Source organism: Pongo abelii, chromosome 15 (assembly GCF_028885655.2).
Source record: "Pongo abelii isolate AG06213 chromosome 15, NHGRI_mPonAbe1-v2.0_pri, whole genome shotgun sequence".
Taxonomy (NCBI): Eukaryota; Metazoa; Chordata; class Mammalia; order Primates; family Hominidae; genus Pongo; species Pongo abelii.
Window position 1 is genome coordinate 103,576,494 of NC_072000.2, and position 144,179 is coordinate 103,720,672.

Sequence of the window (144,179 nt, forward strand, 5' to 3'; positions counted from 1 at the left end):
TTATTTAACACATTCATCATTTTTGGATACATGTCTAGAAACATAAGCTCTTCAGAGCCCATCCTTGCTCGTTACCTAGTCGATCCTCCCAAAGATGCTGTGGAGATGTCTTGTCCACCACAATTTGCAGAGAAAGAGACAGGAAGTTATGGGACCTGTCACCTGGGGGACAGCGGGCAGAGCTGGGATTCGACACAGGGCCGAAGACTCCCAGCCCGAGGCTCATGCACTGCACCACCACCACCTCTGGCCTGAGCCCTGAGTCTGCGGGGTTTTCCTGCCTCTCAGTCTGTCTCCTGTCAGCCTCGCTGGGAGTGAAGCCTCAAGAAGAGTGGTAGACAGGGAGCCAGGAGGCCCCAGCTGCCTGGGCGCAGGCCAAGGAGAAGCAGCCCTGGGACCCCCACAGAGCTCCCTGCATGTGGTCAGAACCCCCTGAATCAGACCTCTCAGGAGTTGTGTTGAAAATCCACATTCCAAGGCCCAGCCCTCGACCTATGGACCCAGAGTCTCCAAGCAGTGCAAACTGGGAATCTGCATTTTAACTAGCACTGCTAATAAGGATTCTTCTAGTGAAAGTGTGAGCAGGACCAGACTAATAAGGTTTTCTGGCTCCACATCTTCCGGGAACCTGTGGGGCTTTCTCCAAGAGGCAGCCAGGCCTCTGGACAGGGTCTCCTCCTTTCCTAGAGCTTTGGGAATGAGCCAGGGTGAGGTGCTGGGCAGGGAGGAGCAGGGTCTCATAGGGTGAGCACCCTGAGTGCACCGCACAGGAGAGAGCAGACAGAGGCAGGAAAGGTGATGACAGGCAAGAGTGTAAGGAGAGACCGGGAAAGTGACCAGAGACCAAGCTGGAGACAGAGGCAGAGAGACTCCAGGAGAGGCAGCCAGGCAGGCTGACAAAACAGGGCAGAGAGGGGCGAGCGAGCATGAGAGGGAGGCAGGAAAACAGACAGGGACGAGGCCCCACCAGGTGCTCCCATCTGCCAGGTCTTCCAGCACCCCCAGAGAGTGAGGGGCAGGCCGGGCCGTGTAGCAGCCCACCTCCTCACATGCCAGCCACCCCCTGCCCAGCTGCCAGGCTCTCAGGGCTGTGCCAAGTGGATGTCTCCATGACAATGCCAGGCAAGGCTCCCCTGAGGCACACACATGGTGGCATAGAGGGCATGGAGTGAGCCTTTACCAACAGCAGGCAAGGCCAAAGGTTCTCAGTTCACTACAAAGTGTGGGGGCTGGGGAGGGGGTGGGAAGCAGGGGCAAAGAGGCTGGAGGGGCCTGGGGTTGGGTCAGGGACTTTCTAGGAACATGGTAATCACAAGTAGAAAGGGAAAGGGAAGGCAAACGGAATTTTGTAGGTACAGCTTTCATGTACCAGGTACCTCGTTTGCATTTTCTTGCTTGATCCTCTCAAGAGCTCTGTGGCATAAAGATCCTTGTCCCCTTTTTACAGATAAGGAAACTGAGGCTGAGAGATTACAGACTCCACACATTTAGCTGGTAAGAGGCAGAGCTGAGGTTTCTACTCAGCCTCAGATGTGTCCAAATAGAAATTCCAGGTTCCTTTCACTGCACTAAACTTTCTAAGCTCATGAGAAAACAATGCACAAGATGTTTTGAAGCAGTGCAACCTCGCAGACCAGAGCTGTCATGAGGCAGTTGTGACTGATCACAGTCAGGGAAGTTCAGACATAGCATGAGTAGTATACTGGAATGGCTTTGTAGTGTACAGGGAGTTATCTCTTTATTTATTAATAATTCTTTACTTTAGCATCTTCTAAGACATACTATGGAAGCTACAATAAGATTACATATACAATAAAGCTATCACAATGGTAAATCAAGAATGATATAGATGGGAGAAAGGATTTCTTAAAAAAAAATCTCAAACTAATACTGTGGCTATGATTGACCGTTAAATTGAACACTGAGCTCCCTAGCAGTCTCAGCAATAAAGGGAAATGCAACAGTTATGTGGCTCAAATCCAAAATGAAATGTACTGACTTACCAAGGCAGATATTTCTTTTCCATTGCTAAGTCCTAGAAATCAGTGACAAGACTTCTGGAAGGATAAAATATCACAAACACTTATCTCATTTTATTTGTAGCTACATACATGCACACACACATAAAACAATATGTATAAGTGTGTGTACATTAATAAATATGTGTATAGATATCCAAGCACAAAAGAAAGAGAATCCCTGAAAGCTGGAGAAATCAAACCCAGAGTGAGGAGAACTGGCTTCATAGTTCATGGGTTTCAGACCCAGAAATGGAACTAGAGATGAGAGCTCCAATGTCCATATGGGCACAAGTCCATGTATGGCTGGACACCTGGAATGGAACCCCCTGCATAAAGCCTGGATTTTGAAGAGCTTCTCCATCAGTAAAAAGAGGATGAGAAAAGCTACACGCACTAGGAAGTGGTAAAGCAAGAGGGCTGCCCACCTGAGCCGTGGGATGGGGAAAAGACGCTGGGGCCAGAATGTGTGGATCCAGATTTACACTCCCTTTCCAGAACAACCAGAGGCCTTCAGCAACTATAGAAGCAGCCACGAAACTGCACCGAAAGCTATTTTTTAAACCAGGACACATCAGACATACCCCAGAGAAACCCACAAAGATGAGCTCACAATCTGAAATCACAAACCACTAAAAAATCAGATCCATGAGAGTCCTCAGAAGAGAAAACACAAGAGAACTTGGACAAATGGAATGGGCTAAGCAAGACAACAAAACGACCATGTTGAATGTACATCACCAACACAATGGAGGCCGGCATGGTGGCTCACACCTGTAATCTTGGCACTTTGGGAGGTCAAGGTGGGCAGATCACTTGAGGTCAGGAGTTTGAGACCAGCCTGGCCAACATGGTGAAACCCCATCTCTACCAAAAATACAAAAATTAGCTGGGCATGGTGGCATGCACCTTTACAGGTGCTCCCAGCTACCGAGGGGCTGAGGCAGGAGAATTGCTTGAACCAGAAAGGTGGAGGTTGCAGTGTGCTGAGATGCCACCACTGCTCTCCAGCCTGGGTGACAGGGTGAAATCCTGCCCCCCTCCCCGCCCCCCACCACACACACACACACCACAATGGAAAGCATCTTTAACAACTTTTCTGTTTATTTTCATCAGCCACAGTAGAGAGAAATTGTTAGGTAATAATAATTCTTCTTGTAGCTAGTTTCAGAAACAACCACCAATGGCAGATTAAAATAGACACTACAGTCAACCTTGCTCTGGACGTTGATGTGCGAGTAGCAAAGCTAACGCACCGCTCCAGTGCAGCCTTGTGATGTCCTACTTGGAAATAAGGGTTAGAACTTGAAATTCAGACAGAACAGCAGAGTCCTATGGGCTGTCTTTACTGATAAACATGGTCAAACTCTGGTGAGAACCTGAGTCCTACTTCTCCTTAAGAAAGGGGACAGGTATAGGTGCTCAGAATTTTCCAGGTGTTTGGTCCACTGCATACTCAGCCACATTTACAAATAGTAATTAACTGAATCCTCATCATATCCCTATGAGGAAGGTGCTATTACTTCCCCATTTTTACTGATGAGGAAACTGAGGCACGACCAGGTTACATGACTGAGCCAAGATCTCACAGCTTGTAAGTGACAGAGCCAAGCAAAAACCCCAGGCAGTCTACACCCAGCGTGCCTATTAGTGACTACACTGTACTGTTGCTTTGCAGGTCTTAATTTTTTTTTTTTTTTTCTTTTGAGACAAAGCCTTGCTCTGTATCCCAGGCTGGAGGGCAATGGTGTGATCTTGGCTCACTGTAACCTCTGCCTCCCAGGTTCAAGTGATTCTCCTGCCTCAGCCTCACAAGTAGCTGGGATTACAGACAGGCACCAACACACCCAGCTAATTTTTTTTTTTTTTTTTAGTATTTTTAGTAGAGATGGGGTTTCACCATGTTGGCCAGGCTGGTCTCAAACTCCTGACCTCAAGAAATCCACTCGCTTTGGCCTCCCAAACTGCTGGGATTACAGATGTAAGCCACCATGCCTGGCCTGGTCTTAATTTTTGAATTCTCTCAATGACCTGGTGAGTTAGGCATTGTACCCACTTAACTAGTTGTCTCTAGCTTCCTGTGCCAGAGAGAACTTTTGCTTCCATTTCCCCTTATCCCACCTCCTCACACAGCTCTAGTCTTCCACCAGGTCGGTAAATGGCCATTCATCCTGTTGCTCAGCCGAAAAACTCATGGTCACCCCTGATGCCTCTCTGTCCTTCACACCCCTACTTAATCCATCAGCAAATCTTATCAGCTCTTATTTGCACCCCAAACACATACTGGATCAGAGATCTTCTTACCACCTCCTTCTTACCTTTTTCAATTTAAGTCCAAGCCACCAACTTCTTACCGTGGACAACCCCTACTTTACATCCCACCATGTCAGTCCCTCCTCATGCAGCCTGAAGCGGCCTGCTACAATGCAATCCACAAACAGCCACCATTATCCCTCCCCTGCATTTCCTTCCCACACTTTTGTGTGATTCATTGCATCTTCGTGAGACCACAAGTAGGTAACTAACCCCCTAATGTGTCCATCATGAATACCTCTCCAATACCATGTATGTTATTCTGACAACAGTATTTTTGATAAATGCCTGATGTTCCATTGCATTGACATCCTATCCCTTGCTTATCTAATCCCCTGTTACTGGACATTTTCTTTATTTCCAGTTTTTGCTATTGTAAATATAGATACAGTGAACATCTTTGGAGCTAAATCTTTGGCTCTATTATAGCTTCCTTAATTATTTTAGAGATTAATCAAAAAAAAAAAAGATGGCTTGTGATGTGCTTAGTGTTCGTTACGCAGAGAGCAAAGCTTTTCCACATCATCCAGGGGTGATTGCATACAGATCTTTATGGGCGTCAAAAAGTCACCATTAGCCAAGCAAATGGCTCCAAGGGGTGGAAGATCCTGGCGAGACATCCGTGAGAGTCCATCCAGCACACATTCATTTGAATATTTTCAGTTGCGAAGACAACAAGACTAACTTCCTGAATTTTTGGAAAAGATAGGAGAAATACCTTCCTGCAGAGCCTTTCCTCCCAAGCATCTGCATCTGATACACATCCATGTCCACACATACCTTCAGCTAGATCATCTAGACTCACAGCCTATGAACATTTTCTGCTCTTTTAAAAGTTAACATTGTCTCATACACAGTTTTCCTGTTGCTACCAAAGTCTTCATCCCCCTCATTATCGATGTATGTAAATAGTCCATAATGAACAAGCTCTTCTTCACTCATTCACTCTTTTACTGTTGAACATGGAGGCAGCTTCCAAAATTTCGCCATCATGCATGTCATTCCCTGGCATATTTTGTCTGCATGAATAATAAGCAGTGTATCTACATTTCTTTTTTCCCTTTGGCTAAAAAGAATCTTAGACTCAAATTTATGATTTAAGTATAGCAACGTATGGCCGTCTTCTCTAGGTGATATTTTTGCATAGGTGTAGACATCTTACTAGAGCTTTTAATCTCTCTGATCCTGATATTTCACTGCTTGTTTATGCTTTATTACATTTCCTATTGGTCTGCTCACAATCTTGAGGAATGAAGAAGGATGCAAATTATTAACAGAGTATTTAAGGAAATGCTGAGATGGCCATCTATAGGCACATGGCTTTTCCTCTCTCTAGGAATCGCGAATTAGTATTCTTAGTATGGTTTCCAAAAATGACGTCACCAGATCAAATAGTTAGAAGATCGTTTGGGCCCTTGATACACACCACCCCAGAGCTTTGCAAAGGGAAGAGGGAAAAGTGGTTGAAACATGATACAGGTAACAAAGCTGAACCCTCAATTAAGCCTCCAAACGCAGGCAAGAGGGCTGGGTTGTGCCAAGTGCCAAAGGTAGTCAGGGGTCTGAGGTGGTACCTGCGGTCTGCCCCCTCATTTTTTTCTTTCACTTACCAACCCCTCAGCTCTACACAGTTGCTTCCCCGCTGCACCATAGGACAAGGAGCAGATGCTTAGTAAGATCTTGCTGATGGAAAGAAGTCGGACTAGGAAAAGAGAAGGCAGGGAGGAGGCACTCTCCCTATCCTCAGTAACTCCTAGTTTTGCTGGGAGGCCAGCCCAGCCTTTGCAAACGGCAGCCTGCAGTGCATTCTCAGTCAAAAAAAAAAAAAAAGCCCTTATGGGGCCTGGCCAATGAGCAAATGCATCAGCATCACTTTCTTGTTTTGAGATTTGGATAGGTAGGGAACCACCCACATCCTTTAGACAGCACCTCTGGGCTTACATCTTGGGATGCATCCTAAACTGGGCATTACTTATTTTAAATATTTTTAATTATAAAATATCACAGAAACACAATTTCATTTTCATTATGGTCTATGAGAAATAAGCCACAGTAAAGGGTGACAGTTGGGGCTGTGGCCTGGCACAGTGGGGCAAGCGCTGGTTTTCCTTGTCTGTAATGAAGGGCATGAACATTTCCTCCAGCCTCCTGGTAGATCCTATGCTCCTGTCCAGCAGACTGAGCCCTGATTGTCTGTTCACTGCCTCCCCAGCTAATCAGGAGTTCTTCCAGGGCAGGTACTGCACCCCCTGGCCTAGGAGGGTGAGGCATGCAGTAGTAACTCCAGAAGAATTAAGGGAATAAACGACTGAGCAGATAGATAGATGAATGTCCCATCCTGCCCACTGAAGGGCAAACTCTGGGAAGGCAGGGGGGAGTCATACTGACCCCATCTTCCCAGCAGGGTCTGTGATGCTGCAGAAATGTTTATTACACGAACAAGCTTGTGGCTGGCTGGATGAATAAGTGGCTGTATAGACAAATGGATGGATGTACTACATGCTAGTGTTTGGGACACTGTTTCTGATATGGTTTGGCTGTGTCCCTACCCAAATCTCATCTTGAATTGTAGCTCTCATAATTCCCATGTGTCATGGGACGGACCCAGTAGGAGGTAATTGAACCATGGGGGCGGGTCTTCCCCATGCTGTTCTTATGATAGTGAATAAGTCTCACGAGATCTGGTGGTTTTATAAAGGGGAGTTCCCGTACACAAGTTCTCTCTTGCCTGCCACCATATAAGACGTGCCTTTTGCCTTCCACCGTGATTGTGAGGCCTCCCAAGCCACATGGAACTGTGAGTTCATTAAACCTCTTTTTCTTTATAAATTACCCAGTCTCAGGTATGTTTTTACTGGCAGTGTGAAAACAAACTAATACAGTTTCTATGTTAGATAGGATTATAGTAAATGACTTTTAAGGGTCCCAGCCAGCTCTAGGATCCTGCATCTCTATGGGCTTAACTGGGCTGTTCCAACCTCCATGTGCATTCTCTGCAAGAGAGACCACTGCTCTCTCCCTGGTCCTCATTTTCCTGGTGAATCTTTACTCATCTTTCACGCAGAAGCACAATTTCCCTAATCCTCTCTCTCCCAGGCTGGCTGGTCATGCCGTCTTCCCGGCCCCTCTCACTGCCCACACTCCCCTGTCCTGTTTCATAACATGTCTCTCTCCTTGAGGACAAAGACCAGGCCAGAGACCTCCCTGTGCCCAGCCCTGACATCGGCTCAGTCTTTGCTTTGGGAATTAAAGCGACTTCCAAGCTCAACCTGTTTTGACTTCTTTGGGGCATCCTATATGGTCTGTAACCAGGATCCCATAAAACCGTTGTGAAGATTATGCAGGGCAGGCAATTAGTGACCAAGGCTTCATTTGCACACAAGAAAGTGAGAATTTTTATCCTCCCTAGCTCAAAAGTTACGTGAGACTCATTCTATATTTCCATCACATTAACATTAAAAAAGAAACCCAACAAGTCCTATTCATCTAGTTTTATCAACGAAGCAGACAGGAAGGTTTTTTAGTTTTAATTGCCCCAAACCACAATTGGGAGTGCTTGGAAAACGTGGGGACCTTGTGGCTTGCACGGTGGCTGCAGACTCCAAGTCACAGCCAACAGTAACATGGGATTTTCTGTTCTTGAGAATCCATCCTCCTCACCCTGATTTTTGTAACCTGAACAGCAAACATTTCTGACATGACCTTTCCCATCAAATCTTGTGACTCTGTGCACATGTGGCACTCTCATCAGGGTCCAAAGGCAGAATGGTTCCTTCCCAACTACCTTAACTCTCCATTTTACGGATGGGGAAACTGAGGTCCAGAAAAGGGAAGGGACTGACCTAAGGTCACAGAGCTGGTTACCGACGGGACAATGGTGAGAACTGAAGTGAGCTTTTCCTTTGCTCCATGGGTGATCACCAAGTTTGGCCAGAAGTGTGAATGACAGGTATTCATGAGTGTTAACTCCCTCCTCCCAAGCAATTCTTGGTACTCAACCTAGGGGTTTGTTCCCCAACTCCCCGAGATGAGCATATCCTGCTGTATTCCAGCCAGAAAGTAACTGAGCATTCAGTTCTGCTATTTGCCTAGTTTTCTGGTTGGGAAAGACAGACACATTAAGGTTTGGCCAGGCATGGTGGGAGGATTGCTTGAGGCCAGGAGGTTGAGTTTGAGATTAGCCTGGGCAACACATAGAGACCTCATCTCTACAAAAAACAAAAAAATAGAAAAAAATTAGTGGGCATACTGGCACACACCTGTAGTCCCAGCTACTTCGAGAAGTTGAAGCAGGAAGATTACTTGAGCCCAGGAGGTTGAGGCTGCAGTGAGCTGTAATTGCACCATTGTACTCCAGCCTGGGCAACACAGCAAGACCCTGTCTCAAAAAAAAAAAAAAAAAAAAGACTCAAATATCTGTGTTTTAAAGCCCACTGGGGAAAAGACTTGGAGCCCAGGACCTATGGAAATGGGAATTTTCTCTCTAGGAATTCTTATTCCTTAAGGCCCTAGAAAGCAAGGCAAGTGTCCCAAATAACCATCAGCTCCATTTCTGGTGCTGGAGTTCAAACCCCACTTCTTGTCGAGTGGCCTTGGAAGAACAATGGCTTGTGTGGGGTGAAGACAGGACATAGAAGAACATGCTGCCCTTCTTTTTCTTCTCATCTCTGTGAGCAGAGAGCCCACAAATCACCTTAGCAAGCACGGCTTGGTATTTTCATTCTTGTAAAGTCTCTTTATGAAGATTCTTGGGCTGCCTGAATTCTTGGTACCTGGTTCACATCAGTGCCCAATGATAGTTTGCAGAAGTGGTGTAAGCAGGTTGTTCTTTGTCCCTTTAAGAACAGAAAACATAGAAAAAGAATGGTCAAACACCCAGTGGGCCCTTTGTTCCCTCATGCTCAGGGGTGGACTCTGCCTCTCTCTTGCTCACATGGAGAAGACCAAAGGTGGCTTCATGCCTCAGTGTGACTGGAACCCAACAGCCCTGCCTCCTTCCACCCCATCTTGTTGGCTGCTCCAGGCCCAGCACTGGGAAACACCGAGTTAAAGCTACTTCATTCTGCAAGGCCTGATTTTGATCACTCCCAGTGAATGAGTTTTAACAAAATTCATCAACCTTATTTTATAAAAGAAAAAACCAAGGGGACCTGCCCAAGGGCACGGAGTCATTTAGACTCTTGGGGCAGGGTCTACTTCTCCCTGGATTTTGATCCCCCCCATGGCTCACAACAGCTCTCCCTGGCTATTGAGAAAATGGGAGCTGAATTAGGCTCAACTTGAGTCTAATCATTCCTAGCCAAGTGTATTTTCTTTTCAACTACTTGTTCACAAGCTCAGTTGGATAGGAGAATCACCTGGATCATTTTCAAAAATGCTGATACTGGGACCTGCCTCCAGAGATTCTGACAGAATTGGTCTGGGATGTCTCCTGGGCCCTGAGATTTTTAAAAGCTCCCAGAAGATTCCCATGTGCAACTGGGCTGAGAACCACTGTTCTAGATCACACTGCTGCACAGGAGCTAAGAGAACTATACGGCTCTCATGCCGTGATTTCCTGTCATCCTCTCGATGGGCTTAAAGATTTGGGTCAGGAAGAAAATGGAGAAAGACCTTCAATTCGCCCTTGGAAATAAGCCGTCCATCCCCCACCTTTAAAAGACACAGAAAAGGACAAGGTTTGGAGATCAAGTTAAATGTCCAATTTATTTTTATAACTTGAAACCAGAACAAACTTGGTTTTGAACAAGCGTACAAATGAAATGGCAGACACATGCTGAACTCAACATTGTGACATTAAGGAAAAAAAGAGGCCCAAAATCTTGTACAGAGAATAAAGGAACAATAAATATTTTACTAAGCCATATTGAAATGACCTCCTGTCATCTCAACATTTTATCCATAATAAAAAAAAGTGCCTGTTTCTTAAACAGAGCACAAATACCAAGCAATAATAAATAGTTCCAAACTTGTAGTAAAAGACAAAACCTCCAAGTAAACAACAAAAGCTCATACAATAAGTAATAGAAAAGGTAATAAAAATATTTTGCCTTGCCAGTACAAATGCAAACAACTCAAATCAATGGGACTTTGCTTTGCAGGGCTGAGTTACAAGGAGCACCAAAATCACGGGTTTGCCTGTGTTCCACGAGACCTTCGGCTGACGGTTACTTAGGACCGGGATGAAAGGCTGATTTCCTTACTTTTCACATTTTGCTTAGAGTAATTCAGTCTCCTTCTCTCCCCATGAAAGACCCTCTAATGGCAAGTGGCGGGTTCCAATTGGGGGCAACTTTGAACAAAGTTGTGGCAGTGCGGAAACCGGCCTGAGGTCGACTGGGTCACCCATGCTAGAGGCCTCTCTCTCGGGATCATCTGCTTCCGTGTTGGTTTTTTAAACACAAAACAGAAGCAAAATTCTCTCTTCTCTGCAGTCACAGAGACACACAATGCTTGTGCTTTGGGATGGCTTAGTCCTGGCAATCTGGTAAGCTGGTGAGCACTGGCTAGCTGTTATGACTACAGGAGGACCACCCTGGAGGCACTCTAGGACCTCAGCGGGGCATCCAAAGGCAACAGCAGCCCCTGGATCTGCAGGTAGGAAACTGCAGTAGGAAACTGAAATCTCAGCTTTCTCTCCCATTCCCTCCCCCCTTTTTTTTTAACTTTGCAAAGGTAAGTGGCAAGGAGGAGAGTGCATCGAACAGAAAAGCTTCTGCATTTGGTAAGGAATTGCCCAAAAGGATGCTTGGTTGTACTTCCATAACCTGAAATAATGGTTTCTTACATTTCCTGAAATAAAAAATGGCTTCCTGATATTGGTATTTTATTTAAAAATGCATTATTCCCTCATCCAAAAGACCATCACTTTATCTTAAAGCTACTTGGCTTTACAAAAAATAAAAATAAAATAGAGGATTAGGGGAGGAACAGATAGGAAGAAAAGAAATTAAATAAAAAATGAAAAAAAAAAAAGGACCAATGGAGGATGAAGGATGGAGAGGAAACGCAGGGGAAGGAGAGAGAACGAGATATGGAAAGGCACCAAATTCATCCCAGGCCCTCGCAATCGGAAACTGACGGAATGTAGGTTTCAGAGAGCAAAGCAGCAAAGCAGGGAAGAAAGACAAGAGGCCAACACTCTCCATGGCACGAAAGGTCCTGGCTGTGATGGAGTCTCCTTCCTGAAATCCTATTTGTACCGGTCTCAACAGCAGGTCACTTCACCTGGACCCAGCTGAATCACCAGCTCCTTTTATGATATTTGTGTTTGTTTCACAATTTCTCAAGGACTAAAGCAGCTCAGTTTGCATTGCTTTCTGCTGGTAAGGGCGGGAGAGGTGGTGGTGGTGACCGCCACAGAAGTGATGGCAGAGAAGGAAGATGTTCTCTCGCTCTCTCTCCTCTACATCTGACATCTTAGAGGTGGCCTCTTAGAGAAAGGGAGGACGATGTGGAATGTTACTGACATCTTTACAAAAACTGATTTTTTTCCACTCAACACAAATAATTTCCCATCCGGTCTGCTGTGGCCACACCAAGGAGCCTTGATGCAAGGTTCAGGGCATTCAGAGAGAAGCCCAACACGAACAGTTCTCTGTGTAGGCCAATTCCGACAAAAAATATATATACAACTAAATGATTTGTGAACCAAAGCATTTAACTACTTCCTTTTGTTTCTTTTTCTTAAAGGTTGTCAAACAACCCTTTTTCTCCTGTACAATAGGACTTAACATACAAATGTTGTTTTTTTTTGCAATATTTTATCCTGCCAAATTAAAAAAATATATTATGGCAGCCTGTTTGTTTTTGTTTTTTTTTTCTTTTTATTTCCAAATTCACTAACAAAAAGGTACATTAAATCCCTTTAAAAGGACAAGCTTACAGTTAAAAAATTACGAGCTCCAGTAAAAATACAGCAAGTGCCTACATCATATGAACCAACCAATATATCCATTCCAGAGGGAGGCGGGAAGAGAAAAATAAGTACAGGTCAGAAATGTGATTTTTTTTTCTGCAAAGCAATAACAATATTAAGCACTTTTTTTCTACATACTTTTTCTACATGGTGTAGCAATCCCCTTTGAATCCCCAAATACAAGTTTCTATACATTTTTTTTGAAATAAAAATTCAACACCCAAGGCAGAAAAAAATTTACTAAAACTCCGACTTTACAGTTACTGTGACAAGAACAAATTTATAGACCCACCATTTAAATTTTACTGCAACATTTTCAAGGAAAAGAAAAGGGTATTTTTTTTTTCTTGTTTTGTAAAATGCCCAGGCATTCTCGATTATTACAAATACTGGTCCACTTTTACAGTAATCAAGAAATTTTAATATATATAATATATACTAAAACCCCGTCACCAAAAGAAAACAATATACACGCGGCCACTGTGGCATTTTTGTATAACCTATTAAGCAAACTTTGAAAAAAAAAGATCGCTCCAACACACATACACACAATTTTTTTTTACCCTTGTATGTACCCAATACTGTAAACGTATTTTTAAGACAGAGTGCACTAAATTTAACTTTAGAAAAAATTAGCCGTTGTTCCTGAATTGTTTTTGTTTTGCTTTTCATTCAACGATATCGACTTGTAACTTGTGTCACTTGAGTTTTAATTCAGCAGTAAATCACCTCCACTCCATATCTAAGCAGCGTTGTCCCAAAAACAAAAGGGGCTGAGGATAATTCAGCTAATGGATGTCCAAGGTTGTGCTGGGTTTATTTCTTCATTTGATTGGGTCTTATGGCATTTCATATCCTCTATCTTCAACCAGAATTTTTTTTTTTTTTACTTAAAGTAAATGTGGCTTTGTTAGTTTCTAAAGAATGTACTTTTCTTGTTTTACTTTTTTAAAAAGTCTTTTCATTTCAAAAAAAAAGTTTTGCATTTGTCTCAAGAGACTCAAATAGGAAGATCAGTTTTCAAGGCACTCACATCAAATTGAATGGCAGTAGAAAAACTGTCCTATAAATTATTATTTTATTTTGTTCTTTATAGTGCCAGTATTGTGAATGCCACGCTTAGCAACACTGACACTCAATCTCAGCTGTCCCTTACAGTTTAACCCACCTCTGGGCCAAAGAGAAGAATATGCTGCAATTTCTTGTTTAGAAGCCATTTAATTTAAATGCAAACAAAAGCTTTAAAGTGCGGGTCAACAGAATTCAAATGTCTAATCTTAACAGTTCAATGTCTAGTACCTTCCAACCTAATGAGATAGAAAAAAAAAAAACCTGGGAAGTAGCGCTGGGCACCTTCTGATGGAACTCATCCCCTGCTTTTTCAGTAAAAGAGAATAGAAACTTGCAAGATCCCCACCCCACCCATCCCTACAATATCATCAGTGTGCATTAAATGAGAGAACACTAACTTCAATTAATTAGGGCATTCGTCTGCTTGGAAAATGATCGATGATCCCTTGTAGCAACATAGGATTTGAGATTTATGTGATGGGGGTGATTAAAAAAAAAGAGAGAAGCCGTCAAGCCAGAAAATGCCTAAAAGAACACCACTAGTTTCTTCCTTTCTGTGTCACTGCGGGCCACCCCATCTCCCCAAAAAGGTACCCTCAGCCCATTTTATGTAGCCTAATCTACAGCGAATAGCAGCCATGGCACCCCAGGGCACACCAACAGGATAGTATCTGCTGGTCGTGCACAACCTCAGAATGCTGTCGGGCCATTTCCCAGAGGAGCCCTCCAAAACCCTATCTCTGGCGGTGCCGAGTCTGTGGGGTGCCTCCCCCAGCACCACCACTCAAGGTTTCCCTTATGTAATATGAAAGCCGAAATCAACACAGAAAAGGCCGCTTGACTCGGGACGACATGAGTGCTACATCTCCATTCCAATTCTGAAACAAAGTGCTACGACTTTAAAGATTGTTATCCGCTGTACATCCACACCCCCCACCCCAAAAACAAAAACCAAAAAAAAATAAAAAAATAATTAAAAAAAAACTGCATGCCACTTTTTATTTCAGGACAAAAAAAGGAAGGAATGAAAAAGTAAACAACTTTAAAAGTCATTTGAGTGTTGGCTTCTTCACAAGAAATTACACATGCTTAGCTTAAATTTCAAAAAAGCAGCACCACCCCTCCCCCCAAATTATAATTTAAAAGATATGCTTCCCCTCTAACATTGCTTGCGAGTCATTGCTCAGGCTACTACCGGGTTTAAAAAAAAAAAATAAAGAAGGGATGGATACCCAACAAAATCTCTTAAAGGAATTCAAACAGAAAAAATAATAATAAAAAGTACCTGCACATGCCAAAAAAATTACAAAACCCAATAAATACAGAAATTATTGCACAGTTAAAAGGCTCCACAATTTGTACTGCCTTAATCAACCCTCGGGTTTCCATAGGACTTCGCAGACACAGGTTAGGTTGGAGTGCCGCCTCCCCTGGGCCCCGGGGACACGCGGGGTGCGGGGTGGCGGTGACACGGAGGCAAGTCAGGTCAGCATTCTCTCTGTTGGCAACGGTTCCACTGTACAGGTGCGGGGCGCCGGGGCCCGCGCGCGCTTAGCTCCTCTCGGCCTGCTCGATTTTGACGTCGTTAGTCAGCAAGTGCTCGCCGTGCCACTTTTTCATGTGTTTCTCCAGGGTGCTGTAGACGCTGAAGGGCATCTGGCAGATGTCGCAGCGGTACACCTCCTTGCCGATCTGCCCGTGCGTCTTCATGTGGCGCGTGAGCTTGCTGCTCTGCGCGCACGCGTAGTTGCACAGCTCGCACTTGTAAGGCCGCTCGCCGGTGTGGCTCCGCCGGTGCACCGTCAGGTTGCTGCAGTTCTTGAACACCTTGCCGCAGTACTCGCACGTGTCGCTGCGGCGGCCCTCCTTGGAGCTGGGCCGCCCCGGGCCCGGGCCGCCCAGGTGCGGGGTGCTGCCTCCGCTGGCCGTGCCGCTGCGGCCCGAGAGGCCGCCGTCCAGCAGGTCCCCGGGCGGCGTGGAGAAGCGCAGGCTGCCGTTCTCGGACGAGTGCTCGGACGACGTGGCGAAGGGCGACTGTCGTGCGTCCGTGAAGCCCAGGAAGGGGTCCTTCATGAAGTGCCGCGACGCCGCGTAGCCCACCAGCCACTGCGAGTACACGTTCTCGGACGGGATGAGCGCGGCGGGCGGCAGCTCCAGGTCCTTCTCCACCTTGATGCGCTTGGCGGCGCTGTTGAGCCCGGGGCTGGGCAGCGGCGCGGGCTTGCGCGGGAAGAGCCCGGGGAAGGGCTCGGTGCCTGGCGCGAAGCCGCCCCCGCGCCCGTTGACCGCGCCGCCCGCGCCCGCGTCCCCGCAGCCGCCCGCATCGTCGTCGTCGCCCGCGTCCCCGCCGCCCGCCGCACGCTTCAGGAAGGCGCCGCGCTTCTGCTTGTCGGCCAGGAGCTCGCCGTACTGCGGCAGCGCGCCTAGGCCCACGTTCTCCATGACCTTGCCCAGCACCAGCGCCTTCTCGTCAGCCAGCGCCTTGGCCGCGCCGCCCCCCGCGCCCGGGACCCCGGCCACCCCACCACCGCCGTTCTCGCGGTTGCGGCTCAGCTCCGAGTCCATGCTGAAGCTCGACTCGGGCCGGCTCTCGTTCTCCAGCAGCAGCTCCTCCTCCTCTTCCTCCTCCTCCTCGTCCTCCTCCTCCGGCTCGTGGCCCAGCGACGGGTCGCTCTCGTGGTGGCGGAAGTCGCCGTCGGCCGCCTTGAGGCCCTCGCCCGCCAGCTCGCTGGTGCCGGGCTCGGGGGAGCTGGCGGCCGAGAGCCCGTCGTCGGAGCGGCCTGCCAGCGAGCCGGCCTTGTGCATGTGCGTCTTCATGTGGCGCTTGAGCTTGCTGGCCTGCGAGCACGCGTGGTCGCACAGCTGGCACTTGTAGGGCTTCTCGCCCGTGTGACTGCGCCGGTGCACGATGAGATTGCTCTGGAACTTGAAGGTCTTGCCGCAGAACTCGCACGACTTGCTCTTGGCCGGCGGCTGCGGGGGCGGCGTGCCGCCAGGGGGCATGGGCGGCAGCGGCGGCGTGCTCAGGAACGGGGACTTGGGGCTGGGCTGGAAGGGGTTCAGGAGCCGGTGCATAGGGTTGCCGCGGCCGGGGGATACGGGCGGCGGCGTGGAGCTGTTGCCCGCCAGCTCGCGGAGCCGCCGCGAGAAGTCCATGGCGGGCGAGTCGATGGCCATGGGGTTCAGGCGCATGACTCGGTCGAAGGCACTGGGGTGCTGGGCGACGAGCCCCATCTCCTCGGCACTGAGGCGGTGCGGGTCCAGGTGGTGGCGCGGCGGCGGGCTGAAGAGAGGCGGCGTACCCGGCAGGCGGCCCTCGCCGAAGCCCGGGTGGTCCCGCAGGATGGGACCCGTCATGCGCAGCAAATTGAAGGGGTTGCTGTCGCCCAGGAAATTCATGAGCGGGGACTGCGCCACGGCCTCCGGCCCGAGCGGCGGCGGGATGGTGAGCCGCGGCGTGAGCGAGCTGCTGGCCGGCCCGGGCTCCAGGTAGATGCGGAAGCCGTGCGTGTTCTGCGCGTGCTGCAGCAGGAACCACGCGCTGTTGAAGGGCTGCTTGCATGTTGTGCAAATGTAGCTGGAAGGCTCATCTTTACCTGGGGAAACACACGGACAGAAAGGCAGAGACAGCGTGAGAAGCGGCAGCGGGGCACGGGCACCGCAGGGCCACTGGCCTGGGGGACGCGGCCCGGGCTGATCCGGGATCCCAGTGCCCTGCCTGACAGGGGCTGCAGGGCCGCTTGCAAGCAGGCCCGGCCTTGTCTCCTCCTGGCTGGGGGGCCGAAGAGGCAGGGTCTGTGGGCAGGCGGCCCTGGCCACCCGAGCGCCAGCGACTTACTTCAATTGTGTAAGGCCCGCCTTGCTCCCCCAAAGGAAAGGGATTCTGATCCCCGTTACCTCCGAGGCCACAGGAGATCGTGTTTGTGAGAATACGATCCAGTAGTAGGAATTCTGTCGAGGCTGGACTGTGTGACAGCCCTGGCAAATCCCAACCCTCCAGGATGCTCCACACCCGAAACCATCTAGGCCAGGGCTTCTCAGTCAAGGCACTACTGACATTTACATCCTAATTCTTTGGGCGGTGGGGGCTATCCTGCGCATTGCAGGATGTTTAGCAGCATCCTCTGCCTGCACCCACTAGATAGATGCCAGGAGCATCCACCTCCCCCAGTTGCGAGGACCAAAAATGTCTCCAGGCCTTGCCAAATCTTCCCAGGGAGGGGGGCAAGATCACCCACCCCTTTGAGAACAACCAATTCTGATAATATTTGATTCCAGGGAGTTGTACAGAAACACAAATCAAACTGTACTATCTTGCAAACCTTTTTTTTTTTTTTAAGAGAAATAGCTGCAATACCTCTGCAATATTTGGGATTTTTAGCTATAGGAGATTCTCATGTTTCCTACACCACCGTCTGTGCAGAAAGCACTGTACACCTGAATATGGATTCGTAGGAACAGAAGAAATTTAACATGCTGTGAAGACCCGCTACTACTGTGACAGCTGCCCCCACCCCGTGTCCTCACACACATGCCCAAACACTGGAATTCCACCTCCAGACCCCAGGGAAGGCGGGGGCACACTGGTCTAAATGAGTCTTTCAAAGTCCTCTGCCAGAATACTAAGCAATGAAAGAACATCCTCACATCTGACAGGGCAGTCGGGATGAACAGTGGCAAATGCTGATGTGTTAGCAACTGGCTGTGGTTACACGGGCAGCAACTTGTAGCGGACACTCGTGGTATGGAGCCAAAACGTCATGGTCTTTGTCCGTCACTGAGACAGTCACAAAATGGAGGCTGAACATTTCCTCCGGAACCCATCCTGCAGGTGCCCTCCTGCACCTGTGGGTAAAGCTCGCCGCTTTTCCAGCATGTACCTCTCCTAATGCTCTGCATAAGAGACGGTGCAGACAGGACCCGTCTTCCAGCATCACACTCACTAGCTGGGGAAGCAAGTGGAACAAGAATCCCAGCTCAGATCCAGCAGAAGACGTGGCATGCGAGATCTTGAAAGATCCCTTTTGTTTTTTCAAACTTTCATCTACCTGGAAGATTTTAACGCAGATGCTGAAGTACAGGAGCCACAAGCTCTGGTGAAGTCAAACGCGCAAATGAATGACCCTTCCCAACATCGGTAAGGTGCCATGGGAAGTGGAGAAAACAGTCCCCAGTCTCACCCTCTCCACCAATCGATTACAGGCCTTCTGAAACCCTAGGCAGACAGCATTTTTGTTTTCCACCCACTAATTATGTTTCTGGAAGGCTGCACTCTTAGCAGTGTTTATAGGCACATAAACCTTCGTTTGGAAACCATCTTTTAAAAATCAAGTGACTCGGGGACCAAATACCCTAAATTCCATCCAAGGGCTTCAGTCTTGAGTGTGGCCTGTGCTTCTGTCTGAAACTGGGCTTGCCAGTTTCTGAGGGGCCGGGACCTCCCCAAGACATCCCATGCCTGCAGCGTCACAGAAGGCTTCGTGCTGTCCAAGGGGCAGGGTGGAGACTCCCCCGGCGACCTCAGAACCAGTTGGCTCAGGACACCAACACTAGAAACCGAACCATGCAGTTACGAGTTTGGCATTACATAGGGATTCTTTCCCTCTCCTCTCCTATTCTGTGTGTTTGGTGATGAGAAGACGGTGGTAGGGAGGACAGAAATGAAAAAGGAATTCTGAAGTTAGGCCTCATCCCTCTTTTAAAAACAGCTCAAGGAGCACCTCTGAGGCTGTCTTCTTTCTCCAGGGTGTCTGGGTCATTTCCCTCTCTTCATTCAGGTAACTGAATGAAGATCTGAGTCATTCAGGTAACTCAGTTCTCCCATGAAGGAGCCTCTGAGGGGAAGCCTCCCCACCTCAGATAGGGCAGGGATGCCTTCCCAAGGCCCTGGGTGGCCGTGATTCTCCCCGTAAGGCCACCCCAACACCACAGCCCTCCTGTTCTGTGCACTCTCAGCGAACAGAGGAAATGCCCAGCTTCCCTGGGGGCAGCATTTCTGTCCTGCACTTATTAGTGATTGTACTTGGGGAACAGCACGCCTTAGCTCAGACAGCCTCAAAGGAGAGCTGGCCAGAAGCCATATTTAGACGACTCCTCACACCCTTTTTGGGAACAAGGCAGAATAAATAAGTAATAAAAAAAAGAAGCTAGATAAACGTCCTTTTCTGACACAGGAGCTAATAACACAAATGAAGTGCCCCTTCCTGCAGGGTTATAGATCTTCAAATTAAAGATCGTTCCTGTACCCTGCACCACCCTTCAGCCACTCTAATTAATCAATTCACAGCTCTCCATCGCTTTAGTTCCTCATGTTTCCTCATGTTTTCAAGTCAGGCCACCTCCCTTCCCCCAATCTCTTTTTCATCATCTTTGTTTCCCTGGGAAGTGCTCCAAAGCACTTCCTGTTTCTTGATCTGGGTGGCCACAGATTTTCTAGAAAGTTCTGTGGCTGGTGAGGAAAGAACACGGCTATCAGAGGAAAATGCAGAGCTCCTACGCAGGCCAGCAGTGAAGGCGGCTCTACAGCCGAAATGGCCAAGTCACAGGTTTTTCAACTCAAAAGGGCAGTTACTGGAAGTCAGGTAGCTACAAGGGCTAAAGAGCTCAAGTGTTTCCACTTCTTATTTGTTTGTTTTAAATGCTTCTGGCTGGGCACGGTGGCTCACGCCTGTAATCCCAGCACTTTGGGAGGCCGAAGCGGGAGGATCACTTGAGGTCAGGAGTTCAAGACCAGCCTGGCCAACATGATGAAACCCCGTCTCTGCTAAAAATACAAAAATTAGCCGGGTGTGGTGGCATATGCCTATAATCCCAGCTACTCAGGAGGCTGAGGCAGGAGAATCGCTTGAACCCGGGAGACGGAAGTGGTAGTGAGCTGAGATCGAACCACTGCACTCCAGCCTGGGCGACAGAACGAGAATCTATCTAAAAAAAAAAAAAAGCTTCTAAAACTAACTTGGAGCAACATAGGGAGGGCGTTACCTGTCCATAATTCACCATCAGGTGAGAAGAGCGATGTTTATTCATCAGGCTGGATTTCAGGGCCACCTGTCCTGCCTGGGAAGCTCTTACTGGACCTGTGTCCATTAACTGCTTTGGTTCCAATACTTCCCGCTGCACAATGGCAAGATTTCACTTCAGGCGACGCCTCCAGTGCAGGACCTGAAGCCTTCCGATCTCCTAAAAATCACCCAGCCCTCAGAGGCCCACCCTAGGCAGCTTTCTTTCCAGTCCCCCCTCCCTTCTTTTTTTAATAAAATGTTCATTTCCTTATTATTACTCCATGGTTATCTCTTGCCCAGAAGTAGCCCTGAGCGTGAGGCTTGCTCACTTTTAGAAATGGAACAATGTCAGAAAGTCTTTGAAGAGCCACTCAGAACATTTTTCTATTTGAAAACTCGCTAAATATTTTAAACACATGGCACGCAGTCTCGGACGGCTCATTTTTAAGTGCAGCAAAAGACCCCTGGTGAGCAGGCTGCTTCTGACTGGGGGCTGGCCCACTCCCCTTCCCGGGACCAGATGTTTCCTGGCTGTCACCCCCCTCCAGGAACTGAGGGCCACCTGCCCACAGGTGAGCTGGAGGCTGCACTGTGGAGAGGGGTGACAACTTTATGCTAGCAGCCCAGACAGGCTGCTGAGATTCCCACTGATAGGTCAAGGCCTAGATTATTTAGAAGCGATTTACCCAGCAACATCAAACCTGGCCTACAGACCTAGAAACGTCAGCTACACTTTGCTCACTAAGTCTCGCTTGGCGACTCAGACCCAGGGCCTCGTCTTCCCTTGCTTCTTTCCATCCTTCTTCCTTTCTCAGACATTTTCTGTATCCATTGACAGAAACCCACACTGGATCTTCTTTGCTCCACTGGCTCTAGACAGAGCCCCGAGACGTCTTTCTCAAATGCAATACCCTGGGTCATGAGAACCCTGGACAACAGCAGTGCGTCCATACCCCTCTGCCTTGGTGTTCCCAGAAGGAGGAATTCAGTCAATTCATTTAACCTCTCTGAGGCTTGACTTCCTCATCAGTAGAATGGGAATAATATACCTGGCTCCGGAGAGGGCTGGGGAGACCGAATGAGCTCCTGTATGTGGGCACAGCCTATAAATCGCACATGGCTATGCAGGCATTACGATGGGTTTTGCACGTTTTGTTTTTTTATTATCCATCCTTGTACCTGGCCATGGGTGTTTCAGGGATGACTTTCAGTATAACTCCAGCAATAATGAAACCCTGGAGGACATTTAATGCAGCCTGCCTCATGCATTAGAGGTTCTAGGGAAGCAGAAACTTGCAAACATTGAGGAAACATCGTTTTTTATTATAATGCTTGGGAACCGACATGCAGCTGGACTCCTGCAATGAAATGTGACTCTCCCTCTGCCATTAGGCTTTTTTATGAGCATTTAAATAATTGTTCCTCCTTATTAAGCTGGCTACTCTAATAATACCAATAAAGGTATCAGAGATGTTCAATAAAAAACACACCTTTAATTGAAATTATTATCCAATGAAAAGGCCGTAAATGATAGGGGTCCTCCTAAGGCCAAGTGACACCAAAGAGAAGGGCATTCCTGCCTGGGGGAGATTTAATGGCCCACTGCTATTGAGAAGGAGCAGCAAGGAGACACCCTCTCGACTCAAGCAGGGCCCGGGGTGATATCCTGAGGTTGGGGGGCTAAAGTAAGAACTGGGTCCTGGCTTCACGGGCCCCTTTACAGGTTGCAAAACATTTTACACTAGGCGTGGCATTTCCCATGCATTCACTCACACCATCTTTGCTCACTGTGGCCTCAAGGGGGGCCAGGCGAAAACTGCATCCCAGCTGGCACGTGAGCAAACTGACGCTCAGAGAAGCAAAGTGGCACGGCCAGAAAGGGGCAGGCCACCCCCCTCCTCAGGCTTCCTGACCCCTGAGCAGGGCTCCAGCCCCGCCTCAGCACACAGCACCACCTGAGGGATTTATCGTCAGGGCCTGTTTCACAATGAAAATGGCCACGAAGGAGGTTCTCCCACCACACTGTGAGTGTCTTCCCAGTGGAAGGCACTGATGATGCTTGGATGGAACCCGGTCAGGTCCACCACAGGCCTTGACCCTGGAGAGGAGAAGGGGAGACATTTCACAGAGCGAGCAAGGGAGCCTGCTGGGTGTGACACGTCTCTGGGGACCTGGTGAGGCAGACACCGAAGTGGCCAAATCCAGGGATGGGAAGCCGGATCCCAGAGCCCCCTGTGGCAGCTCCCTTCCCGGCTCCGGACTTCAGGGTACCCGGTACCCAAGGAGATGGCTGGTTTCAGTCTGCCTACAGAATCCATCTGCTAAAGATGTCGTCTCCACAGTTCCAAAATGATCGTAATTATCAGTGTTATCCCTCAGATGTGTAGATTCCTCATTCATTTAAAAACTATCCTCTTTCATGTCAGAAAGGAGATGTCAATTGGGCACCTTAGGGGTCTATATAAGTTTTGTGTCTATATCATTCCTGGGCACAGCCATCTGCAGAATTGATAACCATCCCTGCCTGTTCCAAATGCATTCCGTGAAACCTCAGCTCTCTCCAAGACAAAGGCAGAACTGGGGAAATAATACTCACAGTGGTAACAAGAAAGCTTTATGAAATCCTTACCACCTGCTAGGCCTGAGCTAAGCACACCAAGGACCTCACATGCTGCTCCAATAACCCCTGCAGTACCCACCGTCATGATGACCATTTTACAGATAAAGAAACTGAGGACGGGAAGAGATAGGGGATCCGCCTGGGGCTGCACAGCTGCAGACGGTAAAGCCTGTGCTCTTGTTACGCTGTTCTGATAAACGCTGGGTCAGAAGAGCAGCAGACACACTGTGGGCAGGGATGGGGCTAGCTACCTGGGCCTCAGTATTTTACCTTTCATTTCAGCCCACGTACTAACAAAAATGTCAAGATGTGTTGCTTTTGGCTAGAATTGCAGTAACTCCATGAAATCATGCTGATTATCTCATGGCAAAAATAATAGATGCCATTTAGAAGAAAAAAACCTTTCAAAGCAAGTGGCCCACTGAGGGGTGTAAGTGCTGATGGTAATAGCAATGGTGCTATGACCAATAAGACATGGTCTCCTCTGATGGTAATGTGCTGAGCCAGCCTCCAGCTAAGAAAGCCACTGCCCCCACACCAAGGCCTGTGGCAGACATTGCCAGTTCATCCCTGCACTCTACCTCCAGGCCTTGGACTCCTCTTTAACCCCAGGCTCCAGGCAGTCATTGCCAAATAAAGCATGCCTGCACCTCTTTGCCGTCCCTGGATCTCAGTAGGTGTAAATCCAGTAAATGTGGGATCAAAATAGATTGGGCTGAATAAGCTTGGTAGCACTGTGTGTTCTGCTGAGAACTTTGTCTACATCTGACTTTCATTAATTCACTGAACAAACAGGATCTGGGCCCCCTTCATCTGCTAGGTACTATGCTGGTAGCTAAGGGTGCAGCTCACACTCCAGGGGGAGACAGGGAGCCCCCAGTAACCCACTCCATTATTTAATGCAAATTATGAGTGGTGCTAGGAGAAGTTCAGGGTGCTGGGAGAGAGAAGAATTCAAGGGTTTGACTCAACTTGGGGGTTCAGAACCCACATGATGCCAGACCTCCCACCCACATCACCTCATTTAGACCCCACCTAACTCCACACACAGTGACCACTGACCGAAGAAATAAGGGAAGCCCAGAGAACTTGGATAAGTTGCTCAAGAAGAAATTATTGGCCTTAGATTATTTATTTAAAATTCATCTTCTGGACTCCCTTGAGGACAGGGACTGCACTGGTCTTGTGGACTGCTTGGACACCAGCCTGCAACATGGTGACTAACGCAAAGTTGCACTTCAGGACTGCCAGCGGCCGAGATGTCCCACAGACCGGGAGTCTTCTCAGCCTCCTGCCAGCATGAGCCATGTTCCTTCCAGACCCACTTCAAAGCCCAGACACTTCGGCCAAGTTGCTGGACATCACAGGGCTTCAGGGTCCTCATCCACACAGTGAAAACAATACCTGCCTTCCAGGGTCGTTCACTGTAGGATGAGGGCTCGTCGTGGTAAAATACCCTAAATAGGGACCCCACATACGGTAGGCACTGGGTACATGGGAGGTGACAGAGACCGGAACTTGGAACTTTCTCTGCGTTTTCTCATGGTCAGCGTTCCTGAAGTCCCACCAAGACAAGGACTAGACCTGGGAGGACACTCCAACTCCACAGTCCACACGCCGCCCTCCACACCGGGCCCCCTCCAGAGAGCAGGGCTCCACTCAGCACTCTCAACAAAGGGCCTCTCTTCCCCAGCAGAGAACACACCCAGCACTGCCCCCACCCCGAAGCTGGCTGCATCCCAACCACCAAAGCATGCCAGAATCCCAGGGGACTACACACAGAACCAAGACAGTATGCCACCACCTCTGCTACCACCCACCCCAGAACCAGGGACAGATCTTCCCAAATCACAGAGCTGGTGGGGCCTCCCTGATACCCAGGACGATGTATCAGGCACCCCAGCCTTTGGGATCCGGTCTGACTTGCTGCTTGCCTTTTGCACACACCCATGTGCTGCCCACTCGCCCTCTTGGTGCCTCCCTTTGGGCAGAGCATTTTCACAGCTCCATGCCCTTGCCGGTACCATTCCTGCTTCCTGGAATACCTGCTGTTTATTCTCTCCCCATAAAATATCTTTTCAGATCCAGCCCAAGTCTAATCCCCTCAGCATTCCACAGCATTGTATTTAGATCTGCTTCATACTGATCACCATACTGAACTGTCATCTTTTGTCTTTGACCTTGGTGTGTTCAACATGGCTACAGCCTGCACGTGCCAATGTTGGCCTTTTGCTCTCAGGTGGATGCTCACAGCCACTTTGGAAAGTAGGTTTTAACCCAGGTTCTCTAGAGAAAAGAAACTAAATCTCATCATAGTTGAGTGAGGGGCCCCAGGTCACAGGGCTGGTAAATGGCAGAGTCAAGATGCACACCCAGGTCCATCTGACCCCAGAGCCTGTGCTGGGTCCAGACTCACAACTGGCTGCCCCTCACACAGGGATGGCAAACCCTGCAGTGACCAGCCCTGGGAAGGAGCCTGAACCAGCCCTGTCCGGTCATTCTGCCTGCACCCGGGATTGCCAGCAAGCCAGCCCGGGAGGCCAAGCTGAAGGCCTTGGAGGGCAGGAAACAGCCCAGAAGAAAGGCTGCACACAGTGAGAAAACCTCGCTCACCCCATAGTGTTGGGTGACCGTCCACTTACCCTCATGGGACCCCTGCAGCAGAGGTGAGCTGTGCAGCTTCATCTGCCTGGACTTAATTCAGGCTTTGAGAAAAATTCTAGGAAGCTGGGCCTACACCCCTCAAACAAAGAGCCCCAGCATTCCCCTTGACAGCCAGATTTGCACAAAAACGCCAGTGAGTCTTGCTTTCCTCCCTCAGGGTCATAGGTGGGGGTCAGGGAGTGGGAGTGGGTTAAACTGTAGACACAGAGAATTGTCAGACAAAGCAGAAACCTCAAGTGACTTTTGAGCACCTGGGGAGGAGGCAGGCAGCAAAACTACATGATGAGGACGGGCGTGGTGGCTCACACCTGTAATCCCAGCACTTTAGGAGGCCAAGGTGGGCAGATCACCTGAGGCCAGGAGTTGGAGACCAGCCTGGCCAACATGGTGAAACCCCATCTCTACTAAAAATACAAAAATTAGCCAGGCATGGTGGCAGGTGCCTGTAGTCCCAGCTACTCGGGAGGCTGAGGCAGGAGAATTGCTTGAACCTGGGAGGCGGAGGTTGCAGTGAGCCGAGGTCACACCACTGCACTCCAGCCTGGGTGACAGAACAAGACTTCGTCTCAAAAAAAAGTGCATCATGCAGAGAAGGGAGGGAGAGCGCATGCCTGGCAGAGGTACTGCATGCCCAAAGGCGGAGGTGGGACTCCAGACTCAAAGAAAGGAAGAACTAAAGGTGAAATTGAAAAGGGGGAGGTTCTGAAAACACGCAAGAAACTTAGCTGGATATAGAGCAAATTCCATTGCTGTAAATCCCATCATAGTGAAAACTTTCCTATTTTGTCCATGAAAAATTTCAAGCCCACACTCAAGGCCTACTCAAGTCAAGAACTGTTCAGTATAAGGGAAAATCTCAATATAACAAAAGGATGCAGGTGAACCCTTCAGAGGACCACCCTTCCCAAGCTGCGAAACCATAAGATATAAAGGAATGAAACTTAAAATCCAGTCTATGAAGATCACTAGCAAGGAAGGTGGCTTCTATGTTACCCTCTCCGGCAGGAGTTCAATGATTCCAGCAAGCCTCACATCTGAATACCCTAGGCCTGTGAATCCACCTTCAGAAACAAGACAGTCCAGGCTGTTGGTGGAACAGGGAAGTATTAAAACTGAACTATGGCTGCAGGCACCACACACCCGAGATTTCCCAAAACAGTTTCAACCGTTCAATTCTTTGGTTAGCCCAGGTGTGCAGTTTCAGGCTCAGGAAACAGCCACCCAACCCCAAAATAAAGCAACATTGCCAGCCGCAGGGGTATCACGGCACAGGGTGAAAACAGTGGTGTTTGTCAGTAAGATGGAAGAGCCGGGGCAGGACGCACAGAGCAATTTTCCACGTGGCAAGTCACCTGCAGCATTCGTGAAAAACTACAGCACATTCCTAGAGGTTGTCTTTAGAGGTCCCCCCTTTGGATAAGGCACTGAAATCCACTGGAAATAATAAAGAATGCGTTGTCAGAGTCCCTTGAAATCTGCTTTCTGTGAACTTCCCTGAAAAGGGCCTACACTGTTCTGGTGGGTTTTGGTGGGCCGATAGCTGAGCTCACTTTGATGGTGACGTTCCCCCACGCCGCCCAACATGAGAGTTTTCTGAAAGGATTCTAGAACTCTGGGGACAGGAATTTTGCAGAGAATGTGAAAGAGAAGCACAGAGCAAACCATCCTTATCATTTAATGGACAAATAAAGAGGGAATTAGGAGATAAACAGGCAAAAAAAAAAAAGCCAGGAGTTGGCTGCAGGTGCGTGAGCGGGGACCAGTGTGTAGCTGTTTCTCACTCACATGTGGGATCTCAGTCTCCCCAGAAGCACCCCATGCAGGCCTTCCTCCTCCTCCTCCTGGAGACAGGAAGTCTCCCCTCTCCATAATTCATGACTTCCTTCACCAGGCAAGCCTCCATCTTTCCTTTCCTTAAATCCACAAAAAATCTCGACATTCCACCCCAAGAAGTATGGCAGAGCAGTAAATCTCATTTTAATGGAGTGTACGTTTAGCTCCAAGGAGATAATTGACGTTATGGAGAGCCTCGACACCGAGTTATATAGGTTAGCTAATGCAGAGGGGACTCATTACCGACACACTACAAACAAGTAGTAATATATGTATATTGTTCTGAGTGGCGTTAGAGCAAAAGTATTCCGGTCCGCGGGGATTGATAAAGCACAAGAAAACAGCAGATATGCACTTGTAAATTTGTCTCATTTGTCTCTGAAGTTAAAGGTTATTCCCTTGTTCTGAATTTGTAATAAAAACATGGTAGCCCAGGGTTTGTGGAGAATGTTTGAATATTTAAATTGTGTATAATGATAGGCAATTATAGGGTAAAAAACTGGACCTTATGAATGGGGGGAACACTGTTTGGATCACCAAGTGTTTTCTTTTATCTTTAATGCATTTTGCAAGTAATTTCCCCCCAGTGGGGTTCAGAGACTATTACCCAGTCCCACAACCACTAACCAGTAACTAACCAAGCTTGGGTTTGCCCGGGTGGATAGGCTCTTTTCCTTCTTTTTTCTTTTCCTTTCTTTTGTTAGTTTTGTTTGCTTCGATATGCAGAATACATCTCTCCAACCAAGGGCTGGCCTGGGGCTGGGGCTGGGGCTGGGGCTGGGGCTGGGCCTGGGCCTGGGGCTGAGGCTGAAATCGTGGCCTCTCTGTCCCCAGCAGGTCAGTTCGTCTTTCTGGGGAGGGACGAGGCTGGCCATAGGGAGAGGTCTGAGGGGCAGGGTGTGAATTTCCTCTGCCCCCCCAGTGGGCTCCCTTCTCCCCAACCCTCTCCCGGGAGGAGGGCCAGGGGCTGGTGGGGAGCCCCAGCTGTGCCATCGGCTTGGGGCGGGGAGTGGCGCTGCGGCTCCCGCGGCTGGAGCCCAGGTGCCCGCCTGGCCGAGTCCTCTGCCGGCCCAGGTTAACCAACTGCAGTGCTAGAGTAACTCCAGCCAGCTTGTCACCGAGCACAAAAGTCATCAGCCAGTGAATGTTCTTTTCTGCACCACAATTAAGACGAATCAATACGACGTGCCACAAATGGTATTTTACTCTCAATAAGAACTCGAGCTGAGTTTATTCAGAATATTTTAGCGCTTCCCCGGGGGATTTTGGGCCGACGCAGATGGCAAATAAAGTACTCAGCCTAAGGCTACAGCACATTATGGTAATTCTAATGTCAGATGTACTTTAATATACAGCTCTATTTAATCACCCCATTATTTCACATTTCCATATGAAAAACCTGCGGCACTTCTGCGGCGCTTTGCCTCTGCCACAGTGCCAAGCTTCCTCCAGCCGCTGCTGGCTGCCGGGACGTGGTCATCTCGCCAGGCACAGCCTGACAGTGCCGAAGTTTCCGGGTGCCCGGATGCGCAGCCGAGCTGCCTGGTTGGTGCCGCTAGAACATCAGAGGACTCTAAGATGCACCGAATGCCACCATGGGAGGTTATGGAAGAGAACAGCTGCACGCACACTACATGCACACACACATGCAAGTTCACAATAAAATGCAGGGGGATGTGTGTGTCCACATGGGCACACACGCACAACCACACACACACACAGTGTGCAGGAGAGAAACTAATGTCAACAAGGAGTTACACCCACGCTCCTAACATGGCCCTCTCCAGACACCAACATCCCAGCACGGGGGCTACTGGGTCAGCAGCTAGATCCAATCACAACGCTGGCTCCAGCCTGTGGCCCCCAGCAGCTGTGCCCATTGGTTCTCCCAGGACTGCCCCCCACCCCACGAGGGCAGGATAAAGGCGTCATCCACACCAAGGGGCAGAAGGAGGCTGATGACAAAGCCAGAGGGGAGTGCACGAGGTAGAGCGGCGGATGAGAAGGGCTGGGAAACTGCTGCCCACACTGTGTGGGAGCATCTGGAGCAAGGAGGCCCCCAAGATGACCCTTATCGGGGACTATGGGCACTAGGGAATGTGAAGCCTAGAGGTCCAGGCCCAGGGGAGGTGGAGTTCTGTGAATTCCAAGTGGCAGGAGCACCTCAAGGCTGGCTGGGCTGGCCCACAGAAGCAGGGGTGTAGGCCGAGCCTGGGAAATCACTCTCAAGGCACTCCAAGGAAGCCCAGCACAGCTCCTGCTGACAATCCAATTCTAGATTTCCCAAAGACAGGGTTTGCTGATGGATGCAATGACACCTGGCACCTGACCCTACTGGGTGTCCCAATAATGAGCCAACATTTAAAGCCACATGACATGATTCACAGAAACAGTTACAGCATATGTCTTTAAAACAAGGCACTTGAGCCAGGCGCGGTGGCTCACGCCTGTAAGCCCAGCACTTTGGGAGGCCAAAGCAGGCAAATCACGAGGTCAGGAGATCAAGACCATCCTGGCTAATACAGTGAAACCCCGTCTCTACTAAAAATACAAAAAAACTAGCCAGGCGTGGTGGCATGCGCCTGTAGTCCCATGCCTGGGAGTCCCACTACCTGGGAGGCTGAGGCAGGAGAATCTCTTGAACCCGGGAAGTGGAGGTTGCAGTGAGCCGAGATGGCACCATTGCACTCCAGCCTGGGCAATGGAGCAAGACTTCATCTCAAATAAAAATAAATAAATAAATAAATAAATAAATAATTTTTTTTAAAAGGCACTTGCCTGTGCCTTTGTTTTGTTTTGTTTTGTTTAGTGAAGTCCCATTCCTAACAATGGGGAAAAAATCTCTAAGGGAAGGAGGGAAGAGGAAGGAAGGAAAGGAGGGAGGAAGGGCAGTAAAACTGAGAAAGTTCCAACACACACTGCCAAAACCACTGGCAAATTTCTCAAAAGCATCCATTCACCAATAAGGCTATCAGTAAGCTAATTCTAGAAAGAAGAGTTGTTCTAAAGCTTGACATGGGAAATATTTCAGAGAAAAACTGCTCGACTGTTTGAAGGTACAGATGTCTGACCTACCTGGCCATTCCAACTCCTACAGGTGCGACTGTGACAGACAGCTCACCACCTCCACTCCCACTGCTCGCTTCGGCCACACAGGGGGTCACCCTCAAATTAGGGTCATCCTGTTACTTCTTTTTAAAATATGCTTTGGGGGTAAAATCTAACAATGGGAATTCAGTCCCAATTTTCAAGGCCTGTGATTCCACTCTTTTATTATTGAACCTCAAAATAGATACTTGAACCTCAAAATAGATACTAATATTCCCCCAGGCCTTTTCCAGGTTGTTGTCAGTTAGAAAAAAAACAGCCTAGAACAGTGGTTCTCAACTGAGGGTTGTTTTGCCCCCCTAGGAAACCTGCGGCAATATTTGGAGATATTTGTGATTGTCAAGACTGAAGGGGCTTGGGCTTGGGGTGCTACTGGCATCTAGTGGGGAGAGGCCAGGGATGCCACTGCACATCTACGATGCACAGGACATCTCCCCAACAAAGGATGAGCCAGTCCACATAGCAACTGTCCCAAAAGTGGGCAGCCCTGGGCCACACCCATCAACTTAAACACTGGCTTCCTTGTGGGGACTGCCCCTAAATCTGAAAAAAAATAGACCGAAAGAGAAAGTGGGGAGTCAGGAAGAGAGTGGGAAAGGGAGAAAGAGGTGGAGAGAACTGAAAAGACAGAGAGAAGAGGAGGGGCCCACACTGTCTACTTCTGGCAATAAAGAAACTGTGGAATCCCAGTCAATTTCATCATTGTAGAAATCATTTGAATTCCAGAGTTGCCTAGAGCTGAGAATCCGGGGCTCCTAGGGAGCTCCGCGCCTTGTGAAGGGGGAAGGCAGCCTGAAATGGCAGAGGGGGCAGGGGGACTGCATTTGTCAGCACCCCCCTGCCCGCAGCCCTCCACCAAAAAAAAAAAAAAAAAAAAAAAAAAAATGCTCCGAGTGACTTCCCTCCAGAGCTGGGCTTGGCCACTAAGGCAGGGATGTCAGGGGCTGCCCTAGATTTGGTGGCTCAGCTGTGAGCCCTGCAACAGCGGCTGCAGGAGATGAAAAACAAATATCTCTTTGACTTCCTGAAGTCAAAGAGATAAAAATACAATTTCTGCTGCGTATGCCACTCTTTCACGCAGCATCAACACTTATGTGGGGTGACGGGGGGAGGAGGATGACCATGCAAGCTTAAGTGATTTTTTTAAAAAACACGATCCAGAGAGATTACATAAAAAGTACAATTAAGGGACGCTCAGAATCCCGAGGCCTTCAAGAACGTGCTGCCTCCGGAATATTTTTAGAACAATCACTGGAGTGATTCTTCTTAGTTGTAGAAACACTCCAAATCAGAAAGTCAATTTTTCCTCTATTTGCAGAAGTGAGCTGGCTCCAGTGGACGGAATGCGTGTGTTTTGCTTGGCGGCTGTTCATAATACTGTCTTGGCAGCGTTTCCTTGGAGCGCACACGGTGAACCTGGCTCTCGCATACAGTAGCACTTTCATTTTAAGCGCCCCAGCCACGCTTCCCTAATAACAGCCTGGGAACTGCAAAACCCCTGTAAGCCCAGCCCTTTAAATGGGGAACAGAGCAGGGCTTTCGGGGCCCCGCTCGCCACAATAGGGACTGTAAACTGGGGCTGGTGCTTTCAATCAAGAAACGTGGCTCTCGTTAGAAGGCGGAAAATAAAACAATGCCGGCACGTTCTGGGGACCACAGCGCGCTACCTTTCACCTCGTCCTCGCCACACACACACAGGCCCAGCCCCGCTGCCTCCTCTACCCTCCTGCTGTCCTGCCGGGTACCAGGTGTACCAGACTGGCTGAAGTTTGGATGGGAAGGGACATGGCAACTTGGGAACCACACTGGGGCTGGGGCTGTGGGCCAGAAAGATCTGATTCTCCTGCTTCCTAGCCTTGGCTGAACATGAATGAGTGGGCTCAACTCTGAGCTCCAAGTTCCTTATCCATAAATGCGAGTGACACCTGTATTGAGGATGGTGGGAAGATTCCAGAGCGTGCATGGAAGAGTCCTGCTTCTGGTCGGTGCTCAACAGAGAATGCTATTTAATGATCAAAATGTAAATGAGTGAATGAATGAATGAATGAGTGAATGAGTGAGTGGATAAAAGAGTGAATGAATGAATGAGTAAATTAATGAATAAGTGAATGAATGAATGAGTGAATAAATGAGCACAAGACAGCAGGATGGGGCTAAGAGGGGCTAAGATGAGATGGGACTGCTCATGAACAAACCCCCAAACCCCTCTCTGTCACTCATCAACAACCGTGGTCAGCCATTGCCACCAAGTAGTTGTCATTCAAAAGGGGCCTTCCAGGTACAATTTCAGCCCCTCCCTGGCATCCAGAAAGGTAGTGATTTCGGCCTCTTAGAACTGGCTCATCACCACTGTCTCTGTTCACACACTCCTCTTTCTTTCTCTCTATGTTGTTTACAGAGGTTTCATTATGTTTTCAACTAATCAGAAAGGCCCTGCTAATACACAATTAACATGTGATTATAAAAAAAATTAAAATAGCTTCCAGAAGAAGGAAATGTAATTAAGTAGAGAATGCTTTTCAATAAGTGCTTGCTTTAACCCATTGTCAGAACACAGTCTACATTCGTCCACAATGCCTAGAACAGATGCCAAGGGCAGAATGTTAAAAGGAAGTTTAAAAAAAAAAAAGGACATTATTTTCTGGGGGAATAATAGCCATCAACTTGGCACAACATGCTGGAGAACTCAGATTCCGGCTGCAGAGAAGAGACCCTCCTCCCAATCCTCTTACCTCTTTTTTCTGGAGAAAAAAAAAAAAAGTTTCCCTTCTAAAAAAATGAAATAAAATAAATGATTAAACCCAAATATAAGATAATAAGAATACACGTAACTAAATAGAGAAACCAACAGCCAAACGCACACACTAACAAACTCCACTGCCAACAGAAGTTCTGGTCCAGACCATGAAGAGGGTTTGATGGCACCCCTTTTTAATAAAGTCTGTGATCATTTTGTTTCAAATCATTTCTGGCCAAATTTCAGAATTGATCTGTCTTTTTAAATCCCCAAATCTAAAATGCGTTTGTAGACGCCTGTTTGAGAAGCAGACTGACCACTCTGAAGGATTTTGTTCTTTTTCCCCCTTCTCTGCAGCCATCTCAAAGCAGTGATCCAGCCAATGAGATCCAGCCATTTTATTGGCCCCAATGCTTGTCAATGTGAACGGGGGCACTGGGGGGTTTCAATGGTTTCTGCCAGCCAATATGGCCCCAAAGCAAATGGCAAATTCAGTGATTTTCCAAGGAATGGGAATGTTGTGAGAAACGTGAATTCTCCCAAACATGAAGGAGAAGACGAAATATCAGGAAGCTCAGGGCAGGTGACAGGGCGACCACCTGGGCACCTGTCCTCCCTCCTCACAGCCCCAGCACAGAGCAAGTGCTGCTGGCCCCGGACTGTCCCCCAACAGCAGAAGTCACAGTCAGCAAACTGCCAAGGCCTTCCCCGGACTGCACTGGCTTACAGAACATACCCAGGTCTGGTAAGATGGGCCCGCCAAGGAGCCAGTGCTCCTGGACAACATCCCTAGGGGGTGGCAGGGCCAGGAAGAGGCCTGTAGGCACGGCCAGAGCTCTGTCCTTCTCGGCTTCTGCCCTGTGGACCACTCAGAACCCCATCCAGTGTTGCCCATGCACCTTGAGCAAAGGACTGAACACTATGGGGTTCTATTCCCAACCAGCCGTGACTCGGCTGTTATTAGCTGGGCAACCCTGGGGAAAGTGCTTAACTTCTCTGAATCTGTCCTTCGGTGTGAAATGCCTTGTCTGCAAAATGGCCCCCAGAGGAAGCTAATATTTTCCCGGTCACTCAGGGGAGAAAGGTGAAATTCAACCAGGTTGCATGGCTGGTCCTACAGGAAGTGAAGGAGCTGGGACCCAGGCTTGGATGACTTGGCTCAAAAGCAGTCTCAACCGTGGAGCAGACGGCCTTCGATAATAACAACCCCCGAGGATGCAGACAGGCCTGAACCACGGGCACCCGACCAGTAGGACCTTGGTCAGTCCTTACCGTGATCCCATCTTACCTCAGCTCCTAAGTGCAGAAGCCAAGGATCAGGAACAAAGCGCGTCTACCCAACACCATCCAGGCAACAAGGCAGGTCCAGCCAGCCTGCCCTTGCTCCTTCCACCAATAAGTCACCTTAGCACAGAGCCATCTCCCCCAGGTGCACAGATGGGAAAATGAAGGCTGCCCAGCATGCAGAAAGGGCTTCCTGAGGTCGCACAGCCCAAGGATGAGGCTGGTGCAGGAACTCGAGCCTTCAGACTCCTCTTCTGCCCAGATGATCAGGGGACTGAAAAGTACCGAAAGCAAGCCGAGATGGGTTCTCAGGAAATATGCGGAGCGAGCCACCTGGCTTCCTGACCTGTACTTTCAAGCCCCACTGTCAAATCCACCACAAACACCGACACAGTGGTCCACTCTGACCCAGGGCTCCTCTGGATGAAAAAGAAGAGAAGCTTCCCAGGGCTCTCCAGTATTCCCCACACCTCCTCTGTGGGGCTCCCCCAGCACCTCCATTTCATAGATGAGACCAGAATGCTGAAGGTGAATGGTGCACCCAGCATTCTATCCTTGCCCACTCCACCACAGACCACAGTCCCCCGAGCCAGGATACTGCGCTGGGCTTTGCACCCCCAAAACAATGGCTGGCCCTTGTTGAGCACTTGTTGAGTGCCTCAGTGTATCTTCATGAACCCCCACAAGGCTCGTATGCCTTGGATTCCATATGGAGGATCCAAGCTCAGAGAGGTAAAGCAACCCACCCGAGGACACACAGCTTACATCCATCCCAGGGCCTGCAGCATGGGAAGTGCTCAAAATAAAGCATAAGTAAGTTTCCTTGAGCTAGCACCCCACCCCCTAGGATGACAGGCCCCTACAGAGTGGGAGCCTCGTCCCAGTCATTCCTGTCACCCTTCACCACCCAACACCATCTGACACATAGTAGGTGCTCAGCCAACACCTGCTGGACTGAGCTGACACAGCCCTCCTGCCTGCTGCCCAGAAGAGCCCTTAAAATTCTGCAGTCTGCACCCGCCCCTTGTGTCTGCGCGGCACAGTGAGAACTGACATTTCTTCCTAGATAAATATCTGGAAAGAAGTCGGGAAACAATTAAAACTAGAAGCTAATAAATGATGAAGAAGCCCATGAGCCAAGTCCTGGCCCACTTCCCAGTCTTCATTCATGCATCAAAAAAACCCCGGCGGTCCGAGGCTTCAAGAGGGCAGCTGGGTGGTGGGGCTGTCCGGCATAATATAAATGGGAATTAGATAGGATCGAAGGTGCTTGTTGCATTCCCAACAGCAAACACCATCTCCCAATGCTGCCCCCCAGCCCACGTCTCCCCAGCCAAGCCCTCTTCTCGGGGAACACATGACAGATGATCTTGTAACCAGGCAACCAGGGGAGGAAAGGTTCCAAAGTTCCTCCACACGAGCGAGGACAGCAGCATTCTGATCACAGTGGCTACTGGGGCGCAGCACTGTGATACCTTCTGTGGACCTGAAAAAAACAGGGGCTGGGGGTGCACTAGCCACTCCTGCAACGTGAGGACCTCAATGTCCTGGCATCCTCCCCTTCCCCTCCCGAGCCAGGCCAGCCAGCCCATCTTTCAGGGAGATAGCTCCGTGTCCCCAGCTGTCCTGGTCAAAGCTGTTCCCAGTGGGTTGAAAACCTAAGGTCCTAGGCCACAGCAGCTTTCGCTTTGCAGCGGCTCACGTGCCCTGACCATTCCCTGTCTGCAGCTGTCTTGACAGATGCCCCCCAAGATTCCCAGGAGCTGAAGCCTCAGCAGTTCCACCAGTCAGTTGCACACTGGATGGATGTTGCCTACCATCAGAGAGGATAGCTGTGTCCATAAGAGAGGTGACCTTGCAAACGGAACAGGAGCTTTGTGTGCAGTGAGTGTGCAAACCCACCCGCTCAAAAAATCCAAATGCTTGCCAAGGCCGTGTGATACAACTCGAACACCGAGCTCTTTCACGTGAGCACCTCATAAGCCAGGCGTTTTCTCAACCAAGGCTGCACAGGATCCTCACCAGTTGAGATTATCACATGGTGATGCTGAGGCTCAGGGCTGGAAGGAGGAAAGGGAACATTTACCAAGAACCTTCCATGTTCTGGTTCCTTCCATGTTCAGAACCTGGCCCGAAGGTTTCACATGCATAATTCCAGGGAGTTTATTCTCAGACCTGGAAGCATACTCATTTTGTTACAGGTGAAGGAACTGAGGCCCAACACCAGACCAGAAGCTAAATGCATGCCTTTCCACCTCCCCAGCCTGCACCCTTATCAGGCTACATGACATCTCTTTGCTAACATCGTCTGATTTTAGGGCACTGTCTAGGGATACAGTTGGTGGCAGTGGGTCAGAAGCAATGAGCAGATGAGTGAGAAGAGGACCCCAGGGCAGAAGGGGACACCTACAGGGACCCAGTGTGTGCCAGGCACCGCTCTAGGACCTAAAGACACCCCTGGCCCCTCTCTTGCCAGTCAGCTGAAGTCAGTATGCAAAGCAGGGTCTCCCACTCTGGATTCAGGGCAGAGCTGTCATTTTATTTCTTTCTTTCCAATATCCATAGTACCCTTAATAAAGAAAATGAGTGAAGTTGGAAAATTGAAGATTGGAAAGAGAATTTTTTTTTCACGAGGCAAGCCTCTCATTCATTCCTTTGGGTGTCAGAGGGTGGTGAGGGGTGCTCCAGGGAGGAAATGAAGCCCTTGCTGTGGGGAGGAGGATTCGCCTCATATCTAATAAGGTTCTTCTGACAACGCCAAGATACACACCCTGCACGCACTCTTCCTCTCTGCGTGAATAGAATATGATTATTTCTAACGTCTCTATCTGAAAGGAAATGACCACAGCCAGAAACGAAGCAGACAGACGGCTGGAGCGGAGACTCAGAGACGGAGGCCATCAACTGGACAGCTGGGCGCGAGGCAGACATCCTCACCAAGTGTCCCCCTTTCTGGGTCATGCACCCCCCAGCCCCAGAAGAGGACAGCAGACTCTGCTGTGCAGGCCCCTGACTTCCAATTTGAAGCTGCAAGCCAGGTATGGAAATCAGAGCAATAAAGAGACGATGCCTCCCAAATGCACAGGACACAGGCTGTGTCGGGAAGCTATCCATCACAGCTGGCTGACACACGTGGGCTTAGTGTGTATCCCCCTGATCCATCGAAGGGCTGGATGGTTTTCCGGGAAGTGGGAGGAGGAGCTAATGAAACCACAAGGTTGGCAGAGGCTGCCGATGCAGGGTGCCCAGCTAGAAACTTTTCTTTCCACTGAGAAAAAGTGGCTACAACTTTTGAGATCAATGTCGCTGCACTGTCTGATTTTCAAGGAAACTTTTCTTCTTGTAGAAACCTTTACAGGTACAGACAAGGATATGGAAGGAAATATAATCCACCAAAATAACTTCTCTTAAAATGTCAATGTTTCCTTTCGGTCCCTTCCTGTGGATGCAGATAGACAAGAACACACAGACATCGAACGGCTGAGCTCTTGCTGTATACAGTTCAAACAGCTGAGCTCCTGGTGTATACAGTTGTGATTTGTGCCTGATATTTTCCCACATCACTAGAAGTGCCCTGACATCATTATTTTCAGTTGCTGGGTAATGTTCCACCCTATGGCTGGGGCATGTTTATTTCACCACTCTCTTTTCCACAATTATAGGGACGCTGCAGGTGTGTACGTATGAGCCTATGCGTGTCCCTGGTTAGTCTTCAGGCTGTGGTCCTGGAAGTAGAATTCCTGGATCCAAAGGTATGAAAGGTCTCGCAACACGTTCTCAGCCATACCCCCAGCCTTCCAAACAGAGTGCACCTTCCGAAATGCAGTGCTTTGCACTCATCAGAACAGCCTCATCTGGGCTAATCCTAAGACACGAGAATACCTGTTCCACCCCACCCCCGGTCAGCACAGCAAAAAACTTTCCACTTAATCAATAGTTTTAGAAAACCCTTCGGTGACTGGGGCTGGCAGGCTTCCGACTCTCTGCGTTCCTCCCAGGCTGACTAGGTCAGCCGTCCCCAAGTGCACCCCAGCCCCATGACACACCGGAGCACCTCGCTCAGACTCCCCGGACACCACTTGCTCACCGCGAGGGACGCTTTGCGCGGGGCCATTGTCCACAAACAATCATTTTTTTAAAAAACAAACAGAAAGGAAGCATCACTGATACTTTTGCGATACTTGTCCGCTTCCTGAAAATGTGAGATAATGAATAAAAATGTTCATTACTGAATTATTCGCTTTTCCTCCCTGATCCACGTCCTGGTAATTACCGTGACCAGCCTAATAAAAACTGCTACAAACCGAAGGTCAACTGGCAGTTAGAAGTGTTCATTTTCATTTCAATGTATTCATCTCTGGCTCCTAATGGCCTCATTTTCTCCCATGCTCCTTAATAAATACCACTGAATTACAGGTTAAATAGCTAAATTAAATTATTGCAATTACAGCGTGCAGAGCCCTGAATCTGGGTTTACCTTTCCCAGTTCAATTAGAGGCGAAGTTTCAACAGCCGAGGAATTCTGATTGCTGTCAATATTCTCAATGGCTGAGAATCTGCACAGACGCCCAGATATTTGGTGAGAGGGTTCTTTCCCCCTTCTTGTTTCTGAGGGACTGATTGGAGCGCTCTCGACTGAAACAAAATCACACAATCAAAAGTGGTTTTTGGAAAGCGACCACAAGGCATAATTGATTCTTTTTGACTGAAAAGGGAGAAGACTTAGCAGGGTTCTGGCTAAATGCTCTGTGTGTGTGTGTGTGTGTGTGCACGCGCACGTGTGTGCATGTGTGCGTGCATATGTGTGTGTGTACACAAAAGAAAAATCCCCGTCTTCTAAAGGGGAAAAGTACATTTCAATAAATACAGATCCTCTTGTTTTTCATGCCACTGGCCCACAATTATTTTACGGGTCCACATTAAAGAACTTCCTCATTATTTAAATATATTCGAAAGCTTGTTGCTATTGCCTCACCACAGGATTAATTATCCAACATGCCTTATAAGACAGAGTGTCTTAATAATACAGCGTGCCTGGGAAGGAAAAAAAAAAAAAACCTCGCCAGTTCTGTTTCCCCAAATCCCAAGATACGAGAGTCTATTTCTTGTGAAAGAGCTCCCCCTGACTTCTCCATCCCTCGGCTTCGAAAGGCACCAAATTCCACCACAGACAGGGACTCTCGTCTTTTTTTTTTTTAAACAGTCTTATTAACACACATCACGGGTGCGCAGTGAAACCCCGTGAGGCCCACTGTGAGTATTTGGGAATCCAGGATGCTGCAGGGGTCCGCAGCCAAGAGAAGAGCCTGCTGTCCTGGCGCAGGAGCACAGGCGCTGGTCAGCCTTGGGGAGCTCAGATTCCACCCAGAATGGGCAGGGGAAGGGGACTGGGCTGAAGCCCCATTCGGAGCTCTGTCATTCATTCCCACTCAGAAAGCCCAGGGCCGTGCCAGGCCAAGTGCTAAGAAGCCAATATCCATGGCTGGAGCCAGGGGACATGGGCAGTGCCCGAGATCACGGGCACAGGCACAGTCGGCCCTGCAGGGCAAGGCGTCTGCTGACATCTGGAAGCCCTCCAACCACGGCAGGCCTCCTCTGGGGGCCTGGGCATCTGTCCCTCAGAGAGGTGAGAAAATCTCTGCCTGGGCCCAGGGATGCCACTTTGCCCATGAGGCAGCGAGGCGGGGCATCTATCTTCATACCACATGGCCCACCCATCTGGACGCCCTGCAAATGCCAGCTCCAGGGCTGGGTCACAGACCCCTATGGCCACATGTCCCTGGCATGGCGCAGGAGGCTGGCACGGCCACTACTGGAGCTCACCCAGGATGGAATGAGAGCCGGCAAGTCCTGGACAAGAAGCTTCCAGAAGGCAGAGACTGCCTGCACGTGGCTCACCTCAGGGCCTGGAGCCCTCCCCCGAGGCCTGGCACAGAGCAGTCCCTGGTCAATATTTGCTGACTCAAACTGCATGGGAAGCAGCCCCCCAGCGGTCCACAGGCTGGCCAGGGGAAGTCCAGCCTCCATATCCTTTATGCTCCCAGACCAGACTTTGCTGGCTTGGGGAAGTGGCACAGCCAGACCCAGCATGGGAGGAGAAGCCAGGGCACCAAGGCAGGTCAGACAGTGGACACACAGCACCCCCCACCAGGCCTCCAGCATTTTCCTAAGAGCAGGATCAAAGCTGCAGAGGATCCCAGTTCTCCGAGGGAAGTGGCCAGTAGCCCGTGCAAATCATTTCTACAGAGGAAAACACAACCCTCGCCAGGGATTTCTTGCCCTGGAAGCAAAACCAAGGCTCATTGTAAAGAATGCCTGAAAAGCAAATTGACCCTCACCGGCTGAAGAGCGGTCGGTAGTTAAAAAGTTGTCACACACAATTAACAGTCCAAATACTGTTTTACGGGAGGGCAGGACACAAATAGTGACAGGACAATGCTCCCCTCTCATCTAGAGCCTGATGAAGGCCTGCGGCAACCTGAATTGCTGTCATCATCATCACCATCCCACAGGGGGCTTCCTCCCTGCTTAGAGATGAGAAACTCAAGGCTCAGAGAGGTGGAGTAACTTGTCCAAGGTCACACAGCCAGAAGCCCCGACCTCCCATGACAAGGCTGCTCCCTAGGGAAACAGACCTGCCCCCCCAGTCCCTGTCCTGGCCCTGTGTTCACCCTGCTCTGCCCCCAGCAGCCACCCAGGCTGTCTCTCTGCACCCTGTCCCAGGTCCCTGGTGCTGCACCGCCCCTGGCACATCCCAGAAGTGTCTCCTCGCTCACACCCAGCACTGGCATCCCCTCTGCCTTGTGTGGCTGCCCCTCCACTGTGCCCACCTGTGAATGTCTTTGCCTCCTTCACATCTGGGCTCAGACTCCCTTGCAGACCTCCTGGCCTCCCTTTGACCATCCCTCGGTGCCTCACACTGCTCCCAGGCTCTATGCCAGGGTGCCCCCAAAGAGCTGCACCCTTCCTCTCTATTTCTGGTGACCAGAACAATGCCAGGCTCCAAGGGGGGTCCTTGAGCACACAACAGGCAGGAAGGAGTCGGGGCATCAGCCAGAAACACTCGCCTCTTTTTTTTCGGTAGAGACAGTTCACTCTGTTGCCCAGGCTGGAGTACAGTGGCTCGATTACCACTCACTGCAGCCTCAACCTCTTGGGCTCAAGCAATTCTCCCCACCTCAGCCTCCCGATTAGCTGGGATTATAGGCACACACCACCACACTCGGCTGATTTTTTTATTTTTTAGTTTTGTGTAGAAACGGATCTCACTATATTGCCCAGGCTGGTCTCAAACTCCTGGACTCAAGCCATCCTACCACTCAGCCTCCCAAAGTGCTGAGATGACAGGTGTGAGCACGGCCAGCCACTGGCCTCTTTATAAGCACCAGAGGCACTTGTTTCTGGTGAAAGCTTTGCATGTGGTAGGAGCCTCTAAGAGTTCTTTTTCCTGCTTTTTCTTTTAATAGGCCCATCCCAGGAGGAGGACACTTGCGCCTCCTAGCTTGCCAGCTCACCACCCTTCCAGCAGAGAAGGTGCTGGGTAGCAATTTCATGATCAGCCGAAAATGTGCCTTGAAGTGGAAGAGGACAGCCCAGCCCTGGGCCAGAAATGACAAACAAGACAGCTTCCTCCTGAAGCCATGCGCAATGCAAGGAGTGCCCTGAGGACTCATGGGGATAGGAGGGAGAGAGAGGGAGGCAGGGCCCACAGAGTCCTGGGGACGGAGCAGACTGCCACTAGAGCCCAAGTCTAACAGTCCCCATGGCTACAGGGCAGTCCAACCTCCCCGGCCCCAGCCTCATTCAGCCTAGCTCTGGCAGGGAATAGCGAGGCCAAGGACACCTGGAGCCAGTAGAACAAGCCTGGGGTCTCATGCAGCGCTGCCCCTGCTGAGTGACCCGGAAGTGTCCCTTCTCCTCTCTGGGTTCTGGTCTCTGGTCAGGAAGGGAGTCAAGCCAGGCAAATCTAATTCAAAACCCCGCCAAGAATCCAGGGCCTCACAGCCCAAGTGCTCTGGGGTCGGACAGCCGGTGAAAAGCTGTTTCCACTAAGAAATACACAGGGTCCCCTCATCCCGGCTCTCAGCTGTTCAACGTCTACACCCCACTGTGGCACGAAGCTAGGCCCTTCCACACCGTATCTCAACTCCCACCTCCTGGAAGACAAACTGAGGCTGTGGCTTTCCCCAACCACAGATCTGGAAGGCAAGGGCTGCTCCACTGCCCCACGTGGCCCCGTTCTCGTCCCCCGTGGCCCCAGTGAGCAGAACAGGCCTAGTCAGCCACATGACCTGGCACCAAACAGAAGGTCTCCACAGGACTCAGCTCTGCTCCTGTAAATCCCATCATCAAAGAGGGAAATAACCCATGAAGCCCCAGGACAGAGAGAGACTTCTGAGATGAAAAGATCTCACTTGACCCCCGAGACCTTCTCAGTGGCAGGATGCTGACATGCATGTCTGGGGCCAACAGAACACTGACACTGAATCCAGAACTTTAATTTCTTAAAGGCGGGTTCAAAGAGGTTAATGAAAGAAAATGTGCACCACATTCCGTCAGTGTCAGTGAGGATGAGGAAAGAAGTGGGTTCAGAATGGGTCTACTGGCTAAGCAGCATTTCCTAAGCATCTATTATGTGCTAGGCACCATGGGGGTCCTGGGAAGGTCCCTACTCACAAGGAGTTCATTCATTCACTCATTCATTCAGTGAGTCATTCTGAATTTCATTCATTCATTCATTCATTCATTCACTTATTCATTCAGTGAGTCATTCAGTGAGTCACTCTGTCATTGCACAATGGGTCTGAAAACTGTGTCTCCTGGGCCAAGCTCTGTGCTGGACAAGAGAGGACGTGGTTATGAAGGGGGCCCCCCTACCCCCGACACTGAAGGCATCATTACAGGCCAGCACAGTGGGACCTTTAGCTCAGATAGGGATAGAGGCCTGGGGGTGGGGGGGCGCACAGAAGGAAGCAGCCACCTGCCTCTCGCGGCCTAGTCAATCTCACTGCAATGCCCCAAGCTCCCCTGAACCCCCCACTCTGAGCCAAGGAGTGCCACAAGAAGGTCAGCAGTGCCCAGGATGCCATCGGCCCCCAGGTCCCCCAGGCCCTTGAAGATGGTAAGACTTCCTCCTCATGGTCTTCCAGCCACTGTCCCCACCCTAGCCTTCCAGGCTCTACCCAGTGCCTAAAGCATGGGCATTCTCCCTGCTCAGTCAGAGCTCGGCCTCAGAGAGGAAAAGGCTGCCTTGCGGGTGATGACTGGAGGTGCGCCCACCAAAGGGGTTCACTAATGAGCCACCTGTGAACCCATCACTGGGCAGGTTGCTGCAGACAGGATCCGTGCACGAGCTGCCTGGTGGGCCTCTGGGGAAGTCTGTGGACTCGTCTTTCCAGGGGGTCTGGAATGAAGGCCTCTCTCTCCCTGGGGTTAGAGCAGAGAGGCTAAGGCACCTGTAACAACCTAGCAACCGCCCCCGACCCCGCACCCACTGGCCTGTCCTGAGCACCCGAGCTCTTCCATCTGCAGTGGCCAAAGGCATTTTCACCACCCAACAGCCTTCAGGTAGGGGGGTAGGGAGGCAGGCAGGGAAACTCAGAACTTTGCTCCCCCAGCCCTATCATTCACTCCACAGTGCTCAGGGAGGCAGGTGGGGGGACTCACCAACACCCACTCCACCCCACGTTGCTCCACCAGCTTCCTGCCAATGCCCAGCAGCTGCTCATCCCAGGGGCAGTCCCTGGACACCTCCCGGGGGCCGGGCCAGTGCTGGGCATCTGGGAGCCTAACAAGACTCTAGAACCTTCTCCCTCACCAATAATGTCCCTTTTCCCCCACACCCAGGCAGAGCGAGAGCTCGAGCCCAAGTGGTAAAAAGAATGTTCTAGACAACATCGAGCAGCAGCGTCTTCCTTCCATCCTTGAGTCTCTGAAGGCTGTCACGAAGGGCTGCCTGCATTTCTCATTCAAAAATGTTCAAAACCTAAAGAAACTCAAAAACATACCCACAATAAGGCCACACGGGCAAAGCAAAACACAGACATGTAACTTGGGACCTAAATTCAGTCCACTTCATGTGACAACACCATTACAGTCTGTGCCCCCTGTCCTTGGATGGAGGGGTATCTGGGACAGGACAGGCGGACCAGGTCCCAGATCACCTGTGGGCAGGTGTTCAGGGGATGCCCCTCCAGTTACATCACTTTGAAAGGGAGCATAGTATGATCCTTCCTTAATGGAAACAGCTCTTTCACAACAGTAGGAAGAGGGAATTAAAATAAAACAGGCCCTTGAAGGAACCGAGGGCCCTCCTGGGCTGTCAAGAGAGAATTCTACAGCTGGTAGTGATGATGGCTCCATCCTACCAGGCCATTTCTTCATGGAGGTGTGGCCACAGGGTCTCAGACCCTGAAAATGAGCATCCGGGGACAGTCCCTAACTGAGACGGCCGAGGCCAGCGGGGCCAGTGGAGGATTCGCATTCACTCTGGTGCTCCACAAGTTTGATAGTTTGGGAAAATTCACAGACTCTCCCAAAGCCTGCATCTCCCACTTCTACAGTGACTGGTCAAATGCGCCCAAGGACCAGGCGCTGGCTACACCAGCATGCCAGGAAAGCGGAGGAGCGATGTGAGGACCTCCTGCATCACCCTGTCCTGGGCGCTCTGTGAACTTTGTGATGCCTGAGATGAGCTCCCTTTTCCAGAGGAGGAAAAAGGAGCCCAAAATTTGACAGGACATTTGAAGCATCCGCCCCCACTACCCCACAGCTCTGTGGAATGAGGTCAGGAATATGTAAATAAACAGAGTACGTGGTAAGGAGCAGAATTCCCAGAAAGTTCTATTCCCACATTTTACCTCCAAAATTAAAAGAAAATACCAGCACACATACCAGTTTCCGGGAGCGGTATGGTTCTTCACCACGGTGGACCAAGTCCAGACAGCCATAAAGCCACTCCCACCAAGGTCTTCCGGCAAAGATCTCTCATTGCAGAATCAAGTTGTTGAAGGAAGGTTAGCTCCAAAGAGACAGCCCTTTGTAGCTGGGGGTTGGGAGGGGAGTCTTGTGGGAAGGGAGCCTGAAGGACCCCCAATACCCTCAACAGAGGACCGAGGCTTTGGGGAAGGAACACCTGAGCCAGCAAGGTTCATCCAATGGAGGCCAGGGCCAGAGGCCTCCTGGACCAGATTCTGTCTCCAGGAGCAGAGGCAGAGGGTGGTCCAGGGACACAGAACAAGAAGATCTCATCCTCCAACAGGGTCAAGATGGGAAGATGTCACAGTCATCCATCAGGGTAATACTATCTCTTATCTCTAGGGGCCACAAACTACGAGCCATGGATGTCTGCCTGTTTCTGTAAATAAAGTTTTATTGAAACAACAGCCACAGCCTGTTCATTAATTGTCCACAGGTACTCTTGCACTACAGTGGCAAAGTTAAATACAGTAGTTCCCTGTTACCCGTGGTTTCACTTTCTGGGGTTTCAGCTACCCGAGGTCAACCAAGGTCCAAAAATATTAAATGGAAAATTCCAGAAATAAACAATTCATCAGTTTTAAATTTTGAGCCACTCCGAGTAGCGTGATGAGATCTTGCACCGCCCCGCTCTGTCCTGCCCAAGACCTGAATCTTCCCTTTGTCCAGCATATCCATGCTGTAAGACATCACCTGCCCCTTAGTCACTAGTAGCCTTCTCGGGCATCAGAGCAACTATGGTAGTATCGCAGTGCTTGTATTCAAGTCACTCTTATTTTACCTAATAATGGCCCCAAAGCGCAAGGGCAATGATGCTGGCATATTGTTACAACTGTTCTATTTCATTATTAATTATTGTTGTTAATCTCTTACTGTGCTGAATTTATAAATTAAACTTTGTCATAGGTATGTGTGTATAGGAAAAAGAACACAGTACAATAGGGTTCACTACTACCCGAGGTTTCTGGCATCCACTGGGTGTCTTAGAACATATCCCCCCAAGGATTAGGAGGAGACTACTATAGTTGCAAGAGAGACCACTTGGCCCACGGACCCTAAAGTACTTCACTATCTGGTACTTTATCATAGATAAAGGCCCGGTCTTGTCTAAAAAACCATGGGATAAAGCCCTCCAGGCTTGCAGTTGATCCAAAACTCTCTGTGCTGAACTATTACTTTTTCATAAATGAATCAGAAATCACAATGTTTCCATTTTTGCCAAGGCTGCCAGGAAACTCAAGAGGTAAATTCTAGGTTTTTATGCAATGCAGGTTACTAGGACTACCTTTTCTGTCCCTTGATTGTGTGATTCTCATTCTTTCACCATCATTTTAATGCTTCTATTACTGGTTTACTTAAAGCAAGAGACTTCAAATTCCTTTTATTATGACATAAATGATAAAGGAAGCGAAAAAATACACGAGGACCCAATAGCTGCTCCAGCTCAGGTGGCCCCCTGCACCTTAATGAGCCTTTGCAGACCTAACCCTCAGAATTCACCTGGCCAAGGGTACCTCATCCCTTCCTTTCCAATCTAAAGTCCCTCTAGCTGAGCCCTTGGGACCAGAAAATCCCCCATGAAGCTGGGGGAGCTTTGGGCACTCACCTCAGTCACTTCCACCACCCTTCCTGTTTCTGGTGGGCAAGAGGGCTCCAAAAACACCCCCTATTCACTCAGACCCTCACTGACCTCCTGTGCACCCTGGGTGCTGGAAGCCAGAGCTAGAGGCATCAGGCACCATCCGTGCCCTGGAGGCCTTCACATTCCACACAAAGAGGATGTGACATGACATATCAGCCGGCCCAGAGGCAGGTGCAAGTGCTGCCTGGGGGAGCTTTCCCCGGAGAGTAAACAGGAGCTCCCTCGGCTGCCTGGGGATGCCGAGGGCAGGGCTTGCTGGGCAGAGTCTGGCCAGGCCAAAGGGCAGAGGCACCCAGGAGCCCAGTGGAGCAAGGAGGCCAGTGGAGCAGAGCTCAGCTGCCAACAGCAGCAGCCCTGAGGGACAGGGCACTGGCAGATCCTGTCCCCAGATCTACCTGGAACTGAGCTCCTACCAGCTGGGTGGACCCGGGCAAGTAAGAAGCCCCTGAGTCTCCATCTCCCCACACCGGCACAGCAGCATTATTGGGAGGAATGGAGAGAGCAGGTGCACCACGCCCAGCACAGAGCGGGTGATTTGTAAATGAAGGCTACCCCAGGAGGCCTGGCTGGGTGGCAGCGGACACAGGGCAGCATAGGGAGACGAGTCCAGTAAGTCCCAGGAGCCATGCATGTTGCAATGAGGAGTCTACTTTCCCACTGGGGTGTCTGAAAGCCCGGATGTCTTAAAGCAAGAGGTGAAGGATCCTGTCCCTAGTCCTTTTGAGTGGCACAGTTTGAACAAAGATGGGCCTGCTCAGGCCTGGCATCCCTTCCCCCACTGGAAAAGCCTGGTGTGGTCACCTGGGCCACAGCCACAGGGCCACGGACTTCCCTGAGTCCCAGATCCCAGGCATGGACAAGGACCCTTCCTCCACAGACGCCAGCATCTTGGGGCTGCAATCCCTGCTAATCACCACGTTATTTATTTGGAGTTTATTAAGCAGTTGCTGCCACTGGCTGTTGGCAGGCTCTAATATTTACACCTAGCTTTCCCAAGGTCTCCTGAAGCGCTGAAGTAATAAAAGGGCCATTCCTTCTAGCTGCAGACAGGGAAGCTAACCCAAGCACGACCCGGCACGGGGCTGCACTTAACAAGAGGAAAGGGGGCTTTCAGGTTCCCTTTGGCTCCAGACTCGATTCTAGCTCATAACGCTGCCTCCCTCCTGTCCGGGTAGGCTCGGGGCAGGGCCCCTTCCCAGAATCCGCTGGGCCCCTTGTTTGAAGCATTTCTGACCCAAGACAGCAGCCGAGTCTGCACAAAGGAGTGCTCGCTGGAAGAATCGCTCTGGTTCCATTCACCCACCCAGCAGACGTCAGGCCCCTCAGAGTTGGACACGACGCTGATACCTGGACACAGAGGTCATGAAGCTCGTCCCTGCCCTCAGCTCCAACAGCCACATACACTGCAGCCAGGCCAAGGCCAATGTGGACATGGAAACCTCGAGCCCCCAAGAAGTGGGAGAGAGAGGCTCCATGCGAGAGCCAGGACACCTCCCGGGAAGCAGAGCACAGTGACAGCAGAGGAGGCTGAGATGGGCTCGCAGTGGGGAAGACCTTTACTAAAATGTGTCTAGGAGAGAGGAGGGCTACAATCTGAGACCTGGTTACAACCCCCTCTCTGCCACTCTAGAGCCGTGAGGTCTTACAAGAGGCCCTGGACTCCTATGAGCCCCAGTTTCCTCATTTGCAAGACAGGAGGTGCCATCCTGCCACAGAGTCACGATGAGGACTCTGAAGGGAAAGGGCCTAGGCCGTGGGCTGGGGAGGGGGTTCCACCTCTCACTCGGCTCATAATCCTACTGGACCCCAAAACTCTGCTTCTTGCTTATGAAAACACTTGGCCTCCACTGACATCCGCAGGGGACTCCTGTGCGACCAGAGAGCAGGGCACAGCCCTGGGATGGAATCCGCGGAGACCACAGAGGCCATGTGACGGAACAAGCCTGGTCACGGGCTGGAATGAGGTCAGTGCCAGGGCCAGCCCAGCCCAGAGCTGTGAGTAACAACAGCTGCCAGGGACACTGGGACAACCAGGGGAGAGAAGCATGCGCCCAGCACGACCTCAGCAAGGTGCCACACGGATGCAGGATCCAGCCCCTGGGGAGCCTGGCCCCGGGCAGGGGAGAACCTCAGCCTCAGGTTGGGCCAGTGCCATGGCTGCAGGAAGCCAAGAGAGCTAGGAGGCTGAGGGTCGGGGAAGAAGCCCGAGGGTGGATGAGAGGTGAGTGTCCTGGAGTGGACCGGACAGGCCAGCTGTCCTCTCTGCCTCTAAATCTATGATCTCAGATCAAAGCCTTGCCTTCTGTGCACCTTGACTGCAAAACCACTGCAAAAATGCAGTGCTCAGGATGGCCTGGCAGCCACTAGCCCTCAACAGGGCAGCCACTATCTCCACAGCTGCAACACTTAGGCCAATGCCTCCAGCTAAGTCCCCTCAATGGTCCCACAACCAGGAAGACCTCTGAGCCCCCCGAGACTCTCATCACGGGCTGAGGAAATCGTGTGACGTGGTGCACCCTCTTACCATTTCCTCTGAGGAAAGTCATGTCATGACAGAAATTAAGTTTCAATTCCTGGGCAGCACGATTGATTAGCAGGGGCTGCCCTACCTCTCAGCTTGAAGCATCCAGGCCAGAGCCCAGGGGAAGGAGGTGCTGTGATCGACAAGTGATGTCTGCTATGGTATAAGAGGGAGCAATAGAGGCACACATGCCACGGACATGCCCAACTCTAATGCATCTCTGGACAACCGCATCCTATTCCTTGCAGAAGAAACAAACAAAAGAGACAGAACAAGCACTGCAGAAAACAGAAAGGTTGGGAGAGCAGGTCCAAAAGAATGGCCAAAACCAGAGAAGGGGAGGAAGAAGAGCTGCCTGCAACTGCCCTACATCCCTGGGCTTTCTCAGCCCACAGTAAACAGGAGGCACAGGTTTTCCAGCCCATCTTGACTGCAGAAGTGTGTTTACTGAGAAGGTTTTCTCCAGGGAGAAATCACCGAGAAGAGCTCTCTCTCCTCAGCCAGCCACCTCCCTGCTCCAGCCCTTTTGTTCTGGGTCTGCAACAGGCTCCCACAGGAGCCCAAGCAGCTCATGCCCGAGGACCAAGAAACCGACTTCCCCAGCTTTGGGTCCACGCCAAGGCTTTTCCTGCTCAGGTGTGGACGGTCACTCTAGGGAAGAGAGAGACTGAAGGTAGGGCTTCCCACTGGGGAATAAGGATGTCCCCAAAGCCAGATCCAGGAAAGCACTGCAGCCCCAGAGTTGGTCTAGCAGGGGTGACTTTGACACTGACGTGTGGAGGAGCCTGAGGTGGGATCCCAGTCTTCACCATCACCTCCTCCTGACTTAGCTGCACTTGGGGCCGCAGAGCCCTGCATCACCATGGAGAAGACACCTTCCCCTCTACCAATGACAACAATGATTCTAATAAGATCAATGGACACCTTCCCCTCTACCAACAATGACAATGATCATAATAAGATCAATAGACACCTTCCCCTCTACCAACAATGACAATGATCATAACATCAATAGACACCTTCCCCTCTACCAGTGACGACAATGATCATAATAATAAGATCAATAACAGCTCCCCTCGCTGAGGCCTGCAGATGCGGGCCCCATCCTGAGCCATCCACACATGCATACCCAGGTAATACCGTGATCTCCTTTTAGCAAGTGAGGAAACTGAGGCTGGAAGATGGAAGTGGGGGCCAAAGTCATCCAGTTAAGAAGGCAAAGCCAGGTCTGCCCCAGGCCTGTCTGGCGCCCCGTAGGACTCTCTGCCTCAGAAAGCACCATGGGAGCAGCAGAGGCTCCAGTCCCCAGCCCAAGCCCATGGGCAACCAGTGGAGTAAAGGGGTCCCCATGAGAGCCTGCAGCTGGACAGCCTCTGGGCCCAGGGCAGAGTCATGTACTTGGGTGTTGTTTGGGCCCCTCACTCCGTCCTGGCCTGTGCCTTTTGCTGCTCTGTCCTCCTCCTCATGGCAGCCGGCCACAGAGCCTGGTCTCAGGGTATAGCGTAGAATTGCCAATGCCACTCATGCATCCATGGGCACACACATGCACACTCACACATGCACTCATGTGTGCACACAGACATACGTGCACACATGCATGTACACATGCACATGCATTCACATGTACACAATGCACTCATGCACAAACACACGTGCACACACACCTCCCTCCACCTGGTCCCTCGAGTCCATCGTCCTTACTTCTCAGGGCTGCACCTGACCTCTTTGACATGAATGTGTGACTCCGACCTGCTGGTGCATTTCCCACCCAGAGGTTCACACCAAACTCTGCCCTGCCCTCTGGAGTACCCCCCACCACTGGTTCCTTGGTTCTAAACTTGTGTTTATTTTACAGAAAATTTAACGAGTAAACAAAGCCTGCTTTTCCAGCCTGTCTTTCTCATCATCTATGTGGGCTTTTGCTTCTTACTTATAAGAAGAAGAAACTTCAACTTAATACAAGTAAATTAACTTGAACCCCTGCCCATCCCCACTCCCCCGCCACACACCCCAGCAGAAGAGTTGGTTCCAAACTCAGAAACCACACTTTGGATCAGATTCCAAGCCCAAAGCTTCTCCCATCTTGCCCATCGACTTCCACTCATTCTCATCCTCCCTACACTTCGTCTTCTTTTCCAAGAGGTGCCATCAACCAAGGAACTGCTCCTCCTACCCAGGGATTCACCTGAGCACTGGGGGGCTGGAGCAACTTGCTGAATAAAGAAGCAAAAGCAAAATGGACCTCCCCAAAATTTCCAAAAATCAAATGGTGCACCCAAAGCCAGAGAGGCGGCCTTCCAGGTTGGTCCGACTTGAGCTGCAGCGTGTGCAGCTCAAGCCCCATGTTGTCCAAATGTGCAAACCTGCAGCCTCCCCTGGGCCTGAGCGGGCAGCCAACACTGCAGGAAACTGAGGCTCCGAATGCACCTGCCCTGGGTCTCTGGCCACACTGGGCCTCTGCTCAGTCAGCTTCATTTCACTTGATTTCACTTCATTCACAAGCACTCACGGACAGCCTCACGGGGGCCAGACCCCCGCCTGGGCCTGTGGGGACAAACAGGGTCCAGGCTAGCTCACAGCCTGGTCTCCCAGGACAGCCAGGGAGCCAGGAAAGGAGACCCACCCCGTGATAGGTGTCTCCATGGGGAAGTACAGGGGCCCATTGGGGAGGGCACAGGTGACAGGGACCTCAGCGCCGACCTCAGCAGAGACTTCCCAGAGAACACCCCCTCCACGCCCCACCCCCAGGAGCTGAAGCTGGAGGCAAGTGTCCACTTGCCTGTGACGCAGGCCCTGACAGGGCCCACGTGAGGGGCAGAAAGACTGCACTGCAGAGGGCTGATCCCAGGGCCATGATGCTCTCCAACCTCCTCCACCTGCTTGGCTCCCTTGCCCAAAGCAGGATGTGCTGTCTTTAGACAAGAAGTCTCTGGGTCTGTCCCCAAACCCAGTGACACTTTGCTTTGGTTTCCTGCTTTGGTTCTAGTCTTGGTAATTGGTGGCTTCTGGGAAGATAAAATAACATCACTGAGGGAACGAAACCAAGCCTATCTCCACCTTCACCTGAGCAGGACGCCCATCAGGGGAGAGGGGACCCTACACCCTATGCCAGTACAGAGTGGAGGACCTACTGCCATCTGCTTAAAACTCACATGAGCAGACAGACAGGGAGGCTTTTCAGCTGGGCAGGAATCATTTGCAAGAATCAGATGCTGAGACCATGCCGAGGCTCCCGATGAGCCCCCGGAATGAAGAAGGGAGCCCGGAGGCTCGGCCGACCTGGGTGTACCAGCACAAAAGAGGATGAAGGCCCCGAGCTGCTCCCTCTCAAGTGCAGCAGACACAGCCCCAACTAATCAGACAGCAGAGGCTGCCACCCAGAATGCCCGGCACGTTATTCAGCAATGAGGTATAATTGAATGGATTAACATGAATGCGACGTTTCCCCTCCAAAAATTCGAGGAACACCAAAATGACTCTCATCTGGGCTGGTATGACTCATGTTTTTAATAGAAGAACTTAATTTTCACTTCTGAGGAATCTGGGCTCAGGGAAATATTGCCTAAGAAACACTCATTTTACTCCTCGGGCAATGGTAAGTCCTACTACCCTGAAAGTACAAATGCAGAACCCCAGCCCGTGCCTGTCTCCCACACTCCCAGACGCCACAGGCTGCAGAGTCCATGAGCTTGGGCAGAGCACAAAGGTCTAAGGGGAAGGCATAGAGTCCAGCGTCAGCCACACGTGTCCTAGCTCAGCGCAGGGACTTGGGGCACATCCTGTCCCCTCTCTGGGGCACTGCTTGGAGAGCATCTGGCAACAAGGCACAGGGGCCCCTGGCAAGGGCCCCCGAGGGGCTGCCCGGTGCGCCCAGGCACAAGGGTACTGCTGGGGCCAGCATCTTGCTTCTGATGCTGGAACGCTCAAGGTGACACATCCCAGCCCCCCGGTGCTCCTCTGAGAGGCTTGGCCCCAGGACACTGACTCCTCCCTCTCCCTAGACCCGGTCCTCAGACCCCACAGAAGGCAGGCAGAACCTGGGCTCAAGTGTCAGAACAACAGGTCACCATTTGTCAGCTGCCTAATTAGTGGAGAGGACATTACTGACCCCCTTGGTGAAACAGCACAGAAGTTCCCCTTCCCTTCTGGCACAGTGAGTGTCCTCCCATCCACAGCCCTGCCTGTTCCTAGCTTCAATTCCCACAAAGACCCTGCCTCCCAGGGACACTCCAGCCTACTGCCCTCCACTCCAGATTCCAATGAGTGGCAACTTCTACATAAAATCTGAATCCAGGTGTGGCCAGGTGTGGTGGCTCATGTCTGTAATCCCAATGTTTTGGGAGGCCAAAGAGAGAGGATCACTTCAGGCCTGGAGTTTGAGACCAGCCTGGGAAACATAGCAAGACCCTGTCTCTACAAAAAATTTTAAAAAATTAGCTGGGCATGGTGGTGCACGCCCATAATCCCAGCTACTTAGGAGGCTGAGACAGGAGGATCACTTGAGCCCAGAAGGTTGAGGCTGCTGTGAGCTATGATCACGCCACTGCACTCCAGCCTGGGTGACAGAGCGAGACCCTATCTCAAAGAAAAAAAAAAAACAAACATGCAGCAAACCACCATGGCACACGTTTACCTATGTAACAAACCTGCACATCCTGCACATGTATCCCGGAACTTAAAATACATTTAAATATTTAAAAAAAAAAAAAAACAGGATGAGTATCTGGATGCAGCCTTCTTGGGAGCATGGGGACCTGACAGGACGGTGCTGTTCTGCCTCTTTACCTTCCCAGCAGCATCTTATTCCCATGGCCCCAGCACGTGGATGTGCTTCTAGCTGATGGGTGGCTCCTGAAGCAGGGGAGGGGTCACGGGGGCCAGGAAGTCAGCACTGGCTTGAGGCTACAGCACCCAGGTACAGCCATCTCCCGGCTGAAGAACTCCACAGGTGAGTTCATCAAGCATGCAGGGGTGGGGGATGCTCCCACACCACCGTTCCTCCTGACGGCACTGTCACCTGGACAGCTACAGCGGAATGTCCCTTCTGAGCACTGCTGACCTCTCACCAAGGGCTCCACTGGCTGCCTCCATGCCCAGAAGGACCCCCATCTCCCCCAGCCCCCACCCTGCAATTAAGAACAGTTACCCACCTTCTCCCTCCCCAGCTCTTCCCCACCCCTGCTCCGGCCAAGGGAGACGCACTAATTTATAAGTTGCAGATAATGTCACCCACCATTCATCCAAATGTGTCACTAACATCCCATTAGACTGTAATTATTTTTTAATTAAAACTAAGAAAACTGGCATGCCTGAGCCGACTTTATGCATCTGTTATGGGTTAAAATAGCTTTTAAAAAATGTTTCGGAGACCGCAGTCTATTGTGGCCGCAGCCCCTGCCAAAGAAAACGCAAGCTTGCTTATTTTCTCCATGGGGCGCAACAGTGCCTATGTGTGCCGGCACAGAATCGGCTGGCCGTGAAAAGAATTCTAAATAAAACACAAACATGGAATTTGGCAACGCCACAGAAGCAAGCTTAAGACTAATTCCAGCATGCGGACGGCTCTCACATAGTAAGTCTGGCTCCAGCATAAATGAAACCAGGCACTGTAAAATACCAAGGCACGTTGGAGTTTCAACTTAAAGGGACAGAACACTGATTCCAGGTATAAAAGCTTATTAAGCTGGCTCGCACTGCCTCCATAAATCCATAGGTTATTAGCTGTTTGCTTTCAGCCAATCCCTTCTTAAAGAGATGTATATTAAGAGAGAGAGAAAGAGGGAGAAAAACAAATGAAAACCATCACTTTGCACTTGACTTTTAGTGCAGTGATTCTGGAAACACTGTGTTCATTACCTCAATTAGAGGAGAAAGAGACCTCAAATACACACAAACCCAAAACGAAGGAGAAAAGCAGGGAAGTAGGGGCGAGACGAGAGGATGAATGCGGCCCCCAGGAACAGAGGGCAGTGCCGGGAATGGAGGAAAAAGCCCCGTGGATCCTGGAAAGCCTCCACCCAGGGAAGCGGCAATGACAGTGATTGCAATAATAATAATCATAGTTATAACAACAACAGAAATATAGCAGTAATACCTGCTGCTACTCAGCACCTTTCACAGGCCAGCTGCTGCTTAAGGCCGCACAACGTAACAGGGAAAGACTCTAAGGTAGAATAAAGCAGTAAAGCGTCTGAAATCGGACTGCCTCCATTTCCTCACCTGTAAAATGGGGATGTGAAAAGTGCCTTCCTCGCAGAATTGGGGTAAGGGATGTTGAAGATGAAGCCCACAATGAACACTTAGCACAGCACCCCATTATCACTGCTAGCCGCGCACTCTCAGTCGTAAGATGGTGCTATTCTAATGCCACAGGCGGGGAACCAGATGCACACACAGGCTGGGCTACCTGCCCAAGGCCAAAGCTCAGAGACATCCGAGTCGGGATTTGAACCCAGCCATCCACTTCCACAGCCCTTATTCTCTCTGCAGCCACTCCTGGTGGGTCACACACCAGACTGGCCACATTTCCCAGCACTGTGGACTGTGGGCTCCCTCTGAGATCGGGGGTGGGGGCTCAGTCTCCCCCGGGAGATACTGAGAAGGTGAATTCAGCTCTAGAGAGAGACTTGCCCTCAAAGGCCTCAGCAGGCCTCAGGATGGACACACACCACAAATCCAGGAAGAATCAGAAAGTTCAGGGAAGAAAAATAATCACAAGTGCCCTCACCATAAACCCGGAGCATGGGGGGCTGGGAGGGGCCTGTTCTGTGCTGATAGTTCTCCCTGGACTGCACCCACACACATACACATATACACTCAACTTGCACATATGCACATACATGCTCACACACAAAACACTCATATACACACACGCATACATACACATATATGCACATATACCACATACACTCAGACATACACATATGTACTCACATATGCACATCCAAATATCCACATGCATACACACATATGCACACACGTGTGCACATACACACAAATATGTGTGTATGTACACACAAATACACACATATGCACATATGCTCTCACATCTACACATGCATGCACATATATACACTTAGACATGTACACACATGCACACCCCCACATTCACATATACACTGACATGCACAAATACCCACATACACTTATATGCACACACAAATACATGTGTGTATATGCACACATATATACAAATATGCATTTATACCCTCACATGTACACACATGCATGCTCACATATACACTCAGACATGTATGCACATGCACACCCACACATACACGTATGCTGACATATGCAAATACCCACGTACACACACAGACACTCATAAATACACACACTCACATATACACATGTACACACATGCACATATATGCACATATACACTCTCACAAGTACATACACACACATACAGACAAACACACACATACAGACACACACATACACACAGGGCCTCTTATTACGGGTCTGTGCCAGGCCCAAGGACCCTGGCAGAGGCAATGGGAAAAACCAGGGAGAAAATTACATGAGGCAATGTTTGGCTCCAAATGAAAAAGCCATGGAATGTTTTCCCTCAAGTCTTGGTTACTTCTTGCAGGTCCGTTCAGACCCTGTCAGGTCCGCCTCATCCAGGGGGAACCCCCACCCCCTGGCCTCTGAGCTGAACCAGCTGCTGTTCTCTCAATGCTACTGGCTTCCAGACCGGGGGTAGCCAGGACACCTCAGGCTCCAGCACCTACAGAAGCCACGGTAGGCTGGTGGAACACCTCTCCTCAAATGCATGCTCGACAAATGGAACTCAGAACTGGGGTCGTTAACCTCTGACCCCGTCGCCTGCCACCACCCCGTCCCCACAGGCTTCAGGTGTGCTCTGACTTGGTGACATCATCACATGCCGGTGGGCTCCAAGCTCCTCTCCCTGAAAACACGGACCATGTCTTAGTAGATGCAAACTAAAAATACTCCTGGCTTCTCAGAGCGAGTTTGCAAAAATAATTATATTTTCTTTTAAAATCTGGATTACAGGCAAGTGTGTGTCCAGTTATTTTTAGCTCCTATTCAACTCTGTTAATTCTCATAATAATCATTGCAGGGGTTTTTTTGTTGTTGTTTTTTTTTTTTTTTGAGACAGAGTCTCGCTCTGTTGCCCAGGCTGGAGTGCAGTGGCGCGATCTCAGCTCACTTCAAGCTCCGCCTCCCAGGTTCACGCCATTCTCCTGCCTCAGCCTCCCAAGTAGTTGGGACTACAGGCGCCCACCACCATGCCCGGCTAATTTTTTTTTTTTTTTTGTATTTTTACTAGAGACAGGGTTTCACCATGTTAGCCAGGATGGTCTCGATCTCCTGACCTCGTGATCTGCCCACCTCGGCCTCCCAAAGTGCTGGGATTACAGGCATGAGCCACTGCGCCCGGCCACAGATTTTTTTAAACCATCCCCCCCGCCCTATCGTTAATAGTTGTGTTCTGACTTAGCGTGGGGCAGGGCTGGGGGCCACATGTGACCACATTGCCTTCCATAAACACAGAAGTCTGAGTGCTAGCCCAAGGGCCAGGCATTTCAGAATCACCACATTCCTGAGAAAAAAAGGAATATGTGTCCATCTTGTCAAAAGCCAGCTCCAGGTTCAATGCAGGAGACATTTGGGGAATCCCCTGTAAGTGCCTGAACCTGTCCCAGACCTCAGTTCACCGAGGAAACCAGCTGGGTTTCCTGCCCTGGAAGGGCCTAGAATCCAGCAAGAGGCATGCAGAGAAGATTGAATGGAGCCACCTGAAATAAGCTGTCCACAGCCAGATCCCAGGACCTGTAAATGTGAACTTATTTAGGGGCAAGGTCACTGCAGGTGTGATTAAGTGAAGGCTGTTGATGAGATCATTCTGGATGGTCTAGGTGGGTCCTGAATCCAAAGACAATTGTCTTTTTTATTTTAATTGTTCAGAAGAGAAGACAAACCCAGAGGAGAAAGCTGTGTGCCCACAGAGGCAGGGAATCAGGGAGCACGGCCCTGCCGACCCCTCCATCTTGGACCTGTGGCCTCCCAAACTGTGAGAGAATACATTTCTTTTCTCTTTTTTCTTTCTTTCTTTTTTTTTTTTTTTTTTTTTTTTGAGACAGGGTATCACTGTGTTGCCCAAGGCTGGAGTGCAATGGCACGATCTTGGCTCATGGCAGCCTCAACCTCCCTGGGCTCAAGGGATCCTCCTGCCTCCACCTCCCCAGTAGCTGGGATTACAGGTGTATGCCACCATTCTTGGCTAATTTTTTTAGAGAATGGGTTTTGCCATGTTGCCCAGGCTGGTCTTGAACTGCTGGGCTCAAGAGATCCACCCACCTCAGCCTCCCAAAGTGCTGGGATTACAGGCGTGAGCCACCGCGCCCAACCGCAGAATCAATTTCTTATTGTCTTAGGCTACCCAGTCTGTGCCCATTTGCTACGGCAGCCCTGGGACACCAATACAGGACAATAGAGAGAAAGCACAACCACTAATAAGAATCATTGCAATTACCATCCCAATATACAAAGGACCCAAGGCCACTCTCTTGAGATTCCCTGTCCCCAGTCTGTCCTAGCCCAGCCAAGGAAGCAAAACCAGTGTGATGATTCCCATCAGGCAGGGAGACCCCACAAGGCTCAGAGAGGGCCAAAGCGTGCACAGGACACCGAGTGAGCTCTACCTCGCTCCTAGGGATTCTGATTCCAAAGACACAATAGAAAAAACAATGAAAACTGTCCATTTGTAGAATTTTCTTCCCCAAGCTATCAAGGTAGCTAAATGTTTAGCTTTGTTATAAAAAATAAAAATTAAAATTTTAAAAAAGCTGTCCTGGGAGACAGAACTGAGAACTGTCATGGGCAACCATTTCCAAGAGAAAGGGGATTCAAGACCCTCAACTAAAACATACTGAAGGTGGTAGCCCCCAGCAGTCCGGCGGTGACTATAGGGCCACACCTAGGCCGGCTGAGGCTGGATTCAAATCGCCCTCAGGTTTATTACCCACCTAACTTGGACCAGTTGTTGCCACATCTCTGAGAAGCAGGTTCCTTGGCTATCAACTCCAACAGTCCAAAAAACACTAAAATTACCCAACAGTCAGATAAGGATGTGGAGAAATGAGAACCTCTGTGCACTGTTGGTGAGAATGTAAAACAGTGTAGCCACTATAGAAAACGGTTTGGCAATTCCTCAAAAAATTAAATATAGGATTATCTTTTAACGCAGAAACTCCACTTCCGGGTATAAACCCAAAAGAACTGAAAGCAAGGATTCAAATAGATTATTGTCCACCCACGTTCTTAGCTGTGCCATTCACAATAGCCAAAAGCAGCCCAACTGTCCATCAACGGATGGGTGGATAAGCAAAATGTGGTCTATCCATACGATAGAATATTATTCAGCCTCAAGAAGGAAGGAGATTGTAACACGTGCTACAACATGGATGGACCTCGAAGACGCTATACTAAGTGAAATGAGCCAGGCACAAAAGGACAAGCACTGTATGATTCCACTTACCTGAGGAACCTAGAATAGTCACATTCAGAGAGACAGAACGGAGAATGGGGGGCTAGGGAGAGGGGAAATGGGAAGTTAGTGTTTAATGGGGCCAGAGCTCTGTTTGGGATGATGGAAAAGCTCTGCAGATGGACGGTGGTGATGGCTGCATAACAATTGCAATGTACTTATTACCACCGAACTGTGCACTTAAAAATGGTTAAAATGGTAAATCTAATGTTTATCTTACCACAATTTAAAAAACTCACAATCGAAGCATTGTGAGAATCACTGGAGATACACAGAAAGCCCACAGCACACAGTGGACACTTGATCAATGGTATTTTTTATTTTTTTTATTTTTAGACGGCATCTCGCTCTGTTGCCCAGGCTGGAGTGCAATGGTGTGATCTCGGCTCACTGCAACCTCCGCCTCCCGGGTTCAAGCGATTCTCCTGGGCTTGAACTCAAGAGTCCCTCCTGAGTAGCTGGGACTACAGGCGCCCACCACCACGCCCAGCTACTTTTTTTTATGTTTTTAATAGAGACGGGGTTTCACCATGTTGGCCAGGATGGTCTCGATCTCTTGACCTTGTGATCCACCTGCCTGCCTCAGCCTCCCAAAGTGCTGGGATTACAGGCGTGACCCACCGCGCCTGGCCTGATCAAAGGTATTTTTTAAGATTAAAATGCTAATAACGGAGCTGGCTAATAAAACCCAAGAAAATTCATACAAAAGAACTTGAGTCAGAAAGGACTGGTTAAATACAACACCAAGAGCAGACTCACGCACCCAGTGGGCCTCGCCCCACTGGCTATTCCTCACTTCTTAACAAAGGCAATAATTTAAAATGTCCAGTTTTATGAAAAGATTCCAGCGGCCCTGGTTTCTGCAGGTAGTGACTCCATTTTTGCATTCACCTCCCTGGAGAAGTCCTGAGCGCCGTGATCCCTTCCTTGAGAATCATACAATACTGGCGTTCTAATTACCCAGGGCTCAGGCCAGCCCAGTGGCAGCTCCGTGATGCACGAGCTCACTCCTCTCCCTTGGCTCTTCCTACTCACACCTACCAGGTACAAGGCCGGGCGGGAGGGGCAGGCCAGGACCAGGCGCAAGGACAGGAGCAGGATGCCCACGTGGGCCCCAGGCTCCAGGAGGCTTGGATTCAAATCCCACCTGTGCCGTCCACCAGATGCGCAAGGAACACAATTTCACATCTGCGAAAACCAGTAGCAGGTCCTGTCACCTCTCACCTGTGAACTACGAGAGACGCTGCCTGGAAAGCCCAAATTCAGAGCTGGGAGAGAAGGCCCCGCCTGGGGCACCCCACCGCAGTGAGTTCCTCTAGGGCAAGGACCCTGTCATGCCCATTTCTGGATCCCTAGGGTCTAGCCCAGGGTCTGGCACACGTATGACCAGCGTATGAAGGAAGACCTGGGGGACCCTCCCGGGGACCATATCTGAGTTTGATCTGGTTTCCCCGGCATAATGCTGGGCCCCACAGAGGGACCCCTGCCCACCGAGGGTTCCGTCCCACTGCTTTTTGGGTAAAAGTGGCCAGCCTTGATTATGTTTGAATAAACTATATCTCATGGTTTAGACTATTTGGGTTTAATTGTGAAATACACACAGAACACAGCCCCTCCACCCCGACCCTGCCCTCGGGTTCAAAAAGTCAAGTACATTTTGTTCCCCTCTCCCCGCACCATAAAAACAGCAAAGAACACCTCAAGCTTTTTTAAGGGCTATTATTTCTTTCGCTCCCCCGTGGGGGAAAAAAAATGGATTCCACGGCCCTGTGTACAAAAACAAGGAGGATGCTCATAAAAGAATGTGGCTAGCAGCGTTTTCTGAGTTTCCTCTTTCTCTCATGGGTGTAGACACCACCTTTTCTGAGTCTTCATCATCCCCCAGCATCTCCTGGGCACCTGCTGGGACTCAGCCCCACCGCAGCCACTGGAGAGACACAGATGAGCCTGGTCGAGGAAATCGACTTGGTTAAGGCTGGCGTGGGACCACATGCCAAGTCCCTGACTCCCAGTCAGACCCCTAAAACCCAATTTGAGGTGATCCGATGAGAAAATCTTGCCCATGCTCTAGCCCTCTTCTTCAAGGTCAAAACTGCCTTCTGGTGGACTGAGGATCAGTGACTTTGTTTCCCTCTATGTCCAGCCAGGGCTGGAGGAAGCTTGTTGTCAGCAGGCCTCTTCCCAGAAGACACCACATCCACACCTGTCACTGCCCACAGTGGACTGGACCCTCAGCCTCACGTTCCCCAGAGGTAAACCCCTGTAGATCTCCCAACCCTCCAGGCTCCTGTAAGCCCAGCCCTTTAATTTCTTTATTTCGTTTTCTTTCTTTCCCTCCTTCTTTCCTTCCTTTCTTTCTTTCTCTCTTTCTTTCTGCTACAAGTAAACTTTATTTGATGTAATGTAATACAACATTTTCAAGTTTCACAATGAGCATTTGACATAAATAATCATTTAAATTAGGAATATAAGTATGCGCGGTCACTTGAGCAAATTTGCGGTTCAGGGGTTGGTACACGCTTTGTCTGAAAGCTTTTTTCCCCTTTAGGAAAAAGTGGCCCTTCCCTTCGCCTGGTAAGAAGCACTGTCAATTGGAGTTGTAAGAAGTCCATAATCCACCTTGGAATTCCAGCAGATCTGTGAGAGGACAGCTTTCTGTATTCTAGAAAAATAATATTCTCTTTCAGTTCATTCATTTTTCCCCGTGGAAGATACTGGCACTCTCTTCATCTACTGTCTTTCTGTCTCCTTAGCTGCTGCTTATTACATAGAACCATTTTTTAAAAATATAATATCTGCGAAGAGACCTCTTCTGTTCCCTTACGTCCCCTAATGTCTACCATTTTGTGGAGAGGGTAGGGTGGTGGGAGACAGGGGCCAGAATTGCTTAGGCACACATTTGATTTCAGGTACAGAGAACACAAATTCTCCGGAAGGAACCCCATGGGGGTCGGGAGCATTTTCCAAGAGTGGTCCAGGTGACCTTCAATTCACACAATTCGGTTTAACACGGCGCTGCTCCATGCGGATGAACATGTGTATGCCCCATTTCCAGAAGCAGCACCACCTTTCATGGAAAACCCATTACTCTCTCACTTCTTCCACATAACACGCGGTTATGGACCAGCCGTGGGCCCACTGCACCATGGGATAAAATGAGAGTCAAAAACACGCCAATAATCACGTGGATTCCAATGCAGTCAGGCACCACTTGTGCTTCATTCAGGTAAAAATCCTCACAGAAGGTACCCCCCACCTCTCAGCAATGTGACCACAAGGACAAGCTGTCCTCAGGTGGGACGCCTCTCCATCCTGAGATCTGCTCCTGAGCTGTACCATGGCAATAAGTGAGAGAGCACCCGGGCGGCAGCCAATTGATTCATTTTTTTCAAACAGAGAAAGGTGCCATGGGGACATGCAGTTCACATCCACTGAGTGAGAAGACCCTCCATGGGGCACCCCCACCACGGTGAGTTCCTCTAGGGCAAGGACGCTGTCATGCCCATTTCCAGATCCCTCAGTCCAGCCCAGGGTCTGGCACAAGAATGACCAGTGCATGAAGGAAGACCTTCAGGACCCTCCCAGGTACCATATCAGAGTTTGATTTGGTTTTCTACCAGCAGCTCCTTCTCTGTTGTCCACTACAGCCCAATGGGAAGCCGGAGGGGAGAGCTCCAAGTACAGCTGGAGGCTGGCCAGGCCTGAGTCTGAATCTCTGTTTTGAGACTCTCTGTCCAAGTTCTGCTATTTGTGTGCTGTGTGACCCCTGGTGGGTTGTGTGGCCTCTCTGAGCCCCAATATCTTCATAAGCAAAAGGGTTGGGGAGTGCCTCTTCTTGGGAGCGTTACAACAATGAGATGTCATGCCTAGGACTGAGCCAGCCCTTTAGCAAATAGTGGCAAGCCCCAGGAACACTGATGATGTTGGCCCTTCCTCTGCCTTCACTCACACTAAGAAACTGTCCCGGGCAAGTGGCTTTCCAAGAGCTAAGTCATCACTGGGGTGCTGGGTACCCAAGGCCACAGTCTCAAAAGGCTTTCCAGCAGCTCGGCTTTCTCCCTCCTTCCCCTCCCACTGGCCTTTTCCCTCTGATTCCCCCAGGTGCTGGTCATGGGCTGTGGCCACGCCCAGATGGTAGCTGTTCATGGGACCTGCCAGTGGAGGGATGGTAAGCAAGTACTTCAGTGTCCCCATTTTACAGGTGGGGAAACTGAAGATTGGAAACTGAAGTAAGTGGCCAGCCTGGCATCACATACTCACTCCCATTCACTGCAAGGGAAGGACCGAGGATGGCCCCATCTCTAGAGCTTCCCACAATGCCTGCAGTCTAATATGGGTCCACAATGACATTTAACTTCAAACACACATCCATGCCACAGAGCCCCATGGGGACGGGGCAGCCAGCTGTCAAAGCACAACCCCAGAGTCTCAAACCCAGGATGTGTCTGGTGTGCTCCCACTGCAGATAGCAGAGCTGAAGTCCAAGGCACCCAACGTGGGGCTCCTCAACATCAGAGCTCTACCTGCTGCCCAGTCTCATTGCAGGTTTCACACTCAGCCTCATGGTCAGGCAGAAATCAATCTTTAAGTGGCTTCCACTGGGCGACGAATTTCCTTTTCTGATTTTCAATAAAAACTCAAGAGAGGTAGTATGGCCTAGTGGGCAGACCCAGGTATGAGTCAGCTCTGCCACCCACGTGTCATGGCTTCATCCCCACCCTCTGCCTTGATTTCCCCATTTATATAATGAAGGGTTGGAGGAGATGATCTCTTGGGATCCCTGGTCTTGGATTGTTAAAGATTGACTTGACCTCAGGTCACCCGAGAAGAACCCATTTCTGGGCCAGTCCGCTCCACATAGAGGGCAATGCAAGCCTCCTCTGCCACTTTCCGAGTCCCTTTAAAGGAGAACGGGGCTGCCTTGCTCTGAGGTCTCTGATGTCCGTGGCCAGTGCTGCTTCTTCACATCCACTAACTGCTTGAAAGCGCTGCATCCAGCACTGCATTAAAAATTAATTACACATGCTATCTTATTGCCAGTGCATAATGTAATGAGCACCAGCTGTGCTAAACAGCCAAACTCCTTTTTAAGACAGCTATAAAAAAAAAAAGGAAAAAAAGAAAGAAAGAGAGAAACTGCACTTCCAAATGCCTCTCCTGTCAGAGCAGAAAAACAGCAACATCTTGTATGGATTTGAACAGAATTCTTTGATTTAGCTCTGCCTTCAGAACGTCTGAAGGGCCAACTCAGAGAGTGAAATGGAATCTGGCGAGGCTGCAGCGATCTCCACTCAGGGATTTGCTGGGGCCTCTTTTATCTAAGGACAGTCATGCTGGTAGGTGCCCCACCCCCAACAGAGCCACAGTGCAGCCCTTCTGTTGCCCCCAACTCCCCAGCTCCTCTGGCCCTTGCTGATGCTGTAGGAAATATCACTTTCCAGCTACGTGGGACAGGGGACTTTCTGGCATCCACCAAGCCCTGCCACCCTTGGCTACCTCCAGCACTCTCAGAATCAGCTTCCCCCAACTGGGGGACTTGCAGCTCTCCATGGCTTCTCCTGGCACTTCCTCCAGTCACAGAAAGAGGTGTCTGGGTTCTCAAGGCTGGTGGGCATGGACAGCCTCTGCGGCAGTGTGACCTCAAGAAGCAGGCAGGTGCTAGGGTGGAATCAACGGCGCCTGCACGCAGGAAGAGCAACAGCGCTGTGAATGCTGGGTTGCAGATGCTGGAATCACCGGCCCTTGGGCGATGTAGACATTGCAAGGCATACAGATGACTCTCTAAATTTTTAATAACTCCCCTGAAAGCCCTTTTCCTACATCGAGCCAGCCCCCATCAACACTGGGACCTGTCTGGTTAGCCCAGAAGGATCCTAACAACAAACGTTACCTTGCAAAGGGAATCCCATGAGCATGTTTTCCAACCTTCCCACGACGGAGCTCTGCTGTCCACACACGCTCACTCACACGGTTCTTTTTGTATTCACCCCCATACTTACCCCTCCCTCCAGTCTCAGTGGCCGATCTAACGCCCTCCTGGAGTGTCTCTGGCACCCCCTACACCAGAATCAAGGCGGCGCCTCAGCAGGGGCCTGGTGAGGCTACCATCTCTGTCCACATCACCATTTGACTTCCCATGGATCCTCCGGTGTTAATCAAACCCAGTCCAGAATGAAACTACAGCTTGCTTCTTGTTCTGGTATGAAATGTGCAAAGCACAGACCATATCATTAACATAAAACTTCCAGAAATAAGGCCACTTTCCAGGCAGACTGTATTAATTGCATCAGGCTTCCACAGCTAGGGTGGTCTAATCCACGGCGCCCCATTGGACGGCTCTGGTTATAAAACCAACACAAAATGAACACTGGGATATAATTGAAGGAGGAGAAAAGGATAGATTCTATGGTTAAACCCTACTATTTACTTACAGGTATTCTTTTATCTTTATTGTCCCTTTAACCCATGCCAAGAAACCCCAGACTAGTTAAATAACACAGCAAGCACAATTTCAGTAGAAAAGTAAATTGAATTTAACTTTACAAGATTGCCCTGTGATTTCAGCATATACTAATGACTGCAACTGACTCCCTCTATTAAAGCCAAACACTTCCACTTCCCTGAGCTGGGATCCTGTGTGTTCTTGCGTGAGACCTTGAACTTCACCAAGTACACGTCTTAATCACTGTGGCTGATGACCATTTGCAGCTTTTAAATATGCAATGAAGTGTCTCAGTTCCTATTCCACCTCCCAAAGCTGGTACATGATCTGAGCCAGCCAAGAGGCTAAATACTTTTAAGAATGGAAAGCGAGGATCCAGCTTGAAGTGAGACCTGACAGAGTCTCAATGTCGTGAAACCCATTCGGCTCATGCATGGGCTCTAACTTGGACAGGGCTCACTCGGCACATGGCGTTGTTCTCAGCACCTGGCCCGTATGATCTCACACGATCCCCAGAACGACCCTTCAGAGCCTGTCCTATCCTTAGCTCCATTTTATAGATGGGGAAACTGAGGAATGGAGAGGGGAAATGACTACACGGGGCAGAACAGCCTTCACCCCTAAGCAGTCTCATACACTTGACGACCGCTTTCCAATCATGGAAGCCTCAGAACAGGGAAGGGTTCCGGCATGCAGGGCACAAAGCCCAAGATTGTCCAAACCATTCTCAGAATGCCCCACACCCTGCCCTGGGAACCTATCTAGCCTGCCCTGGGAAAATGGGGATGGTAACAGCTCCTGCTCAGCACCATACAAAGATGCTAAGCGGGCCTGGCCACATGAGGGAGCGGCTCAGTCCTCTAGCTGAGTCTCATCTACTTCGGCAACTTCTAAGTAGGGCCAACAGAGGGTTAAGCAAAGCCCTGGGTGAGCCTCTGGCGAGATCAGATTTCTGTGCCACAGAAATTGACCACGTCCAGTAATAAACACTCAGGCTGATCTTTGATAGCATGGCCCCCCCAGTGGCTGCAGGGGCTGCAGCGCTAATGACAGGAAGCCAAGACAGCAGGGCAACCTCCCAGACAGAGCAGGTACCCCCTGCTAGCCCCATGCTGAGTCCACCCACAGCAGCTCCACACTGACCTGTCTCAGAAAATAACACGAGCCTCGTTTTCAAATGTTGCATGCATATACATATACATACATACATGCATTTTTACAGAAGGGGAAACTGAGGCAATGACTTCTTTAGGGCCCCTGGCCAGCTGAAGCAAAGACCAGGATGACAGTCTGAGGCTCTTGACCCCACAGCCACTGTGCCAAATCCTCTATGTGAAATTTCTCAGGGAAGAAATTTCAGTCCCCAGGAATGCCTCGACTCAAAGCCCCACATTCCTTCAGGAGAGTCGAAAAGAGTCAGGTCCCCCGAGTCCCTTCTCCCCACTGCGACCATTGGAAAGAGGCTAGGGTTGGGGTCCCGGGAGGCAGGGCCACCTGGGATGCTGCCAGCCCAGGGTGTGCACAAACACACATACCTGTGTGGTTTTCTCCCCACGTAAAATCACATCCTTCTATAAATAACTGCGGATGCGGTAACAGGCACGCAATTAACCTGTGTGAAACACGTTTACACTGGGGTTCTCTGTATTAATTTGAAGAGATGGGTTCGATGCATCCTGATCCAAAAAGGGACAAAACCAAATAAGGACGGCAGGCCCATTCCATCTTTACAAAGGCCTGCTTCTTCCTAACGGGTTACTGGGAACTTAATGACTCCATTCCAACTACTAATTAAACAGGCACTAAAAACACTTAAGCAAACAGCCCAGTGCCAGGGACACAAACCACAAAGGGACAAAAAACACCAGAATAGGATAGTTTCAGGTATTGAAATTGATCGAGAAACATGGTGCAAGCTGGTGCAAGCCAATGAACTGGGACCGAATGAAAAAAGAGAACTGTACTGGACATGGTGGCAGAGGGCAGGAGTTAAGAGCAGGCCCCTTAGAAGGGTCTCCTGGAGCGGTCCTAGGGACTCAGCCTCCTGCAGTCCCAACCCCAGGAACAGGACACTGCCCTTCCTCACGCCCCTCCCAGAGCACTGCAATCAAGCATTGGTTGCTCACAGGCTCTGAGTCCTGGCAGATCTCAAGGCCTAAAATCTAAAAAGGCCTTTAATGCCAGAAGAAGAGCCAAAACCATAGATGTGGCAGGTGCTGGATGGAGAGCCTGGGATCAAATCCCACCTCCGCCACTCCCTCCCTCCCTCCCTGCTCCTCCTTCCCCTTCTGCAGGTCCCCACTCCCTGTCCTCCCCACTACCAGACTGCAAGCTTCATGAGGGCAGGGACCTGCCTGCCAACTCTTCCTGTGTGTGCACAGTGCTACAAGCTAGGTGCCTTCCAAATGGCTTCAAGCTAAAGAATGAATAAATGGATGGATGGATGAACGGATGGATGGATGGATGGATGCATGGATGGATGGATGGATGGATGCATGGATGGATGGATGGATGGATGGATGGATGGATGGATGGATGGATGGATGGATGGATGGATGGATGGATGCATGGATGGATGGATGGATGGATGGATACATGGATGGATGGATGGATGGATGGATGGATGGATGGATGGATGGATAGACGTGAGCTGTGAGAACTCAACATCTCTGAACATCATTTCCTCATCTGCAAAGTGAGGAGAATAAAGTATTAGGGTTGCTGTGAGGGTTAAATTCAAAAAAGCACACATGCCCAGCACAATGCAGCACATAGCAGGCCCTCCATACACAGTCCTCATAAGGATCCTAGTGGCATGTATGAGGACTTGCCGATGGCAGAGTCCCCCAGAGCCAAGGCAGTGGAAAGCTCATTCGGCCTCCTGTGGATGTCGGCAGAGGCAGCGTGGCTCCACTGGAAGAGGGGTGGCCTTTCAGAAGGCAACCAAAGACAAATCCCAGTTCTGCCACCCTGGCTAGCCACTCTCCCTCCCCAAGCCCTTGCTTCTCCATCTGCAAAATGGGGATGGTAACAGCTCCTGCTCAGCACCATACAAAGATGCTAAGCGGGCCTGGCCACATGAGGGAGCGGCTCAGTCCTCTAGCTGAGTCTCATCTACTTCGGCAACTTCTAAGTAGGGCCAACAGAGGGTTAAGCAAAGCCCTGGGTGAGCCTCTGGCAAGATCAGATTTCTGTGCCACGGAACTTGACCGCGTCCAGTAATAAACACTCAGGCTGATCTTTGATAGCATGGCCCCCCCAGTGGCTGCAGGGGCTGCAGCGCTAATGACAGGAAGCCAAGAGAGCAGGGCAACCTCCCAGACAGAGCAGGCACCCCCTGCTCAGCAAGCAAGCAGGGCCTTCCACGGACTCACAGAACAGATCTACTGAGCCAGGACAGGAGCCCCGAGCACCTGGGGACCAGCACAGCCCAGAAAAGGGAGCCGGCGTCTTTGCAAATGGTTCCGACTCCTTCCCAGGAGATTTTGGGTTTTGCTTTGTGCATTTAAGGCACAAGTCCAGTAAGAAACCAGAACTCCCTCTTGGAAGCCAGATCCTATGATGTCACCACCTGTCACAGCAGGGAGGGTATACTAAAGGCTCCAGGCCACCCTACTAGGGAGCTCTGGAGCCCAGGGAGCTCTGGACCCTGGAGCAGGGGCTGCCTGTGGCCTTTTACAGAGCTGTGGCCATGGTTTTTGCAGAGCTGTGGCTCCATCAGGGACCGCCCATGGGGACAGCTTCAATTAAAAACAAAACCTGCCCAATAAAAATAGTTTTCCTTTCACAACTCAAGTCAAGAGAAAGCCTGCAACACGCCTGGTGACAAGGCAGGGACCAATCAAATCTGACCCAGCTCTGCACCCCCCTTCTCCTTTCCTGCCCGTGCCACAGAAACCAGGCCACGGCTGCTCACCACACGTGTCTGTGTCCGCATCCTGGTTTGCGTGGCCACGGTGCTTTCACACCAGGCCCTGCCGAGATGTTGTGGGGACAGACTTGTGAGAGGGCCCTTTGCCCTTGAATTCCCAGGGACCCCAAGGATTCCCAGAGACCCTAGGCAGAACAAGATCTTGGGTTCCACTTGGGGAGAAGCAGGGCAGGTAGAGGCCAGTTTGTGTCACCACACTGCCCCATCTGCCCATCTGTAGAATGGGCAGCCACACCGCCCGCCCAGGAGAGCAGGATGAGTCGGCACGAACAGCTGTGTCTGGGTCTGGCCCAGAGCTGGACGCACAGCAGGTACTCAGCCCCCGCCCCCCACCCCTCACACGCCCCGCAGTGTTTCACTCCCTGTCGTGGCCACAGCTTTTTAAGAGGCTCCTTTCGAGCCACTCTTTTTCTTTTTCAAAGCTAATGGGCAACATATTCTCCCAAAGAGAAACTCAGCATTTTGGACGGCTCCAGCAATGTACACAGTCAACCAAGGAATCTTCCCCTAGCCTGGTCTTGGCGGGGCAGGGGGTTGTCTGGGGTGGGGGAGGGGGTGGCAGTGGCAAGGGCAGAAGAAAACCTCAGATGTTAAGTGTTATCCAATTAAGCTGTCGCTAAACAACCCAAAGAAGCGGGACTGGGAGGCTGGGGAATGCATTCTGGGAGCAAGACTCTCAGAACGGGTGGGGGCACCGTGGGGGACTCCTGACCAAGGGGCACCGGGCCCTGGCTCATAGTTCAGCGAACATTCTTTACCACTTCCCCTGGCACCCCAAAAAGTCTTCTGGGTGGGAGCTGCCCTTCCTCCCTGGGTCCCCACCTTGCTCCAGCGCTGCCCATGGCACACCCCGCCATCCCGGGGGCCCGCCCCCCACCGCGGCGTCGTCTGTTACCTGACAACTGACACTGGCATCCAAAGGGAGCCTCCGTTTGACCCTCACCCTGAGTCCCGTCACCCGAGACCGGGCGCGCGCTGCAGCACGGCAGGGGGAGGCAGGGCGGGAGAGCGCCCAGGGCACGCAGAGGTGAAGTGATCACGGATGAGTGAGAGTGGGAGGAGACAGCTATGGGGGCCACCGCTGGCAGCTGGGCAGGCCTGCACGGCCCTGGAGAAAAAACAATAGAAAAGACTGGTCAGTCGGGCCCTGGACTGTGTGAGGGGCACGGGGTGGGACGGGGCTCGGGGCGTGGGGCTCGGCTCAGGCCACCCTTCGGGGGTGGGAGGCCCCCAGGGTGCCAGGCCCTGCAGGGAAGGCAATCGGGACACAGGCGAGGGAATGGGCTCGGGGAGGTGGGCAGGAGGCACTGGGGAGGGCCTGGTTTCCACAGCTGCCAGGCTGGGCTGTTGGGGAGGCAGGACCCCGCCTCTGGGGGCCTGGTGCACGGGGCTGGGTGAATGGGGGCTGTCAGGGCCCCACTCTCAGGAAGGACCCCCCACGTGGGGGCCTCTAGAGCAATCAAACAGGTTCCATTTGGGGATTTGTTTCCAAAACTTCAGGCTACCCCTCCCTGGAAGAGCTGGGAAGCTCACAGCCTCCCCTGCTTGCTATATCAGGATGGGCTGTTCCTACAGGCCCGGGACACCTCGGGTCCGCCTCCAGGTGTCTGGGCTCTGTTAGCCTCCTGCCTGGCAGACCACCAGCCGGGGGCTCTCTCCAGCCCCAAGCACTGAGCATGCTGCACCCAAGCCGCAATGCCCTTCAGAAGGCTTTCACACCCCCCCACCATACCCCAAGAAAACCCTGGCGCTGCTCACCCCCTCCTAATGTCTCGGCCTGGCTTGGGAGGCCTCCCGCCATGTGACAGCAAGGACACAGGGCCAGGGCCGGCCCCGCCTCTGCCCAGCCCCACAGCTCGCTCAGCTCCGCAGCAAGGCCTGCATTTGATTTAGCCGTTTATCTTAAATGGCTAAGAGACCACCAGGGCAAAACATTTGTGTGAAGCCCTTGCCAAAACCACAAGTGAAGAAGCCCAAATTCCCTGGGTAAATAATTGAGCAGGGAAGCATCAGAGAGACGAAAAGGAAACGTCAACAAGAGGACGGGCAGCTGGGCCCAGCCGGTTTGCCAGGGAGGCCCAGCACAGGTCTGCACGGGTGGGAGTCTGCCCACTCCAGGGCCCCCACGTGGATTCCGCCATCGCAAGGAGAGCCACAGGACCCTGCAAGCCACCAGGAGCCAGAAGCCTGTCATTCTTCATTGGACTGAACTTCCTAACACACTGACGGGGACTGGGGCTTAGAATACCCATTGCACAGACCAGGAAACTGATGGCGTGACTGCAGAAAACTGCAGACATCAGCAGCCCCATCCAAACCAGAATCAGGGCTCTTTCTCTGTAGCCCTGGTTTCTCTAAAACATGGGTTATCCAGGATCAAGGCATCAGGGCATTTAAGAAGACCCCCTGCTTAGGGAGTGCAAGCTGTCAGTGTCCTGTCAAGAGGTCAAAGCTAACACCAACACTGCTCGGACCCCTCTGAGCCAACAAAGACCTCATACTAGGTGAGGCCTAGGGCCCAGGGTATTTCTGAGCTGGGGATAGCCCTGGAAGGATGTGGCTGAGGAACCAGTAAACAGTTTCAGCCTCAGATGCTGATGGGAAGGCCATGCTAGATTTAGTGCCGTCCCTCAAGGAAGGTCAGGACCTGCCTCCTCCTGGAAGCCTGCCCTAGCCTGAACCTCCCAGCACTGGACACTGCATTTGATCCTGTCCACTGGTGGTCTCAAATCCCTATGTAGGCCTTCCCTGCAGACCACCGAGGGCTCTGGGTCATCCATCGTCATGACAGCCACCTCGCTCAGCAGAGATCCACATTCCACTGGGGGAAAACTGAGGCTCAGGGAGATCTGAGACTGGAACCCAGTTGTGTCCCCGAAGCCCGCAATGCTCTGCTTCCCTCTAGGGCTACAGCTGGGTAAGTGACCAGGGGTCCTGGGATCTCTAGAGCAAGGACCACATAGTGGGCAGAAGTCTGAGATCCCTGGGCTCAATCCAGCCATTGGAAGCTGCAAAGGCCAAACCCAGGCTCTGGTTGCTGGGTTCTAGGTGAGGCCACGACACAGCCAGCACCATTTATCACCACTGCGAAACCAGCAGAAGCACCTCGAGGCCTGGTAAGGGTTGTCCCAGGTGCTAAGGAGCTGACTCTGTCTCCGTGGTGGAAGGAACAGTTGCAGAGCAGGTAGAAAACAGGCATCTGGCCACATCCTTCTCCTGGAAACATCCAACGTGGGGCTCAAGCCAGGGTCTGTAAAGGCGATGTCACACACCACACATTGTTCCCTACATAGGGGTCAGGGGCTAGGCCGCGCTGGACAGGTTTCCCCAGAGTCTCATTAGCAATTCTGACCTTGCTGAAGTCCACCTGCTCCAGGGGCCAGCTCAACTGAGGCAGGGGAGAGGGGCAGCCGGGAGAGGGGCTTCAAATCCCAAGCTCTGCAGGGCCTCTCTGGGGCTCCCAGAGCACCTTCTACCCTGGGAGAGGTTTCCACATGGGGCAGCTTAAACCCAGAGCCCTTCCCAAAGGTGGAACTCAAGAAATCTGAAGCTACTGCAAAAGCCCAAAATGATGAAAGGAGCCACATACTGCATGATTCCATGGATATGAAATGTTCATAAGAGGCAAATCCATGGACACAGAAAGTAGCAGTTGCCAGGGGCTGGGGGGAGCCAGTAGGGGTGTGAGGGGTGGCTAATGGGTACGGAGTTTCTTCGGAGGGTGATGAAAATGCTCGGGACTTAGACAGGAGTGACCGCTGTACGACATTGTGAATAGATTCAAAACCACTGACTGTACACTTTAAAATGGTCAATTGTACATCATGTGACTCTTATCTCAACTTGAAAAATAGCCTCAGTACCTGTCCTAGGCTACCTCCCAGCCCCCATCCTTCCTCAGAGGAGGGGTATTAGCCTTTAAAAGTGCAGCTGGGAAATCCAGAAAGCACTTAAGAAGCTCTTGAGACCTGGGACAGGGTATGCACCCACACACGCACAGAGGAAGCCACCAGAGCTCCCAGGCCACACAGCCTTGAGGACCGAGAGGCATGGATTCAAATTCCTCCTTGGCTGTCTCCTGGCCTCGTGACTGAAGGTGAGTCACTTTCTCAGAGCCTCAGCTCCCTCAACTTTAAAGGAAGGGTCGGGTCAGCCCTGAGCCAGAGCCAGAGATCCAGGAAACACTCACCAAACGGTCACTATCATTCTCTTGCTTTCCATTCTGAAACTTTCCCCACTCCCTACGGTCCTTTCCAAGGCATCATCACTGCCCAGCGAAGAAAGCAAGAGGATGTGCTCTGAACATAGCAAAGCGCCCTACAAAGACCTGCAAGACACTCCCAAAAAAACACTTGCTTTGGAGGTCTATGCACAAAAAAAAAAAAAAAAAAGTCTAAAAATAAGGCCCCTAAAATCCCGCTTCTTAGGCTCCAAAACAGGGCAATGCTAGATAAGCTCATTCTTGATGCCTTCATGGGTTTAAGCATTCCACAGGGGTCCATCACCCGTCTCTCTTCTAGAGGGACTTTGCAGATGCTCCTGCTCCGTTCCTCACACATGCGCACTCACCCAGCGAACACGCCCACCGCCGAGGAGCGTGGAGACACAAAAACGCCTGGAAAAGCCTCATCCCGGTTTTGGGGGGAATTCGAGCCTTTCCCACCCCTGAAGCCTCTAGGGCGTCCCCTCCCAAATAGGAGGATTACAGATTCCATGTTCAGAGCTAGAGAGAGGTGGTCTGGAATACACTATGCAGGAGAAGTGTGTTTTTCTCCCTACTGGTGCCTTTCAACTGATACATTTTTTTAAGCTGAGAACTCCTACTGATAGTGCAGAAATGAGTCATAGATCAAGGAAGGAGACAGCCAGGGAGGCAGCGCGTGTGAGTGAGGGACACTGGCAAGGGAACCTGACAGTCCCCGCGCCCCCTCCCCCCATGCCAAGACATTAATTCTCACAAGTCGGAGAAAATTACTATGCATGAATGCAAAAAGCATGATCAGGAGTAATTAACATGGCTTCATATGCAAATTTTATTAATGCAGAAGTACAAAGTCATTATGCAAATGAAACTTACGTCAACTCTCTTGACAAATATTCATCTCTGAGGCTCAAGTTTCTCCCTTTTTATTTATTTATTTATTTTTCTCTCCCCCCCTCTCTTTTATCTTGGGCTTTTTTTTTCTTTTTTTTTTTTTGGTGGGGGGAAGGACAGCAGGGGGAAGGAGGTGGCGCTGGTGGACGCTACAGCGGTGGCAGCAGCAAGCCACAAGGACTGTTTGACAAGTTTGCAAAGTTGTTTTCCAACCAGAGAAATGTATTCTTGCATTGTTGATTTTGTTTTTCTTTTTTTGGTTGTTGGCAGGTACAAGACAGCTCATAGGAGAAGGGGGAAAAAATTAAAAAAATAAAAAAAAGCTCTGGGCAGCAGGCAGCCAATCAAAACGCCAGAGCCTGTAATGAGGGCGATTGATGGCTGTTTGGCTCTTACTGCAGGGTAATGAACTAGAATCCAGTCTGAGGAGGGGGAAAAATATGAATATTCATGAGACTGTGCTCCTGCCTTTGATGATTAAAGAAATTTTTAATATTCAAATAAGCGCTTGCCAAGTGATTAACAAAGAACAAGCACGCAGAAATATGGAAATGGGAGCCGGGAAAGATTTGAGAGGCGAACGTACTGTGCAGGAAAGGCAGCGCCAAATTTCATAAACAAGATAGGCAGATAACCCAATTCGCACACGGGCAAATAAAAATATTTCTTTCTGATCACTTAAATATTTTGCCAGCTACTTTGTCTTAAGGATGATAGAAAAAAAATGCTATGTATTAAGAGGGTGAGGGGGAAAAGAAATAACGTGAAGTCAAATGCCTGGCTCACATTTAAAAATCATTGTCCTGATCCTAGCTCATCTCCTCCCACCCCAACGGGAAATTAGGATTCTTTTTCCGGTTTGCTACAGAGGGAAGATGGAGGAGAAGCCAGCACAGACTTGAAACTCCAGTGCGTGAGATTCAGGCCTGCCTGTTCTGGGTAGGCACAGGCATGAACTGTGGTCATCTGGCACTTCTAGGCTGGTCCAGAGGGAACTCTGATGTCTAGAGGGGAGGGGATGTGACGCTGGAGAGCTCAGGCCTCCTGGAGGCTCAGGCCCTGGTCTAAACGCAAGGAGAAGATGGTCTTCGGGAGAGCAGGGGGGCACCTCTTGAGAAGCTGAAAGGGCGCAGATCTTCAGCACAGGGCCTGGCCCGGGGATCTTCAGGGCCGTGAGGAAAAGCGCCCTCCACCCATCCCAACGGCTCCAAGAGCTGTCTGCTAAGACTGCATGCTCATATTTTAACAGCTCCACCATGGGTTCACATTGAAGCACATAATAACAGTATTAGCTGGTAAAATGATCCTGCAGTTAAAATACATCTAATTAGCAGCCCATGACATCCATTTTGGCAATTTCCTATTTGAAAGAAGTGGAGTGCAACCTTAAATGAGACAGGCACTGGGTGTTCACCTGACAAGACTGGCCTTCTCATCATTTGTCTTTCTCTCAATCCCTTTTTTTGGGGGGCTGTGGGGGGGGGTGTAGAGGGGGAGTGGCTGAGACAGCAGGAATAGAGAAGAACAATTCTAGGGAGGCTTCTTCGTTTACTCAATTTCAGAGCTACATAGGTCTTTGGGGGTGGGGGTGACTCAAAAAATAAATTCCTTCACTCCACAGGTATTATTTCATTTCTTTTTTTTTTTTTTTTTTTTTTTTTAGCTTTTAATTACCAAGGTCTAGGAACCAGCAATGACTGGAACTTGTTTTCCATTTCATTGTAAAATATATACCAACAATCATCATCATAAAGCAGAAAGGGAAAGCAAAGCATTTAAGTGAACACGCAGGTTACCATGAAAAGCTGCAAGTCTAGGGTGGGTCCCCAAGGCAGGACCAGAGAGGGAGTGGGTGTGCCACGTGGCTCAGCTCACTGCCCCAGAGCATCTGGGGGACCTAGAAATGCCAGGCAGGATGACGGGGCTCCCCAGGCCCCACCTCCCACTCCTGGACTCTCATTCTCCACCAGACAGCACTGTTTTGTCTGGGCACCCGATGGCCATTACAGGTCTCTAGTCCCTTGCTGCCATGGGTTTTGGTTTGGGGGCGAACATGTAGGTGTCCTTGGAAAGAAGAGCAATGAAAAGGGAAAATCAGGTCTCACAAGGGTTTGCACAGCTGTGTTTAAAGAGTTCCTTCGGGGTCATTACACAGGAGACATAAAAACAGTTCAAATCTACGTTTGGCCTTTATGCGGGCGGCCGGCTGAAAGACAGCAGTCCTTGCAGGTGGCTGAGGAGGGTAAGAATTCAAATGCAGGTGAAAGAGCCTGTCCAGCATCCCTCATCAACCATCTAGGCCCTAACGGATCCAGAGAGGGTCACTGAGGGGTGCCAGGCTGCAGGAAGTGAGGTGGGTTCACCAGGGGCCTCCAGGAACATGGGCAACTGCTCATCTTTGGGCTTGAGACCACTTCTACCATCACTTCCACAAATGACCATCGAGAGATTCCCCACAGGCCACCCACAACCCTGTGTGGCCACCAGGGTATCCACCTGCACCCACCCTGAGAAGGCTTGGCCGTGAGGCAGACTAGAAGCACACCTCAGGGAGCACCCTGAACCAGGCTGCCATACTCTAAGCTCCTCCTCTTGGAGCACTTCTGAAATCTCATCCCAGAAAATAGAGAGGCAGAGCAAAGGAATGATCGTGTCCCCCACCGACACCACCAAAACCATTCTCCTCCTTCCACCAGAGACTGGAAAGGGAACATCCTCCCCAGCAGCTGCCTCTTGCAATTTAGAAGCAGGCACGCTTGGGCACACACCCCTTCCCCAGGTCCAGAAGCACCTGTTTCATTGACTGCCAACTCCAATTTCCTCAACACGCAGGCAGCTGAAATACCCCAGGGCTGCCGATCCCCTTTCTGCACCCTGACCCAAGGACCAGTGAAGTTACATCACAAATTCCAACACCAAGGCCCCTGTGAGGGAGCAGAGGACACTTCAATGTTGCTGGGGAGGAAGGGCATCCCTCAGCCATCTTCTGTGAACCACGGAGGTGGAGGGGGCTGGCCGTTCCAGCCCCTAAGTGGGCATCTGCAGGGGGTAGGGGGGCACAGTGAGGGACACGCAGCTTGGACTCTTCTTTTGCTTGTCTCTCGGGGAAAATCCTGCAGTGCTCCGAACTACTGAAATGCAAATAAACCACAACCACTTGTCCTCCAGCCAGGACGCTGATCATTCCTTTGCTCCTATGCATCACGGCTTCAGGACACAGATACAAAAATGAATATAACTCCTCCGGGTGACCTCAGGCAGGCAGGGTCCACCAAATTGGGGCCCACCATCCTGGAATAGGCAGACCTGAGGACAACAGAAGGTGAAGCCACGTGTCGCACTGGTTAGAAAAATGTGTGCATGCACATCTACTATCTATAAGAGCGGTTCTATATACATATACGTATGCACATACACACACAAACACTCATCTATCAGCAATGTGGACATGTTAAGATGTCTTGCGTGCATCCAACCAGAGTCCACAGAGGCCAAGGACAAATTGCAACTGAGAGATTCTCCAAATCTCACCAGCAAAATCAGCCAGTCAATACCCAACGGAGGAATTGCCCCTTTTCCTCCCACTTTTGGTTTTCTGATCAGAGGTGTGGTAGCTGCTTCAACCTTCAGCAGTCTCTGCTTTCTAAGACAATTTAATTCAAGATCCTTCAGTAATTTTCTCTCCGGTTGCGTCCAGAGCCACAAACAGTATACTACATGTCATCTGCATGAAGCATAACTCGACGAAGAGTGAAGGCAGGCTGCAAACCGAAGTAAAGTGTTAGATAAATCATTTGGATTCCAAGCATAAAGAATGTGGGACTTCGGGTTGGGACCCTGTAGCCCTTTCGCAGATAGAACTTAGGGGCCAGACTCCAATGACAAGCTTGGCCAGGCATCCCTCAGATATGTTCCTATTTCTTCATTAATTTAGAGCTGGGTGTGGGAGTGGAAATACACAGTTAAGATAGAACTCACATGTCACACAAGGCAAAAACCAGGAAACTCATCTTCAGATTGGGTGCCTGCAGTGAGTTTTATACTAAGGACACCTTTTTCTATCCCCTCAGCATCCACTGTGCCTGACCTTTGAGGAATGACCCGGAAAACACTGAATCCTGACATGTGTTAAGAATCTGGCCCTCCCTAAAACATGTTTACAAACTGGGGAGTTCAGGAAGTTGTGGTTCCAAGGTCCCACAAACTCCAATGCTGGCTTTTGCTCAACGGCCATGCACAGACAGTGCAATGGAATAAACAGAAGGAGGAAGGCTGAGCTGCGAGAATCCCGGAGAATTAAGAATGAAAATAAACAGCACAGCCAATAAAAAGAACATAAAGAAAACGGAGTGCCCAGCAAGGAGGTTATTGGGATGACTCAAGCCCGAAGCAGCCAGAAAAGAGAACAGAAATTTCAGGTGCAGATGGAGTCATGGATATGAGGAATGTAAGCATCTTCAACCTTTTTAAGATCAGACCATAAAACTCTACCTGAGCAATAAGGGAACAGACAACCACAGGGCCAGCAGGGTTTCTTGTTTCAGATGGAACAGAAATAAATTTGGTTAGTAGAAGGTTAAAAAGAAAGAAAAAATGAAAGAAAGAAAGAAAGAGAAAAGAAATCAAATTGTAAAAAGGAGGACCCTGCTATAGTTTAAATGCACATTTTGTTTTGGGTTGCATTTAATAGAATTATAGGCAATTGATTCCTACTATTGTAATAAAAAAAATACAGCTCTCCCCTGGATTTTGTTTATGATTAAATCTCCTTTTTCCCTTTCATTTCTTTTTTCCTTTTCCTAATGGACTTATAGAATACCGAGGTTCAGTGCTTTGCATTACATAACAACAAAATCTTTCTATGGCCTCTTTATGTTCCTAAGCCAAGTCTGAAATGTCACTGACTAAAAAATTGAACAGGCCTGTAATTACTTTCAACAAAGTAGTTCCTTTAACTGAGTTTTCTGTATGTAGATGGCATTTAATATACATATTGTAAGCCTTCTTTTCAGCACAGGTAACATTTGATGGCAAAAATCACAAATTTTCTTCTAAGGGAGCTGTCTGACAGCCACCTTCTTACTTATTTTTTGACGTGAAATACGTTTTCATCTCCTAACACACTAGCGGTGACGTGCAGTGTGTGCACAACAAAATTTGTAAAAATTAACACTTCGCAGGATTAATTTAATAAAGATTGTTAGCACGTTAACACTAGTAACATTGCTCCTTACGATTCATCTAGCCACGCTCGAGACGCCGCTGTAACAGAGGTTTACATTCAGCTGAGGTTTATACCGCTATTTAATGTAATTAAAGAAACCGGCAGCGCAGTCCTCAATGGAAATATCATTTCTATGGCAGAGTATTCCCATTAGAAATTGGGGGAAATCATAGCACGCTGACTTTGATTTTGTTGTAATTTTTTTTTTCCTCAACTGTCTTTGAAACAGAGCTGATGTGCTGGACCTCAGATAGAATTTACTGCAGAAACCCTGCAAAGATCCCGCGATAAGACAAGCCTCTTCTCCCTACAGGAGTGCCCAGTATTTATATGCCACTTACTTGGTTTTGAAACTGTTTTTTTTATTATTTTTTTTAAATCTACAGCCTCTGCTTGGCTGTAATTACCCAGGAAGTTCTCTGCCCAGCACCCCATCATGAAATATACCCCAAAACAACATCGGAGATAAGAGCCCAGAGGCGGGGAGGCCTCTGGGGCCACTCTTACACATAAACAATCATAGTGTAGCCAGGATCCCAACGAGCTCCAATTCCAGATCGGGGCGAGAATCTAGCTGTAATCTCAGAGGAAGAAAGCAGCAAGCATATCGCTCAGGAGGCCTCAGAGACTAAACAGACACAAAACCCAAAAGAAAAAGAAAAAAAAAAATCTTCGCACCACATCACCAAAATGGCAGAGAAAATTAAGTCTTGGGGCTGAGACGAAGGGAACCTGACTCAGCTCCTCCGCCTCTGACAGCTGCCTCCTGCCCTTGGAGCGGCCAAGTGCAAACAAAAATGAGACCTTTCTTCTCTAAACCTGCTTGCTACATGTCCCTGTGCTGTAGGGGGGATCATGTCGCTTTTTTTCCCCTTCCCTAAGTGCATTTTAATATCCTTATTCTACATCCTAATTTCTTTGAAAAAAACATCAGTGTCACTAAAAAAAACGTCACTCTGTTTTGCAAAATCCAGCAGCTTCCTTGGCAGCGTGAAAGGCTGGCTGGCATTATCCCCTCATTTGACAAAACTACTATTTCTGGGCATGTGGTCAAAAGCAGGTAGGAAGCAAATGCTGAGAAATAAGGAAGTAAAAACAGCCAACAGATTTTTCACTACCGAGGACGCCAAGCGTAAACATGATTTATTTAGCTGTGTTTAACGTGTCTGTCCTCCACTCGACTACAAGCCCACTTGGGTTTAAGAAAAGGGTGGGTAGAAGGGGACAGGAAAAGGGGAGTGGGGAGGACATCAGGGAGAGGGAGCAGGGGCAGGTGGCGCTGAAGGAAGACTTCCTGAACGGTTCAGTTCAGTTTTAGGAGAACAAGAATCCTCTACCCCAAAATACATGCATGTGTCAAAAGAAGGCAGCACTAATCTGCTGGTTAATTAACGAGCTGCCACTAACAAAAGATGGAAGACCCAGTTCATACAGACAATATTTACATGGGCGTTGCATGATCTTGTCCCCCTGCTTCCCTACCTTTTCTCGCAAACCATGTGGGCTGGGTACAGCGACAGGCGGAGAGGCCCGTCAGGTTGGGAGGGTTACGAGTCCAGCCGTGGAGAGGGGAATATCGCAGCCTTCCTTGCCCAGCCTTGCATGCCCACGTGGAATTTCCTTAGATCTGTATTCAATTAAGAAGCACCAGGCAGCTCCTGGCTCCAAGCCTGCACCATCGCAGACTCCAGGTATCTGCCGTTCCCCACTCCAGCCCCAATGCCAGTGAACAGCGGCTGGGTCAAGGCCCCCATGGGGAAAGGAGAGGACCACACTCTCCCACTCCTACCCCACGACTCCAGCCCAAAGTCTTGGCCCAGCCAGGGTGAACAAACCAAATACATAAAGAAAGCTTCTGTATTTCCTAACTAACAAGACTAATCCAGAGGTTTTGGACCCTGCCGGAGGTTATTTTATTAAAAATCTAATTCAAGTAATCCAGCCTTTGCTGGAAAAAAGAAACCAAGCCACTTCCAAAGAAAAGCAACAACCAAAAAGTAAACTGGAGCCCCAATAGGACACTTAGGCCTTCTGGCTTCCCTAGCGAAGGTACCATTTCATAGCAGCCAGCTGTGTGCTCCATGGGGATAAGTGCCAATTTTTGTTAGCTCTGAGAGGCGGTGAGAATTTCCTCACCAGTCCGCTTGAGTTCCTTCCTCGCCGGCACCTAGCAAGACTGTGCATTTAAAGACTGCTTGCTGTATGCATTCCTCCCTAATCCAAGTCTATATGTCCCCTGTCCAGCTCCTCTCCTTCTGGGGCCTGAGACCAAATATCAGGAAGAATACCTTTTCTAGGGTATTCAGGTCAAGAGCAGCAGTGACACTATTCAGTGTCAAGATTCTGAATCATGTGACAGGCCCAACAATAACAAGGAGCTGAGGTGGGGGAACAGTCCTCTAAAATGAATGGGGGGGGGGGAGTTTTCTATTGGTATCAGGTTACTAAATTGAAAAACCAAGTGCCCCCCTCCCCACATAAACCTCCTCCCAAAGCCCCTAATTCTTCTTTCTTGCAGTAAAAAATTACACCCTCTACAAGCAGCTCTTTGATTCCTTTCCCTTTTGCAAATTAGTCACCCTGCCCCCACGGACTGAACAATAACAGTTCTCCATTTTTATGATGTCTTTGAAATCAGCAATTGCTTCACTCCTACCTACGGGTTTGTTTTCATATCTGGACAGGGACAGGGAAGTAAATAATTGGCTAGCCCCATTTTATAGATGAAGCAACTAACAGATGAACTGGTTTGCCCTGGGCTATTTAGGAAGTCAATGCATTTGAGACTATCCGACATCACATGCCAACCTCTAGATTCTGCTGCTTTAGCAACGACATGGCCCCTGATGCTCCAGCAACAACAAATATTGTTGAACCTCTAAGCAGGACTCAGGTGCCACTCTGGAAGCCGCCCTTGTAGGAAATCCTATACAAAAATCTAGGCTTCTCAAAGCAATAAAATTGAAGATGCTTAACACCGCACCTCCAAAGGAGGCTTCTCCAGGATCCCTTCGGCTACCAATTGCACTGGTATTTCAACATGATCCAGCTGACAGAACCCCCCATTTCCAGGCAAATCTCCCACACATTGCTCCTAAAAAAAAAAAGCAAGGAAAGTGCCCTACAGACACATGGCAGGGCTCGGAACCACACACTGCAGGACAGCCCACCCTGCCACTCAGGCGCAGAAAGTGTGCCCTGCCAAGACGCCAGAGCACCCTGGGGGCTACCAGTTCTCCTCGAGGAAGATCCTGAACAACAGCCTTCCACCACACTGTCCAAGCCTTAGCCCAAACATACAAGGAGAAATCACGCATAATTCTGATCACTGTTGAGCCATCAAAATAAAGAAAAGGAAAAGGAAAAGTCAGCCTCTCCCTCAGTGTACCAGCCAATACTTCAGCCAACCACAGGTTACCTGTCTTTCAAGCAAAACATGAACAATTACCCCCATCACACACACACACCCCTAGTCTCCAAAAATCCTAAAATGTACAACCCTTTAAATGAACTGCAGAGACCTAGGATGGGGCCCCTCAAACACACACACACATAATTAGCGTTTCATCTTTCTTTCTGTAAAGGAATCCGGTAACATAAATATTAATCAAACACGAGAATCTGCCAGTTCGTTTTGGACCATTATGAGTGCTGGATTGTGATCTTTACCCGTATTTACAGATATTCAAAGGCAGATTCTATCTTGTTAGACCCACTGTTATAAATGACCGTCTGAGAAATCAGCGAGCAAGTTCAGACAGATATGAAAACCTTCCTGTCCAGGACTGGCAGTAGCTTTGAGCTCCCAAGTGTTGAATTTGTTACCTTTTCCGGAGGGCTTTCAAAAAATAAATTGACAAATGCCTTCAGATTCCTCCACCAGAAAAGGTGGCTGCTCAAAGTTCAGGTTAGCTAAATCTGAGATTTTAAAATCAACTCTTACTCAAAACGCCATGACGGTGCCATTTACACAATACTTGCCTTGAGAGCACAGCAAGTGTAACATACTGTTTCATATTATAAGTATATATGTATACGCATATTTTTAATACTACTTTGAGTCTTGTTATAGCAAATCTATTCTGCCTGGTTGAGATTTATTTCTGAAAAACGGAAAATAGAGATGTGGCTCCAATCCTAGCCTGGAAAAGCTGTCACAGTGAAGGTAAACTTAATCGGCTACAGGCGAACAGCATACAGTTTTATTTCCAGAGTAACAGCTTTGGGAAAATGTTTGAACATTTTCTTAAGAGCTTTGTGGTGGACAGGCTGGGCGTCCAACCACTGCTTTTCTGGGCTTTTAAGGGCCTGTTGAAGTGCTTTAAACAATTGGAGGCCAATTTTTAACACACAAAACTAGAGACTCCTAGCAAGGTGACGATTTGCATACAAATTCTTGTTGGAAGAGGTTATCCTAAGAGAAATCAGGCTGGAAGGAGGGCTGACATTTAGTCCCTGTAATTCCAGGAGCTTCGGTGTCCCACTCTAGTGGAGGGTTCCATCCCCACACAATTGGGAAAACACTTTTGTCCTTGAGAAAAGCGGGCTTACTCTCCTCCCACTCGGGAAGAAACTAAGGTCCCCACGAAATCCCCACTTTGAGATGGGGCTGTTGCCCCTGGATGATCACATTTTTGTACAAGGGAACTCCCGGGGGCTCCTTCCGTCCCGGCCTCACCTGGATCCCGGGAACCGCCCGCTCTGTCCGGCCAAGGTGGGCTGAGGAACACCGCGCCACTCATCAGGGCAATGGCGGCGGGCGGAAGAGGGATCCCCGTGCGCCCCCAGCACCCGGACGAATGCCACCCCGGAGAAGCGACCTGACCGGCGCGCAGCGGTTTCGGAGAGGGGACCACTTCCACATTCCCCATGCCCGAGAAGGTCACCCACCCGGGAGAGCGCCCAAGGGCCAGAGAGGAGGCGACTGGTGGAAGAGTGGCGGCCCCGTGCGCACAAAGGGGCCCGGGGCCCGCAGGCTCCCCGCCCTTGACCTTGGGTCTCCGCCTCCATCCATCTCCGCCGGCTGCCAGGGAAGGGGGCTGGCCCGGGGCCAGTGGCGTGCTCGCTGGGCTGCTGCTGGGCTGGGGACCGACGGGGGCGGGGGGAAAGGGGCCCGGAAAAAAGACTCCAGGGCTGCAGAGTGCTCTGAGGAAGCCTGCATTCCACCTCCTTCAGGAGCCGGTCCCGAGGCGGCCCCGATTCACTGCGTGCCCCCCGCCCCACAAATCAAAAGTTGCACGGATGCACGAGGGAAACCCCTTCCCAAAGCTAGCCCTTCGACTCGCCCACCCCCCGCCTTCCTCGGACCCAGGCCGAGTGGGGGAGGGGAGTGTCAGGGGAGGAAGAAAGGAGCGCGCCTTCCCAGCGAGGCCAGACGCGGGCTGGGTCAGCTGCTCCTCCGCCCGCCCCTCGCCGCCCGGCTCAGGCAGCTGCTCCATTAAGCCCCCGAATTATGCATGGACCTTGAGCCCTCTCGGCCCTCCCGCCCCACCAAGGCACAATCAACGTGCGCAGCGGGCCGGGGTCAAAGAAAGGGGGAAGGAGGTGGACGATGGGCGCAAGGCCGTGGGCGAATCAGAGGCCGGCGGCCAGGCGGGGGCCAGGCGCACCCGAAGGCCTCGTAGCAGTGCCGAGGAGCCTCCCGACCCGGCCAGGGCCAGCCGGGAAAGGGGCACCGCTCGCAGTGGGGGGCACCGCTCGCAGGGGAGGCCCCCGCGCAGTTTTGAAGTTGCCAAAGTGTCCGCGGCGTGCCGGGTGCTGGGTCCGGGAGATGCAGCCGCCCCCGCGAAGCTCCGCTCCCCTGGCCTCAGGGAAGGCCATTGTGTTCTCCTGTGTGGCAATGAAGGGGGCTATGGACCCCAACCATTGAGCCCTCGGAGGGAGGGGCCTGAAGTCCCCCTCGGGCAGGGCGGGGGAGGCCGTCTCGCGGGCAGGGGAGAGGATGGGTATGATTTGCTCGAGATAGGCACCGTCGCGGGGAGGGGAGGAGGCCAAGCTTGAGGAGGGGCTGCTGGAGATGGAAGGAAGCGAGAGGAGACTTGCAAGTTGCAAACGTCGGGGAAACCGGAAAATTGCAGTAGTGGGGAGGCAGGTGGCGCCCAGAGGTTTGGAAGCAGAATTAGGAGGACTTCGATGTCCACCTCGCAGACAGTGACCCAGGCCCCAGAGGGCTCCGCAGCCTGGAGCCTCGCGTCCCGCCTCCCCGCAACACGCTGTTTTCAGCGTTCCAGACCACCGCGCTGCAGTCTACGCTGCCCTGACGCTGGAGTGTGGACCTTGTTTTGCTCCTCGGGGCCCGTCTGTTTCTGGAAATGACTTCTTTCTCTCTTTCCCCTTCTCCCCAAAGCAAAGGCCAGGTCAGGAAAATTATATACTTCGTTTTCTCAACAAATAAAGTCGCCTAGTTTGCAGGGAAAGTTTTACAAGCCAGTGATGCAGAGAGAAGACCACACTGTTTAGCTTTCTTAATTGGCTGGCTTTGAACTTGAGGTGGGAGGGGAAAAGAACCCGCTCCAGCCCCAGGAAAACTTAGTTTTGCTGGGTTTACCAACTCCAACAGTTTTTAGCCAGCTGCTGAAGATGGCAGGGAGTCACTGAAGGTTTGTCCCATTTTCTCCCGAACAGAGAAGAATTCAGACAGTTGTTGTCTCTCTGAGCCCAGGACAGCCAGTCTCTGCCCTCAAACCCCAAGGGAGGAGCCTGGAATCCCTGGTTGGCTGGCTACACTCTCCAGAAGGTGTGCTCTACCCTGAAAAAGGCTTTGAAATAAAGCCACCTTCTCCACTCCTTTCCAGGATGCCTTTGGCACCTGCAGTCATCAGGAGGTAGACGCGTGTTTTCTGGACACTCTTGTGGATTGGACGGATGGCTTCATCTGTGCCATATCACTAGAGGTACAGCCTAGGCACTGGGGCTACCAGCCCCTAGGGCTCTGTGCCTCTGGATTCATCTTCAGTAGACGCTGACCCACGCACCTGTTTGCCTGCACCTTTGAGGTTGTGTCCACACCCGCAACCTGAAGGCCATGGAAGCTGCCCAGGCACTCAGCCCCCAGGACAGGAGATGGGGGAAAACAGCCCTGATCAAACATTGCCTTGGCTTAGAGACAGAGCAGGCTGTCCTGGGCTGGGGGGCTCACCCTGCCCTTGGCTGCTGCCTTCTCTCCACACCAGGAGTCGGGGAGTCTGACTTTTCACCTCCAACAAAAAGGCTATTTTGTTACTATTTTTCCGCCCAGAGGAGGCTGTGGTCCCAGTTTCCCAGCTGTCTGAGCAGCGAGGGGCAGATGCTTTCCCAGACCTGTGGCTCATCAAGGGCTCCCTCCTCCCTCCCTCCCTGCTCTCCTCTCCCAACCCTCAGCACAGACTCCTCCTTTCTGAGACACCCCAGGGCCCTCCAGACCAAAACCAGCGGACCAGCAAGAAGGCATCAAGAAAACTCAAAAACAAAATAAAATGAAGCCTAGGGTGCCTTGCCTTCTCCAGCAAGGCCTCTTCTTCCCTGGGTCCAACTCAAGGATTGCAAGTCCTGATCACACCCTCCCTTGAGGAGGCTCCCACTCCCTGTGTGCCCAGAGGTAACTGGCCACCCCCAGCAGGCTCTGGGCCAGGCTGGGTCCAGATCTTGCAGGGCCCGAGGTTTATACAATTCAGGGTACACTCATCACAAAGAAAAGAATGCCAAACCACACAGGGACATTAGGGACAGGGCCTGGTCACACCAGGGGCTCTGAGCTTCAACTGTTAACCTCACAGTGAGTGGACCAAATTCTCCCAGAAGGATCTTCACAGCGTGGGGCAGAAAGACCTAAGCTTTCAGTCTAACAGTTTTCATTTTCACCACCAGTTTCTTCAGAGAAAACTGACTTCTGAGCCTCATTAATGTGAAAAATGAGGAAAGTTGGGGGAACTACTAGGTGGGAAAGGAATTGAGGTGGGAAATGCACGACCTTCTGCCTGGCTCTTGCAGCTGTTAGAAACCACTGGTGGCTCCATCTCACATTTCAGCCCAGCAGGCTCAGCCCCAGAGACGGGGAAGATCTGTCTGCTCAAGGTCACACAGCATGCCAGCCACAGTAGGATGCCATCCTAGGTCTCGAGCCAGAGTCCACTGTGCCTGCCTCTCCCCACTCTGGACTCAACAGGGCCACTTGCCTGTAACTCATGACGAGGTGGGGGCCAGCTCCTCCCAAAATGCAGTCAACGTGAAACCACAGGTGTGTGCAGAACAGGTGGGTGCCTACTGTCTTGGTTCTTTCACCCCACTCTGGAACCCAAGTCCCATCACCAAGATTCAACCTCAGAGTGGAAATCACTCATTGCCCAGCCAGGAGCAGAAAGGGCCTGCACCAGCCACAGTTCAAGAACACAGGATCCCACGAGGCCTGGGCTCCTGGGACATGACACAGTGAAGACCCAGGGCCTCCCTGGGAAGTCAGGAGCCTGTCCTCTTTTTTTATTTTAATTTTAATTTTAAGTTCTGGTGTACATGTGCAGGATGTGCAGGTTTGTTACGTAGGTAAACATGTGCCGTGGTGGTTTGCTGCACCTACCAACCCATCGCCTAGGTATTAAGCCCAGTATGCATTAGCTATTTTTCCTAATGCTCTCCCTCCCAGGAGCCTCGTCTCTAGGCGCAACTGAGCTGGTGACTCACAGGACAACTGTGCAAGGTACCTCTCTATGACTCAGTTGCCTCATCTGCAAAATGAAAGTAATACCTGATTTACCACCCTTGTGGGGCAGAGAGGTGGATGGAATGTAGGCACAGTTATGACCACAGTGAAGAACATAACTGCCGGAGTTGACACCCTGGGACCCTACTCACTGCTGCGTGACCTTGGGTAAATAACTTAACATCTCTGGGCTTCAGTTTCCTCTTCTATAAAGTGGGGCTGATATTAGCATATCATAAGGTCATAGGGAGGATTACACCAGTTAGTATCTGCAGAGTCTTTAGAATAGTGTCTGGCACACAGTAAGATCTAGTAAGTATGAGTTAAATTTAACATCAGGCTGGGTGCGGTGGCTCGTGCCTGTAATCCCAACAGTTTGGAGGCCAAGGCGGGTGGATCTCCTGAGGACAGGAGTTTGAGACCAGCCTGGCCAACATGGCAAAACCCCATCTCACTAAAACTACAAAAATTAGCCAGGCAGGCACTTGTAATCCCAACTACTCAGGAGGCTGAGGCAGGAGAATCTTTTTTTTTTTGAGATGGAATCTCCTTCTGTCGCCCAAGCTGGAGTGCAGTGGCATGATCTTGGCTCACTGCAAGCTCCACCTCCCAGGTTCACACCATTCTCCTGCCTCAGCCTCCTGAGTAGCTGGGACTACAGGCACCCACCACCATGCCCGGCTAATTTTTTGTATTTTTAGTCGCGACGGGGTTTCACCATGTTAGCCAGGATGGTCTCGATCACCTGACCTCGTGATCCCCCCGCCTCGGCCTCCCAAAGTCCTGAGATTACAGGCATGAGCCACTGCGCCCAGCAGAATCTCTTGAACCTAGGAAGCAGAGGTTTTGGTGAACTAAGATCACGCCATTGCACTCCAGCCTGGGCGACAGTGAGACTCTGTCTCAAAAATAAATAAATAAATTTTACATGAAATTAGGAAAAACTCAATCTCTTTGTTTCCTCAGTGAAAAGATGACCCCAAAGGCACGGGGTGACAGCCAGTCAGCCTTATGTCTATAGATTATCAGCAGAGCCCACTCCTAACAGATTCTAGACCTGGTGGTTAATGCATTAGCCAAGCATGCAAATGAGCAACAACCACCCAAAAAAGCTGTCAAATGCCTGATTAAAAAAACTTCAGTCAATTACTAACTATTTACTGTCAAATAGACAAACTAAGAATAATAATATTAACTCAGGCTGAATGTTGGTTAAGTTCACCCCTTGGGAGCCCAGCTGCCTTTCTCTCTTTTTCTTACCTTATCTCTCTCTCCTGTTTCCTGAATTACTGCTGGAAGTATGGAACTACGTACATAAACCAATAAATAAGGCCTCAAACCTTAAGAGAAAAAAAAGAAAAACACCCATTTATGTGACCAGTATTGTCCCTCTTTTTTTTAATCCAATAAAACTTTCCACTACAATCGGTGCTGATGTCACCCATTTTAGCTGCACACACTCTTGACTCTGGTTTGCACACTTCACATGGCAGGTGAGTCCGCCGCCTCCCTGGAAGGCCAGCGGGACAGGAAGGGCTCACCCCCTTTCTCAGCTGAGGAAACTGGGACTCCACCAGGGGAGATGGCCTCAAGCTACAGGGCTGGGCACCCTGGGATGGCAAAAAGTCACCTGTCCTGACTCGAGATAATTGGGGTCTGGACTCAGCTCTGCCAGTAACTAGTTACGTAAGTTCAGGCAAGTCACTGAGCAGGTGAGAAGGGAAGAGTTGGCAGCAAGGTCCTTCCAGGAGGCTAGGAAGCCAGACCCTTCCTCTGGATCCCACCAGCAGGATCTCCATTATTAACAACAGCTAAAACCCACAAGAACCTGTTCTATGTATACCTTGTCTGAATCAAACCTTATAACAAGCCCAAAACACAAGGAACATTATCTCCAGTTATAGAGACCGAGACCTGGGGAGGCAAACAGTTGGCTGACAGTCATATAGCAAGACCCTGGCAAAACCACAATTCCACAAAATAAAACAAATAATTTGTATTTATGGGGGAAAAGTCTATGCAACAGTGAGTATAAAATAAAAGAAATAATCGTATATATGGGAAAAATCTAAAATTCCGGCCCGGGTGCACCTGAATTTACACTGTACTGCATTCTTTGTCACCACCCATCTCTGCAATGCCCTCATTAAGAAGTACAGGACAGTATATACAAAAGCCACAGACTGCAGGCCACGGTCCCTGGGGGTCTGAGGACTTCTGGCTGTATTCACAGGGTCATATCTGGGATGGGCTTCAAAGACCATTTTGGATGGGGTCAGAGGTGGTGGCCGCCATCAAGGCCCCACCAGCCAGACAGACAGAGTTAGAATACCCATCCCCAAAATCCTTCACACCCCTTGCTATCCAAGGAAACTAGGCCTGACTGGGTCTGACTCTGCTTTGCTGTGTGACCTTCAGCAACTCCCTTAACCTCTCTGAGCCCCAATTCAAAGTAGGGTTAGAAATATATATTTCAAGGTTGAAGAATTAAGTGAGATAACCCAAGAAAAGCGTCTAGCACAGTGAAGAATACCAGGTAGCGCCCCTCTTCCCCACCACCCACCAGCCCAGCCCAAACTCTGCCCTGTTCAGCCATCCCAACACCCAAACCCCAGCCTGAGCCCAGGGCCATGTCCCTCAGACAGAACACTGCGCTCTTCCTCGGTGCAGACAGAACTAATAATTAGCTGTCACGATTTAATAATAAAAAAAGATAATCCATGCCACAACACACATGGATTTAACTCATCTTAATTTGAAGGGAAAATAACAACTCTAAATAGATCAAGTGCAAGTTTTTTAAGGCAACCTGCGAGTGGGGTTTATCTCCAGTTTCCAGCACAAGCAAGTTATTTAGTTTCTCTCACTGGCCAAGCTAATATTTTTTTTTCACGTTTATTTTATTTATTTTTAAAAGTCTGGAGAGAACATTCCCAAAGCAGCATGTAAATCCCTGGGCTCGTCAGAAGTCCTTTTCTCTCACACATTTTGCTTAGCAATGGGTCACTGGGGCCCCAAACCAAACCCTTATCTGTACCCCACCTGCTAAGAGAATCTCCCAGGTAGATCCCGCGTCCTCCCTGGGTTGCAGATGAAGACATATCAAGTGGGCAGGGACATCGCAGCCAGGGCTGCCTGCCACCTCCAAGCCCAGAGGGATCTGCCACCTCCTGTCACCTGCTGCCTGTCTCCGCACTTCTCCAGAAAACTGACATTCAGGACTTGGAGGGTTAGGGAGGCAAGCCTATGAGTGACAGCTGATAGTTAATTCCTCCCTCTGTAGCTTCATTTGGTTATGGAAGGGCTGATAACAGGCAAAACCAAATTCCTGGTGATCAAGCGCCTCCCCTTCAGTGACTATCAAGTGGGAATTATATGGAGGAACCTGTAGGAAATCACCGTGAGAGAGATCCCAGGTAAGTGATCACGGTTTTGACCAAGAAAAGCACGTACTCGGCATGCTGCCAAGCAGGGTCCACACTTTCCTGTGTTTGGCTTTCTAGAAGCATCCACTTCTCGATCATCTGCCTCAGGCCCAACCTGTGCCAGGTGGGTGCTTCCTCATTTCATCCTCAGCATAACCCAAAAAGGAGGTGCAGACGAGGAAACGGAGGCCCAGAAAAGTGAAGTGACTCACACAGGTGGCCAGCAGTGAGTGATGGGGCTGGGATTCCACCCGGGAGATGCCAAAGCCTGTGCTCCCTCACCCTGAAACCCCCCCGCCGGCTCCTCAGAGTGCACCGCCAGCAAAGAGATCCTCAAGGGACAGTCACCTAACAAAAGGCAGAAGGGACGGGAGAGAGTCTACCCCATGCTGACACTGCCTGTGATGGTGGATTTAGTCCCACAACCCAGTGGCGGTTTGTCCCAACCCTGACAGGAGCCCATTGCCAAGAAGACCGGTGCAAGCTGCTCTAACGCCCGAAAATGCGGCGGAGGGAAAGCCGAGCGCCAGGAAAAGCTCCTATTTGCAGCACACCTACCCCCACCGTGTGCCAGGCACTCATCATAAATGTCACAATGACAGATGAGGAAACCGCGGCTCAGAAGGTCAAGTCGCTGCCGGAGGCTGGCAGGGAGCAGGGTGGGGCTCTGACTCGGGCTGTGTTCTTTCCCACACAGCAACAGACAGCCTTCAAACCCCAAACACCCTGAAAGCCCCTTTCTCCTCACCCCTCCTCAAAACACCCCTCCCAGATAACGGCTTGGCAGCGCCACGTGCTCTTTGCAAACCCTGGAACACCTCTCAGCTCCCCCAAAGGATGGGTCCTGTGCTCCTCTGAACTCCCGCAGAGGCAGAGAAAATGCCACAGGCAGGAACCTCAAGAAACATAAAGAATGTAAACCTATAGGCAGCAATGTATCAGAGGCACCATAGCTGCCCTGAGTCAGACCACCAGCGAAAGACCCTGCCTCTGACCAGCTTCGCCCCATCCACAGACAGGCCTGAAACAAGCTTCCAAGGACCTCCTCTGTCCACAGCGAATGCTCAGCAGGGAGCTGAGCCCTGGACCCAGAATGCACACGTCAAGAGCAGGGCTGCTGCCAGCTCACACTCTGCCCATTATCCCCATGATGGACGCCCGCTCCCTCCTCTGGGGGCTGTTTACCTGGGGATCCAGGTGGGGACATCCAGGGCAGAGGAAGGGCCCCAGGTGCTCAGTTGCTGAATGAATGAATGAATGCCCTCCAGAAAACAAAGCTTCAGAAACTTCCTCCCTCTACCTTCCTACTTCTCTATCATTTACCAAAAATAAAAAATAACAGTAATTACTCTCCAGAATGACTATCCCGAGGAAACAGCTGATATGGGGTCCACGACCTAGTGTGATGACTGACAGAATCCCCCCGCAGTACTCACCCTGGGATCTCCCTTAAGGGTGGGAGGAACCCCCCTTTGGGTCTGCCTCTGGAGTCCCCACTTCTAGAAGCACCTGGTAGCAAGGAAGAGCGGGGACCTGCCTGGGTATCGGGAAGGTTGCTGGCCCTGGAAAAGGCAGGACCCTCACAGCCACCAGGACCCTCGAGGTCACCTCACCCTGGACTCCTCTGAGCCTGGACAGCCAGAGCCAGAGGCAGAGTCCAAGAATTAACAGCCACCCGCTCACCAGCTACTGGCCGGGGCCAGCGAGGCCCTGGGGACAATAGCAAGTCATGGAGGGATTGGAGGACTCCTTGGAGCCCTGGCCAGGAGACAGAAGCCTGGAGGGACAGCCGGCCCGGGGGCCAGGAGCGTGGGCAGCAGCTGGACGGGTTTCCGGAAGCCTGGGCGGAGAAGTGCCCGTGATTCCTAGTCCCCCTCTTAAAATATAAAGACTCAATTATCTCTGAGCAGCTTGCTTTACACATGAATTGACACATTTATTTTACAATAAATAACTGAAACTTATCTGTGTTTCCTTTACTGTTAATCTACACAGAGAAATAATAAACAGGGCTTGTCTACAAAAATGCAACTACTGCAGTCCTCAGAATTCAATTAAGCTAAAATAATTAATGCTTCCACCATATTAAATTACTTTATACATTTGAGCCACTGAAGTTTTATTCTTTAATCTTTCCTTTTTATTAAATAAAAAAAGAAAAGAAAAGTTGGTGCCCAAGTAGGCAGGGAAATAGGAGGAATGGGAACTAGAAAGGCAGGCGCATGGTGTGCTGTTAAAATGGGATGGTCGTCTTCAGCTGACACAGCATGTAGACTGTTTTGTGCCTTTGATTAAAATAACATTTTAAATGCTTTGAACAAACATATCTCTTTAGACTTCTAAGGGATTATTTTACATATTTCTTCTAGAATGAAGAAATCCATTCGTCCTGTTGCTGAACAGAAAGGCCAAGAATATCTTTCGTCACACATAAAATAAAGATACTGTAGGCTGCTGCAGTATCACAACCTGGAAAAAAAAAAAAAAAAAAAACAGGGGGGCCAGGGGGTGGAAGGATGAGGACAAAGCTGCCTTGAAGATTAACTTTGCCTTTTATGAAATCACATTTAGTCACTTTCTTAAACAAACCTGCCACAGTGATCTGCAGCCTCTCATTGGGAAATGCCTTCAATGTGAAATGAGGATTTGGATGTTTTTGGCAAAAGCAGCAAATCTTTCCATTGAAACATAAATAGGCGGCCCAAGTCTCCCTAGCAAGGCCACCCCTGAAAGATCGATGTGCACTGAGGCCAGGCGTTGATACTACAGGTAAAACTGTCTCTGGAATGTCGACCAACAAAGGCAAAAGGGACCCAGCACCTCTCTCGCCTGATAGCTCAGCCCGGAGAAGAGACGCTGCTCAGGTGTGCACAGCACTCTGAGAAGCCAGTGTTTACATGCCTGTAGCCTGGACATGTTTCAAAGCCCCTTGCATCTTGGAAAGTGTATGAGACACTTCATGCTAGGGCACCCATCAGAAGGCAAGGCCCAGAGGCCAATCTGGTTCACTGATGTCTCCCCAGTGCCTGGCATGAGGCTGCAGGACTCTGCATACCACCACAGTCTCCCCACAAAAGAGAGGGCTCACTAAGCCCCTTGTGCAGGTCAGCAAAGTGAGGTTCAGCGTCACAAAGCTTTGGAGACATGGGGGAGACAGGCTTGCAGCATTACCCTGACTGCGTCCTGGGTGATGGGTCTTGATGAGTGCCCATGCCCATCCATCTCACCCTCCTAGAAGCATCCAAAGCCTGAGTCCCTCCAGAGCCCATGCTACCTTCCATGATGGAAGCATGGTAATGATCAATGAACTCATTTCCCCAGCCAGCCACCTACTTGCACGCCGCAGAGCCAGAGGAGACCTCTGAGAGAGAAGTGCCATGGGCAAAAGACTGATTAAGAGCCCCTGCTCATCTAATCCTCACACCAGGCCTGCTGGTATTATCACTTTCTGTTGACAGATGGGGAAACTGAGGCTCAGACCCATGAAGTGGCTAATCCAAAGTCAACCATCAGGATCTGAAGACTCGTCTGCATGAACTCTGATGCCCATCTTGCTCCAGGACGGGCTGCTGCTTTTTAGGGAACCCAGGCTGGCCAGGCCCTCCTTTTCCCCCAGGCCTCCTGGGCCCAGAAGTATAAACCAGAAACAAACACTCTGGTTTGCACAGAGAGCAGTGGCTCCCTGGAAGAGGCTCCAGCATGCCATGGTGCTGGCCAAGAGGGAGGGACTTCATGCTAACTCACTGTGGTGAGCAGACCCACGCCTGGGGACAGAGGGGCCCTAGACCTGTTCTCAAGGTGGTAAAACCAGCTGTCCCAGTGGTCAAATGAGTGAGCATGTCAAAGGGCATATCCAACCTCCCCCAACGGGCACAGTGCTCCAACAAGTTCCCACACCCCTGCCTGGGACCGGCCCCCGGGGTCAGGCAACATCAGAAGCAACCTCTGAGATCAGGGGGCCTAACTCCTCTTTTCACACATGGGAAACTGAGTCCAGAGAGAAAGGAGAGGGGCGAGAATGAGCACTCCCATTCCTAAGTGCCTACCAGGTCATGCCGCATGCAACAGCTCATTCGTCCTCACAGCAACCCTAACAAGGTGGGTTTCCTTAGCTGCATTTCACAGATGGGCAAACTGACATGTCCAAGTTGTGAAGACAAACTCTAACCCAAGACAGTCTAGCTTCAAAATCAGGGACTAAGCCAAGATCAGTAGCAAAGAGAGGGCCAACCAGACTTCCAAATTTTCATTCTGTGCTTCTGACCACCTCTGGATTAGCCCCCGAGACAGAGTCCCCTCACCAAAAGCAAGCAGCCATCAGCCATTTGGGCCTCCCCAAGCCCCAGGCCTGTCTCCTCCTGAAGGTCACCTGGATGGTGGACCCTCAGAAAGGGGGAGCCCTGGCTGGTGGCCCAGAGGCCATCCTGGAAGCCCCTGGGCCTTCCCCTGCACCAGCACACTCAGGCAGAGGGCGTGGGACCAAGGAGGTGGCTTCCACAGCAACCAGGCAAGCGCAGCATCCCATACCTGCAATGTTCTCCTGCTTGGGACAGATGCCTTTCGTGGGCGAGAGCAGGTGGTCATCTTCATCGGGGGTGACTTGGATCCCGATCTCCACCGGCTCGGACACTTTCCTGAGCTCGGAGCGTGAGGAGGGTGGCGGGCTGTCCTTGTCCAGGGCCTTGTCATAGCAGGCACCCAAGCTGCCGCCACACTGCTTCCTTTTGTGCTCTATAAAAACCAGGATGTCCCCCAAGGGGAAGTTCATTTGACACTGGCCACAGGTGAGCAGGTCAGGGTCGGGGCCACCCACCATCAGCCCCAGGCCACTTGGCTCCTCTATCTCCAGACCCTCGTCTTCTTCGAGGATGGCAGCCTCCACATGGTCAGCCTCTGCTGGAGACAGAAAGAAGAAAGGGAAGGGGCAGAGAAGACAGAGATGGGCTTAGGCGGTCACAGCATCCGACTTCCGGTCCACCCCTTTCCCCGCCAAGAAGCAGCCCCCTCTGCTGCTTGCTGCTAGAGCTCACCAGGTCCTCCCCGGGGTTGGGGGCTGGTGAGCATCCCCCACAGGACAGATGGGCACACTGAGGCTCTAGGAGCAACGTCATGCCCCCTGGGCATTGCCACGTAAGTAGTGCTGATCTGACTGCATTCTAGTTTATTTTCTGCCCATTTCTCCCCAACGTAGTATAAGAACACACACAGACACACGCGCATACACACACACCCTGGCTGCTGACAGCATGAGGTCGTGACGTGTCTCTCAAAGTTTTCAGTATCTGAGAATCACCTGGAGGGTTTGAAAAATCCCAAGGCCCAGGCAGCACCCCTGACCAGTTACACTGGGAACAAACGTCGGAATAGTCTTTCAGACTCCCCAGGTGATTCCAATGGGCAGCCAGGGCTGAGAACCAGTGAGCTGGAGCCCTTTCCCCCTGCTGGGCTGGAGCCCCACCCCTCCCATCCCTTACACCTTCATTCATGCCCTCCCCATTCATGCGAATCCCACTCACATTCCTCTACCTGGGACCTGGCCACACACCAAACTAGAAAACAGAAACCCAGATGGGCGTCTAAGGGCCCGTCCTTAGGAGAGAAGGAAGCCCACATGCTCAGAAAGCAACAAGTGAGTGTCAGGTTCCAAAAAAATATCTTAGGAGAAAGCACTGCAGCAGAAGGGAGGCTGGAACCGGCTTGCAGAGTCGGGAAGCAGGCTCTCCTGCCAAGCACCCGAGGCCCGGTCAGACTTCCATTTCTCTGTAGATTTCCCCCACACTCATCAACTCCCCACTGTCCTTTTCTGTTTGTTGATTTTATTTTCACTCCCAGAAAAATGAAAGAAAGAAAATTCTCCAGACTCCAAAAGCATTTCTTGGAAGATATCAAACCACGCTTTCAATGGACTGTATGTTTTTATATTTCTTTAGCAGCCGATAGATTTCTCTTGGGGTTTTTTTGGGGGGGAGGGAGTAGGGAGCCTAGGACCCAAATATTTGGAAGCTAATAAATGCCTCAAAAAGCAGCAACCTCCTCAAGGGAAAATTGGAAGACTCGGCAGCCGAAAGTGTCATAAATAAAGAGAAGTGGACAGTGTGGAGGTTTCATATTCCCCTCGGGGTCTGAGCAAATTCGGGCTGGAATTTTTCGAGAGCAAATGTCAGCAGTCGTAGAGAAGGCACGAGTGGCGGGGTCTTCAGGGAAGCCAGAGGGCAGCCAAAGGTCTGAAACCCGAGGAGGCAGGTAAATTTTAAGCTGTATGGTATTTAGGAAAGGATAATGAAAACCACAGAGGAACGGCGAGAAGGAATGGGAGGGAGGAAAATACATTCCGTGGCAGTGAAGTTATTGAAGTGCCAGAGCCAAAGAACAGATAATTTAAGGAAAAAATTCTGTGGCATCTCCCATCCTACACATAAATCACTGTTCTCTATTTTCTGAACACGAGCCTATGCAGGGCCTAGGAGAGTCCATGTGTGAAACTGAATACGGAACATACGACGATACGTGACGTACAACGCACACGTATGAACTATGTGTGGATAGGTAGCGACGTAGGTATCGCTGAGAAGAGAAACTACAATTTGAGATCCCACCTGTGGTTACAGAAAAGCAGACAGAGCCCTCGATGAATCAAATGCAGAATGCATCAGAAATGTGGCAGTACAAAAACGCCCCGCAGACGAGGAAATCCTAAATCTGTTGTCTGCATCTCTCTAACAAAAAGAACCTACAAGGTAAAGAAACAGTCCTCACAAAGCCGGTCCCAGAAACCATTAATTACACTTTAAAAAGAAATAGGAGTTTACTTAAAAAGGGGTTTGAAGACAATGCCACGTAATTAATTTACCAATTTATTTTATGAAAAGATGCTTTGCTATGGTTAAAATGTAATCACAACCTTCCCACCGAACAGAGGTTCTAGGGAAGACTGGATTCCTGTGAACGGTTTGTCAGAATGCAAAAGGTAATTATTTGGTGCCTCTTTTTCCCTTTAATGATCTAACATTGAGCAATACTGTTTATATTGAAAAGCTCGCACCTTTAATTACCAATTACATATACATAATTTCAGAGCCAAAGGAGAGCGCTGTAAAAACAGTTCTTTAGAAATATAAGGATGTATTGTGCGCCATTTTTACAGAAGGTGCTCTAATAAATGGGAGGAGGATGTCAAAATATTGTTTTGTTAAAAAATAGAGAGAGAGGCACAAAAGAAATGAGCTGAAAAGCAAAAAAGGACATAAGGAAATTGAGAATTCAAAGGAAACAGGGGCGAGGTGCGGTACCTGGTACTATTTTAAATGCCACCCTGTCCAGGCCTGGCAAACTCCTGCATCAGTGGAAGATTTGATAAAAACAAACAACGACAAATCCACATGGCCAACTGGACCATCCTTTCTGAGGGCGAAGAGGTTTTCTTGGTTTTTTTAATTTAATCTTCGGTTTACTTTTTTGTTTGTTTTTTTTACTAACTTTTTCAGCCTCATCCGCCCTCCTGAGTAGGAGTTCTAGCAAGCCTAAAAATCTCCTCTCTGCTAGGAGGTTTTCAACTACACAATTTCAAACTCATTCTCTAATTCAAAAGAAACACAGACGAATTTAAAAATTAGCAGAGGTCACACATGCCTGTTCGCAAGCACCCCTCCTCCTCAGCTTCCTCTTTTGCCAAGACTATGTACCAGCACTTTTTCCTTTCTCTCCTTTTTTTTTTTTTTTATTTATTTTTGGTAACATCTGGTATTCTTTCCTTTTTTTGGCAGTCTCTGCCTTTTCACTTTCCTCATGCAGCAGCCCTGCGAGCCCCCGTAATTGAGTTTGAAGGTGTCCAAAGCCGTTTGCTATGCTGCAGCTCTGATTTCTGCGTCAAGTCCTAACAGCCAACCAACCTGGGAGCCAGGCCCTGTTGGCGTCCCCGAGACAGCCCCGGGATTATCCAGGGCTCCAGGGCTCAGCTCTGAGCTGGGATCTCCACCTCCCAGACCAGAGATCCAACTCACTGCCTCTAAGGGAGTCTGGGAGAAAAAGAAACAAACAAAAAATATCTCCTTCCCCTCCCACTTTCAGCATTGAAAGTCAAACCCCCTGAGATGACAGGGTGTTCACCCGATTCCAAAGAACGGGGTTTCCTCTCCCCACCACGCAGGCTGTGGCGCTGCGCCACGGCCTGCTGTGTGCAACACTTCCCAGGAAGGTAGCAAGGTCACCCCCAACATCAGGCAGCAGAGTCACCCCCAGCCCCAAATTTCTGGGTCAGAGTAAGTGGACCAAGTGGGCCTGAAAGCTCACGTTCAAGGCCTTTGTAGACACCCCCAAAGACTGTGGTTTCATTTCCGCTGGCAGGCAGATACCAAGCTGGGCGTGTAGGGTGCCTGCATATGTGTGCATGTGTCCCTCCTCAGAACTGTATCGATAATGGAAGAAATAAAAGGAGAAAGACATTTGGCCAAGCCCTGGGAAGGGCAAAGTGACACCCCTCTTTCTCTGCCCTATGGACACCTGAGTCTCCCGGCTCTGCACAGCCTCAGAGAACCAGGCCTCTGTTCTAACAGGCAGAGTGGTCCAACCTGCCACCCAGAGACGAAAAAGCACCAGGAAAAAGATCAATGAAAACAGCCTTTCAAATTCCCAGACCCTACAGACCAGCCCCTCATGCAGCCTTGTCCAGCAAACTCGGGCCTTAAAAAAATAAAGCCAAGATGAGGTTTTCCTCTGAGATGATCTCTGCTTTCATGAAAAGCTCCCCAGGTGTCGGGCAGCCCTGCAGAATATTGCTGCTCTCAATATATTATGAGCCGAATAAAGTAGAGCAATTGCTGAAATGTTTGACTCATTAAGAGGAAAAATGAATGGATGCAGCAGACAACTTGTTTGAAAGGCAGATAACAGAGGGCTGAGGCGGATTCTGAAATGCTAAATCCTAAAGTGCAGGGACAAATCTGTATTTACACACACACACACACAAACACACGAGTTAGATTTTCTTTTACAACAAAACCACATTTTATTTACAAGGCCAGGCCTCCTCCCAGCTGGTAAATGCATTTAGAAGCAATGAAATCAGGCTTCACAAATAATAATGGACATCGTTGTTAAGTGAAAGGGGAAGCACTTGATCCCAAGACAAACTTCCCCATGCCTCAGCTTTGCTGGGAAGGAATTTGAGGCAGAAGACAGAAATGGAAAGACATCGTTAACACAGGCCCAGCCAAGCAGCCAACAAGCCCCCAGCAGCTGCAAGCTTTCAGCAGGGCCTTACCTGGCCAGTGACTCCCCCACACAGGATGCCAAGGACCCCACCCTCCCTGGTCCATCTCTAACAACTGCCCATGCACCTGCCCTTAGGGGAACTCCAGCCGAGAGGTCTGCTGCCTGCTGTCCCCAGAGCACAGGCATGTGCGTGGCTGCCTGCACACACACATGTGCATTGCTACATACACAGTACGTGGGCTGCTGCTCCTCCTTACCCTGCATTAATTCAAATCCAACTCTCTTATCTTTAATGGCTAAACTACAGTCCAGGAGAAACATACACAGAATTATTGTTTCAGTGGTGATGGGGGTGGGAAGGGGAAGGATGTGGGGGGATGGGTCCCAGGCTCTTAAAATCGTGTACCACCAACGTCACAACCGCCATCATGATGTGTACGCATGTTTACAAGAAATGTTCAGCATCCATCCGCCCGAGCTCTGCATCCGACTGGAGACTTTACACCTGCTTCCTACGAAGAGGGAGCTCTTGCCAGCAAGCCCATGCTTACCCATAATCTACGAAGAGATCTTTTCATCTCCTCTCCGTGAACACTTGGGGAGGGGCTGGGACTCCAGGCGACACGGAAACGCCACCACACGCACACTCGACGGAGCACAACACTTTCTGAGCTGCCATCCATTTTTAATTTACTGGATCCAAGAGAAAATAACAACCGTAGGGAGAGGGGAGGAGAAGGATGGAGGGGGAGAGAGCAGGAATCAATTCTTGGTGGAGAAAATAATCTATGACTAGATGACGCTTAAAGACACGACAAGAGATTTTATGAAGTTCCCCTAACGGAGGGCATAATGAAGTGCCCGGCAGAGAAGGAAATGGAGATAAGAGGGAGGCGGGTGTCAGGAGGATGTCCACAGGGGGTCTTGAAGGGTTATTAGGACACAAGGTGGGGGTGGGGACCCTGGGAGGGCACAGCCAGGCAGAGTCTGAAGCAGGAAGCAAGACCCAGATCACCCCTCTCTGTCCTGACCCTCGACCCTCTCAGTAGACAGTCAGAGGAGTCCAGCCTGCTCCAGGTCAGCTCTGCACCCTCCTGACACCCTCCAAAGGCTGCCTCCCTGGAGGGACAGATGCATACCACAGCCACCGCCCCATGAGGTCCTGTCTGCCCCTCCTCAGCTGAGGCACACACCTCAATCGCCATTTCTGACATGTGAGAGGGAGAGCAAGGGAAGGCGGCCGGTGCAAAACATACTTCCCAGTGTGCGTTTCCCAGGAAAATGACCAGGGTCCCGCTGACTCCGCCAGCAGCAGAAACTTTGGGCCTGGCCTGTGGGCCAGGAGGTAGAAACTCCAGATCCGTGAAGAGGTTTTAGATACAGGAAGAGCCTCACTCCCATACCTTCTGGTCTACAGACTCCAGGCGGGAAAGTCAAATGTTTGGGGAGGGCCTCCCTGTGTACAGATTGTTTGCAGGACTCCAGCCTAATTTTAGGATGCTTAAGCAGCTCCCTGAAAAATATCCTCAGTTGCTCTATGGAGTCCAACCGCCTTCTCTCCCCCAGTGCACACATCTCTCCAGAACCCCAAAAACTGAGCCCAGGAGTCTGGGTCTCCCCAACACAAGAGCACAAAAAAGAACAAGTGAATAAGGAAAACATACTCAGGTATATTCACAGGTCTCGGCCATTACTAAAAGGTTACAAATAAAAGTCTCGACAAATAAAATAGGCGCTTTAAAGAAAAAGAAAATGAAAAGATTTACCACAATAGCAATCCTTCTCAACACATTTAGCAGGTTCTATAAAACTGCAAATGCCTTCAATCTTCAGAGCCACAACGGGCTCCTAATGATGTGATAAAAAAGCACTCTTTGTGGCCAAATGAAAAGACTTGTTTTTATTTAACATTATGCTTTTTTCAAAGGTGTGGAAGAAGAGAAGGGCTTCCACACAGGACACTGGACCTCAAGGCTTTAGCTGGAGGAGTTTGGATTATCTGAGGCCAACAGCAAATAGCAAGGGCAGGAGTGCTTTCGACATCTCTTTTCCAAGGTAGGAATTTAAACATGACCCCCCCCCCTTTTTTTTAATTCTTAGCAGTGCATCCATTTCTAAGGCACATGTTAATCACAATAATATTGGCACTCAACTTTTCTTGAGTCATTTCTGCGTGTTGTTTTAGTAGAAAACTCATTAGAACATTTCACAAATGTATTTATTTGTATTTCAGCAGTTCAGTGGAAGGGGGTCATAAAAAAGAAGTTACGTAAAAGAGAGGATTTTTTTTTCTTTTTTTACTTTGAAGTGACTTAATTTTGTGTGGTCTGGGATTTCATTACAGTAAAATAGCTCAGGCTGGCTATTCAACACCCAAGCAAATTATCAGCTGCCACAAGAAAAAGAAAAAAGAATGAATTTCTGGATTTTCAGCAACTGCACAAAAGACTTGCATATGTCAAAATGCTGGACCAACATCCCGTGAATGTGGCACCATTCATCAAGCCTCCATCTAGTGTCACTTTTGCCAGTAAGAAACGAGGCTGCTCTGCTCACCCTCACTGGCTTGTGCAGAAGACGCAGGAAATGTGTCCTTCTCTTTCCACGCGTCTCCAAATAGCCTTGCTCTAGGCACTTTTTACCCACGCCCTGGGAAACATACTTGCTCAAGGGAGGCAGTCAGCACACGGCGTTTCTTGGGGAGGGATGGAGAAACGGGGGGACCGAGCCTGAGCACATCTCCCTGACATTTGGCTCCCTGGGACCGGAAGGAAGCTGAGTGGGATCAGGGAGTAGGAACAGGACAGAGCACACAGGACCTCAGGCCGAATGGCCCAAGTCAAAAGAGTACCGCAAAGTAACAAAGCATACTCACGGCAGCTGGATGACACAGACGTTCATTCCTAGTGTCTTCTGTACCCCTCCCCATTAATAAATACAAAAGTGTATCTACAGCTAACACCGTCTTCAGAGAAGGATGCTCAGCCGGTATCAATAACTCAACCATGTGGTGCAGGGTACAGACCCCAAAGACCATTTACTTTCTCCTTGTCCTCCCCAGATGTGAAGCCAACATTAACCTAGAGGCCAAAGTCCTTGGAGAGTTTCAGCTAAAGGTGAGGCCTAACCAGGCAGCCAGAAGGTCCATCCTTAAGCCATGGGAGATGAAGGAGAGTCTCCAACGGACAAGAACCTGACCCACTCCCATTCCCTCCCCCATATATTTTTTTCCTGCATTGTCTTATCTATGATCTGTGTTTAGTTACAGCTTGTGAAACTCCCCTGAGTTCTAAGGCAAAGGATTGGAGATTACTAAACTGATTTTTTAATGGTTTTCCGAAGCTCAGAGACCACCGTCCGGCCCAAGACTTCGAGGTGACCGTGCCTCTTCATCTCTGAGTGGTCCAGTGAGCTCGCTGCCACTACATGCTTACAACTGGCTCGATTCAAACATTAAATGGAGTAGAGAAATCATCAGATAAATTGCTGGCCCTCTGTACTGGAGAGTGAAGGCTCTTTCTCCAGCTGACGACAGCGCTAGGCTTTTGTCTGACCTAAGTTATTTCTCTTTCAGGTTAGAATAAAGCACTCTTTCCTGTCGCAGGGTAACCTCTTCTGCTCATATATTGAACTCTAGCATAAGACTCAGGGTGCACTCTGCAGATTTCTTCAACTTGGGAAAGAAGACATTATAAATCTAGAAATCCTATGATCAAAAGCACATATATTCCCCATCACTAAATTACATGTTTAGGGGAGAAATCCTCTCATTAAAAGCCATCCATAAAGGACAACTGTTTGGGGTGAAAGACGGGATCAATACTGGCTCTAGCAATCACATACTCTTTCCAAACGAAGTTTTACATGTTATTTGAGTCGGCATTTTAAATCTTTGGGGAATGGTGCTATTTCCCTTAGTACAGTGGGAACATTACCTAATAAATGGAATTGAGAATCCAAGTGTTATAAAATTTGAGCTAAAAGGATTTCCATTCATCAAGCTGTTTTAGGTACACGACTCCCAAAAGCAGCAACTCTCGACTGTTTCCTGGGTCTGTGACATGCAATACGCCTTCCCCAGACCTCCGCATCCCGATCACCAGCGCCTTAATAACGCAGCAGAATTTTCAGAACGTCAAGACCACGGACGAATCAGGGAAAACACACCCATTCAAAACTCACAATTTTAATTGTTAAAAAAGAAAGAAAGAAAATCAAAGAAAAAGAAAATGCCCCCATCTGCCAAGTGAGGGCTTGTAAATCAATGGCGATAGCTTGAAAATAGATTTCTCAAACTTATATTCTCATTTTGTCCTGCACGAATCTCTGCTGGAAAATCAATATTACAACTTCACACTTAAGACATTTTACAGCAACGTAAACTGCCGCCGCTGCTGATGGAAGCCCGTTCCTAGCCCATTGTAGCGGAGGCGCCAAGCCATGACACGGGCACCGAGCTCCCCCTAGCTGCCAAGTGGCGCTAGGCGCGGCTCGGCGTTTCAGCTTGCCATCAACCAAAAGCCAATTCAACTGAAAGTTTATTTTGGAAACTATTTTATCACAACAAGCAACAGAGAATGCAAAGCAATCGAGATAGGAGATGAAAAGGGGATAAGTGAAGGCTGGTGCAAGCCGTGTTCTAAGCTATAAGACAGTGCCAAAAACACCATTCTGAGAAGGCGCTAGAAACCGGTATCTGTAAACGACTGTTTTCTGTGCTTCCGTCTCACCTGAGACATAATTCTAATTATTCTCAAATGCACCCAAAGTTGGCCTTCCCTTGGGTTAAGTAGGACCCATTTAGCCCTCCACACTGGTCACTGATGCAACACACTCAACCAGCTAACCCAGCCTCGATGTCTCTAAGGCCGGCTTCACAAAAGCAACTGCATTCACCCCAGCACTTCAGAAATGACTAGTTTTCTGTTACGAAATATTTCAAAGGCCAGACAAAAAATCGCCAAGGCCAAGCACAGGCAGATAGCAACCTCCCCATCAAAAAAAAGAAAAGAAAAGAAATATGCATATGTACATCATATAATTCGGGTAGGGAAAAAAGACCCTTTAAAAATATTAAGGGTTGTTAAAATATGCTCACGGCTGTTTTCTCTCAGGTGTGAATTACAAATGAATAAAATCAGCCTGGCATAACACCTTTGATGAGCACGTTTTTATTCTCCCATTGAATCAGAGCAGCTGACTTATATCACACTTCTAATGATATGGGGTTCCCTTCTGTGCAGAAGGGAGAGGAACTTTACTCCCCCCCACCAACTAACCAAAAAAAAAAAGGGGGCTATGTCTTATGAAATTTATCGGAGGCCCAATTTTGAAAGACATGTGGACCATTGGAGATATACTCTACCCTGGGGAGTTAAGATAATTGTGAGCACCGCCGCCTTCAAAACACACAGCTACAGCAAAACCTAATTTAAAAGGTAACCATGGAATTAACACAGTTAGCCTAACTTTTGCATTGAATCTTGGGTCGCTAGTTGTTTTACAAAATCGTGAATTCATACGGAAAATTACTAATCTTCCTAGGAAACCTGTTGGTGGGTGTTGAGAAAATCACCTTGATTGGGGTTACGCAGTTTACCGTGGACATCTTATTTTCCTTGGTCTCTTCAGAAAGCATCAAGCTCCTTCTTGGATTTAAGTACTCTTCCCTTCACCCTGGCCCTGTCTGGCACAGCGGGCTCTGGCCCGTTCCTCTGCGTGGTCAGCCGATCCCCCTTAACCTCCCCTCGGCACAATTGCCACTGTGTTGTTTTGTGTTTGTTTTTTATTAATAGCTGTGTCTGTCCTCTGCTTTTAAAAGCCATATCCATCTGGGTCAAACATTTTGAAGCAAACCAGAAGCCCAGGTTTCCATCACCAGCTGTCTCTCACTCTTTTTTACCTCACTCCTCTTGTCCCTGGCCCTGTCTGTAAATTTAACTAGCTCATTATGGAGCCCTTCTCAGACGCTCCCTCCCCCCTCTCCCCTCCCCCTCGCCACCCACCCACAAAGACCATGCGTGCTATTTGTGTGCCCTCTTGTTTCCCAGGCCATCAGTTATTTGCAGTTGCATCATCCCTGAAGGACCTGAGGCTGCTGCCCCACAGGCCCAGGAGCTGCCACCCAACTGATAAAGATGTACCATGTTTTAAGGGGTATCTTTTGCATTTAAAATCTAAAATGTGAACCCCAAGTAGAGGATGCGACAGCACCCACTTTGCTAGCCAGGGCTCCAAAGCACCCTGAGTCCACAGCTCCTGCATCATTTGTGGAGAGGCACTTCCAGAGGCCAGGGAGGCTAAAGTGCGCCCCATTCCTGCCTTTCCCCTGCTTGCTCTCCCACCTCCCTCCCGGGTGACATAGGACAGAGGAAAAGCCAGCTGCTTTTGGATAATAAGTAGCCTTGTCTGAAAACTGGTTGGACCACTCTCCTAGCTTAAACCCGTATACATAGCCTGGGCTCCGTGTGCCCCTCGAAGGCAGGCCGGCTTTCTTTTGCCCTCTGGTCTCCTTCCCCTTTTTCTCCCCACCTCTCTTCTCCTTTGCCTCTCTCTTTTTCCCTCCCTGCCACTGCTCCAGTGTCAGCTGGCTTTCCCCAGCGTGGCTCTAAGCAGGGCTGAGCTAGAAGGGAACAAATGAAGGATAGGAAAGTGCTGCACCAGGCACCCCTCACCCCCATGCCCAGCTGCCACCAGTCCTCTGGCCAGGGCTCTCGCCTGATGTCCCAGGAATGCCAGGAGAGGGAGAGCCAAAGCAAAGCGAACCTACCTGCTTCTTCCCCTTACACACAACTGCAACCACTCCTGGCTCGCCGCTGCTGCCAGCTTGGCAGTGCACCCCCATCCACTCCCCCTTCCCCGACCCCCCCAATTCCCCCTCCTCAAAAACAACCCTTGCAATTATACAGAGGCTACGTGGGGCAAATTGCCTCCTGGAGAAATTGAGCCTCTGCAAGTATAGACGTTTTAACAACCACCCCCCATCTAAAGGAGGAAGGGTGTAGAATAAGCGATTGCTGTGGCTTGGTAAAGGATCGAAATGTCAACTGGCAAAAAAGACCTTGATCAAACCAAGCTCAAATCTGGCTGCAAAACATTTTGTTTTAAATGCAGCCGGCGAGTCTTCTTTGATGTTACAATGGCGAAAAATAAAAGAGAAGTCCTCTTCCCTTCCTCCAAAGAGACATCCCTCTCCCAAGGCGAATCCCACTTTAATTTCTATTCCCCCCCAAAAAAAATCATAATAAATCCACAAATTCTTACTAATGTATCTGCTGTAACAAAGGAGAGATGGCAACAGCAATTGCTCCGAGCAGATGGCTCCTATGCTGGGTTTTCAGGGGAGGGGAGAACCCCTTTATATATTTATTTATTTATTTAAATTTTTTAAAATATAACATAAATATTCGGCTCTCGGCCGCCCGGCAGCCAGTCCTCTGCGGTGGCTGGGCGCGCAGCCCTCTCTAGCTCCGCGCTGGCAGCCTGGCCCCAGCCCGGCGAGGTGCGCGGCGGATTTCAGGCATGTAACCTGCCCGCGGTCTCAATGGCACCCAGAGGATGTTTTATTTCTATTGAAATTTAAAAAAAAAAAAAAAAGGAACGGCGACCCAGGCACCGCGAGAGAAAGAACGGCGGGGAAATGTTCGCGCGCAGCGAAGAAGCGGCCCCGCGGGCTGCGGCGGGCGGGGAGCGCCGCAAAGCCACCTTCCCGGTGCAAGTGTGCGGGGACCCGGGGCGGGCACCCCTGCAAACACCGTACCTGGCCCGCTCGCGCTCGCTTTTCCCCTCTGCTAAATAAACCCAACAGGGACCGTGGAAGCTGCTGCTTGTATTGCCCCGCTGCCTGACTTTGCCCGCCCAGCCACATGCTTGAAATCTACACGATTTCAGCCGGTGGATTTCCACTGCGACCTGCCTTGTTTATTTAGACAGGAAAGATGAAAGATACTGAGATAGGAAGATGGATACGAGATTGACGGGTCTCCTTTTTTTTTTTTTTTCTTTTACTATTTTACAAGCGCATCACTCTCTTCCCACTCCTGACAACCTTTTTTTTTTCCTCGTGGCGGGGATTTTTCACCAACCCCAATCCCCCCACCTTTTTTGAAGTGGGGGAAAGGAGACAAGATCATCCCAGGAGACAGACGGAGGTGGGGAAATGGGGGGTGGGGAGGGGGGCTTGAGCCCGGCAAACAGCCGCGCAGCTGGATTATTTTGCAAATAGCAGGAGGAGGGGAGAGAAAGGCGGCTGCGGAATCCTAGTACCGGCGTGGCCGGCACCCTGCTGGGCCGGGCGCAGGGACCGGGGACCCGGAGCCGGCGGCCGCCCCTGGCCCTACGGCTCCCCCAGCCGGAGGGCACCCCGCTCTCCTCCGCCCGCGCCGTCAGCGCGGACCCACGCGCTCGCCAACTTTTCCCCACTTCCCGGCTCCCCCTCCCCCTCCGCTCCCCCAGCCCCCTCCCCCTCCTCTCCAAACCCCGCCACCAGCGCCGCCGCCGCCACACACGCCGCTCGGAGGGGCGAGCGTCCAGCCGGGCTCGGCGCGCACACACACACACTCCTCCAGCCTGCATGCCCCCTCCCCGGCCCAGAGCCGGCTCCGCAGGCCCCCGAGCCCGAGGCGCGTCCGGCTGCTCGGCGCCCCAACTCCCTGGGCTGCAAAGAAACTTTCCTATGGCCCCCGCCCCCCGCCATGCTCCAGGCCGACGCCGTAGACTCTGCCAGCCAGCGGGCGGCCCCGGCGCCTGGCCCGGCTCGGCTGTTCCGGGCTCGGTATCCCCAGCCCCAGGCGCCCGGAGCCCCATCTCCGGCCCCTCGCGCGCACTCGGCAGACACTTACGGGTGATGAGCTCCCTCTGGGACAAGTGCTGCGGGTTGCCCTGTTTGCGGCGGGACATTGCCCCGGCATCTATTCTGGCATCGCCCGGAGAGCTGCACTGATGGGGGGAGCCGGGGGAGGGGGTCCGAGCCGCCGCCGCTGCCGCCGCGCCGCTGCCGCCGCCGCCGCCGCACCTCCTCCTCTGCCCGGGTTGGTGTTTTTTTTCCCTTCCTCTCTTGCCCTCTCTTCCTCCTCTTCTTCTTCTTTATTTTGCTCTTTCTTCTATGCTGTTTTTTGTTTTGTTTGCAAAAAGAAAAAAAGGGGAAGAAAAGCAAGAAAAACCTCTCGATCTAAAATAAGAAAAAGAGGCAAAAAAAAAAAAAAAAACTGCTGTTGCTTTCCGCGGACTGGCTGGTTTCTTTAAAAATATATTCTTTCGAAGGAAAAAAAATCTCTTACACTTCTTCAAACTGCTTGGCCTCTTGCACTTGCAAATGTCTTCTTGAACTTAAACTGGATTTTGCACCGGCTCCTGACACTTTCTTTCAGGGTCTGGTAGGTGGAAAGCGCACTTCTACCAGGAGGGGAAAAAAAATGCAAACAAAAAAAAAAAAGAAGAAGAAAAAGCAAAGGAAAAAAAAAGCAAAGAAAACTTGGGGACTTGTCTCGTACCCCCTCACCCCGCCCCCTCAAAAAACCCAAAGCAATGTAAAACTGCCCCGGTTCGGTTGTTTCTGGGTTTCCTGCGGGCTGCCTGTTTTTGTTTTTGTTTTTGTTTTTCTCGGAGACTGACCCTTCCGAGGCTCTGGGGGGACACCAGGAGAGGCTCCTTCCCAGTTCACCTGGCAGGCTGGCGCCGGCCGGAGGGGCTGCCGAGTCCCCGCGAGCGCTCCCCAGCGCTCCCCTGGCGCCGCGGGCCCGGGGGGAGCGGGGCGGAGGGGCGGCTCGCCCAGTGCGCCTGGGTCGGTGCGGGCGCAGACTGGGAGCTATAGATTGCAACGTGAAGATGGCGGAGTCCGGGTTCTCTGGGAGCTCTCGGTCTCTCTATGGCTGGGGCTGCCTCTGTACAATGGGATAAAATTCAAGTTCAAGTGCGGACGTGACGTTTAATCTGCACTAGAGACAAAAAGACCCAGAGAGTCGGAGCACTGGGGGCGACTAGCGGTGGCTTTTTAACATTGTACCCTGTAAGAGAACAAGAAAGCACACACAGAGACACACTCGCGCGCGCACACTCACACACACACACACAGTCGCCGGTTGCGCACACCCGCAGCCCAAGCCGGACACACGTGCAAACCGCGTTTTTGTGCGCTCCTCATCTCCCCCGAGCCCTGGCTGCGAAAAAGCGGGAGGGGGTTGGTGGGGGGGGGCCACTGGGCAGCTTATTTTAAAATAAAAGAAAAATCATCCTTATATCTCCTCCTTCCTGGGAGCAGGACCCCCTGAGAAGGGGGGCGGGGTGCTGTGTGAGTGAACTAAATTGAATCAATGCAAGTCTCCACCCACCCAAAAGCTCTTTCGGACTTGGACTTTGGGGGTGGGGGCGTGGACTGTGGAAGAGGGTTGGGGTCGACATGGGAGTTGGGGGACAGTAAGAATCGCTTCGTTTCCCTGGAAAAGTCGCTTGGTAGTTTTTACTTTTGTTTTATGGTCGCGGGCGGCGAGGTGGGGGTAGATGTTGGAGTTCAACTTCCAAAAAGTGTCTCCATATAAATCCTGGTATTACAGACTCTGGGAGGGTGAGGAAGATAAAATAAACGACACTAAGAGAACAGAATCAAGAGCACGTGAGGGGGTGAGAAGTGTTTGAGACCTTGTTTGAGTCCCATTTGGAAAAGGATTTTCACTCAAATCTTTGTCCCCTCCCCTCACCTTACCCCCATTAACTCCTAGGGGTCAAACACGGCCCCACCTCCTATACACGGTCTATGGCAAGCGAGAGGGTAAAGGGACCAGGGCGCTCCACGTGGGAGAGGGACTTGGACTTGCCGGCCCAGGAGTAGGTGTGGCCAGATCTCCGCAGATACTCGGGTGGGTGACTCCAGGAGGCGCCCCTGACAATCACAGCAACCTGGAAGTCACACCCCGCCCCCCGCGCTCCTCGGCCCAGGGTAGGACTTGGAAATGCCTGTCAGACTGGGAAGGACGCAGCTGCCTTGTCAGCCGTTTGATCTCCAACCGGCGAGGACAAGAGGAGTTGTGGGGCCTCTCCGTGGCCCGGGTACAAGGCCAGACCACGGCCCCCGTGGACACCCCCCCATTCCCCAGGCTGCGGCCAACTTTGTCAATTTCATGACCTGGCCTCCAGGGCTGGGCGCGCCACGCGGCTGGCCTCCTCTCCCTTCTCAGGGTTTCTCCGGAGGCGGCCAGGGCGGGTCGGGGCCTGGCTCCGGCTAGGCTTCGCGGGCGAGTCCAGCTGCACCCACCCCACTCCGCCCCCAGGCCTGGCTCCGGCGGCTTCACCCGGGCGCATAGCGAGGCCGTGACGCCTCCGGGAGCGCCGCCTCCCTCGGGGCCTTTTCCTCGGGGGGCACACGGGGGTTTCTGTTTTCGTCCCGAAGGTCTTGGGTGGGGCGATGGCACCACCAATTTAACAGCGCCCAGCGTCCGTGAGCGAGAACGGAAAGAGATCCCTTCCAGTCCCATACCCTAAAAAATAATAACAATAAAATGTGCCCTGGCTTGCAGTTCTGTAAACTGTGGGCTCCACGGTGGGCGGACGCGAGGCCGAGCGGATGGAGACCGGGGGCGGGGCGCGGACTTGCACCTCCTCGCCCTGGCCGGTCAGGCTGCACCCGGCTGCCCACCCCCAACACCCCACCTCCACGTGGTCCAAAGTCTAGTAGGCCTCCCTCTTCTGCCATCCCTCTCCCCGCGAAAATCTTTCCAGGAAAGTGGCTTAAGTAAGAAAAATATGCCCACACGCACCTTTAATAAACTTCTTAAGACATTCATAAACTGGCCATCCCTACTCGCCCAGACTCTAAATTTGAAAGATCAACTCGCGCTCTCTTTCTGAGAACTAGCGATGTGAAGCCCAGAGAGGGTGAGCACTTTGCCCTAGGACACACAGCGCATCAGGGACAGGTCTGGACCCAAAACATCGCGGCGTGCCTGCAGCCCAGCGCCGCCGGCGGTCCGGGACTCGAAATCCCGACACGCGACCCTCACCTTCCCGGGGTTGATTACAAGGAAGGGAGACCCCGCCAGTGGCAAGGCGGGACTGGGAGGACCCCTCAGGAAAAGGGAGCCCCTCCGCGAGCGGCTCAAGGGCTCTCGGAGTCCCAGCTGCAGCCGCCACCCCGCGTGCGGTAAGGGGCCGTGCCTGGGGAGGGGGCACCCCCTCCCCACTCCCAGCAGGAAGTAGCTGGCGGGGGCCGGCGCGTGCCCCACCGACCCAAGGAGGACTTCCTCATTGGCCCCGCGCTGCCCCGACGGCGGGAAGAGGGACGCGCGGGCGGGCGGGAGCAGGGCCGGACACGCCGCCGCCCGCCGGCGCGCTCCACCTCGCGGCAGCCGGGGAGAGGCTGCCCTGCCCCTGCCCAGCCTTGAGCTGGCCCCTTCGCCCTCCTCCTCCCCCTCTTCCTCCGCATCTTCCTCCCCCTCCTCCTCCTTCTCCCCCTCCTTCCCCTCCTCCTCCTCCTCCTCTTCTCCCGAGAGGCGGCCGGGCGCAGGCAGGGAGCGATCCCAGCTGCCACTCCAGTCTCCTCTTTTTCCCTCTGCCCGTCTGGCACGGGCCTCATCAGCGCGCAAAGCTGTTAATGTCTGGTCTCACAGCTCCCCCTTTAGTCTTGCTGCGCTCCATGTCTCGCGTTCCAAGCCGGATCAATAGCCGCCTCTCGGCCGACCTTGACCTCTCCCTCGACCCTGCCTGGCTTCCACAGCTGGCCCCGTACTAATGTTTCCCCACTCTCTAGATGCCCAGACAGCAGGCGGGGCAGGAGGGGGGTGGTCGACCTCGGCCCACAGCCACGTCCCCACCCCTGCCTCAGCACCCCAGGCAGGCGAGAGGGGGGTCCAGGACTCTCCTGAGAAGGTCACTGCACCGCCCCACCGCACCCCACCCCACCTCTTCTTCACCAAACCTTTGTTTAAAATACAAGTCACTCCTGCCCCCTCCCCACCCCCAAAAAAGAGGGTGCAGGTGGCTCACATATGAAAATGTAAAAGGAAAAAGTGTGAGTCCAAATGTGGTCCTGAACTAATATCTTAAAACCAGGTTCATTTCTCTAGCACCTGCTGCAGACCTACTGTGTGCTGGGCCCAAAGCTGGGGCTTTGTGCATGCTGGAATCAGATGGAAATAAATGCCACCTTTTCTGCACTATCTTTACACACACACACACACACACACACACACACACACACAGCAGATGTCAAAAAGCTTTTTGAACTCACAAATATTTCCCTGCTATTCTTTTTCTAGCTTCACAGTGCATTCCAGCAGATAATCCTCCATATTCTCAGTCACTTTAAATTTCTTTATAGAGGAATACTTCAGAAATCAGAAATCATTTCATCAAATCAGAGTGCATTTTTATTAACCTTATGTGGGGCTTTAATTCCCTGTGTGTGCTGCGTGTAACACGCCATGCAGTGGGGGCAGATTAAACAGACACGTGACCCCCAAGCCAGGCTTTTTGTTTAAAATTCTTTGAACGATTCTCAATACTTAACTCAGCTGAGGTTGGACTCTATTCGAGATCCTACAATGTTATCTTTGCCTTCTGAGCTGTTATATTTTATCTCTTATGTCTTTACAAAAATTTGGAAAGAATCAAGATAAGAGGTGTCAGTAGAAATGGGAAGTCCTAATGTTTCTGCAGAAAGAAAACTGACATTTCATTTGTTTTTGTTGTTTTCTTTTTAACACAGATCCACCCTGTGAAACGCAGTCAACTTTGTAGCAGTTCAACAGCACATCTTACCAAATTACTTTGGGCATTTTTGGTGCTTTAAAACAAAGAAGAAGAAGAAGAAATCCATGCAAAGAGAAGGCAAATCGTTTCATATTCACAGGTATACGGCAGACTCAGAAGCAACCCCTGTCTGTTCATTTCTATTCCTCCAGATCTATAAGTGTTATTGACTGAGAAGATGAACGTGAATACGATGTTCCGATCTGATCAGTGGATGGACTTATTCTAACTTGTGAGGAAACCACAGTGGAGGCACCAAGCAAATCATATTCATGTACATATTAATAAGGCTCTCAAGGTGGTCCTTATCTCTTTCCTTACAGTTCTAGAATCTTTAGCAGCTACCAAATCCAGAGGCATAAAAAGACAAAAGAGGCCTTTTGGGCTTCCTGCCGTATCTTCTAGAATTATTTTATGTCATTTCTGAAAATTACAGCGAATTTCTGGGCGCCATAAGCACTCAATTAAAGCTTTGCTGGATTTAGAGGAGTTTTTCACATTGTCACCTGATAGCAGAGTCAGGACCACAAAACTTGCCTTTCAACAGTTGTTTGGTTGATTCTTTTGGTGTACTGAATTTAACAACATTGCTTTTGTTAAAACATGACATCATTTGCACCTTATTTTTTTCTGCAAGTAATACCTGGCCTTGATACAGTGATGCATTTCCCACCGTTGCTTAACTGTATAAGGCATAGGTAAGCTGTAGGAAAACTGAGGCATCATTGCCTGCTGCCTTTGTATCTGCAGCCTACAAGGGGTTAAATCAAATTCACTGTTCCTGATTCATGTATTATTTTCCTTAAAAAATACTTACCCAGCTCCCCGTATATGAAAAGGACTCACACCCACATTGAATGTTCCTAGCTCTGTCCCTGTCATCAGAAATGATATTGAATGGCTCAGTACTAGGGGATCTGGAACTATTTCTACAGCTTTCTCACCTCATTTGGAATTTTCTTGTCTTGCTAATTTTAATTCTTTAGTTGAGTCATCAATTCAAATTTGGTAGGGACTGGCATCACCCAGTTGGTCGACTTGGGAGAAATATTGTTCATGAAGATGATCAGACTGCACCAAATTCCACCCCCACCCCTCACATATACAGAGGTCTGAGCGGCTGTGGTGTGAGTGCACGTGTATGTGTGTGTGTGTGTGTGTGTGTGTGTGTGTGTTATGCAAAAGGGTCTCTCTGCTGCTTTCTCTTTTGTCACTGAGTCTCCAAATTGTGTAACTGAAACTGCAAGGAAGACCATTTTCCTGAAGATGCTGAGAGCTCTGTTTTGAAGACACACACACATCCGTGAGTTTGAATTCAGTAGTCTAGTGACCATCCATCTGCCCTTTGTAGAAAACAGACAAGGAAAATAAAGAGAGTTAAAGGGGTTCAAATGAGGGACTCAGAAAGGAATTTTCAGTTCCGACTCTGGCTGTCAGCTGCTGTCGTTGAGACCGAGCAACAATGGGGTGTCTGGTGATAGGAAATGGGGAGGACTAGGGATGGAGGCACCTTCCTAACAAGGGTTTTATAAGGCTGTGAGGATTAATTAGTTTGTATCCTTAAGCAGTTTGAGAAAGATGAAGTTTCAGTAAATGCTAAGCTGGAGTTGTAGACATCTGACTCAGTAGAGAGGTCTCCCCCACCCCCAATCCGAGGCTTTGAAAACTCCTATCTGTGCTGTGATGCACTACAAAGGAAGTGAGGGGGAAGCAAGCACTCACTTATGGAAGAACAGAGAAGGAGAGAGAGACATGAGTCAGGCTAGCATCCCTCCAACAGGCTCGGCTAATGAGGATGCTGCAAAGGGGGCGCTTACCAAAAAATAAAAATAAAAACCAGCCAACACCTTGTTTCAGATATGCCTTCCAGAGCTAGGAAAGAGAGCTCTGGGAGAGCTCATCTGTTGTTTTGTAGTTTTAGAAACAGCCACGGATGCTTTCGAGTGAATTCAACAAAGGTAGTTTGTATCCTAGAAAACACGTAAGTGGTTTCTCTCTATTTAATAGAGAAGGGTTAAGGTTGCAACCTGACAAACGAGGCTCTACACCACAAAGTTTTAACTGCAGGCACATTATTGAAGATGAAATCATATTTCTATAGTCTGTGGAAGTTATGAAAGTTGTTCCATTATGTACATATTAAAACATTGCCTCTGCTTGAAGATGCACTTTCAGCTCAATTTACAAGGCAGACAATTTGCTACAACAAAAGATAATTAATGCTGCCCAGGGAAAACCGAGACACTGGATTGCTGTGCATTCTGGTATTAGTTTAATCTGGATCCTTTTATAAAAATGATTTCACTGTGATTTCAAGCCTTTGGAATCACTGGAACAAGAATAGCTTCTATAATATGGATGTGGCAATAACATTTCCCATTTGAACTTGTGACAAAGTCCCTCTGCCTGCCTCTCTCTCTCTCTCCCCCCTTCTCCGCCCCCCGCCCCATCACAGACACACACACACACACACACACACACACACACACACACACGTATCATGAAATTAACACTAGACAGGAACAAAAAAGATTATCTCTGACCACTCTGATGATCTGGATTCTAAATAAGGCAGATTTATGGTCAATTATTTTAAATCTGTGTTTGGACCTCTGGATTCAAACGGGTAGATTCATCAGCTGTTGGGATTTAGCACAGGCATCTGCAGTTTCATTATTTGTATCTGCTTAACAGGAACAATTAGAGACTGAAGAGTGAGGACGCCTGTTTGGGGACCGGTTTGGTATTGTACCCAGACCACACATTCCGGCTGGGAAGGAACACAGTAATGTATAAAGCATTAGTGGATTTAACGCTCTGCATTGTGCTTGGGGAATCGAATTGTTGATGTTTCTGGCAAGAACTCATACTCCAATTGAAATCTATCAAACACCTTAATTAGCTCCGGGTACCTAAATGCACCCAACCCAGAGGCAAGTTGGAAAGCAGCAGAAGGAAAGGGCAGGAGCTGGCACAGAGGTGGCATGGGCCTCCCTGGGTACCCCCAGCACCCTGTGGCCTCACTTTCCAGACCAGAATACATGGGCCATGGTGGAAAGTCAGACAAGTTGCAGCTCTCACTGCAGCAGGCACAGGGATGTGATTGAAGGTGTTTGGATGGTTTGACCGGTGTTGGCTAAGGATATGAAAAGAGGCCGCAGTGACACAAAGCTGTTGCTGATAATAACTGGAGCCTTTTTCTGAGCCAACCGTTCCACCTGGACCTCAGTACAAATTATTGTTTTCAATTACCACCTGTGTATTCCTTCCCATGCAACTTATTGATGTAAAATTACAGCTACACCGGTATAAATAAGTTATGCTGCAGTTGTAAAATGGAAGAAATTTTGTTGTAGCAATTATGTTCAGCAAGATGACAAAATAAATTTCCAGAGCTGTGCCTGCAGTAACCTGGGGAATTTAAACCTCATAATTTCCATTCATTTCAGATAATTTGGAGTAATTTCTATATGTAATAACTTTGTAATGAAAAACACAGCGGTACTGAAGTGATTTCGCTCCGTTTTTTTCTCCTATGGTATACATGGCACAAAATAAATGATAAAAATAATATTTCCTTTTTATATGTGTGTGTGTTGAGTAATTCCTTCAGCAAAAATCATAAACTAATACCCAGACTAAATCTCTGTCCACAAAATGAAAAATAAATTGAGTTAAAGAAAGTGAAAAAGTATGAAGGGCTTTGGATGCTTTATTGTGACTTTATTGAATTGTTTTGTTCCCATGCTCCCTCTGATCCCTAAGGGTTACAGTTCTCAAGTAAGGGGCAAATGCAGGGGAGCCCCAGATGGCTCAGAGGAGGTGGCAGGGGGACCCCCAAAGGCCAGGAAACCCTCACCAGATGGTGATTTCTCCCCAGAAGCATAAGAGACTCGTTCTCCTCTTGAGATGAGCATCTTTAACGGCTGATTTCACTGCGATTGGAAAGGACCTGGTAGGCTGGTCAGTGCTCATGTCGGTTCTGACATATTTCCTCCTTTAATTAAAGACAAGGCAAGGTGGAGCACCAGTGCCCTTCCCAACCTATGACGGTGACACCTGCCACTGATGTATGCAGCCCCTGAATGCCACAAGTTATTCATCGGAAGCTCCCACTGAGCTGTGAGAAGGTGACAGGAATTACAGCAGCTGCATTAGCTCCCAGATCCACGCGATTAGCCTCTGCCACTGCCACGGTGCACATCAAGGGTTTCCTCTAAGTGAAAAATGGAGGCGTCATTCCCTAAAACCTGCCTGCTAGTAGTAACGGCTAGTGACTGTCAGTAGCCTCCCCACCAGCCATGAGGGCTGCCCGCTGCCTTGAAGTAGAATGGCTCCCCTGCCCTGCAAACCCTGGCCTGCTACATGCTGCCAGGGTGCCCATCTGGAGGCTCAGGCTTTGGCTGAGTCAGCTGGGGAAAGGGCATTCATTTCTCAGGCTCTGTGGTCTCCCTGTCAGATGGGCTTCACCACTCTGTATAAGCGGTGATGAGTGGGTCTTAGCAAAGCGCCTGGCCCGGTCCCTTGCCATGCAGCAGTCGCATCATAAGCATGGCTGTGATTTGTTCCTTCAACAACACACGCGGATGGGACGCCTGCTGTATGCCAAGCACGCTATGGGGGACAGGGCCCAAAGACGGCAACATTGTGAGGTGGTGGTACTGAGGTTCCAAGTTCAGGCAAGCCTGAATCTGACACACCACCCCAGCTCCAAAGAACAGAGCAAGGGACAACAAAAGTCGATGACATAGTTCAGCTATTACAGTAGTGAGAGTACAGCCCATCACATGGACTCATGGCCGTGTGTCCCAAGTGCCATGGGAGCAGAGCAGCAGGGCTCAGGGGTCCTGAGCACAGATTGCAGAATTCTTCGAAGACCCTCAAGACCTGCTCATTCAAAGAGACACTCTGTCTAATTACATTGTTAGGCCATTTATCTTATCTAATCCTCAGAAGAGAAAGACTTTCATCCCCCTTAGACAGGAAACCCGAAGTCAGCCACCACGAGGTAGAGCCCAGATCACCCCAGGTCTGTCTGTGTGTATAACCACTACACTGTCCTATACCCGGGTTGGATTTCCAGCCATCCTGCAAGCCAATAACAGGGAGCTGAAAACATCACCAGATGTGGAACTAGAACACCAAAGACAAAGTCAATGCTGGATCAAGACATGGAGGAAGGAAGAGAATTACAGAGAAACAAAGTTTGCAATAAGGAAACAGTATACTCAGTTAGTAAAAGAGATTTTGTTTGTTTGTTCGTTTGAGACAGCAAAATCCAACAAGACACACCACGGTTATGAAACTAGATAATTGAGGCAGAGAGAAATGGGATGGAGAGAGTGGGGTGAGACAGACGTTTCTGCTGGTAAAATTTGAAACAGACAAACAACTCATGTTGGGACAGAGTTTTAGTGTTCAAAGCCCTTTTGCTTCCCTGACTTGAGTTTGTCCTCCCAGCAGCCTGTGAGAAAAGCAGGATAGGGCACCCACAGCTTGACATATACCTCCAAGATCGCCAGGGTCGAGTCTCCGCTGTGCCCGCTGCTAGCTGCAAGCCTTCATGCGGTTCCTCTTCTTGGCATCCCAGGTCCTCCTCTATCACATCCAACGCCTCTGTGAGCATCTCATCGGATGACCTCTCAGAAAGCCCCCAGCACAGGCCTGGCACAGAGGAGGCATTGAATAAATGATAGATATTATTATGGAGGCGTTCTACTCATGAAACAAGAGATTCACATTCAACTCAATCTATGGTACACACGTCAACATTTCAGGAATGAAATGGGAAATTTCCCCCGGATTTCACTGGTACATAATCGACTAATATTGATGAAGCATCTTGTCTCAGCGCTGCTGTAACAAAATACCTGAGACTGCGTAATGTATAAAGAATAGATATTGCCGGGCGCGGTGGCTCATGCCTGTAATCCCAGCACTTTGGGAGTCCAAGGCGGGCAGATCACCTGAGGTCAGGAGTTCAAGACCAGCCTGGCCAACATGGTGAAACCCCATCTCTACAAAAATACAAAAATTTGCCAGGCATGATGGTAGGTGCCTGTAATCCCAGCTACTCAGGAGGCTGAAACAGGAGAATTGCTTGAGCTTGGGAGGCAGAGGTTACAGTGAGCCGAGATCACGCCATTTCACTCCAGCCATTTCACTCCAGCCTGGGTGACAGAGTGAGACTCCATCTCAAAAAAAAAAAAAAAAAAAAAAGAATAGACATTGATTTCTCACATTTCTGGAGGTTGGCAAGTCCAAGATGAGAGCGTCAGAAGGTTCAGTGTCTGGTGAGGGCCCCAGCCCTTGCTGCCAAGATGGTGCCTTGTTGCCACATCCTCCAGGGTGGACAAACACTATAGCTTCACATGGCAGAGGAGCAAACAGGCCTAAGCTAGTTCCCTCCAGCCCTTTCCCTCCTAATTCACTCATGGGGCAGAGCCTCCATGACTCAGTCATCTCCCCAAAGGCCCTACCTCTGAATACCACCACAATGGGGACCGAGTTTCAATGTGAATTTTGGAGGGGACACATTCAAATCATAGCACACCTACTTTGTGCCAAGGACCAGGCTAACCTTTGCCAATACCCAGAGGAAAACATTATAGTTGTTATCTGCTAGTAGCAGGTCACTGGGCTCTGAGCTTCTCAAAGCAGACAGTCCAGATCCTACCTTGTCTCCTGTGCCTGTGACAGGCACATAGGAGGGTATCAGCGACTGAGCCAGGTGGACCTCACTACAAGACCTAATACACAGGCAAACTAGAAAATCCACGGCCAGCCGGGTGCGGTGGCTCTCACCTGTAATCCCAGCACTTTGGGAGGCCAAAGCGGGTAGATCACCTGAGGTCAGAGGTGAGAAGTTCGAGACCAGCCTGGCCAACATGGTGAAATGCCATCTCTACTAAAAATACAAAAATTAGCTGGGCGTGGCAGCAGGCACCTGTAATCCCAGCTACTCAGGAGACTGAGGCAGGAGAATCGCTTGAACCCAGGAAGCGGAGGTTGCAGCAAGCCGAGATCTGGCCACTGAACTCCAGCCTGGGGGACAAGAGCAAAACTCCATCTTAAAAAAAAAAAAAAAAAAAAAAAAGTAAGAAAGAAAGAAAAAGAAAAACCATGGCCATGGGGCAAAAACTGGAAAGAAAGCTCTCAGGGTGCAGAGATGAGCATATGGGAGTTTGAGGGTGGGGAATCATAGTTCATTTTCTTCTCTCAGTCTCCACATTTTCTATAATCTGCATTTATGGTTTTCATTATCAGCCGCCAAAAATTAAAAAGTTGTAGCGGCTGAAGCTTTTGACTAATTATTTAGGGGGAAAATAATAGACTACATATGAAAAAAAGACCAGAAGGAGATTCAGAAATAACAGCAGCTATTGTGTGAGAATTATGAGATTAGGGGGGATTTTAAAAGAACTTTGTCTCCCGCTAGGCGCGGTGGCTCATACCTGTAATCTCAGCACTTTGGGAGCCCGAGGCAGGCAAATCACAAGGTCAGGAGTTCAAGATCAGCCTGGCCAACATGGTGAAACCCCATCTCTACTAAAAATACAAAAAATTAGCTGGCTGTAGTGGCGGGCTAATCCCAGCTACTCGGGAGGCTGAGGCAGGAGAATCGCTTGAACCCGAGAGGTGGAGGTTGCAGTGAGCCAAGATCACGCCACTGTACTCCAGCCTGGGTGACAGAGTGAGGCTCCGTCTCAAAAAGAAAAAAAAAGAACTTTGTTTCCCAAACCCCCTAGAATGTCACTGAAGACTTGCCGTACTTTTTTTTTCTTTTTTCTTTTTTCTTTTTTTTGAGATGGAGTCTGGCTTTGTCACCCAGGCTGGAGTACAGTGGCACAATATCTCGGCTCACTGCAACCTCTGCCTCCCAGGTTCAAGCAATTCTGCCTCAGCATCCCAAGTAGCAGGAACTACAGCTGCCCGCCACCATGACTGGCTAATTTTTGTATTTTTGTATTTTTAGTAGAGACAGGGTTTCCCCATATAGGCAAAGCTGCTCTCGAACTCCTGACCTCAAGTGATCCGCCTGCCTCTGCCTCCCAAAGTGCTGAGATTACAGGCATGAGCCACCTCGCCCAGCCTCACACATTGTAATAAATAGTTTTGTAAAACTATTCTTTGTGAAAGAATCAAGGAGGTGGTTGCCATGCTATGGTGTGAGACCATCCTGGGTGCAGGGAGGTCTGTGGGACGTGGTGGGATGAGACCTTCTTTAAGAAGCTGCCATGCTTTTTCCTTCCTTTCCTTCTATCTGTGGCCCTCCATCACCTGGGACTGCATGCTAAGGCAAAGCTCTCTCACAGCTGCCAAACAGACTGATTTTAAAGCCACTTCTGCTCGCCCTGCTGGGGCTGGCTAACCAGCTAACCAGCTACACAGAACCTGCTGGAACCTGACCCTCCGTGGGCACAGGAAGCAGCCTGGTTGGGCTCTCTGCTGGGTGCTTGCGAAGCGTGGAGCACTTTCCGACACTCACAGTGAGGAATGTCCTCTGGAAGCCTCCCCACTCCCCACCTTCTGTCATCGGGGAGATAATTCATTTATGCAGCATTCATAGAAGACTGACATTTTCGACTTTTTTAGCAGAATAAATTTATAAGGTAAATTAGGGGGTGGGAGCCTTAGTGTCCTAGGCAGATTCAAACTGGTAATTACAGAGGGCCTAATTATGTATTCACCACGGAGCCTTCTGGAACAGTGAAGGCTACAGGATGGCTCTTATTCTTCCTGCAGAGGACCATCTCCCCTGGAAGCTTCACAACCAACCTTTGACAGCTGTGCTTCCAGCCCCGGGCCATGGCAGCAAAGCACCCTTGTCATCGGCACCCACGTCCTGATATCTGCAGAGAACATCCTGTCCCTGGGCAGGGAGCCCCAGTGTCCCCCAATAGTTATGAGGTCAAATATTCTTCAGGAGTCCTGATTTGGATAAAATAAAAGTCAAAAATACAAGACAGGGTTTTGTTTTTGTTTTTTTCATTTTTGTTTTTCATTTTTTGTTTTGAGACAGAGTCTCACTCTGTCACCCAGGCTGGAGTGCAGTGGCACAGTCTTGGCTCACTGCAGTCTCCAACTCCTGGGTTCAAGTGATTCTCCTGCCTCAGCCTCCCAAGTAGCTGGGATTACAGGTGCCCACCACCACACCTGGCTAAGGACAGGGTTTTTTTTTAAAACCAAATCCCCCAATCCCCCAGAGTTCTAGATGACATTGGCAGGCTGTGGTATCAGAAGGATCATTTCCACAGCCTTCTCTCCTGCTTGGCTGGGAGCTCCTTGGGGGCAGGAACTGTGTCCTTTGCTTCTCCATCTCGTCAGAGCTCAGTTTGGGATCTGGCCTCAGTGCAGTTGCTGAATGAAGGGGAGAATCAATAGTCAACAAAAATGCACAATGGCCCTAGGAAGAGAAAAACCCTGGGCTTCGGCAAAGTGGTAAACTGACTAAAAGACTCCCTTTCTCACCCAACACAATGCCATGCAATGTTTGAATACTTAGACACATTTTAGATGCAAAGCCCTCCTTTCTGTGGCCCATTCGCCCTCATTTTCCAATGCCCTCCTTGCTCCCAAAGCACCTCATGTTTCACTTGGTAACTATGCATTATGCTCTGTTGTGGGCCAAATCATGCCCCCTACCCCCCCATAATATGTTGGAGTCCTAAACCCTGTACCTGTGAATGTGCCTTAGGGTCTTTGCAAATGTAATTAGTTAAGATGAGGTCATCCCGGGTTAGGGTGGACCTTCCATGCAATGACTGGTGTCCTCCTAAAAACACAGCCATGTGAACACAGAGACACACAGGGAGGACGTCTGGTGACAATGGAGGCAGACACTGGACCCAGACAGCTGCCAGGAACACCAAAGAATGCTGGCAACCACCAGAAGCTAGGAAGAGGCAAGGAAGGATCTTCCCCTGGAGGGGGAGCGTGGCCCAGAGACACCATGATTTCAGACTTCTAGCCTCCCCAGTTGTCAATCAGCACCTCTTGTTTTAAGCCACCCAGTTAGCAATACTTTGTTATGCCAACCCCCAGAAATGAATGCGTGTGCCTGCCCTGTGCTGGATAATGAGCCGGGGCCAGGCCAGCAGAGCCAAGCTACCTGGACACAGACCCTGCCCTCAGGGGCTCAGGGGTCACAGGCCTTTTCTATGAAGTCATAAAACACTGTGGAAAGTATCCCCGAGGCCGGCGCGCAGTGCCTCACACCCGTAATCCCAGCACTGTAGGGGACTGAGGCAGGAGGACCTTATGAGGCCAGGAGTTCAAGGCCAGCCTAAGCAACATTGTGAGACTCCATCTCTACAAAAATTTGAAAAGAAAATTAGCCAAGCATAGTGGCACAGGCCTGTAGTCTCAGCGACTTGGGAGGCTGAGGCAGGAGGATTACTTGAGCCCAGGAGTTCTAGGCTGCAGTGAGCTATAACTGTACCATTGCACTCCAGCCTAGGTGACAGACTCTGCCTTTAAAATTACATAAATAAAGATTTCCCTGCATTTCATATTTGCAAAGAGAATGTTGACAAGAACTGGTGGCCCTCCTTGTCAACCTCAGAAAAGAGCAATAATGCCTGGACTGTGAGTATCTTGAGGCCAAAACCACGGCAGGTTTGCCTTGAACTCCCACTCAGACGTCCCCTGCCACCCTCTTGTCCTAGCCTGGGACTTTGCACATAGTTCAAGCTCCAGTTATAAAGTCAGTGTTTAGGGGAAAATAATGCTTCAGTGGAGGAAACATTTAAGGGCTGAATATTTGTAGTGGCCTCAAATCACACCCTCCAAGTAACCACATACAAAGTTGACCCTAAAATAAGACTGCACCCCTGTGAAACTCTTCAGCCACTGAAGTGTTAGCTCGGTGTGTAGCTGGGTTTCATTTTCATTTTTGTGTTTAACAAATAAAGAATTAAAAACAAGAGAAACTATTAACTAACTAGTAGTAGTAAATTACCACACAGGAAGATGGAATTACATAAAAGACACATTTCTCTGGTGCTTACTGAAAACCCTCCTGGACATAATAGAGTGGAGAAGCCCCATTTTCACTCCTCCCCCCAGCGCCCCACAAAATGAAATTATCTAGGCACATAGATCCGCCCCTGCTCCTGCACATGGAAGATGAGGAAGAAATCACTTTACCTTTCTGCCCCATGAGCCTCTTAAGAAAGCTCAGGCCTGGGGCAGGACGGGTTCCTGCTTGGCTCTGCTGCCTTCGCTCCTGTGTGTGTGGCTGTGGGGGAAGTAAATTAAGAACTCACACTTCTGCAAAGTGCTGGGTTCACGCCCAACCACAGGCTTCTGCAACTTTGACCAAAGGCACATATGGTGGGGTAGATGCGACCTCGCTGCTTATGGAACGGTCTCCCCCAGTTGACTGAGCCTTCAGCGGGAGTGAAGTCATGGGGCAGAGCTCACAGAGAGCTGACTCAGACCCAGGTTGTGCCCCTCTTATGCGCCAGGCAGCAGCTGGACATTTGACATCCACTCTTCCTACACACCACACCCCCCCGGGTTAGACATCCATCTCATTTTATAGGAGGGAAGCCAAGCTATGCGATTAGCTCAAGACTGCACAGGCAGTAGCAGCAGACACAGGGTTCAAAGTCGGTTTTTCCAATGACACGGGTCCTGTTGTGTCTACCTCCTCATGTTAGGGTAACCCAGGCTGTGCTGCTACACAACTTAATCTCTTTATCTAAGAGGACTTCATGTCTAAAATACCAAAAGCAATGGCAACGAAAGCCAAAATTGACAAATGGGATCTAATTAAACTAAAGAGCTTCTGCACAGCAAAAGAAACTACCATCAGAGTGAACAGGCAACATACAGAATGGGAGAAAATTTTTGCAATCTACTCATCTGACAAAGGGCTAATATCCAGGATCTACAAATAACTCAAACAAATTTACAAGAAAAAAACAACCCCATCAAAAAGTGGGCTAAAGATATGAACAGACACTTCTCAAAAGAAGACATTTATGCAGCCAACAGACACATGAAGAAATGCTCATCATCACTGGCCATCAGAGAAATGCAAATCAAAACCACAATGAGATACCATCTCACACCAGTTAGAATGGCGATCATTAAAAAGTCAGGAAACAACAGGTGCTGGAGAGGATGTGAAGAAATAGGAGCAATTTTACACTGTTGGTAGGACTGTAAACTAGTTCAACCATTGTGGAAGACAGTGTGGCGATTCCTCAGGGATCTAGAACTAGAAATGCCATTTGACCCAGCCATCCCATTACTGGGTATATACCCAAAGGATTATAAATCATGCTGCTATATATATGCACAGGTATGTTTATTGCAGAACTATTCACAATAGCAAAGACTTGGAACCAACCCAGATGTCCATCAATGATAGACTGGATTAAGAAAATGTGGCACATATACACCATGGAATACTATGCAGCCATGAAAAATGATGAGTTCAGGTCCTTTGTAGGGACATGGATGAAGCTAGAAACCATCATCCTCAGCAAACTATCGCAAGGACAAAAAACCAAACACTGCATTTTCTCACTCATAGGTGAGAACTGAACAATGAGAACACTTGGGCACAGGAAGGGGAACATCACACACTGGGGCCTGTCGTGCGGTGGGGGGAGGGGGGAGGGATAGCATTAGAAGATATACCTAATGTAAATGACGAGTTAGTGGGTGCAGCACACCAACATGGCACATGTATACATATGTAACAAAACTGAACGTTGTGCACATGTACCCAAGAACTTAAAGTATAATAATAATAAATTCAAGAAAAACGTTTACACAAGAAAGGTTCACATGTCCTCTTTTGCCATGGGCTGTTGGTGGTCCTTCTATCCCTCTAGCCACCCCTCATGGCCTCCAGGACCTCCAAGGCAGGGGAAGAGGGAGACAGAGGAGTCCCACTGGCTCTTAACTGCCTCAGCCCAGAAATGACACTCATCACCTCTACTCACAGCCCATTTGCCAGAGCCAGTCACATGACCCAACCCGACCTCCAGAGAAGTTGGGAAATGCAGAACAGCACCCGAGTGTGGTTGGCAGTGCCCATTGGCGCCATGTCCAGGAAGAGGGTGTGCACAGTTACTCCTTGTTGACTGAAGGGGCCTTCACTAGAAATTTCTTTACCAGTCAATTTGGGAATCAGGACCATGGGTCAACGGAAGTGCCCACACACCTGGATTTGTTACATAACATACGCAGGATCTTATTCTGAGCTGACTGAGGTTTTTCCCTCCATCCTCTGAAGTTCACTGCTGGCACAGTTCCTTTATCCGTCACTCACTGTGCTTGCTCCCATCACACTGAAGAAGCATGGGGCTTTCAAAGTAATACAGAGGCAAGAATCTAGAAGACTTTATTCCTGGTTGTGAAATGTGCCCTCAGGAGCAAACAAACCTGCAGGATTTGGAAGCGAGCAGCTAGCTCCTTGGAAACAGACGCTCACAGTCGGGGCCCCTCCAGTCCAGAAATGTGTCCACTTGACATGCCAATCAAAGGAGATGTTGGAACTTTGGAAGGTGTGAGGTAGGTGTGTGGGATAAGGTAAAAACACCCAGGCTTCACTTCAAAGCCCTCAAAATAGGGTTTGATGGATGGATTTAGAACATAGAACTTTTAAGCTGGAAGGAACCAAGAGATAATGCAGTCCACCTACCTTAGGAGGGAGTCTGAGGCCAGGGCAGGCGGGGGAGGCACAGACCCGGGGTAGTGCCTGAGTCATGGGGTGGGCCCCGATGCCCTGACTCCCAGGCCCAGGAGGCAGAAGGGCTTCGATGGGGCCTTCCCCTCTACCTCCAGCCTCCTTTATTCTGAAGCAAAGCCAGGGCTCCCGAGCTTACTCCGAAGCCCAGGGACCAGGTGTAAGCCACATAGCTCCCTTGAAGCAGGTCCGAGGATGAGTGAAGGGGGTTCCCCTCTGAGCTGTGTCTGTGGAGTCAGCTAGGAGACCTTCTCCTCCTCTGGCGTCTGCAAGATCCAACCTCCCTGTTAGTGTCGAGTCAAAAAACATTTCCTGAGCCCCTGCTATGTGCTAAGGCCGCTGGATAGGGATCAGAAAGAATTCAAATCGAGCTCGGCTGCTTCCTGGCAGTGTGACCTCGGGCAAGGCCCTTCAACCCCCCAAAGCCTCAGTTTCCTCCTCTGTGAGATGGAATCCTAGCGGGACCTCCCTCACAATGCAGTTCCAAGGAGGAACTGAGAAAGCTCAGGTGAAAGTACTAAGCTCAGCATCTGGGTGTGGAAGGCGCTTCACCTGTGTGAATGCAATCCCCATAGATAGCCAATACCAAGTAGAACGCAGCGAGTTCTATGGAGACAAAGATGAGGGGTGTTGTGCAAAAACACCAAGGAAGGCTTCCTGGGGGAGGAGGCCTCTTCACCTCCCTTTCAAGGCTCAGCCAGACATCACTTCCTCCAGGAAGGCTTCCCTCTGCAGGCTCCAACCAGGCACTGGGCCTCATCCATCACAGCACATCAGTCCCTGGGCTGTAACCCTGCAGTCCCCAAGCTGCTACTGAACTCGGTGGGTGCAGGAATGGTGTCTTCTTCACCTCTAGGACCCCACAGTGCCCCAGGACTTGACATGTAAACAGGTCTCGTTTTACCAGCTGTAATCGAGACACGCTGTAATTCCTCCATAGCTCCCCCAGGTACCAGCCTATTTCTCCAAGAAGAGCACATTTGTGACAGGGCTGTCTACGCTAACTCCGTTGGGTCTCTGTCTTCCCAGTCCCTGTGGAAGCCACCCCATCCGCCTTGGCTCTCAGGAGCCACCCAAGGGCCCTCGCCAAAGTCACCACTGGCCTCTCTGTTGCTAAGTGCAATGTCACCACGCAGTCCTCCTCACCCCAGGCCCATTGGTTGCCTGTGCCATGGCAGGGCATTCCTCCTCTTTGCTGGGCTTTGAGGTGGCCACGTGCCCCTGGTTTTTTCCCCCATCTCACCGGCCAGTAATCTCTTTTCTGGTTCTCCCTCATCTCTCAACCTCTGGGCATAGTTCTGCCCCAGAGCTCATCCCTCAGACCTCTTCTCAACTTACACTCACTCCCTTGGTGATACCAACCTCTCATGTGGCTTCAAATGCCATCTACATGCCAATGTGTCCCCAGCCCCGAACAATGCTTCCATGTATCCAGCCACCTGATGGACTAACTCACTAACAGGGAGTGCATAACAGGCCTCTCACTGTTAACCTCTCCAAGACTGACTTCAGAGCTCCACTCCCCAAATCTGCTCTGCCCACAGTATTCTCTAATTCAGAATATGGTCACTGCTCAGGCTAAAACCCTGACAGTCAGCTCTGACCTTTCTCTTTCTCCCACACCCAACATCCAACCCCTCATCACACTGTATGGGTTCTGCCTTTAAAGTCTTTCCAGAACATGGCCAGGTCTCACTAACCCTACTGCCACCTCCCCAGGCCAGGAGCCTCCTGTCTGGTCTTTCTGATTCTTCCTTGAGGCTACTTTCAACAGTCAGTCTGATATTTTGAAGCATGAGCCAGATCACAACACTGCTCTGACGAAAACTTTCTGTTACTCAGAGTGAAAACCAAAGACCCTATGATGGCCCAGAGGGTCCTAGGTCCCAGCCTCCTTTGCCTCTCTGACCTTAACCCCACCACTCTCTCCCTCCGGAACACCACTCCGCTGGCCTGTGGATTATTCTGCAACTCACAGGCAGGTACATGCATCAGGGTCTTTGCATCTTCTATTTCCTCTCCCTGCAATATGCTCCCCAGGTCATGGCCTGCTTCCTCTCCTCCTTCAGGTCTCTGTTCACATGTTGCCTTCTCAAGGAGGCCTTCCTGGACCAGCTGATTTATCACTGAAACACTGACAACTTGGATAAAATGAACCAATTCCTTGAAAAATACCAATTATCAAAACCGACATAAGGCACAGTAGCTCACAGCTATAATCCCAGCACTTTAGGAGGCTGAGTTGGGAGGATCCCTTGAATCCAGGAGTTCAAGACCAGCCTGGGCAACATATCAAGACCCCATCTCTACAAAATTAGCCAAGCATGGTGGTGTGGACCTGTAGTCTCAGCTACTTGGGAGGCCGAGGCTGGAGGATCACTTGAGCCCAGGAGGCTCGACCGCACCACTGCATTCCAACCCAGGTGACAGAGTGAGACGCTCAAAATACACAAACAGAAAACTACCATCAGAAGAAACAGAAAATTTTCAGAGTCACGTCTGTTTGAGATTGAATCTGTAATTTAAAACCTTCTTCTCCTCCTTCCTCTTTCTCTGCCTCTCCCCAACCCCCACCAAAAAAAAAAATTAGGTCCAGATGACTTCATTGGTAAATTTTCCAAATATTTAAGGAAGAAATACCAGTTTCACACCAACTCTTCCAGAAAACAGAGGAAGAAAAAACACCTCCCAACTCATTTTATGAGGACACAGAACCCCAAAACTGAAACCTGACATGGACATTACAAGAAGCAGGTGGATCACTTGAGGCCAGGAGTTCAAGACCAGCCTGGCCAATATGGTGAAACCCCGTCTCTATGAAAATTAGCCAGGCATGGTGATAGGTGCCTGTAATCCCAGCTACTTGGGAGGCTGAGGTGGGAGAACTGCTTGAACCCAGGGGGTGGAAGCTGCAGTGAGCCGAAATCGTCCCACTGCCCTCCAGCCTGGGTGACAGAGCAAGATTCTGTCTCAAAAAAAAAAAAGAAAAAGAAAAGAAAATTGCAGACCTTAATCCCTCATGAGCATAGATGCAGCAATCTTAAACAAAATATTAGAAAGTTGAATACTGCAATGCATTAAAAGGATAATACACCACGACCAGGTATTGGGGGTTAAGGATGCAACATATGAATTTGAGTGGGACATAATTCAGGCCATAGCAGTCACATAAAAGGCTTGAGTGAGAAGGGGGTGAAATGTTCAAAATGATGGGGCCATAACACAGAACACTTTCTGATTATATTTTATATAATCCCGACCATGTTAATGTGTCACGTGCTCAAAGAAAAGAAAATGAAATCAACCAGGAGAGAGGAGAGGACCTGAATTAGAATACCAACAGACTACAGAGCTATATTTCAAATAAATAGCATAACTGCTGCGGGAGAGAACTGAGTCGCTTTTGAACACGGTACTTGGATTATATGCCCTCAGACACTAGACAAAAAGACCCTAAACAAATCTTGAACTCTCATTAGTAGGCTTCCTTTTTGCAGAGGAATGGGTTAGCAATTCGGATACTCTGCACATTCTATCACTGACCAAATATGTGACTATGTTGTTGATCATGGAAGCCAGTCTTTTCACTATTGAGAAGGGAGTTACAAATATGCAAAAGGAGAAAGATAAGAGGTACCATGAGGCGTTGTTTGGAATTGGAGATATTGGTGTGAACTTATAGGTTTCGATAGATAGATAGATACAGATAGATAGATAGATAGATAACAGATATATAGCTGATAGATAAATAGGTGATAAATATATGCTGAGAGACTGATGATAGATACGTAGATATATAGATAGATGATAGATTGATAGATACATACATACATACGTACATAGGTAAATGATTGATTGATAGATACACACATACAGATATGTGTGGATATGTGATGTATGTGTGTGTGTAAAATTTCCCAGTTCTGTCTGCTAAGAGGGCCTCATAGCAATGAGCATATATATAGACAAGATCTTGGTTTATAAATGTCATTTTCCACACAAAGGAACTGATGACTGATTCCAGGGCTGGAGCAAGGAATGTACAAGATGAGCTTAGAACATCTTGTAGCAAAATGTAAGGAAGTGCTCCAAAAAAAAAAAAAAAAGATAGAGGTATGTCAAAAAGGCACAAGAGCCAGACTAAAGAGGCTTCCACTGGCCAAATCTGGGACACTTTGAGTGTCAAAATAAACAATGGCAGTCAATGATTATAACCTAGAGTATAAAGTAAGACTCTATGAATCATACTGACATAAATAGATGAATAAACAGGAAGAAAAATTCTTTATTATAGTAGAAAGCCAACTAATAAAAATAGAACAAATGATAAAATTAGAAAATCACCATTTGGCAACCATAATAATAATTATAATAATTGATTCAAGCAAGAGTCATTAATAGATGCTAAAACTAGGAGATAAGACTTTGAGTAATAACAAGATATTTACATAGTCTCAAAGTATAGCCTCACATCATACTTTTCAATCACAAAGGATAAAATAGTGTCTACACTAGAGAGGCCTGACAGATGCCATCTTAACCAAGTGATGGAAGTTATGTCACCAGCCATGGGACTAATGGGCCACACGTGCTTCCTGATAGGATGCACTGAGAACACAGCATCACCGCATGGTGCTCCGGCCAAAGGGCCTTAACTGAATCTACATATGAGAAACCATCAGGAAACCCATCCTTGGATTCCAGGCCAGGCATGGTGCTCACACCTGTAATCCCAGCACTTAGGGAGGCCAAGGCTGGTGGATCCCTTGAGTTCAGGAGTTCAAGATCAGCCTGGCCAACATAGTGAAACTCTGTCTCTACTAAAAATATGAAAATTACCCGACTCTGGTAGCACACACCTGTAATCCCAACTACGCATGAGGCTGAGGCATGAGAATCACTTGAACCCAGGAGGTAGAGGTTGCAGTGAGCTGAGACTGTGCCACTCCAGCCTGGGCAACACAGTAAGACTCCATCTCAAAAAAAAAGAAAAGACACCCATTCTACAAAATAACTGGACCATGCTCTTCAAAAGTGTCTGTGTCATAAAATATGAAACTAAAGAGGCATGACAAATGAGAGCAACTGATGACCTTGGGCTTTCTTGCAGTATAAAGGATGTTATTGGGACAGCTGGTGAAACCTAAATAAGGAATAGTTTTGTACCAATGTTAATTTCCTGATTTTGATCACTGCACTGTGGTTATGCAAGATAAATCCTTGCTTTTAGGAAATACACACGCTGAAATAGAGGCATCTTACTCTTAGATAGTTCGGTGGCAGGGGGAGAGAAAGAGAGAGAGAGAAAGCATATGTAGTAAAGTATTCGCATTTGGGGAGTGATATGGTTTGGTTCTGTGTCCCCACCCAAATCTTACCTTGAATTGTAGTAATTGCCGCATGTTGTGGGAGGGACACGGTGGGAGGTAATTGAATCATGGTGTCGGGTTCTTCCTGTGCTGTTCTCGTGATAGTGAATAAGTCTCACAAGATCTGATGTTTTTCGGGGTTTTTTTTTGTTTTTGTTTTTGTTTTGAGACAGAGTCTCGCTCTGTCGCCCAGGCCGGAGTGCAATGGCGCGATCTCAGCTCACTGCAATCTCCTTCTCCTGTGTTCACGCCATTCTCCTACCTCAGCCTCCCGAGTAGCTGGGACTACAGGCTCCCGCCATCACGCCCGGCTAATTTTTTGTATTTTTAGTAGAGACAGGGTTTCACCGTGTTAGCCAGGATGGTCTTGATCTCCTAACCTTGTGATCCGCCTGTCTCGGCCTCCCAAAGTGCTGGGATTACAGGCGTGAGCCACTGCGCCAGGCCGATCTGATGGTTTTTATAAAAAGGAGTTCCACTACACATGCCCTCTTGCCTGCCGCCGTGTAAGCCTTTTGCCTTCCACCAGGATTGTGAGGCCTCCCCAGCCATGTGGAACTGTGAATCAATTAAACCTCTTCCCTTTATATATTACCCAGTTTCAGGTATGTCTTCCTTAGCAGCATGAGACTGGGAGCGTGGGTAAAGGACAATCAAGAATTATTTGGGCTATTCTTGCAACTTTTCTGTAAGTCTGAAATTATACCTAAAAAGGAATCAATCAATAGAGTAAAATTGAAATCCTACTCCTGGCACTTCCTACCTCCCGCTTGTGTTTTGATTTTCTCTGTAGCAGTTATTGTCATATCAACATCATGCATTTTATTTTACGGTTTTTTGTTTGTTTGTTTGTTTGTTTGTTTGAGATGGAGTCTCGCTCTTTCGCCAAGGCTGGAGTGCAGTGGCGAGATCTCAGCTCACTGCGAACTCCGCCTCCCGGGTTCATGCAATTCTCCTGCTTTAGCCTCTCCAGTAGCTGGGATTACAGGCGCCCGCCACAATGCCCAGCTAACTTTTGTAGCCTGTTGTCACCTACCAGAATATAAACTCCAAAAAGGCAGAAAGTTGTATCTACATTGTTCATTGCTGTACTCAGCCACTAGAACAATAATTGCCACAAAATTTTAACAATATTTGTTAAATAAATGATTTGCACAGAGTTGTGCCTGAGGTATATTTGTTGAATGAATGAATGAATTCATGGGGAAACAATCTCAAGTTGAGCCTGAAAGATGGGGTCTTCTCTTGCCAAAGACATCTCTTAGATGAGGCGCAGTTCTGATGGCCTCAGGATGAATATTTGAAGATCAGCCTTAATGGAGGTACCACAAGAGAGCATCCTCACAGCCTAACCCCAGAACTTGTTTTGTTGTGCTGTGAACCCAACCTAGTTTTCATGAGTCTATTCCCACCCCCAACAGGAGTGGCATTGTTGTTGGCATGGCCCCAAGAGAAATATGCCTGAGAGGCAGTTCTCCTTAGCCCTCAGGGCTGAGAGGAGACAATTATTCAGCAGCCAGTAGGACCCACTCGAAGCGCATCACAATGCCAGGGTTATGAGTCAAAGCTCCCCAAGTATTATCGCTGCATATACTCAGTGCTTCTTTTGCTAGGCAAGACTGGAGGGCAAAGGAAGATCCAAAAATGCCTGGTTTTTAACACAAGTTTAGGAATAACTTGGGAAGAGGCAAAGGGACTCCAGGGAACGAAGGCAGCAGAGAGAAATGCCTGATCCCTCCTGTTCCTCTCTCCACTCCCTCCCGGAAAACGTGTAACCATCTGTAATTCTTTGGCATCTAGGGCCAGTGTATCATTGTCATTCCTGTCTCTTATTCTACAGCATGGTTTTCTGACTCGTAGAATCATGAAGCTCACCTGGGAAATAGATTCAGTTGATCTGGAGTGAAGCCCAGGAATCTGTATTTTTCACAAGATGAAAGATCAGATTTGAACCCCGGGATCTTGCTCAGAGTTCATGCCCTCAACCACTCAGCTCTGCTCTTCTAATTCTCTGGCAGGGCTACAGGCATACACAAGAAGAAGCTGCAAGGATGTCCATTGTAGCACTTTTCAGTATCACAAAACCAAAAATGAACTTCATGCTTCCCAATGGAGGAGTGATTAATTAAATTCTAAAGCAGTGGAACTTGTACTGTCAGCTATGATAGAGTAGCTTATAGAAGACCAAAATACCTGTTAAAAACAACTGAAAAATCCAGATAAAGTAAATTTTAAAAATCTTTTTTTGAAAGAATTGGGATCACAGGCTGGACCATATAGTGATTCTCAACAAATTTCAAAAGATTGAAATCATTCAGAGTGTGTTGTGAGATCATAGTGGTATTAAAGCCAGAAATCAATAACAAAAAGAAAATCAAAAGCTAGTTTCCAAATGTTTGGAAATGAACTAAAACACTTCTAAATAACCAATTGGTCAAAGAATAAATCAAAATAGAAATTACAAAATACTTTGAATGAAATGAAACTAAAATACAACATATTAAAATATAATCTAGAGCTAAAGCTGTGATTAGTGGAAAACACATAACCTTAAAAGCAGATATTGGCTGGGTGTGGTGGCTCACACCCATAATCCCAGCACTTTGGGAGGCCAAGATGGGCAGATCACTTGAGGTCAGGAGTTCGAGACCAGCCTGGCCAACATGGTGAAATCCCATCTCTCCAAAAAATACAAAAATTAGCTGGGCGTGGTGGCACGAGCTTGTAATCCCAGCTACTAGGGAGGCTGAGGCACTAGAATCGCTTGAACCCGGGAGGTGGGGGTTGCAGTGAGCCAAGATCACACCACTGCACTCCAGCCTGGGTGACAGAGCAAGACTCTGTCTCAAAAAAAAAAGGCAGATATTACAAAAGAAGAAAGACTGAAATGTAATGAAGACAGCAGAAATAAATGAAGAGAACAGAAAACAAACACAGAATAGAGAAAATTGGAAAAGGCAGAAATCACTCCTTGAGAAAAGATGATTAAATTGATAAATATCCAGAAAAACCAACCAAGATAAAAAGAGAGAAAAAAAATGCCAATATTAGAAATGAAATGTGGACATCACTACAGTCCCTATGGGCACATTATGAACAACTACTTTCCAAAACATTCAAACATTTTGACGACATATACAAAGTCCTAGAAAACACAACTTTTCAAAACTGATGCGCGAAGACATAGAAAATCTAACATACAAATATTCTTAAATTATTTTGTAATTTAAAATCTTCCCAAAAAGAAATGTCCAAAGCACAGTTTCCCTGGTGAATTCACTCAAACATTTACGGAAAAAGTAATGCCAATGTTATACAATATTCTAGAGAATAAAAAAAGAAATGCTTTCTTACTAATTTTATGATACCAGTACAACCTTGATGTCAAAATCCTGATAAACACGCTGCAAGAATGACAAATTACAGATCACTCTCTCTCAAACATAGATGCTAAAATTCTAAGCAAAATATAAGCAAATTGAATCCAGTGATCTTTTTAAAAAGGATAATACATTTTGGCCACATTTGATTAATTTCAGGAATGCAAGCCTGATTTTTTAATGTTTCAAAAAATCTATTTAACTCCCTACATTCTCAGAAGATGCAGAAAAATCATATTATCGCCTCAACAGATACAGAAGAAACATTTGATATAATTCAACATCCTAGCTGGGCGTAGTGGCTCACGCCTGTAATCCCAGCACTTTGGGAGGCCAAGGTGGGAAGATCACCTGAGGTCAGGAGTTCGAGACCAGCCTGGCCAACATGGTAAAACCCCATCTCTACTAAAAATACAAAAAGTAGCCAGGTGTGGTGTCGGGTGCCTGTAATCCCAGCTACTTGGGAGGCTGAGGCAGGATAATCATTTAAACCTGGGAGGTGAAGGTTGCAGTGATCTGTGATCATGCCACTGCACTCCAGCCTGGGTGACAGAGCAAGACTCTGTCTCCAAAAAAAAAAAAAAACAACTCTAAGCAAATACTGAATAGAAATGAACTTCCACACTCCTGTAAATAATATTTATTTTACACCAGGGACAGTGGCTCACACCTGTAATTCCAACACTTTGGGAGGCTGAGGTAGGAAGATTGCTTGAGTCCGGGAGTTCAAGACTAGCCTGGGCAATATAGTGAGATCCTGGCTCTACAAAAAATTTTAAAAATTAGCTGAGTGAGGTGGTGCATATTCCCTGCTACTTGGGAGGCTAAGGTGGGAGGATTGCTTGAGCCTGGGAGATGGAGGTTGCAGTGAGCTATTAATACACCACTGCACTCCAGCCTGGGCTAAAGAGTGAGACCCTGTCTGAAAAAACAAAAAAAAAATCTGTTTTAAAAACCTACAGTCATTATCACCTTATGCTTTCTCCTTGATTAAGAAAAGAAGACAAGGATTCCCAATACCATTATTTATATAAACATTGTTCTGAAGGTCCTAGACAGTGCACTAAAAATAAATAAAATGTATAAGAATCGGGAAAGAGTAAACGAAACTGCCGTTTTCTCAAACAACATAGTAGCATATGTAAAATTATCCAAAACAATGCACAAAGTGTTAGAATTAATAAGTGAAGTTAGCAACACTAACTAGATTGCTAGACACTAGATCAGTATTAAAATGTCATTCTCATTTGTATATAACAGCGGCAAATGTTTAGAAAATGAAATTTTGAAAATGATACCATTTAGACTTCGGGCTTATGATAATGGAATAATTGGTCAGGCAAATACTCTCAAACATAACAACTATAAGATCTGGACAAAATTTATGAAAATAAAAAGTATTTGAAGACACAATCAAAAGAAGGCAGAAACCAAAAAGGATTTGTCACAAGGTGGCCATTGAAAAGAATTTTGAATTTATGGTTTTTTCCTTGAGATGACTGAAAGTGATCTCCCTCTTCACAAGTCTTGTGGCTGAAAACCTCATTTTTAACAGGCTTGAAGATGTAGAGGAGATAGTTCAGGGCTAGCAGAGTAGCTGGAAGTTTAGGGGGGCATTCCTGGAAGAACAAGAGCAATAGAAGGAACAAGACTCAAAAATCTGCATATAAACTCTGCTCATTTGCACATGCGTAAAGGAGAACACAGGGAGTCCAGGGAAAAAGAAGCAGAAATCACTGAGAGAGATTTGTAAGTTTGCTGCATTTTTTTTTGCTAAGGGCATTCCCCAACATGAAGAGCTCAAGTAGCAGAAGGTTGAATCCTTACTGATTTGAGGTATTAGCGGTCAGAGCTCGAGACTGGCAGAACAGCGGGAATTTAAGAGAGGACCCACAGGAGCAAGGAAGTCACAACAAGGGTAGGTGCCAAGATGTGGATATAAACTCTATCCAAACTTTTGGCTGACCACCAAACTATGCTGTTGCAAGGAGACCCCAGCAAGTCAAGCCATAAATACAGCAGCTGGAACCTGAAAAACCAGGACAGAAAAGATGAGGTTTAAAGATTGAGTCTCAGCGAACTAACAACCTTCTAGAAGAAAAAATCAACAATCCTTAGAAGAACATAACAGAATCTAGAGTCACTACAATATACTGTACTCAGTATCTAGTTTGCAACAGCATCAAAATACCAGAAATGCAAATAAATAAGAAAATGTGACACACACTCAAGGGAAACGGCAGTCAACAGAAACTGACTCCAAATGGCACAGATGTTGGATTAGTAAACAAAGACTTCAAAGCAGCTATTAAAAATATTTCAGAAAAATAGGGCCAGGCATGATGGCTCACACCTGTAATCCCAGCACTTTGGGAGGCCAAGGTAGGAGGATCACTTGAGGCCAGAAGTTCAAGATCAGTCTGGGCAAAATAGTGAGACCCTATCTGTATAAAAAAATTAAAAATTAGCCGGGCATGGTGGCATATACCTGTAGTCTTAGCTACTCAGAAGGCTGAGGCAAAATGATCACTTGAGTCCAGGAGTTCAAGGTTATAGTGAGTTATGATCACACCACCGCACTCCAGCCTAGGCAACAGAGTGAAACTCTGTCTCTTAAAAAAAGAAGAAGAAGGAAAAGAAAAGAAAAAGAGGAGGAGGAAGAGGAAAAAGAAGAAGAAAAAATAAAGATAAATTTGGTGCTTTAATGGATAAAATGAAAACATTGTCTTAATTAGTGAACAAATAGAAAATTTTAACAGAGAAAATGAAACTTTAGAAAATCTAGTACATAAGTTTTTATTTTCCATTTGAAATAGAAAATGAAGCACTTACTAGATATGCTTAAAAACAGATTGGAGATGGAAGAAGGAAAAATATCAGTGAACTTGAAGATAAATTAATGAAAATCATTCAATCTAAGGCAGAGATAAAACTGATTGAAGGAAAATGAACATCAGAGAACTTTGAGAAAATATCAAGAAGTCCAACATAGATGTAAGTGGAGTTCAAGAATAAAGCAGAGAGAGAATGGGACTAAAAAATGCTGGAATCAATAATGACCAAAAAGTTCCCACATTTGATGAAAAATATTAAGTTATAGACCAAAAAGCTAAACAAATCCTAAGCAGGATTAATACGAAGAAAATGCTACTTTGACACGCCATAGTCAAAAGACTGAAAACAAGATAGAGATAAATTCTTGAAAGTAGGCAAGAAAAATGAGAGAAAACAGAATAAAATTAACCACTGACTTCTCATCAGAAACAGTGAAGACCAGGATGTATTTAAATTACGTATTTAAAGTACTCAAAGAAAAATAAAACTGCCAACAAAAAATTCCATATCCAGCAAAATAATCCTTTTAAAATGCAAGCCCCACAAGAGAAAAAACATGAGATAATTAGCCCTACATTACAAGAAATGCTAAAAGTCTGGCTGAAGGGAAACCATACCAGATGGTAATTTGAATTTATAGGAAACAATAAAATATACCAAAACACAAAATATGTGGATAAATATTATGGATATATATTTTTTCTTCTCTTAATGTCTTTGAAAGGTATATGATTGTTTAAAGCAACATTAAAAAATGTTTATAATGAATATAGATGTAATATATGCTATGATAGCTTTAAATAAAACCATTGTTGGAAAGTTCCTACATTTTATCTGAAGTATTTCAATACAAACTTGAAGACTATGATAAGTTAAAGATACTTATTGTAATCTTTAGAACAATCATTAAAAATGTTAATATATAGCTATAAAGCCAATAAAGGATAAATAAAACACCAAAAATATAATTAACACAGAAGAAGACAAACAGAAGAATAATTGAAAAAGAGGCAATGTATAGAAAACAGATACCAAAATGACAGACATAAATCTTAACAAACTGATAATTAGGCTAACTATAAATGTACCACACATTAAAATCAAAAGGCAAAGACTATAAAACTAGATAAAAATACAAAACCCAGCTAAATACTGTTTACAAGGGTTACACTTTAAATACAATGACATGAATAGTTTGAAAGTACAATGGTGTCAAAAGATGTATTATGTAAACAATGAGCATAAGAAAGGCGGGATAGCTGTATTAATGTTGGACAAAATAAACTTCAAATAAGAAGTACTACTAAAGAGAAAAAGGACATCTTATTATGATAAAATAATCAATAGGGCAGGAAGATGTAAAAATTATAAATATATGCATACTTAAGAAAAGAGCTTCAAAACTACCCATCAGTACTATGCTCACTACCTGGGCAACGGGATCATTCATACCCCAAACCTCAGCATCAAAATATCTATGTAACAAACCTGCACATGTACCCCTAAGCCTAAAATAAAAGTTGAAATTTAGAAGTTAAAAATTTTTTTAAAAACTTCAAAATACAGGAAGCAAAAACTGACAGAACTAAAGGGAAGAAGAGGCAAATCGAAAATCACAGTTAGAAATTTTAAGACATATTTCTAAAATCATTGATAGAATGGCTAGGAAAAAAATTGATAAGGATTAAGAAGCTACAACAATACTAAGAAGCACATTAACTAATTGATATTTATAACATAGTATACCCAATATCTACAGAGTACATGTTCTGTTTAAGTGTATATGAAATGCTCTCCAAGATAGATCCTACACTGGACCTTAAAATAAATCTCGATAATTTTCAAAAGACTGAAATCTCACAGAGTATATTTTCTGACTAAGTTGACATTATGAAATTAAATTAGTTTTCAGTAACAATGAGATGCCTAGAAAAGCCCCAAGTATTTGGAAATCAGACAACCTACAGGTAAAAAAAGAAATTACATCAAAATAGAAAATATTTTTAACTGATTAATAGCCCAAACACAACATAAGAAAAGGTGTGAGAAACAGATACAATGTGAGATACAGATACAATGGTGCTGAAAGAAAAAGTTGTAGTTTTAAAAGCATATGGTATAAAAGAAGAAAGGCCTACAATCTATGCCATAAGCTTCTACATTAAGAAACTTTTTTTTAAAAGAAGATATTAAAAGTCAGCAGAAGAAAATTTAAATAATAAAGAACAAAAATCAATGAAATTTAACAATCAGATGAACAATAGAGAAAATAAGTAAAACTAAAAGCTTGTTCTTTGAAAAGAATCAATAAAATTGATAAACCTCTAGCTAAAGTAGTAAAGAAAAAATTACCTATTTCAAGAAAGAAAGCAGGGACACAAATACAGATCCCACAGATGTTAAAAAACAAAACAAAAAAACAAGTGGTTTTGTGCTGGTAAGCCAGCTCTCTGTGGCAGGAAAAAAAGATTTGATTTGTAGTGTTTGCCAGTTTCCCTGTTGTAAATGCTCCCATCATGGCTGCTTTCAAATTATCAATGTGACATCACTGAGTGCAGAGTTAGAAAGGGATATTCACATCAACTCCCATGAGCCTTTATAATCTGACTCCATGCATCAATATCCCTCACAAAAATAGACATAAAATGCCTACCAAAATACTATTAATAACTTTATGCCAATAAATTCAACAAGTTAGGTGAAATACACAAACTTTTTGAAAGACATGTTAGCTCAGGCTCCTATATCCAAATACCATAGACGGAGTGGCTTAAACAACAGACATTATTTCTCACAGCTCTGGAAGATGGGAATTCCAAGATCAAGATGCCAGTAGATGCAGTTCCTGGTAAGAGATCTCTTCCTTGCTTGCAGACAGCTAACTTCTCCATGTGTCCTCATATGTTGGAGAAAGAGAGAGAGA

The 144,179-nt window shown here is 49.1% G+C and overlaps 1 protein-coding gene across 4 annotated transcripts; it reads right to left on the reverse strand.

Moving 5' to 3' along the window:
• Positions 1-10,010: 10,010 nt before the first annotated feature.
• BCL11B (BCL11 transcription factor B) lies at positions 10,011-112,169 on the reverse strand. Of its 4 annotated transcripts, none has more exons than XM_024232065.3 (4): positions 111,068-112,169; positions 97,545-97,910; positions 71,495-71,707; positions 10,011-16,916 (listed from the first exon to the last, which is right to left on the reverse strand). In XM_024232065.3, exons 1-4 carry the CDS (start codon positions 111,123-111,125, stop codon positions 14,872-14,874), a joined length of 2,682 nt encoding a protein of 893 aa, XP_024087833.1. In that variant the 5' UTR covers positions 111,126-112,169; the 3' UTR covers positions 10,011-14,871. The 4 variants fall into 4 exon arrangements, with proteins under 4 accessions (XP_024087833.1, XP_024087832.1, XP_024087835.1 ...); XM_024232064.3 differs by having other exon boundaries at positions 97,545-97,913; XM_024232067.3 differs by lacking the exon at positions 71,495-71,707.
• Positions 112,170-144,179: the final 32,010 nt, after the last annotated feature.

Excerpts from the sequence above, each read along its gene's own strand:
- BCL11B (XM_024232064.3), bottom strand. The coding sequence starts at position 111,125 with ATGTCCCGCCGCAAACAGGGCAACCCGCAGCACTTGTCCCAGAGGGAG. Across the intron at positions 71,708-97,544 it reads CAAGCAGGAGAACATTGCAG|GGCCGTGCAGGCCTGCCCAG; the intron begins GTATGGGATGCT and ends TTTTTTCTCCAG. Across the intron at positions 16,917-71,494 it reads ATGCCAGTGTCAGTTGTCAG|GTAAAGATGAGCCTTCCAGC; the intron begins GTAACAGACGAC and ends GTGTTTCCCCAG.